A 135,583-nucleotide genomic window follows, 5' to 3' on the forward strand; every position below is an offset into this window, starting at 1 on the left:
GCTTCCTGGGTCAGGCTGGGCCGAGCCTCGCTGCTGCTGCGTCCGCCGCGCCCGGCCCGGGCCCCCCCGGCGCCCCCCCACCGCTGCTGCTGCGTCCGCCGCGCCCGGCCCGGGCCCCCCCGGCGCCCCCCCACCGCTGCTGCGTCCGCCGCGCCCGGCCCGGGCCCCCCCGGCGCCCCCCCCCACCGCTGTTGCGTCCGCCGCGCCCGGCCGGGAACAGCCCCGCGCTCCGCACGCCCCGCAGGAGGAGCCGCCGCCGCCGCCGCCGCCAGGTGAGGGGGGGGCCGGGCCGGGAAGTGACTCTGCTTCCCCGCCGCTCCCCGCCCAGCGCTGCTCCCGGGGGGGGGGCGAGTCCCGGCGGCGGCGGCGGGGGGCGGGGGCCGCGGGCGGTGACACGGGCGTTGTGCGGCCCGGGCCCGGCGCTGAGCTCCCGGCGAACCTTCGGCCCCGAACTCGGCGGGCGAGCGGGGCGGAAGGGGTTAAACCCGCTTCGGAGCGACCCGCAGGCAGCGGCCTTTGTCCGGCGTTCCCCGAAGTTCTCTCCGCCCGCCCCGCTGCACCCCGTGTGTCCGCCCCGTCCGGCCGTCCGCCCCGCTGCGCCCCGTGTGTCCGTCCGCCCCGCCCCGCTGCGCCCCGTGTGTCCGTCCGCCCCGTGTGTCCGTCCGCCCCGCTGCGCCCCGTGTGTCCGTCCGCCCCGCCCCGCTGCGCCCCGTGTGTCCGTCGCCCCGTGTGTCCGTCCGCCCCGCTGCACCCCATGTGTCTGCCCCGTCCATCCGCCCGCCCCAATGCCCCCAGTGCATCCATCCGTGCGCCCCGTGTGTCTGCCTGCCCTGTCCGCCCCACTGCACCCAGTGCATCCGCCTGTCCACCCCGCTGTGCCCCGTGTCTCAGCGCCCCATCCGTCCGCCCGCCCGCCCGCCCCACTGCGCCCCGTGCGTCCGCCCGTCTGTCCTCCTACTGCACCCTGCCCGCCCGCCCGTCCGCCCCGCTGCACCCCGTGTGTCCGCCCATCCGTCCCGCTGCACCTTGTGTCTATCCATCCGTCCCGCTGCACCCCGTCCATCTGTCTGTCCATTCTGCTGCACCCTGCCCGCCCATCCCTGCTGGCCGTTGGCCACGCCAGCCAGGTGTGCCCCACCCCTGCGGCGCCCCAGGGTCAGTGGTGTGATTTGGGGAAGAACTGAGCAATTAGACGCTCCCACTGGAGTCTTTGGAGTTTAGGTCTTGTTGTGAGCGTTGGGGGCTTACAATGGCCCACTCCTGTGCCTGTGGGTATTTTAAACCCGGTCGCCACAGGCCCAGCCCTTTGCTCCTTGGACAGCCGAGGCTGAGACATTCATAGGTTGGTGAGGCTGGAGGGGACCCTTCTGACTGTCTCCTGGGGAATCTGCCTGCTTGCATCACGCCAGCTGGACAATTTTGCCTCCTGGTTCCTGCATCCAGCAATGCTTTAAAGAGTCTATGCTAACCACTTTGCACCAACTTCCTGGGTCCGCTCATCCTAAGCCTCCCTGAGACACGCAATTTCCCCCTCCAGTTTTTGCGATTTCCCCATTCTGCCACTGGACCTTTTTGTACCCTTGCCTGTGAGATTAGACAATCCTCTGTTTTCAGAGAACTCCTCATCCTCTAGCAGCCCATCGACCCCAAGCAAATCCCTTGTAACCTTCCCTTTGATAAGTTACAGAAATTCGACTCTTTCTCTTGCAGCATAAGCCAGGTTTTCCACTCTTTACATTGTTCTTGTAGCTTTTTTCTGAGCGCCTTGGAAGTTTTCAAAAATACAGTTACCACAGCCAGGGATGGTAATCCAAGGGGGGTGTGGGGGTGTCTCTAATGCCATATATTGGGTTTGTATTAACCCACTGCTTCCTTTTCTCAAAGATTGCATTAGGTCTTTTAGTCACAGACCACATTGGGAGCTCATGTTTGTTTGGTTCCCCCTCAACTTTTAAAGCCCTTTTATTTTGCAGAAGTGAGAAACTATGAATCTGTGCTTAATCTCTCTCCTTTGTTAACACGTGGTCTCAAAGCCATGCCGGTGAGCTTTATGCCACGTCAAACCCAGCGCATGACCTCAACACACTTGTTTTTGTTGTGATGCTGTTTGTTGTTCTCGTGGGCCACGATTTCACACAAGATGGGGTGGCTGACACTTGGACTCTTTCCTTTTTGTTTCCTGCAGATGGTGGCGTCGCGAGAGCGAAGGGGGAAGATAATCTTGATCTAAATACCCTGAGGAAGGGGGACCTGAATGTTTTCCAGAACCTGTCCCTGTGGCACTTGTACGTGAAGCAGTCCCTGCAGGGAAGACAGCGGAGGAACACTCCAGTGGGGAGAGGAGATAAACACACTAACTCTCAAGGAGACGTCGGGAAGCTCAGAGGCATCATTTTCTGCCAGCAAACCCCACAAGGGAGAGAGCTAAAGCCCAGGTGCTCACCGAGGGGTGAACTTTGCTCAGAGCTCAGACCCTACTCTCCGTCCAAGGAGCCGCATGGAAGTGTGTGTGTCCAGGACTGTCCTGAGCATGTGAAAAGACTCACTACCAAATCAGCTTGTATCCAGCATCAGAGGACCTGTGTGGGAGAGGAGCCCTGTGCATTGATGGACTCTCTGAGGGAAACGGTTCAGGCAGCGTTTACTCCACAGTGCGATCTGAGCCCAGGCCCTGCTCGGATGTAACGTTGATTGTGTGTGGCTAGGCAGGCTGATGGGAGGTGAGGCTGACGCTGTGTTTGTGTGTTCAGTGCTGATAGCCAGTGAGCACAGGGCTGGAGGACTTGCCTGTTGGATGTAGGTGGCGAGAGCAGGGTTCTGAAGGGACCTTCCCGAGGGCACGGGGTTTGTGAGAGCGGGCAGCAGATGGCGGGAGGTGAGCTGGGGGTGGGGTCCCCTTTCGTTGCAGTAATCCCTGTGATGGGAGCTGTGTAGTCTCGGTGCGGTTCCCAGAAGGAAGGGCACCCCAAGGATCTGTGGTCTCAGCAAAGAGGCCAAGGAGCGAACAGGCTCCAGACAATGAATTCTTCGCCGCTCCCCTGGCATATGATTCGTGCAGACTGGCATAGAGAATAATTCTTTGCAAATTATTTACTCCGCAAATTACCTGAGCGCTGTTCCCGCTGGGGCCAGCAAACTGCAGTTCCTGTCGTCTGCTGCCTGGGAGTTCAGGTTACGTGTGGCCGGATGGCGAATAGCGTGATCAGCAATATTTGGTAGCCGCAGTCTGCCCTGTACTGGCCAGCCGTGATTGGGCCTTGGCATTTTCTCAGCTGCCTGGCGCAAGAGGAACAACGCCTTCCGAGGAGAGGGCCCTGCAGACGCCGTCGTGTAGGTCTTCGGGGGAGAGACGGTTTAGCAGGGCGGGAGAGAAGAAGGTTAGGAAAACAGTTCTTTTAAACCTCCCCCCAAGGCAGCACTGGCCTCACCACCAGCTGCTGTCAGATTTATTGACTGGGTGCAGGATTTCTCTGGCTCATTGGCACCCCATAATCTCGTGTGTCCAGGGTCCGGCCAGAGTGTCTGTGTCGGGGCTGTAGGGGGATTTGTCAGCCCCGGCCCCTGTCCTTACCGGTGTTAAGAACCTGACACAGAACAGCCTGTGCCGCTCGCTAGCGCGCCATGAAGCGGAATAGCCACAGCAGCCGAGAGTGGAGAAACTCCTCTGCCAAACAGCCACACTTAAACCCCCAGCAGCAGGTGGCCGGCCTCAGACTCAGTGCAGGCCTGGGCTTAGCATCACAGCCATGCATGCCCGCCAGCCGCCGGTCACCGCGCTCAGCCACGCAGAAATACTGCATGGCCGAGCCTGCTGTGTCCGGTGTCATCGGGGAGTCGGGCACTGGGGGACCCCTCTTCATCCCAGACCAGGTATTGCAGGTTGTCAAGACTGAGGCCGAGGAGGATGGAGCCAGCGTGGCAGGGGAGGCAGGGTCCTCAGGGGGCGACACGTTTTCAGGCTATTCCTCTGGGGCGGATGGGGATGCTCCCACAGAGCCAGCTACCCCGGAGGGCCTGGAGGAGGAGGAGGGCAGTGATGGATTGGTGCACCCAAGCTTACAGGAAGCGGGAGCCCAGCATCCGCTGCTGATCGCCTCTTACTTCACCAGCGTCCAGAAGCAGGAAGAGCTGCCCCTGTGGAGCGGTGGCGACCTCAGCGCTGGGGTGAGGATGACCGCGGAGAGCAGCAGGGCTGAGAGCAGTTCCCACGGCATCGGTCCCATTGCGTCCTGCACGCCCGCCGTGGCACCGCAGGACCCCAGGCCCGGGAGGTACCACCGGCAGAAGTCGTGGGTCTGGGAGTATTTCTCCATTGACCCCGGCGACCCGACGCGCGTCACTTGCATGATCTGCCAGCAGATGGTCAAGCGTGGGACCGATCCCAAGCGCCTGGGCACGTCGTCCTTGGGGAACCACATCAAGCACAACCACAGCACCGTCTACATGCGCCAGAAGAACACGGGGGGCCAGCAGCCCAGCCTGGCAGAGCACCCCCTGGCACCACGCGGGGCTGTGCCGAAGTGCAGTCAGCAGAGTGGCACTGCCCGGGTCCCCAGCCTCACCAGGAGCCCCGGGAACACGTATGCCCACCTGGCCGTCAGTGAGAGCCTGAAGCGGGGCACCAAGCACCATCGGGCCCACCCCCGGGCTGTGGCGCTCAATGCTGCCTGTGCCAAGATGCTGGCCCTCGACCTGCTGCCTTTGTCCCACGTGGAGGGCGAGGGCTTCCGGGAGATGATGGCGGTGGCGGCCCCCCACTGGCAGGTCCCCAGCCGCTCCTTCTTCTCCAGGAAGGCGGTGCCGGAGCTGTGCCGGGCAGTGAAGGCTGCGGTTCTGCAGGCGCTGGGGGGCTGCGAGGGCGGCCGTGTGCATCTGGCCATCGACATGTGGACCTGCGGGCAAAGCACTGACTACATGTCCGTCAGCGCCCATTGGGTGAGCATGAGCAACAGCTGCACCCTGCGCCAGCACGCCGCCCTCGCCATCTGCGGCCTGGAGCAGCAGCACAGCCATAGCCACGTGCTGGAGCGGCTGCAGGCCGTCATCAGGGAGTGGCTGATCCCCCTCTCCCTCTCGTCGGGCTTCGTGGCCTCGGACGATAGCCAGAGCGTGCGGCGGGCGCTGCGGGACGGCGGCTTCCCCCGCGTCTCCTGCCTGGCCCAGTGCCTGGGCCTGGTGGTGCGGGAGTTTCTGCACAGCAATGAGGAGGTGGCGCGAGTGTTGGCAGCGGCCAGGAGGATCTGCGCCCACTTCGGGCAGTCGGGTGCCGCCCGCCACCTGCTGTGGGAGCTGCAGGTGGAGAATCAGCTGCCGCGGCACCAACTGAAGAAGGAGGTGGGGGCGTGGTGGAGCTCCACCCTGCGCATGCTGGAGCGGCTGTACGAGCAGCGAGCTGCCGTCCAGGCCTTCTGCCTGCGCTATTCCGCCCAGGCCCAGCGGGACAGTGGGCTGCACCTGTCCCAGACCGACTGGCCTCTCGTCCGCACCTTGTGCCAGATCCTGCGGCCGTTCGACGATGCCACCAAGCTGGTGAGCGGGGCCGACGCCAGCATCAGCCAGACCCTCCCGCTCCTCTGCCTGCTGCAGAAGAAGCTGCTGTCGCTGGTGCAGCAGTACGAGAGCGAGGGGGAGGAGACGGGTCAGGTGCTGGCCCACAGCCTGCTGCAAACCCTGCGCGGCAACCGGCAGATTGCCGAGATCCGCTGCCAGGAGCAGTATGTCCTTGCCACCTACGTGGACCCCCGCTTCAAGAACAACATGGCTTCCTTCGTGGCCGACGGGGAGAGCGGGCTGCCTCGCTGGACGCAGAGACTCATTGACGAGGTGGCAGAGAACATCCGGGACGGCCAGGAGCGTGGCGCCAGCCAGAGGCAGGCCCAGCAGCAGTGCGAGGGCGGTGCCGCAGACCGGAGCAGGTCCCTGTGGGACAGCTTGGAGGACTTTGGCCTCATCAGTGTGGCCCCAGTGCGCCTGGACTCCGCCAAGGCCCAAGCAGCCCAAATCGTAGAGGGGTACCTGCAGGACACCATGGTCCTGTCGGCCAGCGCTGAGCCATTGCTCTATTGGCAGCTCAAGAGGGACGTCTGGCTGCCCCTCTTCCAAGTGGCTGTGCAGCACCTGAGCTGCCCCCCCTCCAGCCTCTATTCTGAGCAGCTCTTCACCACCGCGGGAGCCATCATGCGGAACAGGAGGACGTGTCTCCCCACCGGCAGCGTGGAGAGCCTGGCCTTCATCAAAATGAACAAGCACCTGCTCCCACGGGAGTGCCGGGGGCCAGAGCACATGGACAGTGCAAGGGACACGGCTGCGCAGGCCATGGAGGAGGAGGATGGGGAGGAAGAGGAGCAGGAGGAGGAGGACGACGAGGAGGAGGAAGATGATATGGAGGAACTCTGATCAGTGATGCCACCTCCCTTATGTCCTTGGTGCTGAAAACCATCCCATGCCTGCCTCGTTTGCACCGAGAGCCTGCATTGCCTTTCTTCACGGAGACCAACTGTGAAATAAGCTCTCATAGAACTCTAGGGCTGGAACGGACCTCAGGGTCATCGAGTCCAGCCCCTGTCCAAAGCTGGATCCCCAACTAAGTCATCCCAGCCAGGACTTGGTCAAGCCAGGACTTAAAAACCTCCAGGGATGGAGACTCCACCACCTCTCTAGGCAACGCATTCCAGTGCCTCACCACCCACCTGGTGACGTAGTTCTTCCTAATGTCCAACCTACTCCTCTCCTACTGTAACTTCAGACAATTGCTCCTTGTTCCGCCATCTTTCACCATTGAGAACAGTCTCTTTAGAGCTTCCTTCCAGGACGTTGAAGGCTGCTATTAAATCACCCCTCAGCCATCTCTTCTGCAAACTAAACAAGCCCAAATCCCTCAGCCTCTCCTCATAGGTCTTGTGCTCCAGCCCCTTGATCATTTTTGTTGCCCTCCGCTGAACCTGCTCCAGCACATCCACATCCTTTCTATACTGGGGGGCCCAAAACTGGAAGTGCCAAGTAAAAGGGACCAACAACTTCTCTAGTTCTGCTGGAAATGCTGCTCCTAATGCACCCCAACGTTCCGTCAGCCTTCTTGGCTACCAGGGCCCACTGTTGACTCTCATCCAGGCTCTTTTTCACCACAATCCGCAGATTCTTTTCCGCTGCACAGCGACTTAGCCACTCAGTCCCCAGTCTAACTATGCTTGGGATTCTTCCGTCCCAAGTGCAGGACTCTGCACTTCTCCTTGTTGAACAACATCAGATTTCTTTGGCTCAGTCCTCCAATTTGTCTACGTCACTCTGGACCCTATGCCTACCCTCTAGTGTATCTAATGACCCCAGCTCAGGGCAGAACTCATGCACCGTAGTGGCTGCAGCCGAGCGTGCTGTGAGGGATGCCAGAGAGCATGTGCGGCTGGAGGACAAGCAGCAGCGGCAGGCCCTGCCTCGACTTTCGGACCCCGAGTGACCGACCTTGTAGATGGGGCTGAGCTGCACTTGCTGAGGAGGAGCTGGGCAAGGGCTCCAGGGCCAGCCGTTTGCTTCCCAGTGGATTCATGAATTAATGGGAAAGGACAAGACTGAAACATCTGCGGGATGAAGTTCTGTAGCTCCTGTTCTCTCTTAAATATGGCAATGCAGCAAGTTTTGGATAACCTTACTGATCTGCCCACATCGACAGGAGCCGAAAACATAGACCTAATTTTTCTCCAAGGAGTTATGGAGAACCCTTTTGTAAGATCACTTGCTAGGGCTCATGAGCAACTGGCATATGCTAAATTTTCATGGGGGGGTGGCGTGTGAGAGGGGTGCAGAGCACAGCAGTGGGGACCTATGCCGGTCACCACCTCAGAGCTCATTCCTCCCTGGCTTTGGTTTTAGTTGCACGTGTTGGATGTATAAATTACAGAGCTTGGCAAAAGGATTTGGTCAAATAGTTCACCAAGAAATGCACTTTGGGGCAATGAATGACAAATTCAGGTCACAGTCAACACATAGTTTCAGTTGAATAAAAACAAATTGGTTAAAAAGATTTAGTTGGGGTTGGTCCTGCTTTGGGCAGCGGGTTGGACTTGATGACCACCTGAAGTCTCTTCCAACCCCATGATTGTATTAAATGTTTTGACTTTTCATTTCCCAAATAAGGGTTCATTAGAAATGTAGCTTGATTTAATTTTTTAAGAGAAAAAACACTTGAAATGAAAAACTGAAAAAAATCGTCAGCTTGAACTAAATGTCTTGCTGAACCAGAAATAATTTCTCTGTGTGTGTGTGTGTGTGTGTGTGTGTGCGTGTGTGCGCACACGCGCGCACATACGTGCAGTCGCCAAACTGGAAAATCAAATGTTCTCTCCATTGTACAATAGCATTTTGCTGTGTCATTGTGTCCAACTGCAATGGGCTGGTCTGGAGAGAGTGGCGCCATGAACTTCACTGTAATTACTATTACATGTACACTTCTAAGTCAGGGTGGGGGGTGGGTGGGTGGGGGGAGAGAGAGATGTTACGCCATTTTGATCTGTCGTGAGAAGCTGTTGAGTTGGAGTTTGGAAACTGTTGGAAAACACCCCATGGGGAGCAGTAACTAGACAGCTGTGACCCTTTGGCACAGGTCAGTGCTGCTCTTGCACTAGTCCTTCAGCTTACAGCCATTAATTTCAATAAAGATTTGGCATCCGCAGTCCTGCCACTCGTTTGGCCTGAATGGGCTCTCGTCGACCGGCCATCAGCAAGGAGCTCTGTAGTGGAGGCACGTGGGGTGGAAAACCAGCAAAGCCATTTCAGGGCACATGCCTTACTCCTTCCTCTATCTCCCATCGCGCCCCTCCTTGAACTCCAGTGCAGAGAGACGCTTGGGGTGTGCCATGGCAGCCTTACGAGTCAAGGCTGCAAGCTGGCTGGTGGCTCACTGCCAGCATCTGTTCCAGCGGCTGGAACACCCAGGTTGTGGGCCCAGCCAGAGCCCTAGTGTTACCCTGCCAGCTGTACAACACCCTCCCTTCCCCTTGGGCTCCACCTGCTGGCCTTGAATCTGTCCTGCTGCGCCTGAAAACCACATGCTACTATTACAGTGAGAACAGCTGGATCAGTGCCACTGGTTCACACCGAGTCAGGACTCACAAAGTCCAGTCACATCCCAGCTGCTGACAGAGGAAGGGGCTGGTCTGGGCCAGCATCTAACATTCCAGCCACGGACAGCGCAGGATTCAGATCCAGGCACTGCTTGTGTATTTGGAACATGGATTCAGTGGTTCCCCTGTGGGTCTGTGAGCTGGGAAAATGGGTTCTTAGTTCTTGTTTTAACACCTCTCTCGCTCTGCGCTGCAGCCCCTCTCGGAGAGGGCAAAGGGTGGGGGGGGGCGGGCGCAAACTACATTTGGAGAGGGGCCTGCAGCTGACAAACCAAACCAAAAAAGCTCCAGGCGCCAGTGCTGATGCTACCGGTGATCTGGCTCTGGGGCTCCAGACGTGTCCTTCCATGGGCACGGGGACTCACAGCCTGACCAGCGCAGTTCAGGAGAGCTGATGGGGACCCAGGAGACCACCAGAGCTGGAGGGGCAGGAGTGAGGGATGCTTCCAAAAGAAGTAGGTGGAGTGTGTGTATCTCCTGAGGCCAATAAACCCTGCCTACAACAGTGCCAGGTCCTCCTGTCACCCTTGTGCCCCGTGGAGCTGGCGGCAGCCAAGGTGGTTCAATAGCAAGGGGTTCCTACCATCGACACAACACACGACTGCCTGAAGTCCCCACCCAGTAACCTGGGAAATCACACCGCCCTGGGCACCTCTGAGAGAAAAGGCTCCTCCGCTTGCCAGCACAGACTGGAGTGTAGCAAAGACACCTCATGGCCGGAGGGACATCACCCGCAGGTGCTGAGGCAAAAGCCACCAGCAGATTACCCCAGCCTAGCGGGTGCTTGGTGGGGGCTTTGCCTCAGGTTCTTGAGCTGAACACCCAAAGCTCGTGCACAATGCTCCCTCCTGCTTTCCTCCACCACAGCCGGCTCACCATGCTGGTCCTGGGTCAGAGGCCCAGAGTTCAGGGGTGCAGCTGGCTGACTTCACCTCCCAGCTGGGAGAAAAAAGCAAAACCATCTCATTCACCCCAAGCCCTTGCTCTGGTAGTACTACACCACAAACAACAGCTGCTCTGCCGGCTGACCCAACAACAGCCACTATCTGTTCTGCCGGCTGACCCAACAACAGCCACTCATGGGTATGTTGGCTGCACTAACAACTCCACCAGCTGTCCCAGCAACAGCCCCAACTCACCACTCCACCACCAAGAGCCATTTACCACTCCGCTGGTCACTCAGACAACAGGCGCACGGTACTTCACTGGCTGTCCCAACTACAGCCCCTCTTGGCTCTGCCGCCACCCCAACAACAGCCACTCACTATGCTACTGGCAACCCCAACAACAACCACTCATCACTCTGCCAGTCGCCCCCAAAAACAGCCACTTACTAGTCTGCGGGCCACGCCCCCGCCCCGCCAACAGCCATGCATGGCTCTGCCAGACGCCACAACAACAGCCCCAGCTCTGCCAACTGCCACAATACCAGCCTCCTGCACCCCACACAAACACTTTCACCAGGTGCTCCAAGAACAGCGAGTCACCACGCTGCTGGCCACCCAACCACAGCTACTCACTGATCCACCGGCTACCCCAACAGTAGTCATTCACCACTCCGCCAGGCACCCCAACCAAAGCTGCTCACCGCTCCACCCCAACAACAGTCATTCACCCCTCCGCCAGGCACCCCAACCACAGCTGCTCACCGCTCCACCCCACCAACAGTCATTCACCCCTCCGCCAGGCACCCCAATAACAGCTGTGCACTGCTGTCAGCTATTGCTGCTGCACACCTCCCCCCCACCACCCAACAACCTCCAGTTGCCAGCTCTGCACGTGCGTGGCTGGTGCGACGCAGCCGGCTCTGCTGCCTTGGGCTGGCCAGACTGCGGGGCGGGGCGGGGGCAGCCGGGTGAGGCTGTAGCTTCACACATGCCCAGCCTGCCCGCTCTGCTTTATAAAAACAAACGCATTTATTGAGTGGAAAGCAGCCGGCAGCAGTGCTCACCACCCAACAAATGTGTGTTAGGCTTTGTGGTGGGTCACTCTGTGTGTGTGTGTGTGTGTGCGCGCGCGCGCGCGTGCGTGCAGTGCTTTGCTCATGTAACACAACATGGTTAATCAGCTGGGTCTGTGCTCACTGAGGAGAGGAGGCGACGGCGAAAGGGTGCCCAGGTGCTCCTAGCAAGGGCTCACGCCTCCCAGTAGGTACACGTCTCCTGCACACACATGTGCACACACACACACACATATGCACACGTGTGTGCACACGCGTGCCCAGGTCTTTGGCCCTCAAGCCCCCTGTTTAGTGCGGTCCGCCCAGCAGAGGGGCTCCAGGACGGGTTGAGCGCGTTCTGCCACTCATTGCCCTTATGATGAAGATTTGCCCATTGCATGACCCCCAGCTCCCCCCCTCCCCGCCTGCTGCACACAATGACTTAGGCCAGAGACCGCAGCTGTTGGTCCTGGGCAGAGCGGGAGTTGGGCGGCCTGGGCCCCTCCCCAGCCGGCTGTGTGCAGTGAGCGCAGGGTTGCTGGAGGCTGGGCTCCGCTGAGCCGAGCTCTTGTTGCAGGGGTTGGGGGCAGCGGTGGGTTGGGCCAGCATGTGGGCGAGGGTTTCCCCGAGAGCTCGGACTAGGACGAAGGCAGCTGGGCCCTGGTGCTGCTCCACTATGCTGCCGGCCCTGCGCTGGGGGCGTGGTGCTCTCAAACCGCAGCAGCCCGAGGCCCAGTGCACTCGCGCATTTGTACTGCGTGTGTTTTACGGCAGCACCAGGCAGGCCCCACGGCACCAGGCAGCTGCAGGCTCAGTTCCCCTTTCGCAGCCTGGGAATTGTGATCGGGAGACAAAGGGCCTTCCCAGGGCACAGGAGCCCAGGTCGGAGCCTTGCCAAGCTAAGCCTGCCCCAGCTGTTCCTGAACTGTAACCCAACTGCTTGCTGAGCTGGCACCAGCCCTACCGTTCCCTTCCCCTGCCGTGCTCCCCCTGGGGCTTTCCTGGCTCCCTCCCCCAGGCCTAGGAGCCTGGCAGCTTATTAGCATGTCTAAGAGTGGGTATTTGTGAAGTGTGTTTGCATCACACCATCGCCCTACAGAGCCAGGAAAGGCAGAACACGACCCAACGGCTGGAAGCACCGGAACGCGTTAGCTAGGGCGGCGGTGGAAGCTCCATCCCTCGCGGTTGGTAACTCCTGGCTTGACATAGTTGGGCTGATCCTGCTTTAGGCAGGGGGCTGGACTTGATGACGCCCTGAGGTCCCCTCCAGCCCTGGAGTCTATGATTCTACAATAAGCTGAATGTAGATTAGAAAGAAAAGGCACATTTGTAACGGAGCAGGTGATTAGCTGAGAAGGAACTGTGATGGGATTGGCCCAGCAGAGGCTTGGTGGGGTAAGGCACAGGAGCGGAGCGCTGACAAGGCGGGGTACAAACTGTTCAGGAAGGCCAGCCGGGGGGGACAAGGTGGAGGAGTTACACCGTAGGTGAGAGAGCAGCCTGATTGCTCAGCGCTCCAGTATGACACTGGAGAAAAAGCTGTTGGAAGTGTTTGGGGTCCGATTAGAGCTGTGATAACACGGTGGGTATTTGCTATAGACACCAGATCAGGCAGACGAGGCTTTCTGCAAACAACAGAAGTTTCCAGAGCTCAGGTCCCGGTTCTCGTGGGGGACTTCAATCACCCTGACATCGGCTGGGTGAGCAATACAGCCACGCATGACAAGCCAGGACATTTCTGGAGAATGTTGGGGATAACTTCCTGGCACACGCGCTGAAGGAACTGACCAGGGGCCTCGTGCAGCTTGACCTGCTGCTGCTCACAAACAGGGAAGAACTTGTAGGGTGGCAACCTGGGTTGCAGTGATCAAGAGATGGTAGAGTTCAGGATCCTGACGAAAGGAAGAAGGATGAGCAGTAACATACAGACCCTTGATTTCAAAAGAGCAGACGTCAGCTCCCTGAGAGAACTGATGGGCCGGATCGGTGGGAAAAGAAGACGAAGGGGAAAAGAGTTCAAGAGACCTGGCAGTATTTTAAAGACGTCTTATTGAAGGCACAGGAATAACGATCCTGCTGCACAGTAGGAAATGCAAATATGGCAGACACCCAGCTTAGCTTAACATGGAAATCCCTGGTCAGCTTAAACTCAAAAAGGATGCGTATATGAAACAGCAATGTGGACCGTTGACAAAGGAGTGTAAATATACGGCTGGAGAATGCCTGGCAGTAATCAGGAAACTGAAAGCACAACGGGAAATGCAGCTGGCAAGGGAAGTGAAGGGCAACAAGAAGGGTTTCTACAGGCATGTTAACAATAAGAGGATTATCAGGGAAGGTGTGGGGCCGTTAATGGATGACAGAGGAAACCTAGTGACAGATGATGTAAGAAAAGTTAAGTACTCAATGGTTTTTTTTCTCCCAAGTCTTCATGGACAACGACAGGTCCTACACTACGGTGCTAGACAATGCAGTATGGGAAGGTGGAGGGCAGCCATTGGTGGGGAAGGAACGAGTTCTGAGCTATCTAGAGAAACTAGATGTACACAAATCCATGGGTCTGGATTTAATGCACCCAAAGGCACTGAGGTAATTGGCAGAGGTCATTGCAGAGCCTTTGATCATTATCTTTGAAGATGCTTGGAGATTGGGGGAGATCCTGGATGACTGGAAGAAGGCAAACGTCGTGCCCATCTTTAAAAAAGGAAAGAAGGACAATCCAGGGAACTATAGACCTGTCAGCCTTACCTCAATCCCTGGAAAAATAATGGAGGGAATCCTCAAGGAATCCATTTTGAAGCACTTGGAAGAGGGGAAAGTGATCAAAAGTGGCCAACATGGATTCACCAGGGGCAAGTCCTGCCTGACCAATCTGATTAGCTTCTATGACAAGGTAACAGGCTCTGTGGACATGAGGAAGTCAGTGGATGTGATATACCTTGACTTCAGCAAAGCTTTCGATACGGTCTCCCACAACATTCTTGCCCATAAGTTGTGGAAGTATAGGTTGGAGCCATGGCCTATAAGATGGATAGAAACTTGGCTTGACATTCGGGCCAACAGGCGGGGGTCAATGGCTCAACATCTGTATGGCCGTCACTTTCAAGTGGAGTGCCCCAAGGCTCAGTTCTGGGGCTGGTGTTGTTCAACAGCTTTATTAATGACCTGGATGACGGACCAGCACCCTCAGCAAGTTCGCAGCCAACACAAAGCTAGCGGGAGAGGTAGATATGTTGCAGGGTAGAGATAGGATCCAGAGTGACCTGGATAAATTGGAGGATTGGGCCAAAAGAAATCTGATGTGATTCAAAAAGGAGAAGTGTAGAGTCCTGCACCCGGGGCAGAAGAATCCCAAGCACTGTTATAGGCTGAGGACCAACTGGCTCAGCAGCAGTACAGCAGAAAGGGACCTAGGGGTTATGGTGGATGAAAGGCTGGATATGAGTAAACAGTGTGTCCTTGTAGCCAAGAAGGCTAACGGCGTACTAGGGTGCATTCGGACAAGTATTCCGAGCAGATCTAGAGAAGTGGTTGTTCCCCTTTATTCGGCACTGGTGAGGCCACATCTGGAATATTGCATCCAGTTTTGGGCCCCCCGATATAGAAAAGATATGGATGCGCTGGAACAGGTTCGGCACAGGGCAACAAAAATGATTAAGGGGCTGGTGCACATGACCTTTGAGGAGCAGCTGAGGGATCTGGGCTTGTTTAGTTCACAGAAGAGAAGACTGAGGGATGATTTAATAGCAGCCTTCAACTTCCTGAAGGGGAAGTGAAAAACTGAAGGAGGGTGAAAAACTGTTCTCAGTGGTGACAGACGGCAGAACAAGGAGCAATGGTCTGAAGTTACAGAGGGAGAGGAGTAGGTTGGATATTAGGGAAAACTACTTTGCCAGGAGGGTGGTGAAGCACTGGAATACGTTGCCTAGAGAGGTGGCGGATTCTCCATCTCTGGAGGTTTTTACGTCTTGGCTTTACAAGGTCCTGGCTGGGATGACTTAGTTGGGGTTGATTCTGCTTGAAGCACGGGGCTGGATTAGATGACCTTCTGAGGTCCCTTCCAGCCCTATGATTCTAAGTTGGAAAATGTCCCACAGAGGGCAATGAAAATGATTATGGGGCTGGGGCATGGGACTCACAAGCAGAGGCTGAAGGATTTGGGCTTATTTTCTCTGGAGAAGAGTTAGGAGAGATTTAGTAACAGCCTTCAGCTACCCAATGGAGGTTTCAAAGAGGATGCAGCCAGGCTGCTAGTAGTGGCAGATGGCAGTACAAGGGGCAAAGGTCTCAACTGGCCGTGGTAGAAATCTAGGTTGGATATTGGGAGAGTGGTGAAGATCTGGAATGGGTTCCCTCGGGAAGTTTTAACAGAGGAGGGACAAGTATCCCAGAAAGTTACTAGAGTAAAAGTACAGCTTATTTGGGAGTGGGGGTGCAGGTAAGTAAAAGTTGCAATATCCTTCTGGAAAACCACTTGAGTAAAAGTACTCAGGTAGTTTTCCAGAAGGCTACTTTGGCTTTCACTTAATTACATTCCCCCTAGGTCACTGCAGTTTTACTCAAGTAACTTTTTGAGTACTTTTCCCATCTCTGGCTTTTAAGACCAGGCTTGACAAAGCCCTGGCTAGAACGGTTTAGTTGGGGTTGGTCCTGTTTTGAGCATGGGGTTGGACTATCTGGCCTCTTGAGGTTTCTTCCAACCCTGATCTTTGATTCACCACTGGAACCAACTCCTGGAGAAAGAGGTCCATTCTCCACCTCATGATGTCTTCACATCCAGACTGGTGCCTCTCTGAAAGGGGTGCTTTGGCCACACGCAGCTCCCGGGCTCCTTAAAGGAGCACTGGGGGAGATTTAATGGTCTGTTTAGATGGGTCAAAGTAAAGGACCTAATGGTCCTGTCTGGCCCTAAGCTATATGAATCAATGATCTGTCTCTTGGACAAGCTGAACCTCGTGTCAGCTGTATCCCTCTCAGCCTGCAGCCACAACAGAAGGAAAAGCCAAGAGCCAATCCCCACATGACGGTGAACAGTGACTGGAGCTGCAGGTGGCTGGTCCACTAGACGTGAAAAGGCCCAACTGCCCCCTCTGTATTGTCTAAGGAAATTAACATTCTAGGGCCCAGGCCTTGGCTTGAGGAAGCAAAGGTGGGGGTGGGGAAGAGCAGGAGCAGCAGATATAAGACAGACTCGGGTTTCCATTTAGCAATACTTTAAAAAGGCAAATGTTTGCGCTTGCAATGACACAAATTGATGGTCAGCAGAGCACGAAAAAGCAGGATGTCAGCAGTCACTAGACTAGCATCAGCAGCGTCTATGCAAAGCAAAACCCTAGCACAGGGGTCGGCAACCAAAATACCAAGAAGAGCCATTTTTTCCCATTTGGTAAAAATATCCATTATTCAAGAGCAGCAACACATGTGAATACAACCAGATGGTCCTAAACAGACAACGTCAACTGTACTGGTGTAACCCCTCGTTTAAGAACAGCTCACACACACTGGCGTGTAATGGCCTACACGTTCCCGGCAGGGCGCTCACAGACTTTTTATAGATTCTATTTCCTCACACTTCACACGTGTTTGTACCACTGTCTTCCTGACTCACTCCTCAACCTTCTCTCTCTGGAAGATGCCAGGGGAAGTTATCCAGCATTTTCAGATCACGCTGTTGGCTATTTAGACAGGAGTTCAAAACAAGCAAGCAGTCCAGTAGCACTTTAAACACTAACAAACTAATTGATTAGGTGATGAGCTTGCGTGGGACAGACCCACTTCTTTGGCTCTACAGCCCTCCCAGAACAGAAGTGGGTCTTTCCCACGAAAGCTCATCACCTAATAAATCATTTTATTAGTCTTTAAAGTGCAACATGACGGCTGGTTTGTCTTGTTAGAATACAGACTAGCACGGCGACCTCTCTCTTACTAGATATAAGCTGCTCATTTTTGGGCTTTCAGACATTCGCTGTTTACCAAAAATAATCAGGATTTTTTTCTAACTTTGCAATTACAGCGTTGGGAGACACGAAGACGTCCTTAAAGAGCCGCATGCAGCTCTGGAGCCGCAGCTTGCAGACCCCTGCCGTAGAGGAAGGGAGGGAGCATTCGGCCTGAGCAGGAGAGCAGACAAGTCAGGCTTCTGCACATGTAATGCTGGCCCTGCATCTGGCTGCTCTCCAGCTTTTCCTACAGGCTAGAGCTGGCAAAAATAAAATGGGGTTAGTTTACGCTGCACCTTGTCCCTGTGTGATTCCTGTTCTTTGTTCTCGTAATGGTCCAGAACCACAATGCTGACTGCGGCTGGGATTTTCCAAGGTGCCACAGGCTATTGAATAGACCACATTCTCCATACAACATCGCACATGTAACATACTTTGCAGCTGCAGGTGTAGCATATACAACAGAGAGAGGCTCTGCCACAGCTGGGAATGCCCATGCGCCCTTCCTCCAGCTCTGGGCTCCAGGATTCTGCTGGTGCAGCCGTGAATCCCCTGAACTGACCCAGTCTCCAGGGGAAGGGGGAAAAAGCGCAGGAGTTTTGAGGCCCAGGAGGGCAGAATAACGGCAGCGCCCAGCTCTTGCCCTGGGGCACAGACATCCATTAACGGGCTGGGTGTGACAGGGAAAGCAGGGTGACAAGGACCAGGGGTCGGGGTGGACTGAAGGGGACATAATCTGCCTCACGGCACTTTGCTCCCAGCTGGCGAACGAGGGAATCCCCAGGCCCAGGCTCCAGCGTCTTATCAGTTCAGCCCCAACGCGCAGACAAACTGGAGCTGGGGGTGATTTTTGATTCAAAGATTTTGTCACTGGAGATCATTCCCTTGTGGGTGCAGCTCAGCACCATGTGCCAAGGACAGGCTGGAGGAGCCAGTGCCAGGAGCCAGCACCACTAATACCTGGGGCAGGTGGGGCAGGGAAGGACTTTTACCCAGGAAAGCAGGAGCAAGAAACCTTGTTTTCTAAATGCCTCAGCACGGATGGTCGTGCTGCATCCGTGTCGGATCCAGAGAGCCCTGCAAATCCACAGCTAGCGCAGCTCATCTTGGCAGATACGGATACTCATGCAGACACAGATTCAGTATCTAAACCTACAAGTGTGCAGCTGTCTGCTTTACAGCCGCAGGTATCTGCGTCCAGAGGGCAGCGAGGACGTCTGCGGCTCACTTTTGCGGGTACAGCTGCGGACGTGGATACCAGCGTTGTGTGTGTTCAGGGCTCTTGGGATCTGTCCCACAGCATGAGAGTCAGGGCCAAGCGCTGGGGACAGAAGCCCGGCTCAGCAGCCCTTTCACTCCCTCACAGCAGTACTGGAAGAGCAGGGTTTAAACCTAGACCCAGACCTGGTTTCATAGCTCCAGCTCAAGTCCACAGGGCTTCCCGGTGGCCCCCCAGGAGTTCAGAGCTTCCTCCAGGCCTGCCTGCCCTGTTAACACAATGCCAGGGGACCCATCAGCATCAGTTCTGCAGTATCCAGCCATGTTGTACACACCACCTCAGCTGGGAACAGGACTCCAATGTCCTCCTCATCTCACCCCCATGGCCATGTGAAACCAAACACATCCTTCTGGGAACCAGTCCTTGCTGAGCCCCAAAGAAACAGCTCTTTGTCTCACTGCTGTCCTGTGCACTGGCTGTACTGCGATAATGACATCAGATCTCATGCTTCAGGGCTTCACCCGCCCCACCCTATGGGCGACAGGAAGGAATTTTCTTTCCAATGTGCCCTTGGCCACCGATCATCAGATCTGGGGACAGAAAAGAATATTCCCCAGGCACAGAGACCTTGGGTTTTTTTCATATTCCTCTGTGGCATGGAGTGTGGATCCCCTGCTGGGATCTGCTGAGCATCTCTCACCCCACCAGTTCCTAGTCATCGCAGGGCCCATTGGCTTCTCCTGTTATCTGCTCTGATCACAAAGTTTAGTCTCTTACGGGCGCAAACGTTTTAGTTTAACTAAAGTAACTGGCCTTGGTATAGTGGCATTTGAGCGAGATTCATGAAATACAGAGGGGCAGCTGATCTAATTGTCCCCGAGCCTTAAACACTGTGCAACAATGGATGTTCACATGGTCTAAGTGAGTTAGGCACCCAGATCCTGCGAATCTGGGGGCAGGGAGCAGCTCTTTGCTGTGTTTGCGCAGCACCAAGCGCCATGAGTTCCTGTCCATGATTCAGCCTGATGGACACCGCCACAATACACAGAGTAATACCAATGGGGTTTGAGTAATTCGTTAATGCTCCAGTCATTCCCCTTAAGTCCCTTTGGAGCAGGGGTGGGATTTAAGGTCAGATTCTCACAGCTGGCAAGATGCAGCTCCACTCAGCACTGCAGTGCCCAGCTAACTTTGGGGCCTAAGTCACACACACAGAAGTGACATGCCCAGGGAACCCTGGGTCTCATTGGAAGCCAATGGGGATTTACTACTGAATCACACTGGGGCTTATGAAACGCCCCCAGCTCGGTTCCTGGGCCCTCAGCTCCCCTGGCCAGAACAAAGCAGATCATTTTAGTATGTCTGGGTGGGATAGGGCCACAGTGGCAGGAAGGACACGGGGTTCTCTCCTGTGTGGATTCTCTCATGTCTCTTGTGGTGGGAGCTGCGGCTGAAGCTTTTCCCGCAATAAGCACAGATATAAGGCTTCTCGCCCGTGTGGATCCGGTGGTGCTGGGTGAGGGTGGACTTGTCAGTGAAGCTTTTCCCGCACTCGGAGCACGTGTAGGGTTTCTCTCCCGTGTGGATGCGCTGGTGCCTGATCAGGTTGGAGCTGACGTTGAATCTTTTCCCGCAGTCGGGACACTCGTAGGGTTTCTCTCCCGTGTGGATCCGCATGTGTTTGACCAGGTCTGAGTTCTGGCTAAAGCTCTGCCAGCACTCGGCGCACGTGTTGGGGATCTCGATGGCTGGGGCCTTCTTCTTAGGCACTTTAGTTTCTTTTACCTTCCTAACAGCGGAGCTTTCCTGGAGACTACATTTGTCCTGCCTCTTCCCTGGAGGGCCCCTCAGACGCCTCTTCTGGTGGGAGCTGCGGCTGAAGCTCTTCCCGCAGTCGATGCACTTGTAGGGCTTCTCGCCTGCGTGGCTGCGCCGGTGCTGGGTCAGGGCTGACTTGTCCGTGAAGCTCTCCCCACAGTCAGGGCATTTATAAGGTTTCTCCCCGGTGTGGGTTCTCTGGTGTCGACTCAGATTGCAGCTGACGCTGAAGCGCTTCCCACAGTCGATGCACGTGTAGGGCTTCTCCTCCGTGTGGGATCTCTGATGGCCCAGGAGGTCTGAGCTCTGGGTGAAGCGTTTCCCGCAGTCAATACAGATTTCGAGTGTCTCTGCTGTGTATGTTCTCTGCTGGACAATGCTGTCTTTGCTCCTGCGGATGGCAGACTGACCCTCCCTCTGCCCGGGAGGGCTCTTCTGTAGCTTGTCCAACTTCTTCTCATTCTTGTGGGACTTCTTCTTCTGCAGCCCCTGGGAAACGTTAACTTTGGAGCGCTTTGGGGGCATCGTGTCACAAGCTGCTTTTCACCAGCACATGTGAACGAAGTGGGTTCCTGCTCGGTGCTGTCACCTGCTGGGACACGAAGACAGAGGGTCATTCCTTGTGCCGGAGAAAGGTAAAAATGGCACCGCAATTCACGGATTCAGTGGGAAATCACATTAGGTGTAATTATGGTGCAGACTGGGCCTCTTTTACCAAGAACCAAACCACTGGCACTTTTAAAACCAGTCTTTGAAACCACAGTCTCTGAAAACAAAATCTGCAAAAGAGCAGGGTCTAAGGAGCCTTTTGGGGTGGGGAGAACAGCGTTGCCTGTTATGTCCCCAGGAGGGGGGTGAAGCACTGGAATGGGTTCCCTAGAGACCTGGTGGAATCTCCATCCCCAGAGATTTTTAAGTCCCACCTTGACCCAGCCCTGGCTGGGATGATTTGTGCCAGGGGCTGGACTAAGTGACCTCCTGAGATCTCTTCCAGCTGTCATCTTCTGTGATTCTATGAGCTGCTTTACCCTCCTGCCCCAGCCCCTGGTCATCACAACCCCCAGGCCACCCAGCGGCACAGCCCCCAGCCCCGGGGCTGCACAGGCCCCAGTGCCCCCCCCAGCCCCCGGTCAGCACAACCCCCAGCCCCCAGCGCCCCCCAGTCCCCGGACCGCACTGCCCCCAGCCCCCCAGCGGCCCCCAGCCCCCGAACAGCACAGCCCCCAGCCCCCCCGGACCCCGGGCCGCACAGCCCCCAGACCCCCCCCCCCAGACCCCGGGCCGCACAGCCCCCAGCCCCCCCCCGGACCCCGGGCCGCACAGCCCCCAGCAGTCGGGGAGGGACCAGGAGGGGCAGGAACTGGCTTTTCCTCCCCCAGCCCAGGACAGTTGCTGCCCCGGGGAGAACCGCAGGGAACGGGGCGGGGGGGGGGCTGGGATTCGGGACCCCCATCGCTCCCGCTCCCCCTCCCGGCTCCTCCCGCCCGGCCGGGGCCGGTCGGTCCCTCTCCCGGCGCTGGCTCGTCTCCTGCGGGCGCTCGGGGGATCCGGGGGGCAGCAGCGCTGGGTCTCGCCCCCCTGGGCGCAGCGCTGAGCGAGGAGGGGCCGGGGGGGCACAGTCACTTCCCGGCCCGGCCCGGGGCCCCCCGGGCTCCCCCCTCACCTGGCGGCGGCCCCTGCGGGGCGGGCGGGGCGCCGGGCCGTCCGCGGCGGGCGGGGGGCGCTGGGGCTCGGACCGGCCGTGCGCGGCGAGGGACGGGCCCCGGGCGCGGCGGATGGAGGCAGCGCAGCGCAGCGCAGCGCTGACCCGGGAGCCCCGCCCCCCGGGCCGAGCCGAGCCGAGTGGAGCCGAGCCGAGCCGAGCCGAGGAGCAGCGCCCGGCCGCCCGAGCAGCCGCCGGCAGAGCCACCTGGCGGCCCCGCGGAGCACATGGCCCGGCGCGCTGCGCTGTCCTGCCGCGGGAACGCGCCGGGCACGCGGGGGCCCCGGACAAGTTGCGCCGGGCCGGGCCGGGCGCTGCGTGGCCGCCCCGGTGCGGCCTGGACCGGCGCGGGACGCGCTCCCGGGCTGCGCAGAGGCCCAGGAAGCGGGGCCGCCCCCCCAGTGGCACCCTGAGCCCCGCGCTGCTGCGCCCGTGTCCCAGTGGCCGCCGCGGGGATCTTCTGCAGCGATCGCTCGTCCCGGGCGGCTCCCGGCGCCTCCCCCGGGCAGCTCTCCCTGCGGCTCCCGTGCCCCGGCTCACGCAGGTGCCAGCAGCTGCTTCTGGCCGGGGGGTCTGCCGGGGCGGGGCGCGGCGGGGCTGTGCACCCCGGCTCCCCTCGGTTCCTGCACACCCTCTCGGCAACGGGCAGCGCTTCGGCACTGCGGAGGGGGCCTGTTAGCGGGCGGTGGCCGGCCAGGGAGGAGAAACCCACTTACCGCTGCATGAGATCTGAACGTGTGAGTGTGACAGTGTGTGTGTGAGTGTGAATCTGAATCTGCGATTGTGTATGTGTGAGTGAGTGTGACTGTGTGTGAGTGAGTGTGAATGTGAAGCTGAATGCGATTGTGTATGTGTGTGTGCGCGAGCATGAGTGTGTTTGAATGAGCCTGAGTTAGTGAGTGAGTGTGACAGTGTGTGTGTGAGTGTGAATCTGAATCTGCGATTGTGTATTAGTAACAGAGAGGGAGCCGTGCTAGTCTCTACACTATCAAAACAAAAAGCAGCCAAGTAGCACTTTAAAGACTAGCAAAATAGTTTATTAGGTGATGAACTTTCGTGGGACAGACCCACTTCTTCAGACCAGAGCCAGACCAGAACAGACTCAAGATTTAAGGCACACAGAACCAAAACAGTAATCAAGGCGGACAAATCAGAAAAAGAAAATCAAGGTGAGCAAATCAGAGAGAGGAGGGGTGGGGGGAGGTCAAGAATTAGATTGAGCCAAGTATGCAGACGAGCCCCTATAGTGACTCAGAAAGTTCCCATCACGATTTAAACCATGTGTTAATGTTCCGAATTTGAATATAAATGTCAGTTCGTCCACTGTATGTGTGAGTGAGTGTGTGCGAGCATGAGTGTGTGTTTGAATGAGCCTAAGTTAGTGAGTGCGACTGTGTGTGTGAGTGAGTGTGAATATGTGCGTGTGCGTGTGCGCGTGTGTGTGCCCAGAGACTTAGGACTTTTCAGCCCCGAGACTTTCCCACTAAGTCCCTAGGCTGTACACCCTGCCCTCTGCCTGCGTTGGCTGTGGGCTGGCAATGGGCGCTCCAGGGGAGGCTTCGTCCAGGAGAAGGGACTGGCCAGACCACTTCTCCACTGGCTGCTCGGTTTCTGCGTGCACACGGAACTTGTGAGCTGCCCATCTGATGTCGTTTCTGTTGGCGCACTACTGGAGTGGGCTTCAGATGGGTATGTCGGGGAACGGAGCGGGGGGCCCAGGGGCACCACCCCCCTAGCCTGCTCAAACAGTGTCCTTGGAGTCAGGACACCCTCCCAAGAGCCTGAGCCTCCTCCCCTCAACAGCCGCTGTCGCCCGTAGCAGAGAATGAAGGGCGGCTCAGGCCCCCTGGAGCCAAGCCTCAGCATTGTTACAGGCTGAGGTCCGACTGGCTCGGTAGTAGTTCTGCAGAAAAGGACCTGGGAGTTGTAGTGGATGAGAAGCTGGACATGAGTCAACAATGTGCCATTGTAGCCAAGAAAGCTAATGGCATATTAGGTTGCATCCAGAGGAGCGTTGCCAGTAGATCCAGAGAAGTGATTGTTCTTCTTTATCCAGCTTTGGTGAAGCCGCATCTGGAGTACTGTGTCCAGTTCTGGGCCCCCAATTATAGGAAGGATGTGGATACGCTGGAGAGGGCCCAGCAGCAGGCGACCAAAATAATTCGGGGGCTGGAGCGTATGACCTATGCAGAAAGGTTGAGGGAATTGGGACTGTTTAGTCTGCAGAAGAGAAGACTGATGGGGGGACTTGATAACAGCCTAAAACTTACGGAAGGGAGGCTGCAAAGAGGCTGGAGAGAGGCTGTTCACAGTGGTCACGGATGGCAGAACACGGAACAATGGTCTCAAGTTGCTGTTGGGAAGGTCCAGGTTGAACATTAGGAAAAACTTTTTCCCTAGGAGGGTGGTGAAGCATTGGAATGGTCCACGCAGGGCAGTGGGGGAGTCTCCATCCCTGGAGGTGTTTAAGTCTCACCTCGACAAAGCCCTGGCGGGGCTGATCTGATGGGTTTGGTCCTGCTCAGGGTGGGGGGCTGGACTCAATGGCTTTTTTAGGTCTCTTCCAGCTCTATTGTTCTATGATTCTATGCGGCTGCCCCAGGCAGGCAGGCACATTGCTCGGAGGCCATGTCCAGCAGTGCCTGTGAGACAAGTGCCTCTGGCTCATTCCTGGGTCCTCAGTGCTCTGCTGACACCTCAGCTCTGATTGTGACCTCGGTACCAGCTACTGACCTGCCCTTGTCTGGCACCAGCACCTCAGGACTCGTGTCTTGGCTCCCCTTGATATCCACCTGGCCACTGACCAGCAGCCTCGCGTGGTGCCAGCACCTCGGCTTTAACGCTCTCAGTACTGACACACTTGGTGCCAGTGTTGTTGGCTCAGATGTTAACGCCACCAGCTATTACTGCACTGACCCCATCAGGACCCAGGAGCACCCTGCGGCTCCGGAAGTCTCACTGAATCCATCCGGAATGCTCGTTTGTCATTCCCCAGCTCTGGACTGTGTTACCACATGCAAAATCTTCCTGCCGGGTGTCACCTGCCTCCCCCACTCGCTCCCCAACTGGTAACCCCTTCCTGCAGGCACCAGAGGAGTAGCGCCAACATTCAGAGAGGTGTATCCCAACCCATCCTCTCCAACCATCCCCGGGAGCAGCCGCCAAACCAAAAGAGACTTAGGAATACCTTCCATAGCTCCCAATCCACAGGTCATTGCTTCCTCCTGCTTCCAGCTGGCCTTCCAGCGCCTTCTACTTGGGGCTTCACCCTGCCCCACAAGGACACCCAAGCAGGGCCACCACAACTGCTTGCAGCCAGCTAGCTGTGGGGTGCTGCAGAACAGCTGTTCACTGGCGCTCTCTCTCCCTGCTCCCCTGATGCCTTCTCCTCCAGGTGATGGAAGCTCTTCCCTGGTTTCTGAGCCTCCAGACACGCCTGAGACTCCAGGCACCCCTGGCAATGTTTCACAAATGATTGGCTGTTCTCTGCCCCACTTGAGCTGGCAGATTTGCACTGCTTGTTAATGAGAGTCCTGGATCCTGACCTGGGCTTAGAGCAGAATCTGGCATCTGTCCCGAGCGTGTCAAAGGGAGCTGCTGGTGCTACCTGGTCCCACCACGGGGCTTTGATTGTTTCTACACTCACTGGCCTGGGGTCCCTCAGGGTAGCAGCTGGTCACAAGTAAGGCTCAGACTTCATCACGGTTGCAGGTCTTTTTAGTAAAAATCCTGGACAGCTCACAAGCAAGAAACAAAATTTCACCAAAGCCCTTGATCTGGTTCTGAGTTTTAGTAAAATGATGGGGCAGGAGGACAGCCCAGCGCCCTTAGCAGCGTGGTGCTCTGTGGGCCCTCCTACAGCTGGCAGTGGCTTGTCCCCTGCCCAAGTGACTGGGCTACCTCAAGGGGTCAACTTGCCATCTGCAGGGAGTCCCACCATCTGCAACAAGTGGGAGCTCCATTCGGGGGCCTCTTGGACATGCCTCACCACTGTGGCCCAGCTCCAGGGATGTTCCTTGGTTATCCTGTGTCTCTGGGCTGTGCATGTTGGGGGGGTGAGAGAGAGAGAGAGAGTGTGTGCGCGTGAGAGAGAGATGCTGGGCATGGTTTGTTCATAACCTGTTAAAACGAGACAAAGAATTATCGCGCCACAATGTGCCCCACAGCCCCCACTGCCATCCAGGGCTCTGAGCCTCTCCCAGACAGGCGCCCAAGGCTCCTGATGCTAGTTAACTAGTTATGCCAGGCAATAGTGGATGAGACCCACCCCACAGCACCCTGGTTCTGAGACACTGCACTCAGAGCAGCCACTTGTGCGGCATAGCCCTGAAAGGCTGCAACACGTCCCTTGCGCAGAGAGCGAGCTCCTACGTCCACATCTGCAAGCTTCCCACCAGGGTTCCCTGTACGCTGAGCGTGTGGACGGCCAGCTGGGAAAGGCACAGGTGCTGCCCAGCTGATTAGCAGCGCGCCTGCAGCCACCAGCCTGCGCCTCTACTGCTGGTGCACGTCTGCTTGGGCCTCAGGGCATGTAACACAATTTATTCCGCACATGGATGGGAAACATTGGAACACGGTGGCCAGCCGTGTCACAGGTTGCGTTTCCATTGAAGCCCCAGCTCCCACGGGCAGGTTTGTTGGTGCTGAAGTAACTTCCCAGCACTTCTGGCTGTGCAGAAATGCCCAGCGAATGAATAAAGGGTTGGCAATGAGCCCTTGGCGAGAGACTCCCAGAGCTCAAGCGGCTTAGTGAGCAGCGCTCGGGTTGCAGGGAGCGATTTGCTCCCGGTCTGAAAATAGTAACCGGGAGAACTGCAAACTGGTAACGTCCTTTCAATCCGGCAGACAGAGCTCACAGGCTAAGGTCAGAAAGGACCTAGTCTGAGCCCCCTGCACATTGCAGGCTACACAACTTCATTCCCAAGGGTGACCAGACAACCTCGTTTTATAGGGACAGTCCTGCTATTCAGGGCTTTTTCTTATGTAGGTGCCCACAGGCTCAACTGAGCAGTGCAACCGATGTTCATTCGGCTACACATCATCTACTGTGCCTGAACCCACGGGCCACCAGCCTGTGGTGTCAGACATGTAGCTCTGAAGGTCCACGTTTCAATCTCGTGTGGTGACCAAGATGGCTTTGTTTACACAGTTGCTTGCATCTAACTACTCAAGCCAATGTGTTGACCTGGTGCATGGAACTGCAGCTAGCCTCAGAGGACATATGCAGCCAGGTTTATTTTATGCTTGGTTTTAATGCTATGATTTACAAAATAAGAAAAGTGTTGAAAACAAGTGACATTTCATATCAGAGCTGGGCACCATTTTTTCAAATGGATTTTTTTCCCTAAAAAAATTGCCTTTTTCTATACTGAAATTTTTCATGAAAAATTTTCAGCATCAACATTTTTCATTTTCTACACAAAAATGAAACCTTTTATTGAAATTGCTACTAAAATATGGTAAGTTTTATTTTTAAAAATGAAAACCCAATTTTTGGTAAATGAAACGTTTCAAGAAATTTGTTATAAAAAGTTTATTTTAAAAAAATTGAAAAAAAATCACTAAAAGTCAATTTCAGGTCCTTCAAAATCGAAAGACATTTAGTCATTTTTTGGCAAAACTATATTTCCTTTTCTCAACCAACTCTGTTTCGGAGCTTAGTGGGTTCTTCCTCCATCTCTCTCTCTCTCTCTCCCCCCTTGTAATTGTCCCACATTAACAAAAAGTCAGAATTGCTTTTTAGACAGTGGGAAAATGTATTTTTTTCACCCCGAACAACCCCAAAGCAGTTGAACAAATTGAGCTAAAACATTAAAAGAGAAAAAGATCAGCCAAATGCAAAGCTTTGAAAATGTTGTTGTTTGTGTTTGAGGGGTTACAATGGAAATATAATAAAAGATTACAACCTTAACTGCAGTGGCCACAGCCAGCCTCCACAATTATTAACGACTATCATTAATCATACACATTTATATGGCGCCATAACATGGCATTGTACTTTACAGAGATTAAAAGGCTATCCATGCTTCCTGCCCCAAAGAGCTTATAATCTCATCTTGATTTTAACAGTCCCATTGACCTTAGCAATGCAGGATCATGACCTATTTGAGCCATACCAAGGACATGAAGGCTACGTCTACATGTGCACACTACATCGAAGTAGCTTATTTCGATGTAGCGACATCGAAATAGTCTATTTAGATGAATAACGTCTACACGTCCTCCAGGGCTCGCAACGTCGACGTTCAACTTTGACATTGGGCAGCACCACATCGAAATAGGCACAGCGAGGGAACGTCTACACGCCACAGTAGCACACATCGAAATAAGGGTGCCAGGAACAGCTGCAGACAGGGTCACAGGGCGGACTCAACAGCAAGCTGCTCCCTTAAAGGGCCCCTCCCAGACACAGTTGCACTAAACAATACAAGATCCACAGAGCTGACAACTGGTTGCAGACCCTGTGCATGCAGCATGGATCCCCAGCTGCCGCAGCAGCAGCAGCCAGAAGCCCTGGGCTCAGGGCTGCTGCACACGGTGACCATAGAGCCCCGCAGGGGTGGAGAGAGCGTCTCTCAACCCCTCAGCTGATGGCCGCCATGGAGGACCCCGCAATTTCGATGTTGCGGGACGCGCAACGACTACACGTTCCCTACTTCGACGTTGAACGTCGACGTAGGGCGCTATTCCCATCCCCTCATGGGGTTAGCAACTTCGACGTCTCGCCGCCTAACGTCGATGTTAACGTCGAAGTAGCGCCCAATACGTGTAGCCGGGACGGGCGCTATTTCGAAGTTGGCGCCGCCACTTCGAAGCAGCCGGCACGTGTAGACGTGGCCGAAGACAGTCAAAGGAAAGAGGCTGGGAAAGGGATGGTGGGCATTAAGACAAATACAAAAGAATGACACGTAATAGCAGTAACCCAGTCATGCACACGCTGATATTCCTGGATATCAGGCTGGGCTAGAACAGCTCAAGGATGTGGAAGTCGGCAGTTTGACACGTGCGTGTGGCAGCCAGACACCACACTGAATTTGTTGTGCTTTCTGCCCCTAAGTGCAGCTGATAAACTGAACCCGCAGGTATCTCGGTGCCAGCCAAGCATCTCCCCGCTTCCTTCCGGAGTTGAATTTTCTCCCAGTTTCACTGAATGGGCAGCATTCAGAATCAGCCCTGCACTGAGGAGACTGGGAAAGAAGCTTGTTGACTTTGGACTTGCCTTTGCTAACGGCCCTTCCTGGCCAGAATTCACAGCTTCTTAGTGGTTGCAGCCCTGGACCGTTCCAATTATTACGCTTCCTAGCTGAGCTCCAGCCAAGGCCCAGGCTGGTGCTTGTGCTGCATGCTGTATAGACACAGGACAGACAGACAGTCTCTGACCCCCATGAACTGACAGTCGATGCACTTCCACGGCATTGGACTTTAAAGTCACAGCAGCACAATGTAGGGACAAGCTATTTACAATCAGTTTGAGAAATAAGATGCATTAGCACAGCATGCTGCTGCCAGTGAGTGCTGCACAGTTCCTCTCTGGGCACTAAGGCAGTCTGATTTTAAAGACAAAGGGATACAGAAAATAGCACTGGTACAATTGTTTACAAACAACGTAAGTTGAAAGACGGGACGTCTGTGTTACAATTCAGGCATTTACAAAAACGTAAGAACTGGGGGCAGATGAAAGATTTTTCCCCAATACAAATTCGAGCTAAGATCATCAGATCTGATTTCGTGTAACTGAACAGCTTCACTGTCTGCACTAGTTCCTACACAGTTACAGGGACATGCTAATGGGAGGTCAGAGTGGGAAAAGAAAACAGCCTAAGCTTTCCCTAGATGACTGGAGGACTATAATGCTCTCCTACTAGGAACAGTATACGCTTCACTTTCTGCAGCAATGAGATATTGTCACACAAAACAATACAAAATAAAATAAAGTTCTGATCCAAATGCTGGTGGTCGCACCAAGGTGTTGGGGATTGTCTTGGTGGCAGCTGGAAGCACCCCAAGTCCAAAAGCTTCTGGTCTGATACTGAAGAACTGATGCACGAGTTAGTTCAGAAGCACATTCCCCACATCTCTAACACATGGGTGTCCAGGAAAGGGTCCGAATTGCTGAAATTACACAAAGGCAGAGGCCTGCTCAGGGTTTTTGTCACTGGTTTCCAAGAGGTGCAGAGAAGAAGGGTGTCTGCGGGAAGGGGATGAGCAGAAGAAAGACCAGGAGCATCTCTGTCTGTCTGAGATTATCGGTGAACTCGTCATGGGAAGAGGTGCCGCACAGGCCGAAGAGAGACAATCTGCCTGCCCAGTGAAATGCAGAACATGCTCTGTCTCTGGTGGGCTGTACTTCCTCACACGCCACCTTCAACCAGCGCCCCTTCGCAAGCCCCAGCCACAGTGTCCCCCAGTGTTGTTTCTCCACGCGGTTTTCCGCACACTGGCCTCCTTCCACACGCCGTTCTGGTACCAGACTCGCTGGGAGGAGCCAAAGGAGCCTGCAGAGACGAGATGCTTCCAAAGAGGCAGCGACGCCCTCTGCTAGCTCCCACACAACACCTCTCCCATGGGCAGGTTGTTCCACAACTGCCCACTGTGGCCTTGCCGGCTCCTTCCTGGGAAGAGTCTGGTTCTGGCCACTGTTGCAGACGGAGCTGCAGGGACCACGCGTCGGAGCCAGTCTGACGCTTCCTGCTCTGACTCTTCAGCTTATCAGCTCTTGCAGTCCCCACAAGCTGGAGCATTGTTGAAACACAGGCCAAGTTTCATTAGTGCCTTACTAGTGCATTCAGCTGTAGCTGGGTATTTTATTCCACCCCCCCAGAGTGAACAGCTCCCTTCCCTCAATTAAAGACGACCAAGTAGTGCAAAACCCTGCCGGCAAATACCTCCGTCACCTGAAAACCCGCTTTCAAATTGCTTTGCAAGCCCTGTTATTTGTGAACGGATTGACAAACACAGTTTGCACTGGCCAATGCTGACGGCCACAAGCCTTTAGATGAGACTTGTTCAAGGAAGGAACAAATTTTGTTCTGAATGAAAGAGAATGAGTTGTGGCTGGAAGCAGTTTATAAAAATTCAAGTTGCTCTGCCAATCGGGGAGCAGGAGGTGCACCATGTGATATTCCTCGACATTGAAACACTTTGGAAGATGCTGTACATGATGGTGGCGGGGGCTGTAGCTAGACAGACAACCCAGTCAAATGAAACAGCTCAAAGCAGGTAATCACAACCACTGAATAACTGATGGAAAACTTGCTACATTTTGCAAACAATCCCTATGTCAAATATATTCGTAAAAACTACTCAGCCCCTTTCAAATAATAAAGTTTCTTAGAAATTTTCACCCGCCTGCAGAGACTTTGCGCCCAGAGAAAACGGTTAACTCTACGGAACAGCTGCTTTCGGCCATTTCTGTGAAATATCAGCCTCCTTTCTGCACTTTTGGCCACCAGTTCTGCTCACCACCGCACAGACCCAAAGGCGGGCAGTTTGGACAGGACACCAAGGAGAACTCAGTGTCCGGCTGGAAATGCTGCAGGCGTTTCCAGGAGACAGCAGCTGACAATGCCAACCCTTGCATGAGTGCTGCTTTCCAGGTCATTCTGCAGCCCAGTGAGCTTGGACTACACAGCGCCTTCTCCTGCGCGAAGGAGCCCTGGGCCCCACAGCGCCATCTCCTGTGAAGCCCTGGGCACCATGCGGACCGAGCACGCAGACCCCCTGTGGCACTCCTCAGACTGACCCTTCTGCGAGTTGGTGGCTTTGCCTAGGCCAAAATGAGCAAAGCTGTAGTTGCTGTGAGCCTAGGCCGACAGAGACAAGTTGGGCAAGCCAAGAAAGGGACCATCACCGGGACTGTCTCAGGTGGCAGCTGACACCAGGCATCTTGCATTGCTGCAAGTTTCTTATGAAGAAAAGCAAATACTCCCAAAGGGGCTACACTTACCCAATTAAGTCAAGACTGGAGGCCGGCCAGGACATACCCAGGCCTCTAAGGATGCACCATGCGGGGAGAGTCTTGATTTGTCCTTGTCTCTTGCTTCTGCTATGGAGACACTGCCATGGGGAAGACAGGCTGAAGCCGCACTGGGAGCGCCCATGCATCCAGCCTCACTGGGAGCAGCCACTCCTGCTCTGAGCAGCCTGCAGGCCTAGGGCAACCATATCTCCCTGTCCCAAATATGGGACAGTGAGATGGGGGGGAAGGGTGGCTCCACCAAGGCCCCGAGAACCAGGAAGGAGGTGGCAGCTCTTCCAGGAGCCCCAGGGAAGTGGCAGGGACACGGCAGCTGCCCACACTCCCCGGAGGCTCAGGGAAGTGACCTAGGTGCTCTCTAGCCAGCAGCTGCTGGTGGAAAAGGTCAATGACGGAGGGCCCAAATATGGGACAATTAGTCCCTTTTAAAAAATAAATCAGAGCACCCTTTTAGCATCCCAAATATGGGAGCACCCCTCCAAAACTGGGATGGATGGTCACCCAGGGCAGACCTCACACACCCCTGGGGCTCTGCTGCTGCCACTGAGTCCCTTGAGCTGGAGTGGAACAAATTCTGGAGCCTGGCGAGTTACAGGGCAGGGGCTGAGATGGGGGTGCAGTGCAATGATGGCTGTGGGCAGCAAGGGGTGAGGGAAGGGAACCTGCCCTGGGGCACTTTGCCTGCAGAGGGAGAACCAGAGGATCCGCCCGCCTCCCCTGCTCTCTCAGCTCAGCACCGCACCAATTGCAGGACAAACTAGAGCGGGGACAGGTGGGGGGATGTGATTTTTGGTTCAAAGCTTTTGTTAACGATGATTTGCACCCTTGTGCATGCAGGTGTCCTGGACGGCCTGGGAGTGGGGCTGCTCTGACAACCACAGCTGGGCGCAAGTGTGTGTTTGGGGAGGCTATTTACACAGGAAGGCAGGTGTGACAGGGCACAGGGGGATCGGCCAGATCTCAGCCACATCCCACCCTCTGCACGAGACAGTGTGCAGCACTGGGCACGAAGCCCAGCCCAGCGTGATGCACAGCACTGGCAGCGAAGTCCAAACGGTGCATGTACGCCTCCCTCCACAACATGCGTGCACACTAACAGGCATGTACACGCGCCCATGGACACGATGCTCACAAACTTGCACTCACGTGCCCATGCACACAACATGCGTGCACACTAACAGGCATGCACACACATGGACACGATGCTCACAAACTTGCACTCACGTGCCCATGCACACACAACCACTCATACACGTACACACACATGCAAAAATGGCCACTCACATGCCTCCTCTTCTGCTCTGCAGAAGCCGTTCCGGGGGGAAGATGGCCGTGCAGACCCTGCCCCCCAGCTGATACTGATGCATCTGACAAAGGGGGTTTTTGCCATGAAAGCTCATGCTCCACAAGTCTGTGACTCCATAAGGTGCCACAGGACTTTGTGTTGTTTTTCCCCACTGATACGGTCACCCTGGGCCCAGCTAATTCCAGTCTTGGTTATAGGGATGTTTTCTTTTTGATATAGACAGCTGAGCCTGCTGGGAGTAGAGCTGTGATCCAGGAACTCATTCTGTGTAGGTCAGTGATATGTTGAAACAAAAGATGTGGGTCTCACTGACCCCAAAGCCTCTGTACATAGCTCAGGCAATGGGCAGGAGCTCTGCAAACTACAGAATGTTGGGAACCATCAGGAAAGGGCTAGAGAGTAAGACAGGAACTACAATAATGCCTCTGTCTAGATCCACGGCACGCCACAAATCCAACACTCAGCGCAGTTCAGGTTTCCCCAGCTGAAAAATAACATGGCAGAACTCAGAAAAAGAAAAGGGCAACAAAAATGATGAAGGGAACGGACAGCTTCTATCCATGGAGAGACGGGAAAGTGCAGCTGGAAAAGATACGGCTGAGGGAAGATGCGACAGGTGTAAAGAAAATTACGACTGATGTGGAGAAAGTGAATCAGAAAGTGTTATTTCCTTCTTCACTTAACACGAGAACAAAGGGTCACCCAGTGAAAAGGGCAGGCAGCAGGTTCACACAACACAGGGGAAGGCAACTTGGGTGAAAGTTAGCACGTCACAGCTCATGATTCTAAAGACAAGAAGGAGTGAGGGCAAAAAGACACAGACAATGCAATTCACAAAACAGACCTCAAGGACTCAGAGCCGATAGGTGCGGTCCCCATGGAAGGAAATTCACGGGGAAAAGGAGTTACAAAGAGTCGGCAGTTTCTAGAAGAGATATTATTAAAGACTGGACGCCTACCTCTAGATAGCTTAGCAAGATACCAATATAGCTGCGTCAGGAGCTCTTTAATGACCTGAAAAATCAAAACCAAACGGCACAAGAGGTAGAAACGTGGGAAAATTGTGAAGGATTAGTACAAAAGAATAGCACAAGCATACTGGCACAAAGCCACAAAGGCTAAGGCACAAAATGACTTACACCTAGCAAACGACATACAAGGCAACAGGAAGTTCTGTAAATACACTTGACGTATGAGCGAGAAGGTGGAAAGTGCAAGTACAGGTGCAGTATTCAAAGGGAAAAGAGGAGCAACAATGGGTGACACATAGAAGGCTGAAGTATTTAACGCCACTTTTGCTTCAGTCCTTACAAAAGCGACGGATTGCGACCAGGTGATTAACACTGTTAATACGAACAGGAGGAAAGGAACAGAAGGGAGAATAAGTTAGATACAGTATGGGTCCTGTTGCCAGGGCCTGCTGAAATTCATCCGAGGGTATTCAAGGAAATAAGTGAAGCAATTTAAGGAACAAGTTGATGCAACCTCTGAAGCATTAGAATTATCATTGAGAACTCCTGAAGGACAGGTGAACATGGTACATAGTTTTTTAAAAAGTGGGAAAGAAAATTATAGGCCAGGCAGCCTAATTTCAATATCCAGAAAGATATAAAACAAATTATTGCACAAACAATTGGTAAGCATCTCGAGGATAACAGGATGAGTGATAGCCAACAAATTGTGCCAAACCGACTTAACATTCCTGGCTGGGAAAGGAGACAGACATTATATATCTTAACTATTAAAGCTTTTAACACATTGCTGCATGGTATTATCACAAGCAAACTAGGAAATGGGATCTAAATGAAATTACTACCCAGAACACAAATGGCTCAAAGACTGAATTCAAAGAGCAGTAACTAATGATTTGATATCACACTAGAAATATGTCTAAACCGAGTCCCACAGGTCTGTTCTCAGGCCAGTACCATTCAATCTTTTTGTTAATGACTTGCACAATGACATCTAAAATCTATGGGTGACACCAGGGTGGGAGAAGTTGCAAGCACTATGCAGGAGAGGATTAGAATTTAAAATGACCTTGGCAAATTAGATAATTGGTCCAAAATCAACAAGATGAAATTCAAGTACAACAAGGGCAAAGAACAATGTGTAGGGAGAAAAAACGAACTGAACAAAGATGAAATGAGGAATAACTGTCCAGGTAGCAGTAGAGCAAGAAGGGATCTGGGGCTTATGCTAAATCACAAATTGAATACAAATCAACAGGATACTCTGGGTCTGGGATGTACTAACAGGAGTGTCATATATGAGACACCGGTGTTTGTCCCACTCTACTGCACTGGTGAGGCCTCAGCTGGAGTATTGTGGTCAGTTTTAGGAACGACACTTTTTTAAAAAAAAAAAAAAAGCGATCAAATTGGAGAGAGTTTGGAGGAGCACAACCACGTCAAGAGGCTTAGATCTGTGAAGACGGGTTGCAAGAATGGGGCACGTTTCACCCTGACAGAAGACGACAGAGGGGACCCTGGAAGTACCTCCAAATAGTTGTTTTAAAGATAATTGCCATCCATTGTTCTCCAGCTGCACTGAAGGTGGGAAGAGAAGTAACAGGCTCAGTTTGCAGCAGTGGAGATTTCAGCCAGATATGGGGAAAAACTTTTGAACTATGGCAGGTTATAACTGGAGCAGCTTAGTAAGAGACTGCAGAGGGACAGCCCATGACTGGGGGTTTTTAAGAAGAGGTTAGATAACACTTGGCAGGGATAGTCTGGGCCTTGCAACAGGGAGACAGACTAGATGGCCTCTTGCCGTCCCTTCCAGCCCCAGACTTTTATGATCCTTTAAAGCACACACACAATCACATCCACATCCACATCCACATCCATCCACACACACACACACACAATCACATCCACATCCACATCCATACACACACACACACACACACACCCTCTCTTTTTAAGCCACCAAATTTTCACATCCCCAAGGTCCTGAACAATAATTTCTCCTACAATCCCCTCCCTCCCTGTCTTCCCCGCCCCACTCCTGTCTCTGGGGCCCTGTCAGAGGGGTCGGTGACTCTAGAAGTTCTGGCTGGGGTAGTGCCACAGTGGCAAGAAGGTGTCGGGGTTCTCGCTGGAGTGGGTTCTCTCGTGTCGCTTGTGGTGGGAGCTGCGGCTGAAGCTCTTCCCGCAGTAGATGCAGATGTAGGGTTTCTCGCCCGTGTGGATGCGCTGGTGCTGGGTCAGGGTGGACTTGTCGGTGAAGCTCTTCCCGCAGTCGGGGCACGTGTAGGGTTTCTCCCCGGTGTGGATGCGCTGGTGCCGGGTCAGGTTGGAGCTGACGCTGAAGCGCTTCCCGCAGTGGGTGCATTTGAAGGGCTTCTCTCCCGTGTGGATCCGCATGTGTTTGACCAGGTCTGAGTTCTGGCTAAAGCTCTGCCAGCACTCGGCGCACGTGTTGGGGATCTCGATGACTGGTGCCCGCTTCTTGACTTTGATCTCCCTGGCCTTGGCCGCCGGGGGCTCCCCGCTGCGGTGCGAGCATTTGCCCCTGCCTTTGGCCGGGGGGTTGCGCAGGTGCCGCTTGCGGTGGGAGCTGCGGCTGAAGCTCTTCCCGCAGTCGGCGCACTTGTAGGGCTTCTCGCCCGTGTGGGTGCGCTGGTGCTGGGTCAGGGTGGACTTGTCTGTGAAGCTCTTCCCGCAGATGGGGCACTTGTAGGGCTTCTCGCCCGTGTGGATGCGCTGGTGCCGCACGAAGTTGGAGCTGACGCGGAAGCTCTTCCCGCAGTAGCTGCACTCGTAGGGGGTCTCGCCCGTGTGGATGCGCTGGTGGGTGATGAGCGTGGAGCTCTGCCGGAAGCTCTTGCCGCAGTCGGTGCAGATGAAAGGCTTGTCGCCGGTGTGGATGCGCTGGTGATTCACAAGGTCCGAGCTGTGCAGGAAGCTCTTCCCGCACTCGGAGCACAGGTTGGGCCGGTCCCCCTTGGGCGGCGGCTGGTAGACCAGGCTCTCCTCCTCGGGGGGGCTGCGCTTCGGCTTGTCTGCCTTGCGCTTGTTCTTGGGCTTCTTCTTCTCCAGGGCCTTGGCCACGCTCCCCTTTGTCTTTTTGGGCGACATCTCAGCTGGTTATTTGCACTGGACCCTTGGGGCGGCGGCGAACTACTCGCCTGCCTGCTGGAACAAAGAGAGAGCCCAGGTGTGAGCCATTACTGCTGTGTTTACAGCCCTGTGTTTGTAGAACTCCAGCAGCTCTTGGTTAGTCCCTGGGCACTGTGTAACAAACTCAGTTAAGGAAAAGTCATTCATGTCACTGCAGCATCTAACGGTCGGGGCCCCATTGTGCCAGGCGCTGCACAGACGCCCCGTGGCAGACAGGCCCTCTCCCCAACGCTTCCTCTCAACTGGTAAGACAAAGTGGGGATGCAGGAAGGGCAAACAAGCAAAGGCACTCGCCAAAGGTCACGCACCTCAAACAGAACCCAGGTGTCCTGCCACTGGGTCGCTTTGCCTGTTCATCCAGCGAGGTGTTTGTGTAGCCCTTATCACTGCAACATCTCAGCACCTCAGGCTCTTTAATGTCCTCCCCTCCCATGCCACCGCGAGGCAGGCCCTGCCCACACTGTAAAGGGAAGGGAGATGCCAAAATACTGAAGACTGCACAGGGTCATGCAGATAATTTGTCCACGCTGGAAATGGAAATCAAGACTGACTGTCACTTTTCGAAAGTCCTGCGTGGTTCGACCACAAGTCACTTAAGGATGATTTACCAGACAGGACCTCTGGCTCACTTGGGGCAGAAGGCAGACCAGAGGACAACAGTAAGTTATTCATAAACAAATAAATAATGGTGCTCGTCTTTAAGGTGCTACAGGACGGCTGGTTCCTTTCGTTAGATAAACACAATGGACTCTTCTCGTCTTAATAGCAATAGCCAAACACACTTTATTCCAGTCCCTTGACCTGGGATTGGAAGACAGAAACCTGAACGAGAGGACTGAGAAAGGTAAAAACAAATCCTACTCATTTGTTTTAGCATTTCCTAGGGTGTTCCCAGCACAGGACTGAAAATCACAGATTTTTTTAACCTTCCACGTAAGAGAGCCTGACTCAAAGCATCCGCTTTGAGGGACCCCCCTGGCAGTGGCCACAGGGCAGCACATTCCCCCCAGCAGCACTAGGATTAGGCAGAGGAAGGACCGATTAAACCAGTCTGTCTGAGCACAGCAAGTCATTAACAATTTCCCATTTACAGCACAACAGTCCATTTTCCCAGTTTTTATGTTCACAATTGCTCTTGGACAGGCAGGAAAAAATCTCAAACCTGCTTGTTTTGCAGAATTAGAGACACTGGGTGACAGCAGCTGCCTCTGTAGATGTGGCCGGGGCCCATCTCTCTGTGCTGCCCCAATTCAGACTGGCGATCCTTCTGAAGCAGTGGCCCATCCCCAGTTACATCAGCTCAGATGGCGATCACGTCCGTGCTCAGAGGAAAGCGTGTGGCAGCACAGAACGAGCTGTACACACAGATACAGCCGCCTACGCCCCAGCAGCCAGAAGCTGATCTGTGCCTCGAAGCAGCACCTAGCCATCCCTTAGACTCCCTTCTAGCTAAGGGCATTGCGAGCGCTCTTCAGTGAGTGTTTCTGGGATTGTTCTCAACAGCGAGTACTGCCGGCCCCGCTCACGCTGATTTTGATTACTGTGATGATGATAAAATAAACCTTACCCTCTTGGACCACAAGAGTCACATGATGGTGCTTCTATTCCCTGATCAGACAAAGAGGCTTTTCAAGGCAGGACCGTCTACATCTAGCACGTGAAGCAGATTCCAGCAGACTGTTATGGCCAATCCTAGGAGACAAAATGACCATGGTGTTGGTTAGCTCCAGCAATCGCCCCAGGTGAGAGAAGGAACACGGCCACGCGGCCCCCACGAGCGATCAGTTTTGAACAGCACAGTATAGCGCTAGCTTTGTGTTGGGCCTGTCCACCTAAGCACCTCCATGGCACGCACCAGCAATGAACCTGAGCACCCCCACTGCTCCTGCTGAGGCACCATAAGGAACTGCACTTCTCTCTGCTTTACAGGGGGGACACAGGGGCACAGAGACATTTAAGGCCACTCAGTTTTGGGGCCATGAATGGGTTTGGGGGGCCAACCGTGACGACTGAGGAGGCTGGAGTTCTTCGTGAAGTGCTGGGCACCCCCCTGCAGAAAATCAGACCCTAAGATTTGCCTTGTCGCAGGCTGGCACTTGGGAGTCACTGGTGCAAGCGAGGCGGCCACAGGGGCACGGCCAGCCTCGCCCAGAGCCGGACGCGGCCCACCCCAGACCCCGCCAGACGAACACGCCTTCCCGGAGGCGCTCAGCTACATGCCCAGGCCTGGGTGCCGGGCAGCGGCAGGAGAGAGGCACCAGCAGCAGAGCTGCACTGGCAGGGACGTGCGGGTACCCAGCTCCGGGCATTGCCTCCGAGTAAAGTGCACCCAAGGGCCGGGGGCAGCAGGAGCCCGGCCTGGCACCACTTAAGGCCCGCGACAGCGACGGGGAGCGAGGGGTGTCAGTGCAGGCAGCAGCTCAGAGCCCCGGGAGCAGCGCTGGGGCGGGGGGGCAGAGTCACTTCTCGGTCCGGTCCGGCCCGGCCGCCCCCCCCGACCTGGCGGCAGCGCCTCCCTGCGGAGCGGGGCGGGGCGGACGGAGCCCGCGGCTGTCCCCGGGCGGGCGGGCTGTGCAGCGCCGCGCACCGCGGAGGGAAGGGCTCTCCCCGCCCGCACACGGCCCCGGCAGGAATCGCGCTCACAATGGAGAAGCGGCGGCGGCCTCTGACCCAGGAAGCTCCACCCCGCCATCCCGAGCGGAGACGCGCCGAGAGAGCCGCCTCCCTCCGCTCCGACAGCCGGAGACCTCTAGCGACGAGCGGCGCGGGCGCCTGCAGCGGCTCCCGCCGGCCAGACGGAGCGGAGCGACCGGGGCCCGCCCGGCTGCAGCGACCTGCAGCGCCCCGGCTCCGGCGGGCGCAGAGCCACGTGCGCCAGAGCTCAGCAGCCTCGGGCCTGGGAGAACCTGCCCCGCCCGGGCCCGCCCGTCTCGTGCTGGGCCCTGGGCGCCCGCCCCGCTTGCACCTCGCAATGGGGGGGGGTGTCGGTGTCGCATCCCTTCAGACCCGTTTGTTGGGGGTCACTCCGGGCAGCTTCTCCCGGGACAGCCCCTTATTTACGCCGCCTCACAGGTGTCCCCAGTTTTCAAAAGAAAACGGGCCCCTTGGCCTGTATGTTGCAGGGCTCCTGTTCCCTGGGACCCTGTGTCTGTCTCAGGGCGACAGCTCCTCCGCTGAGCGGCTGCCCCATTCCCCAGCACAGCAGCCCCTGCTGCCGGGGACCCCTGCCCCCAGGCAGCTGCTGCATTCCCTGCCCCCCAGGAAGGTGAGGAAGCCCCCATCCTCCCCTCTCATCAGGAGGCTGCGCAGCCCCACTCCCTGGGGCCTCACTATGGGGCAGACGACAGCAGCCCCCAGCCCTGGAGGCCAGTGTCCTGCATTTGCTGTAGGCAATGTGGTCACCCTAATTATGGGACCTCTGCACAGCCTCGCTGTCAGCATCCCCAGAAATGTCCAGGCCTTGCTCTGAATCTTGCAAAGTTTGTGGCTGTTAAGCACTTCCTCTAACAGTGAGTCCTCTGGGCTGATTACTCACCAGATGAAAAAATATTCCTGTGAATTGGTTTTGAGTGCCACATCTTTTAGTTTGTGAAGTGTCGCTTGTTCACCTGTTGTAAAGCACGAAGAGCAGAGGAACCCGCTCGCCCTGCTCTGGAACATTTATTGTTTTGTAAGTTTTGCATTGTCAAGGTTATCCCAGAGTTGCCCACACCACGCTGGGCCCTGTCTCAGGTTGATGCAGTTCATGCAGAATTTAGAAGAGTTCAGAATTTGTCCCTCTAATGTGCATTAGTTGACATTTATCAGCAAGTATTTCATTTGTCACCATGTTGGGACACGTACTGGATGAGGGAGGTAACCTTGTGACAGATGATGTGGGAAAGGCTGAGGTACTCAATGTTTTTTATGTTTTCTTTTGGTTTTTGGTTTTTGCCTCTGTCTTCACAGACAAGGTCAGCTCTCAGACTAACGCACTAGGCAATGCAAGATTGGAAGGAGCTGGGCAGTCCTTGTAGGGGAAAAGAAAAGATTAGTAGCTATTTAGAAAAGCTAGACATACACATTTCCATGGATCTGGATTTACTGCATCCAAAGGTACTGCAGGAATTGGCAGATGTCACTGCAGAGTCTTTGGCCATTATCTTTGAAAATTCATGGAGATCGGGAAAGGTCCCGGATGACTGGAAGAAGGCAAACGTAGTGCTCATCTTTGGAAAAGGAAAGAAGGACAATCCAGGGAACTACAGACCCGTCAGCCTTACCTTAGTCCCTGGAAAAATCCTGGAGGAGTTCCTCAAGGAATCCATTTTGAAGTACTTATAAAAGGGGAAAGTGATCTGGAATAGTCAACATGGATTCACCAAGAGCAAGTTGTGTCTGACCAATCTGATTAGTTTCTATGATGAGGTAACAGGCTCTGTGGACATGGGGAAGTCAATGGATGTGATATAACCTGACTTCACAGTCTCCCACAACATTCTTGCCCATAAGTTAAGGAAATTCTGCCATGAAGCCTCTAGGGGTTACATGCCAGGCCCAAGCCTGGATGAAGAAGGAGAGTTGATCAGATGAGTGATGATGTACTGATCGTAAAACAATAGCATGAGTGAAATCTGATGCCAGTACGACTAACTGAGAAAAGATGCTGGCTTGAACGTTGTCCGGATAAACAAGGTCTGGAACACCGCAATTGGGGGTGGGTCGATAAGTTGGTTACCGAAAGAAAATTACAACTCACACATATACTATCAATTGGAAGGTGGAATGTCAGAACGCTGTGGGCAACTGGAAAGTTAGAGCTGCTTCAGAAGGAGACGGAGAGATACCGATGTGATATACTTGGATTGCGGAGATGCGTTGGATGGTGTTGGGAGAAATGTGTGGTTGCAAAGTCATTTGGTCAGGGAACGAAACAAAGCATGAGACAGGAGTTGGATTCCTTCTTAGCAAAAGAGCCAGAGGAGCATTGTTAGGATACAAACCGGTGAGTGCAAGAATGATGGTAGCAACATTTGAAGTGAAACTGTTCAGTATCTCAGTTGTTCAGGTGTATGCAGCCACAGCACACAGCACAGAGGAAGAGATGGAGCTATTCTCTAAAGACTTGACAAAGACACTTGAGGAGATACTGAAGAGAGATGTGTTGATCATTGGAGGAGACCGGAATGCGAAGGTTGGGACAGATAATGAAGATTGGGAGAGTCCTGGGAAGGTTTGGATACGGAGAAAGAAACGAACGAGGTGAGAAACTACTAGAGTTTGCTACGGAGCATGAGATGCTGATCTGCAGCACGAGATTCCGACAAAAGGACTGTAGGAAGTGGATGCGGTGATTGAATGACAGGACGTCCAAGAACATGATAGATAGGATCTCGATAAGAAGATGGGCAACATCAGCACAGCAGTGCCGAACTTTCCAAGGAGCGGATATGGACTCGGACCGCAGTCTAGTGGTTGTAAGCATTAAGATAAAACTCAAGAAAAAGTGTAAGACATGATACAAGAAACGAAGAGCTGTGGAGAGGCTAGGCAAGGAAGAGATAGATGTAGGGAATGTGGCACCAGGCACGCAAGGTTACTGAGGCTGGGAGGAATGTGTCTCCCAGAGATCATCTGCATGAGAATGCAAAGGTGTGCGTGTGTGGTACCGTTCAGGCAAAGCCTCATGGGTAGCAAGTAAGCCATGAGATTTGGACTATTGTAAACATGTTGTTGTAGAATCACAATTTAAGCTGACATTCAGTGTGGGAGTTGTGAGATCTCACCAATGCTCTGGGTTGTTGTGGGGGACAGGGCAGTCGCCATAGCTGAGAAAAGGACATTGATTGCACAGGGCTCCCTGGTTTAAAGCATTGTAGTGGAGAAGAAAGGGAGTACTAATTAAACTAGTGTGTTCAGTGCTTGGGCTCTGTTTATGCATTGGCTATATATCTGTAAGCCTGGCTTGACTAATCCTCCCCACTTGTTGAAAGACAGAGCTGACTACTAGGGTGTTCATGAAACCCTAGTAGAGCTATTAAGAACTGAAATCACAAAGTAGCAGCTGAGGACATGCAGAGCTGAAATCACAGGGTTTTGCCTCAGGGTGATCCCTAGCAGTGTGATAGGTAAGGAAATGACAATGGTGACAGACGGGCAGCTGGTAGGAGGGGTGGTGGATGATGGCCAGCAGGTGGTAGCAAGGGGAGGCTGCAGACAAGTGGACAGCTGGTACTGCCCTGGTAATGAATGTATCTGCGGGCTCTGGGTTTGGGACTGCACTGCAGAAGGTTCACCCTGTAACTGTGTGTATGGGGTAAAGGGCCAAGAGCCCCAGCATTAGACTGGGTTCTACTGCATATGGGGATGGTAGCTGGGTAAAGGGGGTTTGTCTCTTCTTTGCTTAGATATACTGCATCTGTCACTGTAACCGTGGGGTAGGTAATGGTCCTTAAAGAAGCCATTTCTATCTCAGACTCTGTGCTTGCGAGGCGGGAGAACCGCCTTACAGGCACCCAGCATGGGGGTGAAATTGTCCCAGGCCACTGGGTGGGGGCTCAAGCCGGTTGGTTGTATCCTTGACAGGAAACCCCACAGGAGTTGAACCTGGCCCTTTTGGCAGGCACCTGGCATTAATAGAAGGGTTACATAGGGAATGCATACAGAGCAGCCCTCAAGGGCTATGTCTACATTAGTCCAAATCTTCAAAATGGCCATTTTGAAGATTACTAATGAGGTGCTGAAATGCATATTCATTGCCTTATTAGCATCCCACCGGCTGCAGCCCTTTGAAATTGCAGCTTTTTGCTACCCCGCGGCTCGTCCAGATGGGGGTCTGTTTCGAAAGGACCCTGGGAACTTTGAAATCCCCTTATTCCTATCAGCGTTTGCATTTGTCTTTTTCCAGTCATCCGGGACCTCTCCTGATCTCCATGAGTTTTCAAAGATAATGGGCAGCAGATAGGAATACGGGGATCAAAAGATAAGAATCAGCAGATGGGAATAAGGGGATGTCGAAGTTCCTGGGTTCCTTTTGAAAAGGACCCCTGTCTGGACAAGCCACGTGGGAGCAAAAAGTGGCCATTTCGAAGAGCCGCAGCCGGCGGCATGCTAATAAGGCACTGAATATGCAATGAATATTTGGGCTAGTGTAGACACGGCCAAAGAGAAGATCAGGAATGTAGGCATAAAGAAAGATCTAGAGAAGAGAATGGAAGGGATTGCCATGGCTTGAGAACAGGCAAGTGAGCAGATGGTTCCGAAAGAAGAGAAGATCAATAAGAAGTGGATTACACAGGAGACATTGAAGTTGGTGCAAGAAAAGAGATTTTTGAACATCAGAAGAGATGTTTCTGAGAGCGCGAAACAGCAATTTTGAAGGAAATGCAACAAAGTAAGGAAAACAGCCAGAATGGATAAGGCAAAATGGTTAGAGGAGCAGTGTGAAGATATGGAGAGGTATTACGCTGAATGTAAGACCGGGGAGGCGTATGGGATGATTAGGAATATTAATAGGAAGTGGCAGCCAAAGCAGATGGCGATCAAAGACGAGAATGAAGAAGTGCTCATGAACAAGGAGATGGTTGTGCAGCAATGGACAAGATATTGCACTCATCTGTACAAACCTAAGTGTCTCAGAGAGACTGATCGAAGAACTCAGAGAGACATCCCCACCAAGCATCAAGTGTGAGACCAATATTTCGAAGGAGGAAGTAGAAAGAGCAGTGAAACAGCTAAAGAACAGCAAAAGCCCTGGAAATGGTAAGATCACAGGAGAGACGATCAAACGCGGCGGAGAAAGCATGATTCAGGAAATACACCGACCACGTACTATAGCGTGGACAGAAGGGAAGGCGCCGAAGGGATGGACAAGATCTGTGCTAGTGACAATGCACAAGAACGGAGGTGTGTTGGAGTGCAAGAACTGCAAAACAATTGCCCTAACACATGGTTTCCAGACTGGGGGCATGAAGAAATTCCAGCGAGAGTGCAAGGTGACCCATCCCCCCCATCACTGCCCACACCCCAAGAAAGATCCGGCCTTTACTTCTGGCTTTCAGCTCCGTCCATTTTACATGGATGACGCAGCGGAGCTGCTATAAATAACAGGCAGCCATGGAACTAGCTGCCCACATGGAGCTCACTGCCTCCTGCAAAGGTGAGTGTGGGTGTGCGGGGGAGGAGGAGGAGGAGGAGGAGGATGGGGTTAGATGGGGGCTGGGGGTGCCTGGCTCAGGGGAGGGGAGGGGTTTGGGGGGCAGCTCGCAGGGCTCAGGCGGGTGGCTTGCAGGGTTTAGGTGGCTGGTGTCGGCAGCTCAGGCTGGCGGGAGAGCAGCTGGCCGGCCGACAGTGCAGGGCTCAGACAGCTCGGACTGGTGGGTGAGCGGCTGCCCCCCAGCGGTGTGGCTCGGAGAGCTCGACTGTGGAGCTCAGGCAGTTGGCCCTGGCAGATCTGGGCTCAGGCGGCTGGCGTGGGTGCCTTGGGCTGGTGGGTGGGCAGCTGGTCCCGGCAGCATGGCCTCAGGTGGCTGGCAGGCGGCTGGTCCCAGCAGTTGGCGGGTGGGTGGGCAGCAGGCCCTGGCATTGTGGGGCTCAGGCAGGCTGGCCTTGGGTAGGCAGGTGGCTTGCATGGGCAGCGCTGGCGGCTAGTACAGGGCACAGGCAGCTGACCAGCTGGGGCTGCACCAAGCACTTGCATGGGGCCAAGAAAAAATATTTGTGCCTATTTTTAATTTAAAATAAAGTTTTTGTGTTTATTTTAAATTACAAATTGAATTTTTTTGTTAAAAGGGGGGTGGGATGATAGTAAAGAAGAGGTGTGGGATTCTCAAAAATCAAAAGCGGGGTGTGATGCTGAAAAGTTTGGGAACCACTGCCTTAACGAGTCATCTAGGCAAGGTGCTGCTGCTGCTGCTGCTACTGAGCAAAGAGACTGAGATTGCAGATAGAAGAACATCTAGTGGATATTGGCACTAAGATTGATAGGGGAGAAAGCTCGATGAAAGAACAAGAACACCTACAACTGCTTCGTTGATTTTCAGAAAGCAGTTCACAGTATAGATCGGAAGATGACTTGGATGGTGTTGGAGTCGTGCGGAGAGGATAGCAAACTGATATTTTTGTTCAAGGATAGCAATGACAATGCAGAGGCAGCGGTGAGAACGTGCAGAGAGTTGGGAGGATGGTTTAGAATGAGTGGAGGTAAGAGACTAGGAGAGCCAATGTTACTGAGTCTCTTCATCATGCACCTGGAGAGAGCAATGGACAAGATCAAGGAAGAGGTAGAAGGGATATTGGTGCACAGGATGAGAATTAACAACTTGAGGTTTGCAGATGATATGGTTATCAAGGAAGAAGGAGAGATGTTAGCAAGAACGGTGCAGGTGCTAAATGAGGAGGGGAATGGACTGATTATGAACATTGATAAACCAAAACAATGGTATTTGGAGAGAAGGAAATAGGAAGGAAGATCAATGTAGATGGGATCAAACCAGGGAACATAGGGAAGTTCACATATCTGGGGAGCAACATGACATGATCTAGACTGTAAGAAGGAAATACTGACTAGAATAGTGAAAAGAAGAGCAAGTTTGAAGGCGGTGGATAAGATCAGGAAAAGCAAAGTGATTAGCTTAGGAATGAAGCTGAGTGTCTTGAAAACGTGTTCAAAAGCATGTTGTACCGACATGAGACATGGGTGATAAGGAAAGGTTCAAACAGAAGGATATTGGTGTTCAAGAGAAGTTGTTAGAGAAAGATCTTAAGAATATGATGGATGTGGAAGGTCACCAAGGAGGAAGTATATAGGAAGATACATCCAAAAGAGAACCTACTGCAGAAGGTTGTACAACTGTTCGGGCATATCTGCAGAATGAAAGACAAACAAAAAGTCAAGACCCTAGTCTTCAGCGTAATGGACGGTACAAACCGGAGAGGCAGACCCCACACAGAATGGGTAGATGATGTAGTAGATTGCTGCAGAACTAGTCTACAGAAACTAAGCCGCTCTGCACTGGGCAGGGAAAGATGGAAGGAAATAGTGAGGGAGGCATTGGACACCAATGGGTGCTGAGCTCATGGTTGATGATGATAAGGAAGTATGGATTGGATTAATGGACTGGAAGGTGGATAGAAAGCTGGCTGGACAATTGGGCCCAATTGGTACTAATCAATGGTGCGACGTCTGGTTGGCAGTTGGTTTCAAGTGCAGTGCCCCAAGGATTGGTTCTGGGGCCAATGTTGTTCAACATCTTCATTAATGACCTGCGTGAGGGACTGGATTGCACCCTCAGCAGATCTGCAGAGGACACAAAGCTAGGGGAGCAGGTAGATACACTGGAGGGTAGGGCTATGGTCCAGAGTGACCTAGATAAATTGGACGATTTGGCCAAAAGAAATCTGATGAGGTTCAACAAGGACAAATGCAGAGTCCTGCACTTGGGACAGAAGCAGCACAAGCATTGTTACAGGCCGGGAGCTGACTAAGTAACAGTGCAGAAGAAAAGACCTGGGGATTACAGTGGATGGGAGGCTGGATATGAGTCAACAGTGTGCCCTTGTAGCCAATTTGGAGTGCATTAGGAGGAGCATTTCCAGCAGCGTAGAGAAGCTGTTATTCCCCTCTATTTGGCTGGAGCACATGACCTATGACGAAAGGCTGAGGGCTTTGGGCTTATTTAGTTTGCAAAAGAGAAGACTGAGGGACGATTTGATAGCAGCCTTCAACTTCCTGAAGGGGAGCTCTAAAGAGGATGGAGAGAGGCTGTTCTCAGTGGTGACAGGCAGCAGAACAAGGACCCATGGTCTCAAGTTGCAGAGGGAGAGGTGCAGGTTGGATATAAGGAAAAACTATTGCACCAGCAGGGTGCTGAAGCACTGGAATGTGTTACTGAGACAGGTGGTGGATTCTCCATCCCTTGAGGTTTTTAAGTCCTGGCTTGACAAGGGCCTGGGTGGGATGACTTAGTTGGGATTGATCCTGCTTGAAGCAGGGGGCTGGACTCAATGACCTCCTGAGGTCCCTTCCAGCCCTAGGATGCTCTTCTACTTTTGCCTATTCCCCTTGCTTAGGGCCCCAGAAACTTCCAGAGAAAAGAAATGAGAGGCCCAGAGAAAGGTGCTCCTTGTTGCTATTTCAGGGACCCAGGAAGCCCCGTCAGGATGTGTGGTTGTGAGTGGAGTGTTGTCTAGTTGTTAAAGCAGGGCAGAAGATTGAGAATCAGAATTCCTGGGATCTTTTCCTGGCTTTGGGAGGGACATATGGTCACATTCCAGCAGTAGCTACACGTGGCCTGTCCAAGCACGAAGAACTGGTGTATTCATGCTGAATGGCAACCAAGCTATGTCTCTGCTCACTAGTGTTAGGAAGCTGGTTCTGCTCTGGGCTGCTGGAGTTGCTTACCTCCAAAGTCAGCGATGAAATGCTGCTTGTTTGCCGTTGGGGGCAGGTAGCAAACCTTGCTCCACAACAAGCACTGAGGAACCCACAGCATTATTGATACCAGTGCAGGGCAGAGCTGAGACCTAAGCTCACAATTTCCTGGCTCCCCACCAAGTGTTGCTTCTCCTAGGGATGGGCTTCTGGGCCACAGGTCGCCCCACAAAGCCAGTCTTGAGCCCTGCAGCCACCTTTAAAATGAACAGCTCCTGAGTCCAGGGGCAGCAGAGCCCTTAATGCCTAGAACTGAGAGGGAGCACCGGATGACTTGCCAAGGTGGAGAGGAATAATGTCCCTCCCTTAATACTGCAGGGAGGGGAGGTCTTAAAAATTTGTGTTTTCGTTTTCTGTAATGGCATCAGATGGGATATCAGGCTCCTGGCCCAACAGCCGCCTTTTGCTCTCAGCTGGGATGACAAACTGGCCTCTTGCCCAGCAATTTTCTGTTCCCAGCCACCCCACCTGACACCCCTCCTCTGTGTGGTGTATTGTGATAGGGGGGCAGGCAATGTTCCTCCTGGTAAAAACTGGGGCTTCAGGGCAGCACCCAGGGATCTGGGGCACTTAGATGGTCTCCCATTCTGGTAGCTGCAGCTCCACAGCCTCAAATGTTCTCCTGGGTCCTCTACTTTCCCCTGCCCCATTATCTCCCTTAGTCCTTCTCTGCCTCCGACATAGTGGAGCCACTTTTCCTGCAGGCATCTGGCTTCTGCCACTCTGGAAACAATGGGAGGCAGTGGCCCTCTTTGCTGGCTGAACTTCCATGACACGTGCCAGGGCAGGGGAAGTGGCAGCTGCCTGCACTGAGGGCCGCCAGTGGCCTCTCTTCTGCAGGGAGCAATGGGGATTTGGGGAGCACTCAGAGCGGGTGAGTTTGTTCTCAGTTATCTTTAGACAATGAGAAGATTTAAAAGCACACAGACGTGGTATTGTGAGTTGCCATAACACCACAATCCTCCAGCCAATAGCAATCCAGGCCAGGGGCTAGCCTGGAACCAGTGCACCAAAGGAGAAAAGCCCCCATATCCCAATCCCCACCCCACAGCCAGCCAATTCCACCAGCCGAAACCAGTGTCTCCCAGAGGGGAAAAGCCACCTGGCCCATTCCCCTGCTTGGGGCCAGCCAGTTCCCCCACACTGTGACTCAAATGGAGCCGGAGCCCCTACAGGGAAAGTCCCTGTGGCCCAGTCCCCATCTGAGCCAGCCTGCTCCCTTACCCCGGGACTAGACTGGAGGGCAGCACCTGTAGAAGTCTCTGTATGGAATTTCCGAACCACCTTAGCCACCTCCTGAAGAAATAAAGCAGCGGAAAGGCAAGAACAGCCACGGGTGGTTAAATGCCAAGGCAGAAGTTTATTTATGCTCAGCGGGACTCGCACCGTGTAAAGCCAGCCTGGGGGCAGCCAAGAGAGAGGAACATAAATGATGAGCTGAGAAGAGGCAAAGGCATAAAGAGACAGAGCTGGAAGTTCATCACAAGCCCTAGCAGCAGAACGGCTGCATGAGTCACTGGGCACGTTAGGCCTTGGCCCCTCAAATCTTTCTTGGGTCCTATTTCCGATCCTGATCCCCACTGCCCAACTCCCTCCCTGCTCCTTCCCTGACACCGCTCCCATTTCCTCTTCCTTTATGTACCAGGGCAGCGAGCCTGGCTCCTCCTTATTTCCAGGTACTTCTCAAGGCCGACTGCCTCTCCTTTGCCAAGAAGAGCCAAGGACACCTGAAGGAGTAGCAGATGGTGTGATGGAGTGCGGGGAGTGCATGTGTGAGTCAGGCTGGATGTCTGAGGCAAGCAGCAGCTCCCAGTGGCTAAGGATGACCCTGGGGCTACAACTGGCAGGTAACACCTCTGCCCTGAACAAAGAGGAGGGAGGAGCCGAGCTGGGTTTTGAATCGGGGGCGGCAGTTAGGAAGCGGGGGAAAGAGGAGCTGGAAGGCAGCCAGCCTGAGGAGGGGGAAAGCTACACCCCAGAGGGGCACCCCTTGGGCTCTTCCCCCCAGGACGGGTTGGAAGAACTGTCTCTGGCTGCTGTGCTGTCACCTCTGTGAGAAACTAGGCATCTGTTGCCTAATAAACCTTCTGTTGTACCTGCTGAGTGAGAGTCACTCCTGCCAGCAGACAGGGTGCAGTGCAGGGGGACCCCTAAACCCCATCACAGATGGCAGGCCAGAGGGAGATACAGGCCTGAGAAAAGCCAGCTGTCTGGACCACAAGCCAGAGTTCCATATGCCATGCATGGGGAATAGCTGTTCCATCGTCTGGTTGACACAGAAGCTATCTTGGAAAGCAGGGACATTGCTGGGAAGCCATGGGATTGCTCTGCACCAGGCTCCATCCAGCAGTGTTGTGGAGACCTATCCCTGGCTCTCCGTGCAGGTAACAAAGATAAGGCACTGTCAGACACTGAGGTGTCAAAAGAGGAGGTTCCCGAACAAACAAAATTCACACTACACGAGTGCTACCTCCCAAAGTCCTGCAGGATGGCGGAGCTGCTAGCCAAGATTTTTAAATATAATGTAAATTCATTCAAGTCACCTACTATACAGGAGGGTCCGAAGGGTGCTGTATTAAAAAAAAAAAGATTCTACACAAGCAGCAGAGATTACAAACCAGCTTCCATACCAGCTACATGGATTGAAACAGTCATTAAAACAATCCAAAGACAGAGGAGGATGACACGAGGGGACGTGACCAGACAGACGCTGGGATTTGCTAGCACGCCTTAGCAGAACTGCGGATGAAAAAGAGTCGGGGACGTCCTTTATTCTGCCTTCCAGAAACCCATGGGCAAAGCTCTCCCAGCTGTCATGAAGGAAAATGAGGCATGGTGGGGTGGTGAAGCACCGTCATGGACTGGGTACTGAGAAGGAACCGGGCACAAAGGGCAGAGCTCAGAAGTTAGTTTTCCAACCCAGAGGAAGGTTGGAAGTGGGATGACTGGGAAGGGACAAGATCATCCAGAGTAAATACCAACCATCTCCAGACACGTTTTGGAAGGGCCATGAGGCTTTATTCATTAGCACATAAACATTTGGGATTAAGAGAAAACTTTTCCTGGAAACAGTTACCCTAGAACTGCTCACAGCAGCGATTCTTCAGCTTTCCCTGAAGTGTCTGTGCTGCCACTGTTGGAGGCTGGACTCAAGGGACAATCATCCGATCGAGCCTCACAATCCCTATACCCTCATGTTCTTTGGGACAGGGTCTGTCTCCCACTGTGTCTGTGTAATGCCCAGAACAAAGACCTGGTTGGAGTCTCTAGGTGCTAATACTAATATCTCATATGGACTAGAGTAACATTAGGAAGATCTATCAGCTGCATTCCTAAATGCAGGCAGATCTGGCCCAAGTTAACCATTTGGAAGAAGTTAATTTGCATCCCAAATTACTGTGTAAGACTCCTCATATATCTGTGCACAAAACTGCAAGAACTGAGTCATCACCTTTGTTGAGGGTTGTCAGTGGCTGAGGATCACTAACCAAGGCCTACATCAAAAGAATTGAAATGCTGACAAGGTCTTTATTGGAACAAGGATCACAGCAGGGAAAGACCCTGATGGTTAAAGGAGATGGATGGTGGCTATCTGGGCTCTGACCAGCAGCACGTCACAGGACACTTTTGATATAGACTACGGTGAATTATCTACCACACTATGGCTACATCTACACTTACACGAGGCTTCAAAATGGCCATGCTAATGGCCAAAGCAAAGACTACTAATGAGGCGCTGAAATGAATAGTCAGTGCCTCATTAGGATGCCGCCAGCTGCGGCATTTCGAAAGTGCAGTGGCTCGCTTGCCCACAGCTCGTCTACACGGGGGTCCTGTTTGAAAGGACCCCGCCAACAACGAAATCCCCTCATTCCTATTGGCTATCCTATCATTGCAGCACCTCATTCATAGGCTTCGATTTGGCCATTAACATGGCCATGTCGAAGTTTATTGTAGGTGTCGACATGGCCTACGTGGACAGCTGTTCCAATCAAAACAGATTTTTTCCCAGTTTATGTCCCTTGTGACAGGTGTTATAATAAGCTGAAAAAGTCACTCCTATGCCGAAATAAAACTGTCTCCTTGGGGGTTTAACTGGTACAATAGTAAAACTTTTAGTCCTGGTAAAACTTTCCTGTGTAGAAAAGGAAAGACGCACTGATTTTCAGAAATTCAACATATTTTCCTTTTAGTCTTCTGTTACTAAGCTTGAGAGCATGCCAGCTAGGTGTAGTTTACAAGCAACGTAAATCTAGATATATCACACAATTAGTTCTTTTGGGTTTACTAGAAGTTTCTCTATTTTGAATACATCTGATCTGTTTTTAAGATGATCGGAGTAACACTAAGGCTATAAATTGCCGAGAATTGTCGGCAAAAGATATGCAAATTGCGCAATGCAATTTCTTATCTCCTGCTGACAGTTGTCAGGAGTGCCTTTTCTGACATTTGGCCCATCCACATGGGGCTAAATCCCCCTCTGCCGACACATCCCTTCTTCTTCGTGGAACAAGGCTGACTGGGATGTCAACAGAAGGCTCCTGGAGAAGCAGAGTTCTGTGGGGGACCTCCAGGCTCCCACCAGAAGCCTGGAATCTACACATAGCCTAAGGAAGGATGACACTCTTCGGGTAATTTCACTCTGGAGACCCCAAGAGTGCAAAAGTATTCTCTTACCAGTCCTGCCACTGGTCTGCTGGGAGACCTTGGGCAAATCTCTTACTCCTCTGTTTTTCCAATCATGTTTGCCTATAAACTTACATCAGTATAACCATCAGAGAGGTGGCCGTGTTAGTCTGTAGCTTCAAGAACAAGAAGTCCTGTGGCACCTTACAGACTGACAGATATTTTGGAGCATGAGCTTTCGTGGGCAAAGACCCACTTCATCAGATGTATGAGTGTGGCGGGTGGTTTCAGAGGGGTATTCAAAGAGTGGGGTCCCAGTAAGAGGGAGGACCAGAGCTCACAAGGTCTATTCAGCACAGTGGAAATGGCCCAGTATCAACAGTACTTATCCAAAGAGTTAAAAAACAAGTCAGGGCAGACAGGGGATGTGAGCTTTTGTCAGAGTCTAGTGGGGAGATATTAGCACCCAGAGCAGAGAAACTGCCTTTGTAAGCTGCGAGCCTCTCCCAGTCTCTGTTTAATCCATGGTTAATGGAGTGAAATTTGCAAATACATTCCAGCTCACAGATTTCTCTCTCCATTTGATTTTTGAAATTTTTTTGTTTCAAAACTGTCACCCTTAAATCAGCCACTGTGTGTCCAGGGAGATTGAAGTGTTCCCCCCCAGGCTTCTGTACATTTCCTTTCCTGATGCCTGATTTATGTCCATTTATTCCTTTACAGAGAGACTGTCCAGTTTGGCCAATGTAAATTGCAGCGGGGCATTGCTGGCACATGATGGCATATGTTATATTAGTAGATGTGCAAACAAATCCTCACCAGCCACTACAAATCACAAACCAGCGACTCTAGGCCTGGAAACAGCCCCTGCAACAGTCCTCACTGCCAACTCTGTTCACATATTCACACCAGTGACATCATCACAGGACCTAACACCAACTATGCCATCGGGGGCTCCTTTACCTGCACGTGGAGAGAGAAAATCTCTGAGCAGCAATTTATTTGCTGGACTGCAACGCAAGCTCAGAATGCTGATGGCACTTACATTCTCGCTCTCTCCTCTCCCGACGGACAGGGATGACCGTGACTCTGAAGGGGGGTGGCCCAGACAGAAATGCGAGTTAGAGGTGAGGAGGCTGACAGGTAGGGCACCCCACGGTTCTGACGTAGGCCTTATGTTTAATATATGTATTACTGAGCCAACTAATGACCAAGGTGCACAGGGAGGTGGCAGCTGTTGCAGATAATTATTTTAGGTTAGTCACATATAAGGGAGGCTGAGTAACTGCAGAGGGATTTAGCAAAGCTGGGGCAGACGGAATTCAGTGCAGATAAGTGTGAGGTAATGCACTGGACAACAGCATATTTTTAATGCATATTCAATATATCTAGGAAATGCTTAGATACTATAATGTATAAAACCCTACTGTCCATAGAAGAGATATTTTCATAACTCTCCATTCATTTGATAGGGGAGTGCTGCTTAAAAATGAGTGGCACCACATGGACAATGAAAAGGAACAAGACATACTGCTCAGACAGTGCTAGTAACATCTGAGGTAAAAGACCTATGAGTCTTGGAAGACAGCTGAATGGAAAGGAGGCCAAACAACATGTGCCAGGGGCTCACAAAGAAACACAGAGAAGATACATACACAGTTGGATAGAAAATAATACTGAGAATATTCCAATGCCACTACATAAACAGTGCTATGCACAGTTCTGGTCACTCTGTCTCAAAGAGGCTGTATAAGGCGTGGAAGATATTCAGAGATGGGTAACGAGAATAACTACAAGCCTGGAAGGAACTTTTTGTACGATGAGACGGAAAAGGCTGAAACTGTGGCAGAGAAGAGATTAATGAGAAGACGTGACAGAGGTGTCCAAGAAAATGAATGGGATACAGAAAGTTGCCCGCTCTCCTCAAACAAGAAAAGGGAACAGTCAACAAAACTGAGAGGCAGAAAATGTAAAACTGATAGACATGATTTCTATGCATAATCAGCCTGTGGGAGTCTCTGCAACTGGGCATATGGAGGCCAATAGTCGCATGAACATTAGACATTGATGTGAACGGCAGAAATACCAACCCTAGTTACAATGGCTCGGAAGAACATTTTTAAGCAATGCTTCTAAAAAAGAGCAGAAGCCAGCCGCTCATATCCCGGAGAGATGCAGTGCTCTCCCTCACGAGCAGCGTACTGGAAAATATTTTATTAGGGGAGTTTGACCCCTGAAAGGAAGGTGGTAATAGCCACTTTTGGGAACAGGCAATGGTAGAAGGACAACTGCACTGATCCGCTGGATGACAGAAGACTCTGGAGCGTTGTGGCAAGTTCTGGTGTCAGCACTTTAAAATGGCCCTTGCAAAACTGGAGAGGGTTCAGAGAAGGGCTATGCACAGCGATCAGCTTTACAGTAAGAGGAAACCCAAGGAGCTCCAGCTATTGAAGGGTAGATTAAGAGGTGGTCTAAGCACAGTCTCTAGGTACCTACATGAAGTTCATATTGCTGATACCAAAGGGTTCTTCACTCTAGCAAACCACATTCCAGTGGCTAAGAGTTGAAGTCAGCAGTGTTCAAACTGAAAATAAGAGAGAAAATTTTATGGGACTCTAATGAACCCTGGGACCGGATCCCAAAGGCTGTAGGGGATTCTCCATCACTTGGAGCCTCTAAACTGAGTTTGGGTGCCTCTTCCTGAGACATTTCCTCACTCAACCACACGTTACTGGGCTGAATGCAGGAGCGCACTGGATGAGATTATCAGGAGTGTGATGTGCAGGAAATCAGACGAGAGGATCTAATGGTCCCTTCTGTTCTGAAGAGCTATGAAATCTCCCGAATACAAAACCCCACCATGCAAACAGCTCCTCTGAGCGGGCCCCACACTGACGCCTGCATGTTCAAATGTGGAACTGCTCAGAATGTCTGGGTTGGGAAGGTCAACAGCAGGTTCTCGCCTTTGTGGATTTTCTCGTGTCGCTTGTGGTGGGAGCTGTGGCTGAAGCCCTTCCCACAGAAGGTGCAGATGTAGGGTTTCTCGCCCGTGTGGATGCGCTGGTGCTGGGTCAGGGTGGACTTGTCGGTGAAGCTCTTCCCGCAGTCAGAGCACGTGTAGGGTTTCTCCCCAGTGTGGATGCGCTGGTGCCGGAAGAGGTTGGAGCTGACGCTGAAGCTCTTCCCGCAGTCGGTGCATTTGAAGGGCTTCTCGCCTGTGTGGATCCGCATGTGCTTGATGAGATCGGCATTCTGGCTGAAGGTCTGCCAGCACTCAGTGCACGTGTTCAGCACCTCCACCTTCCTCCTGGGCTTGGCCTTCCCCGTGGCACCCTCCCGCTGCTGTGGTGACGAGCACTTGCCTGGCCTCTTGCGCAACAGGTGCCGCAGGTGCTTCTTGCGGTGGGAGCTGCGGCTGAAGCTCTTCCCACAGTCAATGCACTTGTAGGGCTTCTCGCCCGTGTGGATGCGCTGGTGCTGGGTCAGGTTGGACTTGTCGCTGAAGCTCTTCCCGCAGTCAGGGCAGGCATAGGGTTTCTCGCCTGTGTGGATGCGCTGGTGCCGGCTGAGGCTGGAGCTGACGCCGAAGCATTTCCCACAGTCAGGGCACTTGTAGGGTTTCTCATCTGTGTGGGTTCTGCGGTGGTTGATGAGGCTGGAGTTCTGGGTAAAGCTTTTCCCACACTCAATGCAGATATTGGGGCTCTCCTCTGTCTGGGTTCCCTGGTGCACCACAAAGTCCTTTCGCTTCTTAATTCCTTGGAGAAGTTTCACTGGTTTCTTCTCCACAGGCTCTGGCTCCTCTGGACTGCACAGGCTCTCGCAGGGTTTGTCCTGCTCAGGGCTCTGGCTCACATTCCTCTTGGATTTCCTGGGTGACATCTTGGCTGTATTAGCTTCCCTGGAGAGCTGCTCAGCTCCTTCTGTTCAATTGTTCTCCACTGGCTGCTGCGAAATCAAAACACCTCCTCAATTCGTCGTCTTTGGGGCGTACTGGCGTCCGTGGCTCATGCACCAGGAATGCCCACAGCACGTCAAACCCCGCATCGGTTTATCACGCTGCAAAGCCAGCGCCGAACACGCAGACCAAGCCCCCGAGGCGTTTTCCACAGCCCAGGGCCAGAGCGTCTCGCTCGAACTCGAGAGAAGAGCAGAGCCCAAGGAGCCCTGGGGCCGGGAGACTCGGGCCTGGCCTGGCCCCTGCGGGCGCTCGGGGGGGGAAGCGCTGGGGCGAAGAGGGACGTGGGGGACAGAGTCACTTCCCGGCCCTGGGCCCCGCCCCCGGGCTCCCCCCTCACCTGGCGGCGGTGGCGGCGGCGGCGGCTCCGGCGGGGCGGGGCGCGGGGCTGTCCCGGGCCGGGCGCGGCGGGGGCGCCGGGGACAGACGGGCTCTCCCCGCCCGCGCACACCCCGCGGGGAGCGGCCGCGGCCCAGCTCGAGCGCCCGGCTCACAATGGAGGCGGCGGCGGCGGCGGCCGCTGACCCGGGAAGCTCAACCCCCCAAGTGCGGAGCGGAGCGAACCGGACGGACGGAAGGACGGAGAGCAGCCGCCCGCCTCCCTCCCTCCGCCGCAGCCAGCGCCCCCTAGCGCCAGCGCCGCCCGCCTCCCTCCCTCCCTCCGCTGCAGCAGCCAGCGCCCCCTAGCGCCAGCGCCGCCCGCCCGCCTCCCTCCCTCCGCCGCAGCAGCCAGCGCCCCCTAGAGCCAGCGCCGCCCGCCTCCCTCCCTCCCTCCGCCGCAGCAGCCAGCGCCCCCTAGCGCCAGCGCCGCCCGCCCGCCCGCCTCCCTCCGCCGCAGCAGCCAGCGCCCCCTAGAGCCAGCGCCGCCCGCCTCCCTCCCTCCCTCCGCCGCAGCCAGCGCCCCCTAGCGCCAGCGCCGCCCGCCTCCCTCCCTCCGCCGCAGCCAGCGCCCCCTAGCGCCAGCGCCGCCTCCCTCCCTCCCTCCGCCGCAGCCAGCGCCCCCTAGCGCCAGCGCCGCCCGCCCGCCCACTCTCGGCACCAGGCGCGTTCTGCGGGGCGCTCAGCCGAGACAGCGCCGAGCAACTCTCCCGGCTGCTACGTCAGCGGCCCGGGGCCCAGCACACATCTGAGCGTCTCCCCCTTCCTGCCCCGCCCTGTGAGCTCGCGGGGCCTGCAAGGCGTCTCCCCCACCTGCTGGGCCTCGTGGGCGCCTCGTGCGCGTGCAAAGCTCCTCTCCCACCCCCAGCTGGCTGGAGCTGGGGGGAGAGCTCCCTGCCTCCCTCCCAGCTGCCATGCCAGGGGCGGGGGTGCAGTGGGTTTACCGGTCGGTCATGTGTTCCTGGCACGGCGTGGGCCTGGCCCTGGCATGACCTCATGCACAGCGAATGTGAAATCATGACACACACACACACACACCGCCCAGCCCCGCCTGGGAACTTGTGTGTAAGGCCACACCGGCTGGGCAGTGACATGCAGTTCACTATGGCACCCCCATCCCACACTGGAAAAAAGCCCAGCTGGTTTGGTCTGGGTGCAGGGTGGGATAGAAACCCTAGAAGAGCAGGACTGTTCCAAGCTGCCTGCCTGCGCGCTGGACATGTACCTTCCCCACTGGAGAACCCATTGAGCTACAGACCAGGGTGTGACTGGTTGTGGAGGTAGACAGGACTGCTCTGGTTCGTCTCCCTTTTGTGGAAGGTGCTGGTCCATATTCCCTGTGAGCTGAGAGCTTGGCCAGCCACCCAGGAGAGATTTAAATGCCAGCCAGCTGGTTAGCAGAGTGCTCCCACCCGGCAACGTATGTTTCTATTGGTGGTGCATATCCACATATACCTGGGTGCACATAAAAGTTATTCTGCCTAGGGATGGAAAAAATTAGGGGTAACCTGCCAATGGTTCAGTCCGTGCTGTGACACCAGCTCAACATCCTGTGCCTGGCCCACAGAATCCTGGCCAGCTGAGAGAAAAGCCTGAAGGTTTTCTGGCCAAGGCTGCACAGGGTCTCTGTGGGTGTCCAGAGTCTTCCTCTGGGGATGGGCAGATAGGGCCTGGTTTGCATCCACAGCTGGGTCCACGCCTTCCACCTTCAGGGGCTGCGGAAACTCCTTTTAGAGTGCATGTGCTGGTACGCGTCTTCCTCTGCCACCTCCCAGGGTCCGACACAACTGGCAACTCTTTTATCTCCGGCTGCCCGTCTTTTACCGGGACCTCCTCGGGGCTTGGAAGCTAGTTCCAGGGGCCAGGTCCATCACCGCCGTCCAGTGGAAGAAACTCGTTGCAAAACCTCTGCTGCACTCTGTGAAGTGATGGAGTCCCCTGGGGCGTGCTGGATGATGGTCCTGGCTGTTGCCACTACACCCACATGACCAGAGGAATGGGATGCGCTCTGCAACGCTCAGCCAGTGTCTGGGCTGCCCATCCTGTGTCCAGGAAGTGAGGGCAGCACTGCCTCCTGCTTCTCCACGTTCCATGGGCAAGTCAGTGCCGCCTGTTTCTCTCTCACTCCTGGCCCTCTGAAACTTACCATTGGGACCTCGTCCCCAGCCAGACTCCCTGGCCATTCCCAACACGCCAGCTGAGTCAGCTGCCTGACACCCAGCCAGGCTGTCTCCTAACTGCACTCAGAAAATGCCTGTACACGTGCATGCTGCACACCCACCACTCCCTCACATACATAACCATCCCAACACAACCTGGTGCGGCCTGCTGCTGCCTGAGGAGGTGGAAGAACCCCAGGTTTACTCTCCTCTTGTCCCACAGCCGATCATGGATATTAATTGGACCTGTAAGTATGGGCATGAACTCACCTAATTCCTGTCCGTGCTACAGACAGATGTGACCCTGGAGCGCATCTATGTAAGATGTGTTCCTCCAGAACCTTTGCATCCTCCTGCATCCCAGTCCATGCACATCACATCTCTGGCCCCTAAAGCCATGAACTCGCACCAGCTTCCCTCTGGCTAAGTCAACCTTTCATCACACCAGGAGGAGGAAGCTGGACCAGGGATGCTCTGCAACTGTGAGATCTATTCCTGCTCCCTCGTCCAATCACACTGCTGGGCAAAGTTCCGCTGGGGGCTGTCTTAGACACCTCTGAGAAGCGGTAAGTGTTGTCAGGGTTCTCTGCTCCGTGTTCCCAAACTTTAATCTTCATTCCTGACCCTGTGTTTTCATTTGTTGTCTCCAAAATTCACTTGTGCACTAGATCCAATGACTTCCCGCTCAGTGCAGGAGGCAGGCATCAGCTGTGGTAAGACCAAGAATTGCCTGCCCCAGCACTCCATCGACTGTACCTGTTGTGCCAATGAGGTGAAGAGCTTCCCCCTTCTCAGGGTGGTTAGGGAGATGTGACACAAGGAGGCCACTAATTAATTATTGCCAGGGTGTAGAAAGGTTAATTTCTGCCAGAGTTGAATGATTTTAGGGAAGCAGCAGAGAGTTAATCTTTCACAGAGGAATTAATAGTGTCTGAAAAGGGAAATTTTGAACAGGAATAGGAAGGTATTATCACAGAAAAGAGCTACAAGAACAATTCACACTTGGGAAAACGTGCCATGCAGGTAGAGGGCTAAGATAAGGCCTGGTCTGCACAGAAAAGGTAGGTTCACATAGAACAGAAGTATGAAAAATCCACAGCTATGAACTGCTTAGCTTTGCCAACTTAACTAAGGCTGTAGACCCAGCTAGGCTAGTAGAAGAGCTACTGCCAACCTAGCTACCAGCTCGTGAGGAGATCGTGTTCCTGCACGGACAAAGACAAACAAAAAACTCCCCAAAAATCAACTTCCATAGCTGGCACCTGGACGACGGGATTATGCTGGCACAGCACTGTTATTGTCCCTCCAGTGCAGACCAGGCCTTAAGGAGCTCAAACTATTCAGCACACTTACACCATCATCCACAGTAGTCAATGCTTTTTAAAGTTCTGTGCGATCCCAGACACTTACAGGTGTCAGACGTGTACATGTGTGTGATGCAATCCTGAACCATTTACCTAAAGCAAAAGCTTTACAGATATGCTCCAAAATATCTGTTAGTCTATAAGGTGCCACAGGGCTTCTTGTTCCTGAAGACAGAGACTAACATGGCTTCCTCTCTGATACATCTATCTACAGGGCATTTAAAATCCACGTGGCAGGAAAAACACCACAGCAGCCCAATACAAGGGCATTTACTTTCAGAAAGGGGAACTGTACAAAAGTGAAGACACTGGAAAGTGGAGTGCCAAAAGTGAAATCCCTGCAAGCTGCGTGGGAAATTTTCAGAGACACCATAATGGAGTCTCATCTTAAATGTGTACCCCAAATTAAAAAGCATAGTCAGAGAGCCAGAAAAGTGCCAGCATGGCTTACCAACCAAGTACGAGAACCAGCGAGAGATAAAAAGGCATAACTGAAAAAGTGGAAGTTAAATGAGGAAAATAGAAAGCATAAACGTTGGCAAATGAAGTATACGAATATAACTAGGGAGGCCAAAAAGCAATTTAAAGAGCAGCTAGACAAAATTCAAAAAGTAATAGCAATTTGTTTTACGTACATCAGAAGCAGGAAGCTGCTATGCAACCATTGAGGCCTCTGGATGATCAAGATGCTCGAGTGTCAGTGGAGCAGCCCAGTTACTCTGTATCTTCAAAAACAACATGAAGTCCTGTGGCATTTTACAGACGAATAGATATTTTGGAGCATGAGCTTTCACGGGCAAAGAGTTGCTTTGTCAGATGCATCTGGCGAAGGGGGTCTTTGCCCACAAAAGCTCATGCTCCAAAATATCTGTTAGTCTATAAGATGCCACAGGACTTCTCATTGCTTTTCAAGATGCTAAAGGAACATTCAAGGATGATAAGTTGTTGCAGGCAATCTAAATGAATTCTTTGCATCGGTCTTCACGACTGAGGATGTGAGAGAGATTTCCAAACCTGATCCATTCTTTTTTGGTGACAGATCTGAGGAAATACCTGGGATTGAGGTGTCACTATTGGAGGCTTTGGAACAAATTGATAAACAGTGGTTATAGTGTACCTAGATTTCCAGAAAGCCCTTGACAAAGTCCCTCACCAAAAGCAAAGTAAGCTCTTATGGGATAAGAAGGAAGTCCCTTTCCTGGAGTGCATCTTCTACTGGTTTAATGTGTCATAGCTACAGACAATTTATACCAACAGAGGATCTACCTTGCAGCATTTCAGTCAGGACTAGTGGACTTTTTAAAGAAAGACTTGCTTTGGTTCAACCACAAGTTATCGAGCTGGATGGAGGAATTATTGTGTGAGGTTCTCCAGCCCGGGCCAGGCAGGATGCAAATCTAGACAATCGTAATCATTCCTTCTAACCTTAAAACAGGCGTGTCCAATCCGTGGGCCGCATGTGGCCCTGGACAGCTAGTAATGCGGCCCCACAAGATCGTAAACTTTTAACATTATTATGTGATTTATATACATTAACTATATTATATATTTTATATGTGGCCCAAGACAATTCCTCTTCACTCAGTGCGACCTAGGTAAGCCAAAAGGTTGGACACCCATGCCTTAAAAATGTGCATGTCTAGGATTGTTGAGGCTTATGGGTGAAGAAGGAGTTAGTGCACCTCAAAACTAGGACAAAACCTAAAGAGGTAGAACCCTGCTCCTTCTGGAGTTGACAACCATAGCTTCAATAATCTGCAAAAAGGCCCTGCTTTTACCCAGCTAATTTCTTAGACTCTAGCCCTCAGCTCCTGGCCTATTGCATGTGATGGAAACCTCTCTGAAAGTTACACCTGCCGGGCAAATTATTTAACAAGCAAATTTTATGTGCATGTACATATATATGTGTGTACACACACACACACACACACACACACACACACGGTCTCTGGGACAGGGACTGTCCCAAGCTGTATGTTTTCTACACCACCCAGCAGAGTGGAGACAGGACCTGCATGAGCCTTCTACTATAGTCTAAATGTTACATACATAGAATTATAGCCCTACGAGAGAGCAGGACTCATTCAATATTCATCCTGCCCCTTGCACAAGTGCACTGTAACAGATTCTGGCATTGCAGGGGCACAGGCTGTGTCCTTCCTCAGGAGGATTTGCTCTGAGGCCACCCAAAGCCGGGCCATGGACTTCTACTTGAGCTACAGGAGCAACTGGTATCAGAATCAGGCTGTTAGATACCTAAGTCCTGGGTTTAGGCACCACTGTGGTCCATAACCTGCCCCACTCTAATGCCCGGAAATTTAGTTACTTATTCACTTGACGTTCAGGGTGAAAGTTCCTTAGACACCTGTTTCTGTGCCTGCCTCCTGGCACACCAACAGATATCTCCACCTAAGGCCCAGCACCATCCACGAATTGGGGGGAAGACAGGTGGGTGAGCACCTATCTTGGCTGTAAGGCCAGGTCTGGTAGGTGTGCGTAGAGGCCACCTACTGGACCAGGAACCATTTAAAGTGTGGGCAGCCAGCTGGAAACCCTGTGGTCGGAGCACTCAGCCAGGATGTGGAAGACCCATGCTCGCTTCCCCCACTCTGCCTGTGGAGGAGACATAATTTGAACAAGGGTCTCCCAGGTAATAGGCCTGGCACCAGCAGGTAGCGCAGCAGCATAAATGGAGAGGCAGATAACACGAGGGCTGCTCAAGTGAGAAGGGAGCTTGGAATGTGCCAGAGAAAGGGCAAAAGAACCAAAGAGGGTGTGTTGGTGGAAATGGGATTTGCTGGAGAGGGGAAAGCTTGCCCTGGAGGGGCTGTGTGCAAAGGCCTGGTGGTGAGGGCACAGAGCAGGTCTGGTGAGGTTGACCATTTGGACACTGGCAGAGGGAATACGCTTCCGGTGACGGGGGAACAAGTGTGGATTTCTGGGTGAGGAGACGACGTTCCTTGGAAAGAGGTGCAATCGTCAAAGAAAAGGAGAATCTCAAACCGGAGGAAGGCAAAGGTGGGGCAACAGAGGGGAAGCTGGACACGGCAGCCTGGGAGAGGAGGTACTGACTTCCCTATGGGATCACACAGCATGTGGCCGAGAAACTTCTTTTATTGTGAGTGATGATACACAATTTAATATTTTCCTAAGTGAGTGTTTGGTGTTACTTTAGATTCTATTGTTTTGCCTTTATACAATTTAAAATGTAAGGTAATCTCCTCTGGGTAGTTTTGCCTCCACCTCTCCTCAGAGTAGGCCTAGCCTAGCTGAGCGCTGGGTGACAGCGGTTACTCCTCTCGGGGAGGGCTAGCCACTAGGATATTTTGATGTGGGGCTCCCTCAATTCTTCTGTTCCACTGTGTACAAATAATGAAGGGGTCCCCGGGCCAGAGAGCGTGAGAGTGACCCTTTTGCCTGGTTTTTCAAAGTGGATATTCCTTTGAATCTGGACTCTACCCTCTGTGCAACCCGTCCCAGAGTGAGGTGCAGCTATTGGTGATGCAACAGTGAAATGCTGAGAATCTGGGCTCCAGCAGAGAAACGTGTTCAGAGCTTGGATTACCAATACGGTAACCAAGGGCACAGATATGGCACTTGTATCCTGAAAGACACCAATGGTAAAGCATGAAATTCAGACCTGGCATCATAGGGTTCTCGGATACACATGCAAGCAGGGATCTAGTGCAGTCAAACAGGCTGTGAATGATGGAAATAACAACATGACTCCACAACAGAAATGTGCACGGAATTTAGTCACCTGGCGCACACTCCAGTGCACCTTCTCCTAGGCCAAGTTGTGTTGTGTACGTGAGTCCCTCTCGCACATACCGTGTACAAGACCTGATCTGAGAGGCAGACAGACCTGCCAGGGCTGCAAACACCTGTGCTGGCAGTTGGGGAACTTGTCCACTGCAGACCAAATTCTAAAGACACCTACTCATAAAGACCCCGTGACTAGGACTAACCTGGACGCCCTAGAGGGATCATTTCTCAACAGACACTAGCGTACAAACTGGTTCTCATTGATCTAGTTTATTCAGACTTTCAGAAAAACCTTTTGACAAAGTCCCTCAGCGGAGGCTCTTAAGGCAGCCACGTAGTCACCGGAGATGTACTGTTAGGGACTGGGTGCTGGCATAGAGGCAGAAAACAAAAATAATAAATAGTCGGCTTTTCAGTATGGCAAGAGGTTAACAGTGGGATTCCTTCACAGTCCTGTAATAAGACCCTGTACTAGGGTGACCAGATAGCAAGGGCAATCAGTTCCTATGATAACCAAGACAGTCCTGATAAAATTGTAACATCTGGGCTGTGTCTACACTAACCCAAAACTTTGAAATTGCCACGCAAATGGCCATTTTGAAGTTTACTAATGAAGCGCTGAAATACATATTCAGCGCCTCATTAGAATGCCGGCAGCTGCGGCACTTCGAAATTGACGCGGGCGCCGCTGTGCAGCTCATCCAGATGGGGCTCCTTTTCGAAAGGACCCCGGCAACTTTGAAATCCCCTTATTCCTAACAGCAGATAGGAATAAGGGGATTCTGAAGTTGCCATTTGAATGGCCATTTCGAAGTTTTGGGCTAGTGTAGATGTAGCCCTGGTCATCTTAAGACCATAGGCATTGTTTGACTTCTACATTTGGAGGGCAGCTCCACTCGAACCAAAGAGGTCCTCCTTGGGGGAACCAGGGGTTGGGGGAGCAAACTCCACATCAACCTAAAGCCTGCTGTTTGTGGGCGCAATGGCTTTGCCCCTCCCAAACGACACTCATGCCTAAGACTATGTTGTTTAATATGACAACCGTGGTGGCAAATTTTGCAGAGAATACACCATTACTTTGTGTGTAGAGGTTGAATAACTTTGGAGGGGACCGAGCAACATGGATGAACATGACAGCAGATGGAATTCAGTGCAGGTAAGTGCAACAAAGTGCAGTTTAAGTGTTATTACACCATTTGATTAAAGTCAGATTTCATTCTTCTGGGAAGTGTTTAAATGCAACAGTGATGGGGCTTATGAAAACCCTTATGATTGACTGAAAGTAGCTGAGATTTTCAAAATCATCTAGCGGACTTGGACACCCGATTCGTGAAATTGGAGATGAAATTTTCAAAAATGCATGAAGTCCAGAGTTTTACAGTTATTTAGGCACCTAAAGGGATTTTCACAATTGCCTCCATGCTTGACACCCACTGATTTGAGGGAGTTTGTCGAAGCACTTTAGAAAACGCCACTAGACATCTATCTGAATCTCTAGATGCATAAATACATTTGAAAAAATGGCATGAACTGCCACAGAACAACTCTTCCTGACTTTTGGTGGGAATTAGACTCATAAGTGCTTAAGTCAACTTTGCAAATGACATGGAGAAGTTGCACCGCTGAGCAGAATAATGCCTAGATACCGTTACAGATCTGGATCTAGATCACGTAGGACCCTTTGAAAAACCCCTTCCCGGGCATCCAAACTCCTTAGGCTGCTTTGAAAGTCTCTGGCAATATCAATGTCTATTTATTCTCCCTATTCACTTCAAAGAGAGAGATTTGCTTGGAAATGCTGGCATCATGTGACCCATTAAAAGGGACAATTATCATCTAACCATACACACAGCTCGCATCTAAATTAAGTGCAACAACTAAGGAAAAAGACGCAGGTGTCATGCTAAACAGATCAGTGAAAACCTCTCCAAAATGCACTACAGTGGATAAAAATAAAGTATGGATAAACACTTGGATAGAAAATAATACTGTATATTCTAATGCCCCTATGTAAATTGATGGGACACCCAAACCAGGAATACTGTTTTCAAATCTAATCATCCCATCTCAAGGATATAGCAGAATTAGAGGGGATTCAAAGACAGAAGACAAAAATTGTTAAAGGGCCGGAGAGACTTGTTATGAGAAGGGGATGAAAATCCTGGAACTATTTAGACTACAGAGATGATGAAAAAGAGGGCATGTGATTTAAGTGTATAAACAATAGAGAGAAAGTACCAGGAACTCAGGTTCCCAACTTGCCCTCTCTCGTAGCACAAGATGGCCAATAAAAGGTACTAATTTAAAACTGACAACAAGAAATACTATGCTACACAATGCATGAGGAGCATGTGAAACTCACTGCCAAAAGATGTTATGGAAGTCAAGAACAGTATGCCAAAAAAAAGGGGGATTAGACACATTGGCCACGTCTACACTTGGCCAAAATTTCAAAAGGGCCATTCTAATGGACAAATAGGAGAATACTAACGAGGCACTGAAATGAATATTCAGCTCCTCATTAGCATGCTGCCGGCCGCAGCACTTCAAAAGTGTCGCATTTCAACCACATGCGACCGGTCTACATGGGGCCCGTTTCGAAAGGACCCCACAAACATCAAAATTCCCTTATTCCTATCAGCTGATTTTGATGTTTCCGGGGTCCTTTCAAAAAGGGCCCCATGTAGCTGAGCCACGCGCAGTCGAAACATAGCACTTTCGAAGTGCCACAGCCAGCAGCATGCTAATGAGGCACTGAATATTCATTTCAGCGCCTCATTAGTATTCTCTGATTTGGCCATTAGCATGGCCCTTTCGAAATGTTGGCCAATTGTAGACATGTCCATTATGGTAATGATAAAAATACCATCCACAGTTACCATGGCTAGGACAAAAGTTTCTAAGGGATCTTTATATTGAGGATATAAGCCAACCAATTAATAGCCTGGGAACAAGCAGCCACTTTCCCCCCATAGACATGTAATTGTAAAATTGTCCTTTATGGGAGTTGCACACCTTCCTTTGAGGTATGTGGTTAATAGCCACTTTTGGAACAGGGGACTGGAGTAGTCTTGATTGCTGGTCTAATGACATGTAGCAAATCCTACTCTCCAGGTCACACAGTGCTTTCTCCCGCTCCCTCTCTGTAGCTCACACCAATCCCACTGTGGGCGCCTTACTACGCACTCTGGGCTTTAGAATGTTTGGGTGGGGTAGGGCCATAACGGCAGGAAAGACACCGAATTCCTTCCCTTATGGATTTTCTCATGTCTCTTGTGGTGGGAGCTATGACTAAAGCTTTTCCCACAATAAGCACATATATAAGGTTTCTCTCCCGTGTGGATCCGGTAGTGCTGGGTCAGGGTGGATTTGTCAGTGAAGCTTTTCCCGCAGTCAGAGCACGTGTAGGGTTTCTCTCCCGTGTGGATGCGCTGGTGCCTGATCAGGTTGGAGCTGACATTGAATCTTTTCCCGCAGTCGGGACACTCGTAGGGTTTCTCTCCCGTGTGGATTCGCATGTGTTTGACCAGGTCTGAGTTCTGGCTAAAGCTCTGCCAGCACTCGGCGCACGTGTTGGGGATCTCGAAGGCTGAGGTTCTCTTCTTTGATGCTTTGGTTTCTTTCACCTTCCCAACAGCAGTGCTTTCCAGGTGAGTGCATTTTCCCTGCCTCTTTCCAGGAGGACTCCTCAGATGTCTCTTGTGGTGGGAACTGCGGCTGAAGCTCTTGCCGCAGTCAATACATTTATAGGGCTTCTCACCTGTGTGGACGCGCTGGTGCTGGGTTAAGGTTGACTTATCTGTGAAGTTTTTCCCACAGTCGAGGCAGTTATAGGGTTTCTCTCCCGTGTGGGTTCTCTGGTGGCGGATGAGGTTTGAGCTGACGCTGAAGCTTTTCCCGCAGTCAATGCATTTATAGGGCTTCTCCCCTGTGTGGATTCGCCGATGGTTAATAAGGTCTGAGCTCTGAAGGAAGCTTTTCCCACACTCAATGCAGATGTTGGGCCGCTCCCCCATGAATGTTCTCCGGCGAACAATGGTGCCTTTGCGCTTCCTCACACCTCGGCCACTGTGAGCTGACTTACTTTCCTCTGGAGTGTTTTGTTGCTGTGCTTCAGCTTCACCTGGACTACTAGGGGACCCTTCCTGCTGAGGACTGTCAGCACCGTTGTCTTTGGATCTTGTCAGAGACATTTTGTATTGTTCCTCCATTTCAGAGTGTTCTCCTCCGTGTCACACAGCTGGGATAGAGAGAGAATCCAGAGATGAGTCATTGCCTGGGCTGGGGGGAAAGGGAACCTCACAAGGGTATAGGAAATCAAACACCTGTTGACAAAATATGTTTGAATTCATCAAAATAAAACCCCCTCCATTTCATAAGCCCTAAATTAATGTGAACAACATGAACCTAGCAAAGCCACTGCACTGTCCCTCTTCCAGTGCTCTTCTCTGACATCACGCCTGCAAAGGTTTTGGTAATGGGGAGCTGTGATTGCACTGACCACAATGCCTAGCTGTCCCTCTGCACATCCCATCAGTTTGCTGCATTTGCACACTGTATTTTAGATTGTACAAACTCTTACAGCAGTAACATCTATTTGCACTACAATAGAACTGGACTCAAGGATCTCCCATAGGACAAAAGATAATGCTACGAGTTGTGTGCACTCAACACTTCTCAAAACCTGCTCTTCTGCTTACAGAGGGGAACATTTTAAGCATTGACATAAATTACACAGGATCTTGGAGAAGCTGAGAAAACTCCATCATTGGAGTTTTTAAAGAACAGGCTAGACAAATACTTGTCGGTGATGGTGCAGATAACACTTACTCCTGCCTCTGCACAGGGGATTGGCCTGGACGACCTCTCAAATTTCCTCCTTTTCCCACATTTCTCCAGTTACAGGATTTTCCAAAAGGCCCAACTCCAACTTTCACAGGCATGTAAGGAATAGATTTTCAAAGGTATTTAGGAGTGTAAAGATACCAGTAGACGCTACTGAAAAGCTTGCTGGGAGCATAAACAGGTTATTTGCCTAACACCCACTGAAAGACTCCTACATGCCCATTGCGATTTTGAAGACTGTACCCATTTTTTAGACATTAAAAATAAACTGATAAAATCCCAAAGATGAACCCATACTTTACTAAGTAATCCTCTGAATTGATTACAGGTCCCCTTGCCCCTTCTGTTCCCCCACTGCTTCTGCCATGAGCCTCACTTGTGCCAGGTCTGAACATTGGACCCAGTTCTGCATGCAGCTAAACAAGCAAAAACTACAAACAGCATCAATGTTATTACTCTCATGAGCAATGATTAACATACAAAAATGTTTGCAAGATTGGGCAAATAGGCTGACCTGGGTTATGATAGCCATGTCATAATAAAATGGATTACATGAATACAGGACTCACTCAGTAAAAAAGAAAAGATGGTAACATAATACTAATCAACATGGTTTTATGGACCACAGATCTTGTCAAACAAACTTAATATCATTTTTGAGAAGAGTACAAGTTGGATGATAAAAGAAGAAAATGTAAAGTTATTTCTGGTAACATATGACTCAGAATTAGTAGAGTAGTAAAACATTATATGGGTCAGTATTGCGGAGCAACTGGTATTTTTGGTAAGACGAGATCATCTGAAATACATTTGCTTTAATACAGTCTAAGAACAAATGTAGGTCATGCTTACAGAATGAGACATCAGTAACTCTGGAAAGGACTCTGGGATACTTGTGTAACCCAGCTTCCATGAGCTCCCAGCATGATGCTGTAGTTAAGAGATCCAATACGACCTTTGGAGGTATGAACAGGTGAATGGGAATACAGAACAGGGAGGTGGTATATTGTCTGAATAAAACTTTGGTGAACTCATTAGTGGAATTCTGTATCCAATTCTGATTCCCACATTTTTAAAAGGATTTTGGGAAATGGAAGAATTCACAGAAAAATTATTTGAGCCCTGGAAAACCTTACTCCAGAAACAATCTCTGTAACACACCCAAAAGAAAGTTAAGTGGCACTGTCTTTAAGTACCATCAAAGGGAGACAGTTTTGCTACAGGAAAAATCTTTCATCTAGCAAATAAGGCCAGAACAAGGTTTAATGGCTAGATGCTGCAAATTTTCACCCCTGTAGATAATCAACCAGTGGCACAGCTTATTAGATGGAAGTGGTGGATTCTCCCTCGCTTGGAGGCCTTCAACTCAGATTTGATGTCTCACTAAAAGATCTGCTCTAGCTTCACCACCATTTATTTGGCAGAGTGCATCAAACATTCAGTGAAATTCTCTGGCCTGTGTGATGCAAGAGATCAGATTAGAACCTGCAGCTCCAGAGCTGCGTGTGGCTCTTTAAGGACTCAGTTGCAGCTCCAGGTGTTTCCAAGCCCTGACTCCTCTTGCAGCTCCAGGGCAGCAGGAGGGATCCAGCTGTTAAACCAATCAAAGGCTACCTCTACACTAGCACACTACGTCGAAGTAGCCTATTTCGAAGTAAGAACATCGAAACAGGCTTCTTCGACGTGTACCCTCTACACGTCCTGCGGGGCTGGTGCCGTCGACGTTCAATGAGAACGTCAAAAGGAGCCGCCCTGGAAGAAAATGCGGAGCGTCTACACACACAAGCGCTCCCCCTCAAAATAAGGGGCCAGCAAAGCCTGCGGACGAAGTCACTGGCTGGACGAGCCCTTCTGTGGCAACAGCAAGCCACTCCCTTAAAGGGCCCTTCTCAGACACACTCGGTCTGCGCAGCACGAGGTCTGCAGAGCCGACAACCGGTTGCAGACCCCATGCACACAGCATGGTCCTCCAGATGCAGCAGCAGCAGCCAGAAGCCCTGGACTAAGAGCTGCTGCATGTGGTGACCATAGAGTCCCGCAGGGGCTGGACGGAGTGTCTCTCAACCCCTCAGCTGATGGCTGCCATGGAGGACCCTGCTCTTTTGATGTAGTGGGATGCAGATCATCTACACACGCCCTACTTCAACGTTGAACGTTGAAGTAGGGTGCTATTCCCATCTTTGGATAGGAATAGAGATTTCGATGTCTCACCACCTAACATCGATTTCAACGTCGAAAGAGTGCAAGGTGCACGTAGATGCGACGCGTGCTATTTTGACGTTGTGCCGGCTACTTTGAAGTAGGCTAGTGTAGACGGACCCAAATTGAGTTCCATTATTTCGGCAGCAGCAGGGCAGGGAGCCGCCTGTGCTGCAGGTGGAGTAAGTGCTAAGTCTACAGGAGAGCTGGGGGCGCCACGCAGCCCTGGTGGAACAGTAGCAGTGGGTGCAGCTAGAGGAGCTCATCAGCTGAGGTTGGTTAATCCTCCGGATTGGTGGGGGCTGGTTTGGGGTTGAGAGGGTTAAGCCTGGGGATGGGGGCAGTTTGAGGAGAGGGGGTAAAACTTGAGGAATGGGGGTGGCTTTAGGGGCTGGTAAAAGGGGGGTGGGTTTGTGGGCCAAAGGGGGGGCAGAGCCTGGGAATGGCTCGACTGGAGGGTGGAGGGTTGATGGGAACTTTGCTCCTTCCTGCGTAGGAGCCTGTCCCCAGGTGCAGCATTTTCCTTGTCCTCATTTGCTCTCCGGTCCGGGGGTGAACGTAACAAATGTCCTAACAGGTACAAACCCTTGTGTGTGGCTGTGCTTAAAACAGGGGTGACAGAAGTCCGGTTTGAGGTTACTTATTGAGGACTGTCCGGTATTCACGTGCATTGTAGCTCTTCAAGGATTGATTTTGTAACGGGATGTGAAAACATGGCTCTTCTCGCTATTCTGGTTGGAGACCCCGGGAACAGATCACCAAAATGCTCCCTGCCGGCTGTAGAACATGTGAACTGGCTGTGGACTAGAAACCCGTCCCTCACTCTGCAACTCACTCCTGTGCTCCAGAAGAACAAGAACCACCAGCATAACCAAAGGAGCAGCGTGGGAGATTTCCCTTGGCATGGTCAGGGGCTGTCTTACCTCTCTCTGCCCCTCAGCTTCCCCTGGGAGCAGGACAGCTGTCCAGGGATGCTGCAGGAAAGTGAGCCCTGGGGGCCTCCTGCCCTCCAGCTGCCTCGGGGAGGCGGCGTCTCTAGGGCCGGAGAAGGGGGCAGTGTTACCACAAGCCCTTAGCCAACCCTTGGTGGGGACAGCGTGCGGCAGGTTGGGGAGCCCAGCGCCGGCTCCCGCTCCGGGTGGTGCACGTGCGTGGCTCTCCCAGCAGGACAACAGCCCGGCCTTGGCTGAGAACCAGCCCCTCTGCCGGCAGCCTGGGACCGGCCAGCACCAGCTCCCTGCAAGATCTGCCCCGGCGCCCGGGCTCCGGCAGCGCCCGCTGCTCTCCCTGGGGAGGGCTCCGGCCGCACACGTGACAAATGGGTCCGCGACTGGGAGCCCGGATCGCCCCGAAATCCTGCTCCCCCCGGGCTGGGCGACTCGGGCCTGGCGCGGCCGGGGCGGAGGGGGGGGGGGGTCCGGTGAGGCGAGGAGGGGCCGGGGGGGGGCAGAGTCACTTCCCTGCCGTGTGTCCCCCGCCCGGGGCTCCCCGCTCCTCACCTGGCGGCGGCGGCGGCGGCTCCCTCCCGGGGCCGCCCAGCGCTGGCTCCAGCCCGGCCGGGCGCGGCGAGGCGCTGGGGCGGGAAGGGCTCCCCGGCCGCACACACACACCCCTCCGGCGGCGGCGGCGGCCGCGGCTCAGCGCGGGCTCCAGGCTCACAATGGAGGCGGCGGCGGCAGCCAGCGCCTGACCCAGGAAGTCCAACCCCAGTACCCTGAGCGGAGAGGCCGAGAGCGGCCGCCCCCAGCAGCGGCAGCCGGAGCCCTCTGCTGGCAAACCCCGGGCCGGGAGCCGGAGCCGGAGCCGGGGCGCTGACCCCAGGCAGCCCCGCGCCGCCGCTCTCCGCTGCCGGCCTCCTGCGCGGGGCGGTGGCCGCCGCGGGGAACTCGCGGGGGCACAACCCGCACGTGGGCGGCCGCGGGGAGCCGGGCGGTGGCCGGAGCAGCGCCCCGGGCCCCCCTCAGCCAGCGGCTGTGACCCGACGCTGCAGGCGCGTCACAGCCCGGGCACCAACCACCCGGAGCTCGTCCTGCAGCGCCACCGTCAGCCGCCTGGGAACCAGCTCTTGGTGGGAACCCGGAGCCCCCCACTCCCGCCTCAGCCCCGGGCCAGAGCCGCTGCTAGCGGGTTGCAGATCTTGCAGGCCGTGTGAAGCCGCCACCCCCTCCGCAATCACACCCAGGTCAGTCTTCGAAGGCGGTTACTCTTCTGGCCGCCGCGCTCCCCTTGGAAGGCTGCAGCCCACCCTCGCTCCTCGGAGCCGCCTTCTTCTCCGCAGGTCACCCCCCCGCTTGTGCTGAGTGCTGGTGGTGGGCCTAGGCCCCTCCACCAAAGCCCCTTCCCCAGCCTCGGCTGGATGCTTGGGACAACCTCGAACTAGGGACGGGTGGTGAGGTCACGGGGTTAAAACAAGGGAACCAGAAAGGGACACCGAGCAGAGAACCGCAAACAGCGCCCACTGCTCCTCCAAGCTGGGTAAGGAGGTAGCGGGTGCTGCCCAGCAGAGCTGCGCCCGGCTGCGTGAGATAAGGGAGGAATGGAAGGAGGCCCCACAGTCGCAAAGCACCTCATCCCTCCTCCTCCTGCTGGTAGGATAGGTTGCGGCTTTGGCGAGGGCCAGGAGGAGGTTGACGAGGGAGTTTTGCGACTTTGTGAGGCCTACAGGCTACTTAGAGAGACCGCCCCAGTGCCTGCGTCACTCCCCCGCAGGAGTGTCAGTGGGCAGCGTGTTAGCTCGGCCTTGCGGGAAAGCTGGCACGACAGCTCATGTGTCTCTTGATGGCGCCTGCCCAGAGTCACTGCCAGGGCAATGTGAAGTTTGGACAATGAGAATGGGCCTCACAGTTGCCTAGGGGGAGGGGTAGCTCAGTGGTTGGAGTACATTCACCCCTTGCTATACGAGCACAGTTGGTTCCCAGTTTTCTGCTTGTCGGTGAAAACTTGTAAGAGGGACACTAAATTCCCATTAAAATACAGGGAGAAGTCTCTGATGGGTCCCAAGTGCTCCTAGCTCGGCGAAGGAGCGGCAGCAGGTGGCGTTGCTTTGGAAAGGTGAGTGAACCTTGGGTTTGGGGGTTGGAAAAGGTTAAAGGCTGGGGGCAGGTTGGGTCTGTGGGGCGGGTGTGGGGTTCAGGCTGCTGAAGGCTGGGCGTGTGGTCTGGCAGGGGGTGGTCAGGCTTCGGTGTATTAGATCTACTGGGCCGGCGGAGGGGCTGGACAGTCTGTGGGGCTGGCAGGGGGGTTAAGGCTGCCGCAGGCTGGGGCTGTGGGGCTGGCGGGGGGTTAAGGATGCTGCGGGGCTGGTCTGCAGGGCTGGTGCAGGGGGTCAGGCTGCTGTGGGGCTGGTTTGCGGGGCTGGCAGGGAGGGATAAGTCTGCCGTGGGGCTGGCGGGGAGGTTAAGGCTGCCGCAGGGCTGGTCTGTGGGGCTGGCATGGTGGGGGGGTCAGGCTGCTGCGGGGCCAGTGGGGGCAGGGTGGCCAGGCTGCTGCGGGCAGGGGCTGTGAGGCTGCCAGGTGGTCAGGCTGTTGTGGGTTGGCGCTGCGGGGCTGGCGGGCATGTCAGACTAGGGCAGGTTGGAGCTGCGGGGAGGGGATTAGTCTCATATTAGTGGGGGGAATTCACTCATGGAGTGAACTACAGTAAGAATACACATCCCTCGTTTAAGCGAGTACTCGTAAGTGAAGTACTCGTTTAACAAGGGATGAGTGTATTGGCCTTGGGACCCCAGAGTTGTGCCCTCAATCCTTGAAGAGGCCATTTAGGGACTTGGGTCAAATAGATGAAGGGAAAAAGAATTCTGTCAGGGATGGTGCTTAGTCCTGCCAAGAGGGCAGGGGACTGGACTTGACAATCTCTCTAGGTCTCTTCCAGTGATATGAGCCTTGTACAGTACTTGGATTTTCCTGCAGGGCACAGCCTGGTCATGCATGACAGGAAATGCCACCGAACCATTTCTGCTAGGCAGGCTGCAAGGGAGGCTTTCTGGGGATCCCCTAAAATGCTTGATTACTTCATCCCATTTGTTACATATTGTGACTGCTGTTGTGCCATTCCAGTCACATCGTTCCCCTGTCACAAACACCTTTAACAAAATTACTTCATCACACAGTTCATCTTGTTAATTGTCTCTTTGGGGTACTTCTAGGGAGATTGTGGATTCTCCGTCCCTGGAGATTTTTAAGAGCAGGTTAGACAAATGTGTCAGGGACAATCCCGATCAGTGTTTCTTAAAGTTTCTGAGACCGCCAAACAATAATATTTCATTGTGGAACATCTGTGAAAACTTTCTTCAAAAAAATAATCAGACAAAAACAATCCATCCCAAACAGCAACATACAGAGCAAAAGCAAAATGAAGTAATTTAATCGGGTATCATAGCACTGAAGAAGTAACACTGTATCTGGTTTTAATAACACAAAATACATATATGCACCACACGTCATTGCTAGTCACTATGTCGCTGCAGCACACCTGGGAGCTGTTCATGGAATGGCAGTGGTCTAGATGGTCCTTGTGTGAGTACAAGGGACTGGACTTGATGACCTGCTGAGGTCCCTTCCAGTTGTCATATTCCATGGTTCAGCATAACATGACTGCTGTTTCAATCTAGATCTTAACGGAGCTTAAAAAACCAAAGAGGCACTTCAGATCTCTGAGTTCTTCTCTATGCTTCCCCCCTGCACATATGAACTTTATGGCTGCGTCAGAAAAAGATCTGGACACGTTAAAGTAGCATTGGTGTACCTAGGTCTTAAAGGCTATGTCTACACTAGAGGCTTTTGTCGCCAAAACCTGGGGAGCGTCCAGATTTCCAAGGTGCTCTGTTGACAGTAAATCGACAGAATGCAGCACTTTTGTCAACAGGCTTATCCCGCTCCCCATGAGGCATAACACCTCTGTCGGCAGAGATCAGTCAACAGAAAGCCAGTCTGGATGTTCCGGGGGGCCCACTGTCGACAGACACGGGGCAGCCCTTTTTCTGTGCTTCCAGTTGGCCGTTTTGTTGAGAGAGTGGCCAGGCGGTCTGGCCACTCTCTGGTGACAGAGCAGATTGCTCTAGCAATACACTTGGCTGGGGGACAGCAACCTGTGGCTCCGGAGCCGTGTGTGGCTCTTCAGGGAGCCACATGCAGCTCCGAGTGCTGCTACTGCTGGCTCCACTTGCAACTCCAGAGGCCGTCACCACTTAAACAAAAAGACTAAATTCAGTTTAATTGAAGTTACTTTTCATTCAAGTGGCGGCAGCCTCTGGAGCCGCTGTGCAGTCAGCCGTGGCAGGGAGCCCTGCAGCAGTCAGCCTGTCGGGCAGGGGGCCCTGGAGGAGAAAGCCGGAAGAGCAGGGAGCTGCCCGCCATGCATGTGGGGGAAGCCTGCAGGAGAGCTGGTGGGAGGAGTGGCTGAGCCTGCCAGAGATGTGCAGAGGAGGAGGCAGCAGGGGAAGCAGCGACCATGAAGGATCAGTGGCACTGTGTGGAGCTCTGCTCTGAGGAAGTTACCACTGGGGATGGGGGGAGGGTTTGGGGCTGATGGGGGTTACGCCTGGGGATGGGGGGAGGGTTTGGGGTTGAGAGGGGTTAGGGTTTGGGGCTGATGGGGGTTACGCCTGGGGAATGGGGGAGGGTTTGTGGTTGAGAGGGGTTAGAGTTTAGGGTTGAGAGGGGTTACGCCTGGGGATGGGGGGAGGGTTTGGGGTTGAGAGGGGTTACGCCTGGGGATGGGGGGAGGGTTTGGGGCTGATGGGGGTTATGCCTGGGGATGGGGGGAGGGTTTGGGGCTGATGGGGGTTATGCCTGGGGATGGGGGGAGGGTTTGGGGCTGATGGGGTTATGCCTGGGGATGGGGGGAGGGTTTGGGGCTGATGGGGTTACGCCTGGGGATGGGGGGAGGGTTTGGGGTTGAGAGGGGTTACGCCTGGGGATGGGGGGAGGGTTTGGGTTTGAGAGGGGTTACACCTGGGGAATGGAGGAGGGTTTGGGGTTGACAGGGGTTAGAGTTTAGGGTTGAGAGGGGTTACGCCTGGGGATGGGGGGAGGGTTTGGGGTTGAGAGGGGTTACACCTGGGGAATGGGGGAGGGTTTGGGGTTGAGAGGGGTTAGGGTTTGGGGTTGAGAGGGGTTACGCCTGGGGATGGGGGGAGGGTTTGGGGTTGAGAGGGGTTACGCCTGGGGATGGGGGGAGGGTTTGGGGCTGATGGGGGTTATGCCTGGGGATGGGGGGAGGGTTTGGGGCTGATGGGGGTTATGCCTGGGGATGGGGGGAGGGTTTGGGTCTGATGGGGTTATGCCTGGGGATGGGGGGAGGGTTTGGGGTTGAGAGGTGTTACGCCTGGGGATGGGGGGGAGGGTTTGGGGCCGATGGGGGTTAAGCCTGGGGATGGGGAGAGGGTTTGGGGTTGGAGAGGCGGATTTGGGGGCTGAGGTGGCTAAAGCCTGAAGATGGGGTAACAACTTTCTAACTGGTGTAAATCATTGTGTGTGCGCTGTTCTTAAAACGGGTGAGAAAAAGTCCGGTTTGACATTTATTATTTTTATATGTTTATTAAGGACTCGTATTCACATGCACCGTGGCTCTTGAAGTACTGATTTTATAACTGAATTTGAAAAAATGGCTCTTCTCACTGTTTTGCTTGCAGCCCCTGGGCAAGGACCTTTTACAGCAGCTGAGGCTCTGCCCCGAGGGCTACATCTACACTGGGACGCTTCATCGAAATAGCGAAATCGAAATAAGCTATTTCGATGCATGTCATCCACACATCCTCCAGGGCTGGTGCCGTCGACGTTCAGCGTCGACGTAGGAAAGCGCTACATTGAAATGGGCTCTGCAGGGAAGTGTCTACACACAAAAGCAGCCCCAGTTGGAATAAAGGGGCTCGGAAAGCCTGCGGACAGGGTCACAGGGTGGACTAGCCTTTCTGGGGCAACAGCAAGCTGATCCCTTAAAGGGACCCTCCCAGACACACTCACCCTGCACAGCACAAGGTCCGCAGAGCCGACAACTGTTTGCAGACCCCATGGACGCAGCATGGACCCTCAGCTGCAGCAGCAGCAGCAACCAGAAGCCGTGGGCTAAGGGCTGCTGCACACAGCAACCATAGAGCCCCGCAGGGGTGGAGAGAGCGTCTCTCAACCCCTCAGCTGATGGCTGCTATGGAGGACCCCGCTATTTCGAAGTAGTGGGACACGGATCGTCGACACACACCCTATTTCGACGTTGAATGTTGAAGTAGGGCACTATTCCCATCTTCAGATAGGAATAGCGATTTCGACGTCTCGCCACCTAACATCGATGTCAAGGTCGAAATAGCGCACGGTGCGCGTAGACGCAACGCGTGCTACTTCGACTTTGTGCCGGCTACTTTGAAGTAGCCGGCTAGTGTAGACGCACCCAAGGTGTGTTAGGGAGGGGAGAGGCTGGAATGAGCTGTGCTCAGTTCCGAGCTGTACTGCAGACTCAGTCAAGCTCCTGTGCTTTCAGTGACATTCCAGTGTAAGGCACTGGCAGGCCAAATTCCCTGTCAGCCATGCTGTTGTGCAGCAACCTTTTAAGTACCAGAGGGGGAGCTGAGTTAGTCTGTATCTGCAAAAACAACCAGAAGTCCTGTGGCACCTTATAGCCTAACAGATATTTTGGAGCATGAGCTTTCATGGACAAAGACCCACTTCGTCAGATGCAACCTCTTAAGTGCTATACAGGCACCTGGGAACCCACCACGCCTGGATTTGCTGTGGTGGTCGGTGGGTTGGGGGGTACCCTGGCCCAGCCTGAACCCAGCCGAGGCCTGGATGGTCTGCAGGTGGGGGGAGGTGCCCCTCCCACAGTGCAGACCTGCTGCAGTCTGGGAAGGGATGCCTGTGCCATCCTCAGAGCTGATGCTGTGGGGAGAGGTGCCTCTTCCTCGTAGCCTAGGTGCTCTTGCAGGGAGAGAGCTGTGGGGAATCACGTTTCCCTACCATAGCTCTAGGGCAGCCTGTACCCCAAATCCTTCATCCCTGGCCCCACCTCTGAGCCCACATGCCCCAGCTGGAGCTCGACCTCCCCAAACTTCTGCCCCACCCCTGAGCTGCTCTTTGGCCCAAATGCAGAACCTGTGTCCCCACCGCAAGCCCCTCTCCCGGCTGTGAGCCCTTTCCCACATGCCGAGGGCCTCAGTCCCACCTCCACACACAACCTCGGTATCGGTGCACATAACAAAATTCATTCTGCGCTGTCGTCTAGCACCACAGCAAACTGTAGATTCCCTCGTGAGTGAGCAGCTCCAGTGGGGAGTGGAAATCAGAGTCCCAGCAGCACGGATCAGGTTTTTAAAGTGCACTCTGGTGACACCACTCACTCTGAGTATGGCGGTAACAGCGTGGTCCTGGCCACACAAGTGAGGGCCAAACGTGTTCAATGTGAGTGAGGCGCTGTCCTGCAATGCTCTAATCCCTTCACGTAGCCATGAGCTGGTTGGACAGGCCCCAAGAGGCCCTAGCTTTCTGCAGTCTCCACTTGTGTCTGTTACTGGAAGTTTGTACCTACAGTAACCGATTTGGTCTGACCCTCAGCTAATAACCGCTTCACCTTATTAGAAGCTTAAATGTAGCATAGTCCTGGGTCCTCCAACAGACGTTGATGAACGACAGATGTGATACTAGGCCATATCACAAGGTGCGGGGCGGGGGGGGGCCAGATCATAGAATCCTCGGGCTGGAAGGGATCTCAGAAGGTCATTGAGTCCAGGCCCCTGCCTAAAACAGAATCAACCCCCACTAAATCATCCCAGCCAGGATTTTGTCAAGCCAGGACTTAAAAACCTCTAGGGATGGAGATTCCACCACCTCCCTTGGTAACGCAATTCAGTGCTTCCCCACCCTCCTGGAGAAAGAATTGTTCCTCACATCCAACCTACACCCCTCCCTCTGTAATTTCAGATCATTGCTTCTTGTTCTGTCATCCGTCACCACTGAAAACAGCCCTTCTCCATCCTTGTTAGAGCCCCGTCACGTGACTGGATTTTTATACTGGATATGGAAGCCATTTAATGTACCTAGTGTATCTATTGGCCCCAAATATTGTGCTAGAGGGGACACATGAGGTGTCTAATGAAAGCTGATGACGCCCTGAATCTATGCATGCAAGTTATATGTCTGTATCATGTTTGTCGGTAAAGTTATAGATTTTAGCTCTGTGGCTGTGTTAGCAATGCTTTAGTGCTGAGCTTCACAATGGGAAGTGTGATTGCGACTCCAGTCAGGATAATGGACCATTAACAAAGGCTCAGACGTTGAATCCACATTTCAGAAAGTTGGAACTTATCAGTGGAATTCAGCCCACTTGCCAGCTGAGCTGTGGGATGGACTTTCAGAGACTTTCAAGAATCAGTGTAGAATATTGCTGGCCTGCGTCAATAGCTGTGATTGATGCATGTAAAGTATCACTTTAACAGTTTTTCTCTCTAACCCTGTTCTTTCTTTTTTGTTAATAAACCGTTAGCTATTTAGAGCTGAAGGAGTGGTAAGCATGTTGGTTTTGGGTAAGATCTAAGTATGTATTTACTGGGGACTGGGGCTCGACCTTTTGGGGCCCAGAGGAATCTGTGTGCTGTTGGGTGAAACAGGTTTAATAACCTTTCACCTTAGCTTGGGGTTGTTGGTCTGGGCTGGTAGAGCAGCTGGGAAGTCTGAATTTGCTTGTTGGCTTCTGGCTGACCAGTGGTGCTGGCAGAGGTACATTTGTGTCTAATTGGGTTTGCCTTAGTGAGAAGGAAATTCCAGCTTGGGGCTGTAAGTAGCCTGATCCTAAGCAAAGATACTCTGGACTGATGTCCCTAACTGTGCCCAGAAACCCCATCCTATTACAGCATCCCTTCAGGAAGCTGAAGGCTGCTATCAAGTTGCCCCTCATTCTTCTCTGCTGCAAATTAAATAAGCCCAAATCTCAGCCTCTCCTCATGGCTCAAGTGCTCTAGCCTCGTAATCATGTTCGTTGCCCTCCACTGGACCTGCTCCAATGTGTCCACATCTTTTCTGTACTGGGGGGCCCAGCACTGGATGCAGTACTCCAGATGTGGCCTCACCTGTGCCGAGTAGAGGGGAATAATAACTTCTGTCGATCTTCTGGAAATACTCCTCCTAATGCACCCCAATATGCTGTTAACCTTCTTGGCTACAAGGGTGCACTGTTGACTCATATCCAGCCTTTCATCCACTATAATGCCCCTGGTCCTTTTCTGCTGCACTGCTATTTAACCTGTCAGCCGCCAGCCTATCATCAGAGGTTAAGGAGAGAAACAATAGCAGAAAATGTGGAAATGGCAGAGGTGCTTAATGACATCTCTGTTTTGGTTTTCACGAAGAAGATTGGTGGTGACTGGATTCCTATAACAGTGAAGCTGGAAGAAAGGAGATAGGTTTAGTAGTTAAAATATGAGAAGAAAAAAAGTTAAAAATTACTTAGAAAAGTTATGTCTCCAAGTCTCCAGGACCTGATGACATACGCTCTAGAATACTCAATAAAGTGATTGAGGAGGTATCTGAACCATTATTTATCATCTCTGAAAAGTCGTAGAAGATGGGAGAAATTCTAGAAGGCTGGAAAAGGCATCATCATCGTCATCAACCGTGGGCTCAGTGCCCATTGGTTTTTGCTTCCTTTCCTTGTCCAGGGTGGCTTGGTTTCTGTAGACTAGCTCCGCACCAAACTATTATATTATCTACCCATTCTCTGTGTGGTCTACCTCTCCTATTTGAGCCATTCATTATGCCAAATACCAGGATCTTGACTTTTCACTCATTGTTCTTTCTGCAGGTATGCCCGAATAGCTATAGCTTCTATTGTATAACCTTCTGCAGTAGGTTCTTTTTTGGCTGTAACTTTCTATTTAGTTCCTCATTGGTGACCTTCTGCAACCATCCTATTCTTAGGATTTTTCTATAACAACTACTCTCAAATGCCAGTATCCTTCTCTTTGAATCTCTAATTACCATTCATGTCTCACATCCATACAACATGCTGCTGAATACACGTTTTCAAGATGCTCAGCTTTGTTCCTAAGCTAATTACTTTGCTTTTTCAGATCTTAGCCATTGCCTTCAAATTTACTCTTGCTTCCACTATTCTAGTTTCTACTTCCTTCTTACAGTCAAGATCATGTGCCTGATTGCTTCCCAGAAACGTAAACTTCTCTACGTTCTCTAGTTTGATCCCATCTTCACTGATCTTCCTTCCTATTTTCTTATCTTCAAACACCATTGCTTTTGTTTTATGGATGTACGTAATCATTCCATGCCACTTCCCTTCCTCGTTCAGCACCTGCACCATTCTTGCTAGCTTATCTTCATCTTCCTCAATGATAGCTATATCATTCGTGAACCTTAAATTGTTAATTCTCATCCTGTGCACCAATATCCTTTTTACTTCTTCCTTGATCTTGTTCATCGCTCTCTCTAGTTGCCGGGTGAAGATTCTCAGCGATACGAGATCTCCTTGTCTCATGATGCTACTCATTCTAAATCTACTTCCCAACTCTCTGCATATTCTCACCACTGCCTCCACATTGTCAATGACATCCTTCAACAATTGTATCAGTCTGCTATCCACTCCACAGAACTCCAACACGCCCAAGACACTTTCTGATCTATACTGTGAATTGCCTTCTGAAAATCAACGAAGCAATTGTAGATGTTCTTGTTCTTTTGTTGAGCTTTCTCCACTATCAATCTTGGTGCCAGTATCTGCTGTATGGTACTTCTCTTTCCTGAACCCCACTTGCTCGTCCACTAGATGTTTTTCTATCTGCAATTTCAGTCTCTCCATCAGTATCATCATCAGCACCTTGCCTAGATGACTCGTTAAGGCAATTGTTCTGTAGTTCTTGCACTCTAATGTGCTTCCTTTCTTGAGTATTGTCACTAGCACAGATCTTGTCCATTCCTTAGGTTCCTTCCCTTCTTTCCCTGCTATATTACATAGTCCATGTATTTCCTGAATCATACTTTCTCCACTGTATTTGATCATCTCTCTCATTATATTATGATTTCCAGAGCTCTTGTTGTTCTTTAGTGGTCTCACTGCTCTTTCTGCTTCCTCCTTAAAAGTATCAGCAGCTGGGGGAGCGGGGAATGCACAGAACTGTCAGTGGTTCCTCTTCCCCCCCGGCACAGTAGTAGTAGGCATCCTTCAGTCTGCGAAGACTATGGATCGCGCCCTTTATAGCTTCAATTGAGGACTTCATTTACAGCGTCTACTGTGACTATGAAGACCCACACGAGAGTGACAGTCCTTGCTGCGTCTCTTGCAGATGTGGTGGGTGTCTGGCAAGTCCTTAGTGTGCTTTCTGTGCACTCATTTCTCCTCTGCTAGCTGTCTGATCCTCATCTCGCCCTTCTGAAGGCCCTTGTGTAACCCCTGCCTCCATCTGCTGCGGTCGTCTGCTAGTTCTTCCCAGTTGTCCAGCTCGATGTCTATCTCTCTGAGGTCTCTCTTGCAGACATCTTTGTAGCGCAGCTGGGGGCGTCCGGGAGGTCTTTTGCCAGAGGCTAGCTCACCATACAGGATGTCTTTTGGAATCCTTCCATCATTCATCCTGTGGATGTATCCAAGCCAGCGGAGTCGACGCTGCCTGAGGAGGGTGTGCATGGTTGGGATTCCAGCTTGCCCAAGGATGGCGGTATTGGTCACTCTGTCCTTCCATGATATTCCAAGGATGCGCCTGAAGCAGCGCAAGTGGAAGACGTTCAGCCTCTTTTCCTGGCGGGCATACGGGGTCCAAGTCTCGCTCCCATAAAGGAGGGTGCTGAGGATGCAGGCTCTGTAGACTTGCATTTTGGTGTGAGTGTACAGCGTGTTGTTATTCCACACTCTCTTGCTGAGTCTGGACAGAGTTGTGGCCGCTTTTCCGATCCTCCTGTTTAGCTCAGTGTCCAATGACAGGGTGTCAGTGATGGTGGACCCAAGGTAAACGAACTCGTGGACGACCTCTAACGTATAGTTGTCAATGCTGATTGATGGGGATTCAGCAACATCCTGACCGAGTACGTTTGTCTTCTTTAGGCTGATGGTAAGCCCACAGTCCGTGCACGCTTTGGAGAACCGATCCAGCAGTTTTTGAAGCTGGTCTTCTGTGTGAGACACTACAGCAGCATCGTCTGCGAACAGCATGTCTCTGATGAGGACTTCCAGCACCTTAGACTTAGCTTTCAGCCTTGCAAGATTAAACAGTTTCCCATCAGGTCTTGTGTGCAGCCAGATGCCCTCTGTTGAAGATCCAAAGGCGTGCTTCAGGAGGAGTGCGAAGAAGATCCCGAACAATGTTGGAGCAAGGACGCATCCTTGTTTGATGCCACTCCTGATTCTGAAAGCATCCAATAATACGCCGTCATATTGGATGGTTCCTCTCATGTCTTCGTGGAACGACTGGATCATCTTGAGTAACCGTGGAGGACAGCCTATCTTGTGGAACAGTTTGAACAGACCATCCTTGCTGACCAAGTCAAAGGCCTTGGTCAGGTTGATGAAGGCTATGTAGAGTGGCTTTCTCTGCTCCTTGCACTTCAACTGCAGCTGCCTTAGAGAGAAGACCATGTCAACGGTAGACCTCTCTGCACGGAATCCGCACTGCGATTCGGGGTGCACCCTCTCAGCAATCTTCTGGAGTCTGCCAAGGATGATGTGAGCGAACAGTTTACCAATGACGCTTAGGAGGGAGATTCCACGGTAGTTGTTGCAGTCGCTTCTGTCTCCTTTGTTCTTATACAACTGTGAACAACTGTACATCTTGGGTGACTTCAGTGCAAGAGTTGGAGCTGATTGGGCCTCATGGCCTTCCTGCTTAGGACACTTCGGTGTGGGAAAAATGAATGACAATGGACAGCGTCTCCTTGAACTGTGCACGTACCACAATCTGTGCATCACAAACACATTCTTCCAAACGAAGCCACAGCACAGAGTGTCATGGAGACACCCACGCTCGAAGCACTGGCATCAACTAGACGTGGTCATCGCTAGGCGTAATAACCTCAAAAACGTCCTTCTGACACGCAGCTATCATAGTGCTGACTGTAATACAGATCACTCGCTAGTTTGCTCCAAGCTCAAGCTGAGACCCAAGAAGCTGTACTGCTCTAAACCTGCTGGAAGGCCCTGCATTGACGCCAGAAAGACGGCAAACTCGGAGAAAGCTGAAAAGTTCAGAGAGACCCTCCAGGAAAATCTGTGCAGCGGCCCTGGGGGCGCCGATGTGACATCTAAATGGCAACATCTGAGAGATACAGTTTACAACACGGCCTTGTCGGTGTTTGGAAGAAGAGCTAGAAACACGAACGACTGGTTCGAAGCTAACTCCGATGAGATGATTCCAGCCATTGAAAAGCAGCGCGCTGCACTCCTGGAGTACAAACGCTCACCGAGCCAGAGTACCCAGCAAGCACTTAGAGCGGCCAGAAGAACAGTACAGCAGACAGCCAGGCGCTGTGCCAACAACCACTGGCTCCAGCTATGCAGCAGCATCCAGACCTGTGCCGACTTTGGTAATCTCAGGGGAATGTACGAGGGTATGAGGAAGGCATTAGGACCCACCCAGAACATGACGGCACCTCTGAAATCCAAATCTGGTGACGTCATCGCTGACAAAGCCAAACAGATGGAGCGCTGGGTCGAGCGCTACTCCGAGCTGTACTCACGCGAGAACATTGTGGTTGACGCAGCCCTCGGTGCCATCGAGCTCCTACCAGTGATGGACGAACTGGGTCAGGAACCGACTGTGGATGAACTGAAGAGAGCCATCGACAGCACTGCAGTAGGAGAGGCCCCTGCCCAGGATGCTGCACCACCAGAGGTGATCCAGTGTGCCGCAGACACGCTCCTGCAACCCCTGCCTGAGCTGCTGTGCCTGTGCTGGAGAGAGGGAGAGATTCCACAGGACGTGCGCGACGCCCCGTGCAGCAGCCAGCGCTAAGGAGCACTCTCCATCGGGGCTTTCTGATTGGCTGGGAGGCAGGGGTGGGCCGCGGCCAGGGACCAATGAGAAAAAGGAGCAATAAGGCCCTTTAAAAGCCCTGACTCCCCTCCCCCAAGACGCGAGCCCAGCACGGCCCCAGCCGCTGGGCGTTTCGTCGCTCGTTCCCGCGCGTGCGGGGGACTGCCTGCCCCCAAGTCCCGGAGCGAAACCGGTATGGGGCGGATCCACCTCGGCCGCATCCGCCCGGCCCCGCTGCAGCCTGGCTGGAGGGGGCGAGGGGGTGGTAAGGCGCCTGGGACAGGGGGCGTAGGAGCTTGCCGGGCCGGGCCACACAGGAGTGGTGTGGGGAGGGCCGGGCCAGGGGTGGGAGCAGAGCACGGTGGACCGGGCAGGGCTGTGGGGGGCTGGGCCAGTTTGGGTTGGGACCCGTGGGTGTGAGGCGGGGCGGGGCGGGGAGGCCATGAGTGCGGGGTCTGGACTGTCCTGCTGGCCCCGGGCAGCAGTGCTCTTCCGGCGGCGCTGCCACGGTGATGCCCGAGTGTCCCACAGCCCCTGCACTCTCCCAGCCGCTTCCCCAAAGCTGCCTGCGCAGAGCTGGGAGCTGAGCTCGGACCAGAACTGCTCCGCTGCTGCACCCCGAGCGCTGCGTCGCAGGTGTCCAAGGTGGAAGCGGTGCAGAGAAGAGGCACGATTCGGCCTGTGGAACAGCTTCTGCTTGAACCCTGGTCAAACCGGGCACTGGGGCATTTAGAGAAGAGCTGACCGGGGGCGGGGGCTGTGATGGAGGCCTATAAAATCGTGACAGGTGCGCAGGAAGTGTTCTGTACTCCCCCACCTAGCACGAGAACAGAGGGTGCCCAGTGAGATAGGTGGCAGGTTTAAAAGAAATGAAAGTCTTCACAGAATTCACGGTCACCGAAGAAACTTCTTGTGAAGACCGAAAGCAGAACTGGGCCCGAAAAAGAATCATACAGCTTGAACCTCTCTCGTCGGCACTCTCGCGAGCTGACCGGTGCCAAATGAGAGAATTTCCTGGACCGGGGAGGTCAATGTTGTCTAGCACATTACCAACGCTTCCACTTTTTGCTGGGTTCTTAGAAGACATTTAGGGGTATATTAGAGCTAAATAGCAGCACAGAACACTGAGAGCCAGGACTGAAGGCTGGAAACAAACTGTATAGGACCATGGGAAACTTGGCCACACCCAGGGTAAGTGATCATTCAGCTAACTAAAATCATGCTGGATTATGGATGTTGCTGGATGAGAGAGTTCTGGATTAGAGGGTTCAGTTTGTATCATTTCCTGGAGGATAGGTCCATCAGTGGCTAATAGCCATAATGGTGAGGGACACAAACCCATGCTCCAGATCTCTCTAAACCTCCTATTACCAAAAACATCTGACATGGCCCTGTTGGAAGACTGGATGCTCGTCCAGCTGTTCATATGCTCTTCTACAGAGAGTATTTCTCAGGCTGGTTGTGCTGTTTGGTGGCTGTTCAGTAACTTTGAGATACTTGAAGGAAGGCGTTTTTATCAGGACTTTTTAGAATGATATGTGTGTGTGTGTGTGTGTGTTGCTATATCATAATAAAATCGTTATTACATAAATTAATAGTAACAATGCCATTGTAAGCGTGACAGAATTAAATCTCATTTCACCTCTCCTTTTATTCCCTCTAGACTCCTGCCATCTGAAATGGAGAGGGAGTGTTGGAAGTGGTTGTTGTCATATATGAAGGGTGAGGGCCAAGCTGCTGGTTGTGTTTAAGAGAAATTTCATATATAAAAGCATTTCTGTTAAGGCAACGGGGGACACAATTCAAACACAGTTATCAGAAATATTGTCACCGATCAGCCCCCAGATACATTATCTCATCCCACAGGATTCCCTTACTAAAGTTTATTAAAGATCTCTATGGCTATGTCTACACTAGCCCCCCCCTTCGAAAGGGGGGTGTTAATGAGGTGCTGCAATGAGTATGCAGTGCCTCATTAGGATAAAGGCAGCTGCGGCACTTCGAAAGTGGCACTTTCAGTCACACGTGGCTCATCTACACTGGGTCCTTTTCGAAGAGACCTTGAACTCTTTGCAGTAACTAAATAGGAATAAAGGGATTTCGAAAGGTGCGGGTCCTTTAGTGAATATGCAGCACCTCATTAGTATATCCTGAAATGTCTCCTTAGCATCCCCCTTTTGAAGGCAGGGGCTAGTGTAGACATAGCCGTAGTACGTGTTTTTGCTTCACAGTGTATTTTATTTAAAATTGTGTCAGTAAAGTAGTCAAGGATAGTTAAAGCTGAATCCAGTAATCATCTCCATGAGCACTGGTTCAGGTTTGGCTGCTTTTCAAGCATAGCTCCATTGTTAGGCTGGAATATCAAGGAATTCCAAAGCATGTATCCCACAGAGTGCTGCAACACAGCTTGGGATCATATGGCACCAGAAGTTTCAGGGGTGTGAAAAGAAGACCACACATGGCCATTAGCTGAATATCTGGCTAGGCCATGTTGCAGATTTAGCTAGAGATTGATCTGGATGCAGTTTAATCTGCAAGGTGACTACTTCCCACGGGGATGTGCCATGAGAAGTCAGTTCAGAAGGAGGATGTGACTATAAACACGACAGCAAGGAATCTCATCTTTTTAATCTTACTACCTCACAGACACTCTGCCATCTGAACTGCAGGGTAAAACTGGGGAATGAGTGAGGTGACAAAGAGAGGGTGCGAAGCCATGTAGAGATTTTCTTGCCCTTAACAGCAAATTTTCACAGAAATGATGTAATACGTATGTAAGCAAAGTACAATGTCAGACACACCCCTCTACCATTAGATGTCCTATGTTGAGGTGATCCCAAGCCAAAGCTGAACAGTCCTGATGACTTTCTCATTGCTAAGCACATGCTCACAATGCAGAACAGAAATGTTTTCACTGCCCAGTGTCTGGATGCCTTTGACTCTGCCTGGGGATTCTTGGAGCCATTCACAGGCTTGTGGTTTATTCAAAACAGAGGTTGAGGGTATTTCCAAAGGTGGTTCTTAGCATCCTTCCCTCTTGGCTGGGCTCCATCTGACCTTCCTGTCATTTATGCTCACTTTGCTCTGGCCTGGGGCATGGCTTTCCCTGCAGTGCTGCTAGGGCCTCCCTTCTCTGGGCTACCCCTCCTCCTTGTGCAGTCCGCAGCAGCTCCTCCCTCGAGCCAGGTCTTCCCCTCTTCTGGCAGGACAAGGAAGGAAGGACAGCGGAGGGGAGGGGACTCTGCAGGAAGCTGAAATCTTTCCAGCCTCCTCAACTCCCCTGTCTGCAGATTCCACCTGTTTCCTCCATATCTCCACCGCTGTGTTTGTCTGTGTAAAACAGAGGAATAAGTCAGGTGCCCAGGAGCTGCCCAGGATCTAGGCCTATCCCAGCCAGAACAGCGCTGCCAGGCAGCGTGAGGAATGGTCCTAGTTTGCCCCAGGACTGAACTCTGCGCCTCATGCTCGTCTTTTCTGTCTCCCCAGCCAACGTGACTCTGGATCCAGACACAGCGCATCCCGTCCTCGTTGTGTCTGAGGACGGGAGAAACGTGAGCCGAACGGACGTGTTGCAGGACTTGCCTGAGACTCCTGAGCGATTTGACACAAGTCACTGTGTGCTGGGCTCTGAGGGGTTCAGCTCAGGGCGACATTACTGGGAGGTGGAGGTGGGGAATGGGAAATACTGGGCTTTGGGTGTAGCCAAAGAGTCTGTAAGGAGGAAGGGGCGGGTGAGCCCTAGCCTCGAGGAGGGGATCTGGGCCATGGAACTGCACGGGAGTAAAATTAAGAGCAGCGTGTACAATTTTTATGCCTCCCCTAGAGCACGTTTGATCTCCAGCTGGAATTTCAGGAGGATCGGGGTTTCTCTCGATTATGAAGCAGGACAGGTGGCATTTTTTGATGCTGACTGGAAGTCCGTGTTGTACTCATTCCCTCCTGGCTCTTTCAGTGGAGAGCGGATCCGCCCTTACTTCTGGGTGCAGGGATCCCCACTCAGGTTGTGCTCTTGAGGCATGAGCTGAGGATATGGGCTGAGCGCAATCCCTGTGCTTCTGGAGGGTTTCCCCATCTCTCCTAGCCCCTTGAGTGCCCTTCTGGAAGTGGCAATATTTCAGTGTTCTTTTGTCTAGCAGAGCCACAGAGAGCAGGCTGTGATGCAGCTCGAGAATCCCATCACAGTCGGTGTCAGCTGCCCGTGTCTGGCTGCGCTCTGTGATGCGGCAGGACTGCCAAGGCTGCACATCCCAGCTTTGGAACCAGCACTCCGCTAAGGGTCTGCGCTGCTCAGGGTAGTCACACCCAGCACGCAGCATCCCTTTCACCATGCAGGTCCTGCCTGGGTGACTTCCGCAAGGGAGGAGTTTGGGATGTGGGAGGCAGAATTCCATCAGGGGCTGTTAGGAGGCAGCTGCCAGGCTTATGCAATGGTGTTTTTCCAAGAAGCTGAAGGGAGTTAGGCACCCAAATCCCCCTGCAATTCCACTGGTCAGTTGGACCCTTCCCTGGCTGTGCAATACCGGCTCTTCTCTAAGTGCATAGAAACCAGAATAAAGGTTGCTCCATAAAATGTTCCCTTGGTTTTAGGGCTTTGGCTCCTAGCTCTTTAAATGTCCTCATACTCATGCACATGCTCCTTTCCAAAGCTACTTGGCTTTGCGGGGACTGGATGTCCACCTCTGAATGGAGACCTTTTCAGTTGCCATGGGCCCTCGCCCTGGCTGCCAGTCACCCAGCTGTGCAGAGGAAAGCACAGGCCTGGTGCTTAGTCAGACTGATGTCTTTTATTCCACTTGGACAATGTAGAAGGCCCTATGGTGTGTCTGAGCTACATTTCCTTAAGTAACTCTGTGGGAACATTCTGAATATCTTTTTCGAACGCTGTGGGCCTCAGTTTCCCCAGTGTGCTGATCTGACTGGCCTCTTAAGATGGATGTGTAATAAAGGCAGAACACAGTTTGCTGCTGCTTCCCTGTCTGTGGCTTGATTTCTCATGAAGTGTGTTGTGTGCCTGGGCTCAGGGGGAAAAATTGCCTCTCTTTGGAGCAGCTGATCTCCGAGGGCAGGGGAGATCATGTCCTCCTGAGCAGAGTCTTGGTGGCAAGGGGACTATAGGTGTTAAGTGGGCTTATCCTTCGTGACTTCAGTGTAGGGCAGAATTAGCCCTGGAGGCGGATCCAGCCCCACAAGCATTTCTCTCTGTCCTTCACAGCCAGGAGCACGTGTTCAGCTGCTCATCCCACCATCTTGCTTCACCTGCAGCTGAGTTGCTCCTAGGGTTCTCGAGCCAGCTGTGCAGTGGGGGAGGAGGTTGAGGGGAGAGGCTTGTGCTGAGGTCTGCAACTTGTGACTTGGGAGCCACATGCAGCTCTTTAAGGACTTCTTTGAGGCTCCCAATACTATAATTGCAAAATTAGAACGAACCCCAAACCTGATTATTTTCAATAAACAGTGAATGTCTAAAATTCCAACAGTGAACAATTCATATCTAAATAGCAAATATGTGATCTCCAAATATTTGATAATTCCCCCTTTAATATGTTCAGTGCATTGTGGGATATGAGACTATCTATGTTTTGATTGTGTTGCTAATAAAGTCTTGATTTGGAAGAGGAAGCTTGTGGCATTCCTGCTGGGAAAGGCAACAGGCATTTTAAGAAAGGAAACTGAAATTAAACGTGAAGCACAATTAAAGTGGCTTCAGGAGTGAAAGTCAGGATGATAATAGTACAACTACACATGTAAAATGTGAGGAATTAAAATACATAAAATGTTTGAACATCCTGCAGCAAATGTATCAAATACAAATCGTATGTGCACTTTTACTAAAACAGGGGTTACAAAAAGTACAACTTGACATTATTAAGGAGTGTCTCATTCACATGTGTTGTGGCTCTTGAATTATCAAGTTTTTACAAAATTAAAGAAAAAAAGGGTCTTCTCGCTAGTTTGGTTGCCAGCCCCTGCCCTTGCCCCTGTAACCTCTCTCTGCAGAGCAGGGAGAGGGAGACCCTCAGGGGAGTTGCTCCAGACTGAAGCCTGGAGGGTAAGGCTGCAGCTTCACTATGAAATAAATTAGAATATTTGACCTTGATATTATGAATTCAAATAAAGTGTCTACAAAGCTTCTTGAAATTCAACCCACCTTTTTTCCATGTTGAATCTCTGCACACGTTCAACAGTGTGAGCACTGCATTGTGGGTACCTATCCCACAGTGCTGTAGCCTTGGTGCCTTGTGCGTATTTCATGTTGGAATCCCAGAATTCACAGCATCAGTAACCATGTGAAAATAGAGCTGGAGGTCGCACCATTTCCTGTCGCAGCATTCCAGTGCAAGCATGGATCCCCAAATGCTCCAAATCACACCAAAGATTGTTTCAGCAACCACAGTGGCTGTTACACAATTTGTCCTTCAATTCCAAAGCTCAGTGCTGGTTGGCTATCATAACGGTGCAGCTGATGATGATGACAAGGATGGTTTGGAAGAGCAAATCTCCCAGCTGTGGTCCAAGAAGTCACAGCTGCCGGCTGCCACCTTTACATTGCTGATAGTGGAGTGGCGGTTTTAGACTTGTGAGACTAGCACACTGGTGGGACCACATTGTTTTGGAGTCCTGGGACGACCAGTAGTGGGTGCAGAATTTTCACATGCACAAGTCCACTTTTATGGAACTTTGTGATTCGCGGGCACCTGCCCTGAAGTGCAGCAACGCAAGAATGAGGCTGGCTTTAATGGTTCAGAAACGAGTGGCAATTGCACTGTGGAAGTTTGCAATGTCCTCTCTGTTGCCCTCTTCCTCTGGGCTGCCTTGCGCCTCCAGGCTCACCCTGAACTCCATACTAGGGCCTCCACCAGTGTCATAATTCAGACCCAGCTCCATGGTGGGATTGCTCCCCATAAGCATGTGCAGCTGTTGATAAGAGCAGCAGGTCTGTGGAGCCGACCCAATCACTGGTTGGCTTCCTGGACTTTTTGATAGGCCTGACACCTTCACCAAGCAATGCATTGAGTCCTGGGAGTAACCTCGGATGGCCATCTCATGTGCCATCTGATCATAGATGGCCGTGTTTCTCTTGGCCACTCGAAGTCTCTTCACCACTGATTGGTCTCACCAAATGGCAGTAAGATCAAGAATCTCCTGGTGGATCCACGCTGGGGCTCTCTGCGAGCCTGAGAAGTGCTAGTCAGGTCACTACCCTGAGTGCTCAAGATTGCAGTAGAGGGCTACTGAAAATTACTACTGATGCAGTGCGATGGCTGCCGATGCAGTGCGACATGATGGGCAAAGGGATTTTTCGTGATGGGCGCCCTTAATGTTTGCAGGGCTGGGCTGCTGAATTCCAATTCCAGTTCTATCAGAACTTCATGGACTTATGTGATGGAGTTCAGGGGTCCCCATGCACTGCACCCGTCCGCTGGCAGGAGTGACTCTCACTCAGCAGGTAGAACAGGAAGTTTATTAGGCAACAGATGCCCAGTTTCTCACAGAAGGTCAGTGCAGCAGTCAGAGACAGTCATTCCAGCCCGTCCCGGGGAGGGAAGCCTGAGGGGTGCCCCTCTGGGGGGTAGCTTCCCCCCTCGCCAGGCTGGCTGCCTTCCAGCTCCCTCTTCCCTCCAGCTTCTAACTGCAGTCTCCAATTCCAAAACCCCCTTTGGCTCCTCCCTGCTCTTTGTTCAGGGCAGAGGTGTTACCGGCCAGCCTAGGTTATAGCCCCAGGGTCATCCTTAGCCGCTGGGAGCTGCTCTGCTTGTCTCACACACCTCCAGCCTGAGTCTCACACATGCATTCCCCCGACTCCATCACAACTTACTTTGACCTTCTTGCTGTACACCTGACAGCAGCGCACAACGAAGCGGCCATACTTGTAGGGTCACTGCGTAGCTTTGTGGGATACATACAGGACGGTTCTGGAGGCTCCTAAGTGTGAATTAAGGACATGGTGCTTCCACACTAGCCTTGATTTCAAAGACTGTAAATTCGAATTTGATGCTATACCCATGCTGTAATAGCGATATTTTGTAATCAGGAGCACGGCTCCATAAAGCCAGTTACTAGTATTAACTGGGAAGGCAGTCACCTTTTAATACTGAGCTAATGTCCTGAAATTCAATTTTATCTCGTGGTGTAGGCGCAGCCTAAGTGACTCACTTGAGCTACGTCTACACGTGAAGCCTACATCGAAGTAGCTTATTTCGATGTAGCGACATTGAAATAGTCTATTTCGATGAATAACGTCTACACGTCCTCCAGGGCTGGCCACGTCGACGTTCAACATCGACGTTGCGCAGCACCGCATCGAAATAGGCGCTGCGAGGGAACGTCTACACGCCACAGTAGCACACATCGAAATAAGGGTGCCAGGCACAGCTGCAGACAGGGTCACAGGGTGCACTCAACAGCAAGCTGCTCCCTTAAAGGGCCCCTCCCAGACACAGTTGCACTAAACAACACAAGATCCACAGAGCCGACAACTGGTTGCAGACCCTGTGCATGCAGCATGGATCCCCAGCTGCCGCAGCAGCAGCCAGAAGCCCTGGGCTAAGGGCTGCTGCACACGGTGACTATAGAGCCCCGCAGGGGCTGGAGAGAGAGTGTCTCTCAACCCCTCAGCTGATGGCCGCCATGGAGGACCCCGCTACTTCGATGTTGCGGGACGCGCAACGACTACATGGTCCTTACTTCAACGTTGAACGTCGAAGTAAGGCGCTATTCCCATCCCCTCATGGGGTTAGCGGCTTCGACGTCTCGCCGCCTAACGTCGATGTTAACTTCGAAATAGCGCCCAACACATATAGCCGTGACGGGCGCTATTTCGAAGTTAGTGCCGCTACTTCGAAGTAGCGTGCACGTGTAGACACGGCTTGGAGAGCAGAGCAGAGCAGGTTGGGAAGACAACAAGCAAACAGGGCAGATTTCCCTTAAAGAGACAGAGGGTGGCTCTTCTCAGAAACATGTCCAGCCGCAGCCAGCACGCTCTCTTTCACTGTCACATACGCGCAGTCAGTGTCACGTGTGCACTGCACCACACTCAGTCTCTCTCACCAAGTCTCACACACACTGTGTTTCAAACACACACTTGCTCTGTAGTCCCCAGCCCCAACCCTTCTGCCGAAGGCCCTGCCCGTGCTGGGGGGCCCACAGACTGGCCACAACCAGCACTACAATTCATGGAGTGGCACCTCTGCAAAAAATACTGCCCCTCCACCAGCCTCGCTCTAGGGTGTTGCGCAACACACTCTCAAGCCTTGCCTGTTGGGTTACAGCCTCCTTTCAGAGCCAGGGTCACCTGCATGTGAGCAATGGCCATTTAGATATATCTATAGTGCTCTGTGCAGATTTATCGTTTGTACGCGGGGGACTTAAAGCTGCTGCTGTTCCTCAGGTGTGCTTCCAGGACAGTGCAGCGTGATGCTGCAGGGGCAACCACGCCTCTTGCCTGTGTTTGCAGAAAGTGGGGCCGTGTGCCTCGTCGTGCAGCTGGAGGTACAATCAGTGAGTAAAACATGTATCAACACATCCTAGCAACAAATGCGAAAGACCCAGTGGGGTGTTGAAAATGTGCTCCCGGAATGGCCCCATCCCCTGTTTTTTCCCACTCTCCTGTCCCTCCTGTAGTACATTGGTGTCCAGTAAGAAAAATTACCCGAATAACCAACTGGGCCTGTGGCTGTGGACACTTACAAATGGGGTAACAGTACATGGATAGTTTTTGTTTGGAGGATCAGGGCAACCTCTCGGTTGCAGCCAGGACAGTGTCGTTCCTCTTGGAGCACTTTGAATGTACCTGCGTGCAACGCCCAGAGCCTTGAGAGCATGAGCGCTGGCACAGACTACACGGGCATCATTGTGGTAGCAGACTGAGCAGGGCTGGCCCTACTGCTAAGCAAAACATGCAGCTGTGGAGGGCGTCAACATTTGGGGCACCAAATTTCTTGAAGTTTCATGGTGCCCTATTCAGCTGTGTGCTTTCTACCTCCACATCAGTCCAGCTGCCTCCAGGCCCTTTTCCTGGCTGCCTGCCCCCAGCTCAGCGCTGGTCTAGTCACCTGCCCCTGGCTCAGCACTGATCCAGCGAGCTCATCCTCCAGCTGCCCAACCCTGGCTCTGCACTGGTCTGGTGTTCCCCCCTCCCCACAATTCCCAGGCACCACACCCTCCATTCAGCACCTGTCCAGTGGCCTCCTGCCCCATCCCCTGGATGCCCCCCCTCCCAGGCCTCTGTGCCCAGGCCCTGCTCACCAGGTTGAGGTGCATGGCCCTTGTGGGCTGGAAGACAGAGCAGTGGTTAGCAGCAGAGTAGGTGACTAAATGGAAGCGATGCTTTCTCCTTTAAAGTGCCGCTTTTTTGCATCCAGCAGCGTGGCTCCCTGCTGCTCCTCTGGCCTGTGCCTCCCTCGTAGAATTGTAGGGCCAGAAGGGACCTCAGGAGGTCATTTAGTCCGGCCCCCTGCTTCAAGCAGAATCAACCCCCACTAAGTCATCCCAGCCAGGACCTTGTCCAGCCGGGAGTGCACTACACTTCTCCTTGCTGAACTGCTTCTTCCATCCCAAGTGCAGGACTCTACACTTCTCCTTGCTGAACTGCTTCTTCCATCCCAAGTGCAGGACTCTACACTTCTCCTTGCTGAAACACAGCAGATTTCTTTTGGCCCAGTCCTCAAATTTATCCAGGTCACTCTGGATTCCAGCTCTACCCCCCCAATGTATCTACCTCTCCCGCTAGCTTTGTGTCAGCCGCAAACTTGCTGAGGGAGCAATCCAGTCCCTCATGCAGGTCATTAAGAAAGACGTTGAACATCACCAGCTCCAGAACCAAGCTTTGCGGCACTCCACTTGAAACTGACCACCATCCAGATATTGAGCCATTGACCACTACCCGTTGGGCCTGACTGTCAAGCCAGCTTTCTATCCATCTTATAGTTCATGGATCCAATCCATATTTTCTTAGCTTATGGGCAAGAATGTTGTAGGAGACAGTATCAAAAACTTTGCTGAAGTCAGGGTATATCATAGCCACTGACTTCCCCATGTCCATAGAGCCTGTTATCTTGTCATAGACGCTAATCAGATTGGTCAGGCAGGACTTGCCCTTGGTGAATCCATGTTGGCTACTTTTGATCACTTTCCCCTCTTCCAAGTGCTCCAAAATGGATTCCTTGAGGATTCCCTCCATTATTTTCTCAGGAATTGAGGTAAGGCTGACGGGTCTATAGTTCCCTGGATTGTCCTTCTTTCCTTTTTTAAAGATGGGCACGACGTTTGCCTTTTTCTAGTCATCTGGGATCTCTCACGATCTCCAAGAATCTCCAAAGATAATGGCCAAAGGCTCAGCAATGACATCTGCCAATTCATTCAGTACCCTTGAGTGCATTAAATCCAGAGCCATGGATTTGTGTACATCTAGTTTCTCTAGATAGCTCAGAACTTGTTCCGTCCCCACAGATGGGCTGCCCTCCACCTTCCCACACTGCACTATCTAGTACCATCGTGTGGGAGTTGACTTTGTCCATGAAGACTGAGGCAAAAAAAGCATTGAATATTTCAGCTTTTCCGACATCATCTGTCACTAGGTTACCTCCCTCATCCAGTAACGGCTCCACACCTTCTCTGACAACCCATTTATTGTTAACGTGCCTGTAGAAACCCTTCTTGTTACTCTTCACATCCCTTGCCAGCTGCAGTTCCAATTGTGCTTTCGCTTTCCTGATTACTGCCCGGCGTTCTCCAGCTGTATATTTATACTCCTCCTTAGTCATCTGCTATGCCACCTATGTAACCATGCATTTACCTCTGTGATTCGACATCCCTAGCCAGACCCCTTCCTTCCACAGGGAGGATGGACGAGACCACCACTTGTGCTCCATATTCCTTGATCTTCCTTCCTAGGGTTACATAATCCGCCATGCTCTCATCAAACTTGCTCTTGCTGTATCATTGGTTCCCACATGGAGAAGTAGGAAGGGGTAATAATCTATAGGTTTAATGATTTTTGGCAGAGACTCTCTAATATCCCAGATTCTAGCTCCTGGCAAGCAGCAAACTTGCTGGGATTCTAGGTCCAGGCAGCAGATGGATGACTCTGTTGCTCTTAGGAGGGAGTCCCCGACCATCACCACTTGTCTTCTTCTCTTAGGGGTGGTGGTCATAGAACTCCCATCCCTAGGACTGCACATCCCATGCCTATGAAACCATGGGTACTCCTTCAGATCCAGTCCCTGTGAGGTATCAGCCCCAGTTATCTCTGCCGTATCGCCTGTGGAGAGAGGCTGAAAGCAGTTACTTAACTCCACTGGAATTGGAGAGACCTGAACTGGTTTTCTCCTCCTGGAGGTAACCTGCTTCCAGTTCTCCTCCTTGTTTTGAGCAGCCTGCTGTACCTGCAGTATTATCTGTTGCCTGCTGTCCAGAAAGTCTTCACCGTCTCTGGTGGGACTGAGGGTTGATATTTGCGCCTCAAGTCCTCTAACCTTCTCTACCAAAATGGCTACCAGCTTTCACTTAGTACATAGAAAATCCTTTCTGTCATCCGGGAGGAAGACAAACATGGCACATGCCACGCAGGTCACAACAGCACACTCCTCACTAGCCATGTCATTGTCCATTTTTTCACTTTTCAGAGAGATCCCTTAGATGTTTCTAGTGCCACCCTGAAGGGCACAAGAGAAACAACGTAAATGAAAGGGAAAACAGATATGGGAGTCCCCTGTAAGGCAAACTCCTTGGCAAAATCCCTGTTAGCTGCTCCTGTTCCTACCTCCCTCCTGGCCCTGCTCCATGCTGCAACTCTCCCAGACTGGATATCCCTACAGTAAATGGTGTCCAGTCGCGGAGAGTTGGCAACCCCCTTCCCCCCACAGCTTTAGTCCCCCACTGTCCCCCAGAGAGGTGCCAGTGCCAGGCTGTGTAGGGCACCAGCACTGGTAGGAATGGCTCTGAGAAGGAGCCACCTGTAGCTGTTCTGCCCGGGTTTTCAGGCAGAAGTTCAAAGGGAGGAAGAGGTAATCTCAACCTTTTACAGAGGGCAGCCCAGCATGGTTGAGGCTGAGCAGCCACAGCTGGGAACACGGCAGCCTTAGTGTAAGGAGGTTTGGTTGCTTGGCTGGTTCTTTTTCCCCTTAATGTTTGGTTGTGAATGAACTGGGCACGCGAGCAGCTCTGATTCCAAACACGCCTCTGTGCAAGAACTGCTGCCTTGTCTTGCTCATTATAATGTACAGTGAGAGCTGGGTTCCCGTTTGTACCAGAATGCTTTCTTCCTACACCACAGACCACGAAACACATACCAAGCAGTCCTGTAGCACCTTAAAGGGGAACCCATTGATTAGGTAATGAGCCTTGATGGGAAAGAACCAGGGGGCAGGTTACTCCCCTTTCTGTTCACTGGAAACCCCAGAGGCCTGGCTGAAAGGAGATATCCCAGGGACTCTGCAGATGCCCTTTTGCCCATCTCCACAGAGATGTCAGAGCAGGGGCTAGGCACTCAGCAGGTGGTTGGGCTGAGGAGAAGATGGTGGGTGGCTTGGTGAGAAAGGAGCTTAGAGGCAGGGCCTCACCATGGAGTGAGGAGCCAGACATTTCTCTCTGCCAGGGAAATACAAACCACCGTGAGAACAAGAGAGCCCCAGATGGAGCAGCTCCGAGCTGGGCAGCCACTAGGCATAGCCAACATCACAATGAGGGGAAGGGGTGAGCTGCCCCAGGCCTGGGGACAATGTTACAGTGGGGCACCTTCGCCAGCCCCCACAATAAACTTTGTTTTTCCTCGTTGGCATGTTGCCACACCACTCGCACCCTCCCCAATCACTGAGATGAAGTCCCTGAACCACTCTCACCCCTGCTCTGGTGTCCACACCCTCGTCATCATTTAAAACCCACTACCCTCCCCATCACCCTGCTCCACATGCCCCCTGTAATATGATGGGGGTTCTGGGCACAGTGAGGGAACCAACCCGGAGTATATTACTTACAACCAGGGCACTGACAGCCCAGGCTGGGATTTCCTTCTCAGTAAGGCAAATCTAACCAGCCACAAAAGCACCTCTGCCAGCCCCACTGGCCAGCTGGAAGCCACATAAGCAAACCTACAGATTCTCAGCTGCTTTGGAAGCCCAGATAAGCAGCCCCCTTTACTCAGGGGAGAGGCTGTTAAAACCTATTTCACCAGCTCCACACAGATTCTTCCAGACCCCTGAGTCCCCAGTCAATATATACTTGGATCTTACCCAAACCAGCACGCTGGGCCAATCCTTTAGAATCTAAAATCTAAAGGTTTATTGAGCAAGCAAGCAAGAAAAGGGTAAGGGAGATTGTTAAAGTGGTACATTACACCTATCAGCTTCAGCTCTTAATGCAGGCCAGTGATGTTGTGAAGGTTCACCTCTCACAGAGCTGGAAGAGACCTTGAGAGGTCATTGAGTCCGCCCCCCTGCCCTCTTTTTTTTTTTTTTTAAAGGAAGAAGTGCTTTTTGCCCCAGATCCCTAAATGGCCCCCTCAAGGCTTGAGCTCACAACCCTGGGTTTAACAGGCCAAGGGTTCAAACCACTGAGCTATATGACAAATCCTTGAAAGTCTCTGAAATCATCCCCCACAAGGGGGCATGTCACATAGGCTTAGTACACAGAGACTGAAAGAACCGAAGCCAGGAAACAAGATGGTCACTTCCAGGGCCATCTTATAGTCCTTTCTTCTTCCCGTGGACCATGGAGCCACTGGACCAGGTAGGCTGTTGTGGCAAACTGCCATTGGTTCCTGAGTTTACCAGCACATCCCAGTCCATTTACATAGTGCCCTTTATTCCGCACTGGTGAGGCCACATCTGGAATATTGTGTCCAGTTTTGGGCCCCCCCAGTACAGAAAGGATGTGGATTTGCTGGAGCAGGTTCAGCGAAGGGCAACAAAAAAGATTAGGGGGCTGGAGCACAAGACCTATGAGGGGAGGCTGAGGGATTTGGGCTTGTTTAGTTTACAGAAGACAAGACTTAGGGGTGATTTAATAGAAGCCTTCAACTTACTGGAGGGGACCTGTAAAGAGGAGGGTGAGAAACTGTTCTCAGTGGTGTCAGATGGCAGAACAAGGCGCAATGGTCTGAAGTTAGACGGGGAGGTGTAGGTTAGATATTAGGAGAAACTACTTCCCCAGGTGGGTGGTGAAGCACTGGAATGCGTTGCCTAGAGAGGTGGTGGATTCTCCATCCCAAAAGGCTTTTAAGTCCCGGCTTGACAAGTCCTGGCTGGGATGACTTAGTGGGGGTTGATCCTGCTTGAAGCAGGGGGCTGGACTAGATGACCTCCTGAGGTCCCTTCCAGCCCCAGGATTCTGCGATTCTATGTGGAATGGACGTCTGGGCATCTGATTTCAATTCTACTGCTCAGCCCAGGTCCCCTGACTGCGTGGGCCGCTGCGGCACATTGCCATTTGCTGCATTCCAGATGACAAGTCCCAAATTCCTGAGATGTGTATTCGATGTCTGAGTCCTTGCATAGTCCATCATCCAGGCCAGGGAGGTGACCACACCTCCCATTGTGTACCCTTGGCTCTAAAACATTTCTAAAATGGCTACAGAACCACTATCTATAACTTCACACGCAAACAAGGCACAGATACATAAGTGGCATAAACAGTTGCAGGGCATTACTGTCTTTCATTACACACCTCACTTGGTCCAACTAGCACAAGATTTGGTGCCACTATATACAATGGTAACATAAATGGCTTCCCATTTAATTTAAAAACCCAGTAATGTCACAGCCTGATAGGTGGTCCCAAGCAGGTCCCTCTCTGCTCCCCATTTAAACCAGATAGGCCTGGCCACAGCCCCCACATCCCAGAACTGCTGGGTGCCCCAGTCCCTCCGCTCACCCCATCTCCCACCTGCCCCACTCAATTCTCCACAGGACACCCTCCTGTAGGGTTACGGTTGCACTTAAAGTTAGGGTTAGGGTCAGGGTTGGGTTAGAAAAAAGGTGTTCAACAGGATTCTCTTGGAAAGAATGAAGAGAGACGTTGCTAGAAGAACAGGCCGGCTTCCAAAGGCAGAGACCTTGTACTGATCAAATCGCAACTCTGAGTGATCACAGACCAGCCTCTTGAGTGGAACTCCCCCTGCACATCACCTTCAGAGACTCTGCAGAAGCCTTCAACAGCATTGATAGACACACACTGTGGAAACAGCTGCACCAACATGTCATCCCATCCAAAATTATTAACCCGACTCGTCCACTGTACAAACCCTCGACATGCCGAGGTGTTCGTAATGGTGACCTGACAGAAACCTTCAGCGTACTCTCAGGGTACCTACTGTCACCTCTCCTGTTCTTGACCACAATGGTACAAAGCACTGGATGGCGCTAAATACATGCTGGTGTATGGAGCACTGGCCCCGCACTGCAGGTTACTCAGCATCTGGGGGAACCAGCCTGATCTCAGCTCTGGAGCCCCACACCGCAAAGAAAGGGAAGATCTTCTCTCCCTCAAAGGAGGTTGTGAAATTGAAGATGAGAGTCTCGTTCTCAGCATCGTAAAATGCCACCAGTCCTGCTTCATAGTCCAGGTAGACCCGGATACTCGCAGGATGCCCATTGAGGGGCACGGTGCTCACTGGGGAAGTGTGAATCTGGAACTCCCCGAAGATCTGAAGCACAGCCCAGATCCCCTTCTCAGGATTAAAGGTCAGACTGCTCTTCCGAGGCACAGACTGTCTGGCTACTCCCACAGCCCAGCCAGATCCCGCTGTGGACTCTACCACCCAGAAGTGTCTCCCCGAGTTGAATCCCTCCACACCCAGCACACAAGGCTCCAGATCAAATCTGCTGGGGTTCCCAGCCAGGCTTTGGGGGTTGTTTCCCATCCTCACAACCTTTCCGTCTGCAGACAGGACAAGCTTGGGGTTTGCTGTGTCCAGGTCCAGCACCACGTTGGCTGCAGAGAGAGAGAGAATCAGAGCATTACAGACCCTGGCCTGACCCCAAACAGAAACCTGCAGAGTTCTCACCAGACCCCCGCCCCAGGCAGAGACAGGCTAGGGGCAGCACTGGGTGAGCTAGGCCATGGAGCTGGGCATCTGCGTTCGCCACACTCAGCCTTGCTTGGTGTCCAAGCAGCCCTGGTAGCTGTGTAGTTCCTGTGATGTGTTTAAAAGCAGGCGGAAATACAGGAAAGAGTTTTTGCGGGAGATTTTGAAATGGCCAGTGCCCGGCAGGTTCAAAACAGAGAGATTTTACTTCATTTTCTTCCCTTATTACCACCAAAAACGCAAAACAAACAGAACACAACCAAAAGAAATATAAAAAATCCCAAACCTAAACATTCTTCTTGGTCAAATAAAACCTGGACATTTTTGAAAACAAGCAGCTTTGCATACAAATGCCTGTGTTTGAAAATGCAGTTTTCTGGGGAAATCCTCCACCCAGCTCTCATTCTGAAATTGTGCCAGCTAGCAGTGGGTTACTGGGAAGCATCTGGGGATGGTATCTGGTGTACAACCCGCCAAGGTCCATGCTGGGCATGTCAGGACACAGGACACGTGTTCTACTGAGACATGCAGATTGCCAGATTATTTCTTATTAAATTATAATTTTTCCTGGTATGGTAGCACCCTGAGGCCCCACCTTAGATTTATAGATTCTGAGACCAGCAGGGTCCACCTTTTACTTAACATGTCTTTTTAAAGCCCTCCTAGGCCTGGTGTAAGCAGTTTTATACTGATTTCACTCTTTTGCTTCAAGGCTGTAATTTTCTGTTGAAACAACTAAATCAACACAACACCTAGTGTAAACACAGTTATACCAGTATAGGGCTGCACCTATAGTGCAGAGTTTTGTCAATAGAAGTGGCCTTCTGCCAACAAAACTCAGGAAGCATCGAAACATATAAAGCATTTTGCTGGCAGATGTTAGCCCTCTCAGCTTTGAGAAATAGCATTCTGTCGACAAACGTGCAGTGTAGACACTTCTGTTGGCAGAGGGAGCGTCTGGTTCTCTGGGCAGCCCTGTTTGCAGCGCTTCCAGCCAGCTGTTCTGTCGAAAGAGGGCTAGGTGGTGTGGCTGCTCTCTGCCGAATGAGTGTTTGTCGACACAAGTCTGTAGACAGATGTTGCTGTTGACGGAGTCTTCTAGTGTAGGCATAGCCTAAAAGTGCCTCTATCTAGCTTCTTCCTTTCCATTACAAGAATAAGGCCTGGAATGACTATGTGGGCGAAGGGTATGATATTTACTAAAATAGTGACGCTGGTACCTCCCCTAATTCGGACATAGTTCTACTGGTCTGAAGGTTCCTTATATTGGGACACCTCATCTGGCTTCCAGAACCAGGAAAAGCACTTTTATATAGGTACAGCCACAGCCACCTGACACTAGGAAGGGTTCTACCACTGTAACGACATTGGCACAGCTGAAGGGAGTTGTTTGTAAACAAGCAGTTGTTTGTAAACAAGTGCAAAGCCAAAAAGAAAGACAATGGTGTTTAGAAATGTACTAGTCAGTCTATGGGGTGGTGGTGGGGGTGGTGGTGTTCCGTCGGGTGTGGCAAGTTGGCAATGGTAATTAGCATAACGAGCAGCTAACTGAAAAACTCGGAAGAGGACACAGCTTTGTATGACAATGGTACATGCAATACGGGGGAAAAGGACTGCAACTCACCATATTTGGCAGGAATAGTCCCTAAAAAGAAACAGAAATACATATATTATGGTTTATAAGACCTTTTTCCAGGAATGTACATTCAGATGATGTATAAGACCTGGTCTATGCACAGTGCTTGCGTCAGCAGGACTATGTCAGTTTGAGGTGGTTCTTTGCCCATGAAAGCTTATGCTCCAGAATATCTCTCAGTTTATAAGGTGCCACAGGACGTCTTGTTGTTTTTGAAGAAACAGACTAACTGGGCTCCCCCTCTGATACATCTCTCTTGATTGACATTTTTGGTATGAATGAGACCGTGGCACTCAGTTGCATGGGATGTCACTGAGGCCAAGAATGTCACAAGATTCATAGAATCATAGAACAATAGAGCTGGAAGAGACCTAAGAAACCATCAAGTCCAGCCCCCTGCCCAGGGCAGGGCCAAACCCCATCAGATCAGACGTTTCTATAGCTAACAGGAATATCCTGGGCCATTAGAATAACGAATACGAGCAAAATGGTTTTGGAAGGGATATAAAATCTCATGCATGAGGGTGCAAGTCAATTCAACTGATCAGAGGTTAGGATGAGATCTTCAGTTGGGGACAGATTAACCCACATCTACCTTCTGGGCGAGGGAGTCTTGCCCCTTCTCCCAAAACACCCGGATGGGTCTTGGCCTGGCACAGGCTGAGACTCCTGTTGCGAATCACACTCTACGTTTTCTCCAAGAGTGGTTCTTACCTTGTAGTTTGAATAGACAAACTGCCAGGGCAATGCAAACAGCCAGGACTGCACATGTATCCCTCGTCAAGGGAAGGGTTTTCTGGGAAAAGGAAGCTGAAAAATACAACCCCAGACTCAGATGAGTAGGGGATCAATGGCGGTATTCCAGAGACGTTCATCCCTGCAGGTTTGTGTGAGCCAAGGGGAAATCCGGCTCTGGAGGTACTAAGCAGAGAAGAATTTTAAGGAAAATTTATGTAGACTTGTACACCACCACTGACATGTTGGCCATGTTCAGTAATAAACAAAGATCCTGGAGCTTCATTTTGTGCATCCTACTATATGTATATTATACATGTTTCTCTACATTGTAACTTAATTTTTTTGGTCACGGCTGAGTTCTCAGCACCTCTGCATCCCTAGCTACAGTTTCCCTTTTTCTTAGATAATGGTTTAATACATGTAATAAACACTCTATAATTATGATTCTTTTTATATTTTAAATTATAACTTTTTCTTCTACTAGACATAACTGTGGACTGGCCACAAGGAGTAGCCAGGAAATGGCAGGTGCACACACCTGAGCAAAGTAACTGGGATTTTCATAAAAGCACCTCAGTGATATGGGAACCCAACCGCCACTAGAAGTCAGAAACCTGTTCTAAACTGAACAGATGAATCTGACTGAGCTCTGACAGCCGGGGCACGGGCACGGAAAAGGCATCTGTAGCAGACTGTATTTACATGAACATACCCACCCTGCCAAGGGATCCAGAAGCCAGGCTGTGGGGCCCAGCTGATCACCTTGGGGTGGGGTTGGCTTACGCAGCAGTAGCCCCCTCCCGCCCAGACCCCACGCCCATAGCCCACTCCTGCCCCTCCTGCACAGACCCCACGCCCGTAGCCCACGCACCTGCCCCTCCCAAACAGACCCCAACCCTGTAGCCCACTTCCACCCTTCCTGCCCAGACTCCAACCCTGTAGCCCACTTCCGACCTTCCCACCCAGACCTCATGCCCGTAGCCCACACCCGCCCTCCCGCCAGACCCCACGCCCATACCCCACTCCCGCCTCTCCTGCACAGACCCCACGCCCGTACCCCACTCCCGCCCCTCCTGCACAGACCCCACGCCCATAGCCCACTCCCGCCCCTCCTGCACAGACGCCACGCCCGTAGCCCACTCCCGCCCCTCCCGCACAGACCCCACGCCCGTAGCCCACTCCCGCCCCTCCTGCACAGACCTCACGCCCGTACCCCACTCCCGCCCCTCCTGCACAGACCTCACGCCCATAGCCCACTCCCGCCCCTCCTGCACAGACGCCACGCCCATAGCCCACTCCCCCCCTTCCTGCACAGACCCCACGCCCATAGCCCACTCCCGCCTCTCCTGCACAGACCCCACGCCCGTACCCCACTCCCGCCCCTCCTGCACAGACGCCACGCCCATAGCCCACTCCCGCCCCTCCTGCACAGACGCCACGCCCATAGCCCACTCCCGCCCCTCCGGCACAGACCCCACGCCCGTAGCCCACTCCCGCCCCTCCTGCACAGACCTCACGCCCGTACCCCACTCCCGCCCCTCCTGCACAGACCCCACGCCCATAGCCCACTCCCGCCTCTCCTGCACAGACCCCACGCCCATAGCCCACTCCCGCCTCTCCTGCACAGACCCCACGCCCATAGCCCACTCCCGCCCCTCCTGCACAGACCCCACGCCCATAGCCCACTCCCGCCCCTCCTGCACAGACCTCACGCCCGTACCCCACTCCCGCCCCTCCCGCACAGACCCCACGCCCACAGCCCACTCCCGCCCCTCCCGCACAGACCCCACGCCCATAGCCCATTCCCACCCCTCCTGCACAGACCACACGCCCATACCCCACTCCCGCCTCTCCTGCACAGACCCCACGCCCATAGCCCACTCCCGCCCCTCCTGCACAGACCCCACACCCATACCCCACTCCCGCCCCTCCTGCACAGACCCCACGCCCGTACCCCACTCCAGCCCCTCCTGCACAGACCCCACGCCCACAGCCCACTCCCACCCCTCCTGCACAGACCCCACGCCCATAGCCCACTCCCGACCCTCCTGCACAGACCCCACACCCATAGCCCACTCCCGCCCCTCCTGCACAGACCCCACGCCCGTACCCCACTCCCGCCCCTCCTGCACAGACCCCACGCCCATAGCCCACTCCCGACCCTCCTGCAGAGACCCCACGCCCGTACCCCACTCCCGCCCCTCCTGCAGAGACCCCACGCCCATAGCCCACTCCCGCCCCTCCTGCACAGACCCCACGCCCGTACCCCACTCCCGCCTCTCCTGCACAGACCCCACGCCCGTACCCCACTCCCGCCCCTCCTGCAGAGACCCCACGCCCCTACCCCACTCCCGCCCCTCCTGCAGAGACCCCACGCCCATAGCCCACTCCCGCCCCTCCTGCACAGACCCCACGCCCGTACCCGACTCCCGCCCCTCCTGCACAGACCCCACGCCCGTACCCCACTCCCGCCCCTCCTGCACAGACCCCACGCCCATAGCCCACTCCCGCCCCTCCTGCACAGACCCCACACCCATACCCCACTCCCGCCCCTCCTGCACAGACCCCACGCCCGTACCCCACTCCCGCCCCTCCTGCACAGACCCCACGCCCGTACCCCACACCCGCCTCTCCTGCACAGACCCCACGCCCGTACCCCACTTCCGCCTCTCCTGCACAGACCCCACGCCCATAGCCCACTCCCGACCCTCCTGCAGAGACCCCACGCCCGTACCCCACTCCCGCCCCTCCTGCACAGACCCCACGCCCGTACCCCACTCCCGCCCCTCCTGCACAGACCCCACGCCCATAGCCCACTCCCGCCTCTCCTGCACAGACCCCACGCCCATACCCCACTCCCGCCCCTCCTGCACAGACCCGACGCCCATAGCCCACTCCCGCCCCTCCTGCACAGACCCCACGCCCATACCCCACTCCCGCCTCTCCTGCACAGACCCCACGCCCATACCCCACTCCCGCCCCTCCTGCACAGACCCCACGCCCATAGCCCACTCCCACCCCTCCTGCACAGACCCCACGCCCATAGCCCACTCCCGCCCCTCCTGCACAGACCCCACGCCCATAGCCCACTCCCGCCCCTCCTGCACAGACCCCACACCCATAGCCCACTCCCGCCCCTCCTGCACAGACCCGACGCCCATAGCCCACTCCCGCCCCTCCTGCACAGACCCCACGCCCGTACCCCAATCCCGCCCCTCCTGCACAGACCCCACGCCCATAGCCCACTCCCGCCCCTCCTGCACAGACCCCACGCCCATAGCCCACTCCCGCCCCTCCCGCACAGACCCCACGCCCGTAGCCCACTCCCGCCCCTCCTGCACAGACCTCACGCCCGTACCCCACTCCCGCCCCTCCTGCACAGACCTCACGCCCATAGCCCACTCCCGCCCCTCCTGCACAGACGCCACGCCCATAGCCCACTCCCCCCCTTCCTGCACAGACCCCACGCCCATAGCCCACTCCCGCCTCTCCTGCACAGACCCCACGCCCGTACCCCACTCCCGCCCCTCCTGCACAGACGCCACGCCCATAGCCCACTCCCGCCCCTCCTGCACAGACGCCACGCCCATAGCCCACTCCCGCCCCTCCGGCACAGACCCCACGCCCGTAGCCCACTCCCGCCCCTCCTGCACAGACCTCACGCCCGTACCCCACTCCCGCCCCTCCTGCACAGACCCCACGCCCATAGCCCACTCCCGCCTCTCCTGCACAGACCCCACGCCCATAGCCCACTCCCGCCTCTCCTGCACAGACCCCACGCCCATAGCCCACTCCCGCCCCTCCTGCACAGACCCCACGCCCATAGCCCACTCCCGCCCCTCCTGCACAGACCTCACGCCCGTACCCCACTCCCGCCCCTCCCGCACAGACCCCACGCCCACAGCCCACTCCCGCCCCTCCCGCACAGACCCCACGCCCATAGCCCATTCCCACCCCTCCTGCACAGACCACACGCCCATACCCCACTCCCGCCTCTCCTGCACAGACCCCACGCCCATAGCCCACTCCCGCCCCTCCTGCACAGACCCCACACCCATACCCCACTCCCGCCCCTCCTGCACAGACCCCACGCCCGTACCCCACTCCAGCCCCTCCTGCACAGACCCCACGCCCACAGCCCACTCCCACCCCTCCTGCACAGACCCCACGCCCATAGCCCACTCCCGACCCTCCTGCACAGACCCCACACCCATAGCCCACTCCCGCCCCTCCTGCACAGACCCCACGCCCGTACCCCACTCCCGCCCCTCCTGCACAGACCCCACGCCCATAGCCCACTCCCGACCCTCCTGCAGAGACCCCACGCCCGTACCCCACTCCCGCCCCTCCTGCAGAGACCCCACGCCCATAGCCCACTCCCGCCCCTCCTGCACAGACCCCACGCCCGTACCCCACTCCCGCCTCTCCTGCACAGACCCCACGCCCGTACCCCACTCCCGCCCCTCCTGCAGAGACCCCACGCCCCTACCCCACTCCCGCCCCTCCTGCAGAGACCCCACGCCCATAGCCCACTCCCGCCCCTCCTGCACAGACCCCACGCCCGTACCCGACTCCCGCCCCTCCTGCACAGACCCCACGCCCGTACCCCACTCCCGCCCCTCCTGCACAGACCCCACGCCCATAGCCCACTCCCGCCCCTCCTGCACAGACCCCACACCCATACCCCACTCCCGCCCCTCCTGCACAGACCCCACGCCCGTACCCCACTCCCGCCCCTCCTGCACAGACCCCACGCCCATACCCCACACCCGCCTCTCCTGCACAGACCCCACGCCCGTACCCCACTTCCGCCTCTCCTGCACAGACCCCACGCCCATAGCCCACTCCCGACCCTCCTGCAGAGACCCCACGCCCGTACCCCACTCCCGCCCCTCCTGCACAGACCCCACGCCCGTACCCCACTCCCGCCCCTCCTGCACAGACCCCACGCCCATAGCCCACTCCCGCCTCTCCTGCACAGACCCCACGCCCATACCCCACTCCCGCCCCTCCTGCACAGACCCGACGCCCATAGCCCACTCCCGCCCCTCCTGCACAGACCCCACGCCCATACCCCACTCCCGCCTCTCCTGCACAGACCCCACGCCCATACCCCACTCCCGCCCCTCCTGCACAGACCCCACGCCCATAGCCCACTCCCACCCCTCCTGCACAGACCCCACGCCCATAGCCCACTCCCGCCCCTCCTGCACAGACCCCACGCCCATAGCCCACTCCCGCCCCTCCTGCACAGACCCCACACCCATAGCCCACTCCCGCCCCTCCTGCACAGACCCGACGCCCATAGCCCACTCCCGCCCCTCCTGCACAGACCCCACGCCCGTACCCCAATCCCGCCCCTCCTGCACAGACCCCACGCCCATAGCCCACTCCCGCCCCTCCTGCACAGACCCCACGCCCATAGCCCACTCCCGCCCCTCCTGCACAGACCCCACGCCCATAGCCCACTCCCGCCCCTCCTGCACAGACCCCACGCCCGTACCCCACTCCCGCCCCTCCTGCACAGACCCCACACCCATAGCCCACTCCCGCCCCTCCTGCACAGACCCGACGCCCATAGCCCACTCCCGCCCCTCCTGCACAGACCCCACGCCCGTACCCCAATCCCGCCCCTCCTGCACAGACCCCACGCCCATAGCCCACTCCCGCCCCTCCTGCACAGACCCCACGCCCATAGCCCACTCCCGCCCCTCCCGCACAGACCCCACGCCCGTAGCCCACTCCCGCCCCTCCTGCACAGACCTCACGCCCGTACCCCACTCCCGCCCCTCCTGCACAGACCTCACGCCCATAGCCCACTCCCGCCCCTCCTGCACAGACGCCACGCCCATAGCCCACTCCCCCCCTTCCTGCACAGACCCCACGCCCATAGCCCACTCCCGCCTCTCCTGCACAGACCCCACGCCCGTACCCCACTCCCGCCCCTCCTGCACAGACGCCACGCCCATAGCCCACTCCCGCCCCTCCTGCACAGACGCCACGCCCATAGCCCACTCCCGCCCCTCCGGCACAGACCCCACGCCCGTAGCCCACTCCCGCCCCTCCTGCACAGACCTCACGCCCGTACCCCACTCCCGCCCCTCCTGCACAGACCCCACGCCCATAGCCCACTCCCGCCTCTCCTGCACAGACCCCACGCCCATAGCCCACTCCCGCCTCTCCTGCACAGACCCCACGCCCATAGCCCACTCCCGCCCCTCCTGCACAGACCCCACGCCCATAGCCCACTCCCGCCCCTCCTGCACAGACCTCACGCCCGTACCCCACTCCCGCCCCTCCCGCACAGACCCCACGCCCACAGCCCACTCCCGCCCCTCCCGCACAGACCCCACGCCCATAGCCCATTCCCACCCCTCCTGCACAGACCACACGCCCATACCCCACTCCCGCCTCTCCTGCACAGACCCCACGCCCATAGCCCACTCCCACCTCTCCTGCACAGACCCCACGCCCATACCCCACTCCCGCCCCTCCTGCACAGACCCCACGCCCGTACCCCACTCCCGCCCCTCCTGCACAGACCCCACGCCCATAGTGCACTCCCACCTCTCCTGCACAGACCCCACGCCCATACCCCACTCCCGCCCCTCCTGTACAGACCCCACGCCCATAGTGCACTCCCACCTCTCCTGCACAGACCCCACGCCCATACCCCACTCCCGCCCCTCCTGCACAGACCCCACGCCCATACCCCACTCCCGCCTCTCCTGCACAGACCCCACGCCCATAGCCCACTCCCGCCCCTCCTGCACAGACCCCACGCCCATAGCCCACTCCCGCCCCTCCCGCACAGACCCCACGCCCATAGCCCACTCCCGCCCCTCCTGCACAGACCCCACGCCCATACCCCACTCCCGCCCCTCCTGCACAGATCCCACGCCCGTACCCCACTCCCGCCCCTCCTGCACAGACCCCACGCCCATAGCCCACTCCCGCCTCTCCTGCACAGACCCCACGCCCGTACCCCACTCCCGCCCCTCCTGCACAGACCCCACACCCATAGCCCACTCCCGCCTCTCCTGCACAGACCCCACGCCCGTACCCCACTCCATCCTCTCCTGCACAGACCCCACGCCCATACCCCACTTCCGCCCACCCTTGGGACTGCCCTGCAGTGCACTGTAAGAACAACAAGTCCTGGGGCACCTCAGAGACTAACATTTTGGAGCATAAGCTCTCGTGGGCAAAGTCCCGCTTCATCCCAGAGTGCGCCAGCCTTTCTAGGTGGCAATGCGCCCACTGCTCGCCTTTTCCCTCTCACTCTACAGGCTCGTCTTCTATTGGCCCAGCCTGCTACTGCTGACTGAGGACTGTTTCTCACTGCCTCTCTCCTTCTTTAGAGTTGCCCACTGCTCACCTTGTAATGATCTGCAGCGCTAAGGGTCTGTCCTGATCGCTTCCTGGAACGTCTGGTGACAGTCTCGCATACATACAGCATCCATTCTCACTCACACAACAAGGAGCTTTCATTAGCACAGCTACAATCAGCACTGAGACTGAACAGCAAGTTAATTTCAAAACCATCACACTGAATTCAATGTCAGATACAGGTGAACATTACACAGAACTGAAAGAGTTTTAGACTACAGGGGTGCAGCTTGCTTGCTTTTAGGCCCTTTTAGGCCCCATGGAAAAACTGCCAACTGTCTTCAGTTGCGTCTCCTCTTAGTCTTAAACCTGCACAATCAAAAAGTTTCAATCTGTTCCTATTGGTTAACCAAACCAGGTCTGACCAGGGGGGCTGGAACAATTTTTCTCATGGGAGTGCTGATGAAGGGGAGTTGCAGCCCTCTGCTTTCACCAGCCCTGGAGGCCTGCTGACCTAGAGCAGACCTGCCTCTCACAAACACTTGGATTCTTTTCTCTGCAAAAAAAAGGGCAGTCTCTTAGCATTTTAAAGGCTAACAAAATAATTTATTAAGGGGTGAGCTTTTCTGGAATAGACCTACATCTTCAGACCATAAGACTCAATATTTAAGGCACAGACAACCAAAACTAGTCATCAAGGTTGACAAATCAGAAAAATCGGAATCAAAGTGGGCACATCAGAAGAGCGGTAGGAAGGGGAGAAATCAAGAGTCACATCAAACAAAGTGGCTATGTCTACACTAGCCCAAAACGTCAAAACGTCCATGCAAATAGCCATTTTGAAGATTACGAATGAGACTCTCTTTAGAATGCGGGGGGCGGGGTGGGGGGCAGCAGTTGGAAATTGCAGCGGCTCGCGCTGCGCAGCTGGTCCAGATGTGGAAATCCCCTTCTTTTAATTTGCTGCTAGGAATAAGGGGATTTCGAAGTTGCCGGGGTTCTTTTGAAAAGGACCCCCACCTAAACCAGCGCTGCAATTCCAAAGTGCCCCAGCCACGCACTTGCTAATGAGGTGCTAAATATGCATTTGACTGCTTTTACAGATGTTAAAGAGCAAAACAAAAAGCAGTCAAGTAGCACTTTAAAGACTAGCAAAATGGTTTATTAGGTGAGCTTTCCTGGGACAGACCCACTTCTTCAGACCATAGCCAGACCAGAACAGACTCAAGATTTAAGGCACAGAGAACCAAAACGGTAAGCAAGGAGGACAAATCGGAAAAAGATAATCAAGGGGAGCAAATCAGAGAGCGGCGGGGTGGGGGGGAAGGTCAAGAATTAGATTGAGCCAAGTATGCAGACAAGCCGCTATAGTGACTCAGAAAGTTCCCATCATGATTTAAACCATGTGTTAATGTGCCGAATTTGAAGAGAAAAGCCAGATCAGATGTTTCTCTTTCCAAAACGGAGCAAGAATTGCTTTTCTGCAACACACATCCCTTGAGGTCATCGACAGAATGCCCCATTCCATGAAAATGTTGACTAACTGGTTTGTGGATCTGGAGCCTTTTGATGTCTGTTTTGGACCCGTTGACCCTTTGTCTGAGGGAGTTAGAAGTCCGTCCAATATGCGAAGCACCTGGGCACTGTTGGCACGTGAGGGCATATATGATGTTAGTAGAGGAGCATGACAAAGTGCCCGTGATTCTGTGAGTAACCTGACTAGGTCCCGTAATGCTATTTCCAGAGAAGAGATGTGGAGAAAGCGAGCAGCGGGCTTTGTTGCAGGGAAAGGTTCCAGGACTGCTATTCCTGGGCTTATAGACTGTGGTTGTTAGCGAGAAACCTCGTAAGGTTGGGAGATTGTCTGAAACAGAAAACAGGCATGTCACCCAGGAGCTTCTTCATTATTCAAAATGTTAAACATGTATTTCAGCGCTTCCTGAGTAATTTTTAAAGTAGCCATTTCTACAGTAACTTCAACCATCACAGCAAAGAAGAACACAACCTGTAAACAAAACTGCAAAAGATTCTTGGAACAAGTTTGCATATTAACAACGCTGGTTTTGGGTCAAAAAACAAGACCTTCACGCTCCAAGTCTATTTTTTCACCAAACTCATTTCCCTCAAAAGGGAAGTGCACCGCTCCTGGAAGCACTGCAATACCAGATCGATGCATGGAATGGATGGAGCAAGCCCCTATTCCATCTCCCTCTTCCAAAAACTTATTTAATATAGAGTTCTCAGAGAGAGAACATATCAGATATTAAACTGATAAGAACAGATACTACACTTGATCTAAGCCCACAAAAGGCCGAGAAGCGATACGAGTGTGGGAAAATTATACACAGCCCACCCATCTGGACACTTTTAGACGTCATGACGACTCACCCGAATGCAACACATGTGAGCCTCGCAACAAGATTTTTACAGATCGGCAAGTACACCTACTTTCTTCATCCTGCAGCTCCGTTCTAGCTGGTCAAAGCAAAACCTCTCCCACCAGATCATTCAGCTTTAAAACGAGTTATTCCACCGGACCTGCGAGCTGCCTCTGTGGTGGTTGTTTCGCTGCCTAAGCGATCTCCTAATCTGCATGAAGCCTGTCCCCTCGCTGCAGCATGCTGACGCCATCGAGCTGTTAACCCTGGATGGACTGCAGGACCAAAACAAAAAGCAGTCAAGTAGCACTTTAAAGACTAGCAAAATAATTTGGAAACCTTCTGTTAAGGCCACGTGCCTGCCAGAAGGGCCGGGTTCCACTTTTGTGGGGTTTTCCTGTCAAGGATACAACCAACCGGCTCGAGCCCCCACCCAGTGGCCTGGGACAATTTCACCCCCGTGCTGGGTGCCTGGAAGGCGGTTCTCCCCCCTCGCAAGCACAGAGTCTGAGATAGAAATGGCTTGTTTAATGACCATAACCTACCCCAAGGTGACAGTGACAGATGCAGTATATCTAAGCAAAGAAGAGACAAACCCCCTTTACCCAGCTACCATCCCCATATGCAGTAGAACCCAGTCTCTTGCTGGGGCTCTTGGCCCTTTACCCCATACACACAGTTACAGGGTGTACCTTCTGCAGTGCAGTCCCAAACCCAAAGCCCGCAGATACAGTCCCAGGGCAGTACCAGCTGTCCACTTGTCTGCAGCCTCCCCTTGCTGCCACAAGCCACCCACCCCCGTCTGATGGGCTTCCTACCAGCCTCCCCCTGTCATCCACCACCACTCCTACCAGCCACCCACTCACCGTGGCTCCCAACCCCACTGCTTGGGCTCCCCCAAAGGCAGAACTCTCTGATTTTAGCTCAGCATGGCCTCAGCTGCCACTTTTGCATTAGAGCTCCTGAGATTTCTCATACAGGGTTTTAGAAACACCCTACTATCCAGCTCTGCCTTTCAACAGCAGCAAAGAACTAGGCAAGCCAGACTTAGAGCTACAGGGCCCAGGCACTCAGCAAGCTGGCTTAAGCACTACACCTCCGCTTTTTTCTTACAAGGCTTTAAACCAGGGAGCCCTGTGTAATCAATGTCTTATGCAGCTATGGCAACTGCCCTGTCCCCCACAACAACCCAGAGCATTGGTGAGATCTCACAACTCCCGCATGAAGTGTCAACTTAAATTGTGATTTTACAACTACATGTTTACAAGAGACCAAATCTCAGGGCTGACTTGCTATCCATTCGACTTTGCAGTGCCTGAAAAGGTATCACACGTGCACACCTTTGCATTCTTATGCAAATGACCTCTGGGAGACACATTCCTCCCAGCCTTTCGCAGCATTGCGTTCTCCTGCCGCCACATTCCCTCCAAATTTATTCCGTCAGCTTTGGTGGGACAGACCCACTTCTTCACACCATCAGACCACCGGACCGCAGAACCGGTGTCAACCACACACCTCGGCAGCAACCCCCTGCTCTCATCCACTGCCATCGTCCCTCCCTTAGCAATCACACTGCTGGGGATTGCCCTGAGGCAGAACCCTGTGATTTCAGCTCTGCAAGGCCCAAGCTGCTGCTCTGTGATTTCAGAGAGAGGCTGAAAGCAGCTACTTAACTCCACGGCAATTGGAGAGACTTGAACTGGTTTTCTCCTCCTCCTGGAGGTAACACGCTTCCAGTTCTCCTCCTTGTTTTGGGCAGCCTGCTGTACCTGCAGTATTATCTGTTGCCTTCTGTCCAGAAAGTCTTCACCTTCTCTGATGGACCTGAGGGTTGGGATTTGGGCCTCAAGTCCTTTAACCTTCTCTTCTAAAATGGCTCCTAGCTTACCCTTGGGCCAGAGAAAATCCTTTCTATCATTCGGGAGGAAGACAAACACGGCACATGCCATGCAGGTCACAACAACAGAGCTCTCCCCAGCCACGTCACTCTCCATTTCTCCCTTGACAGAGATCCCTTATTTGTTTCTAGTGCCGCCTTGGAGGGCACAAGAGAAACCCCGTACAAGAAAGGTGAAAACAGGTATGTGGCTCCTCCCAAAGGCGAGCTGCCTGGGAGCTGCTCCTGTTCGCTGCTCCTCACAGGAGTCGCTGGGGCTGCCTTCTTTCGGGGCTGCTAGCTGGCTAGGCCCGGCTGAGTTGTGAATGAAAAGCCCCGGGCAGCAGCGCGGAACAGCCCACGTCCTGTGTCCCTCTCCCCGTGGCCAGCCCGGCCCCTCTGCGCACCCCAGCGGCAGACGGCCGTGGAGAGGCAGCTTGTGGCGTGGGAGTTCCTGGCTGAACAAGAGCGCCTCCTGCTGGCACGCCTGGGAGAGCTGGCCCAGGAGATCGGGCCGAGGGGGGAGGAAAATGCCACCCAGCTGGGGGAGAAGATTTCCAGGCCTGGCACCCTCAACACACAGCTGGAGGGGACGTGTCAGCAGCCGGCGCTGGAGCTGCTGCAGGTGAGAGGGCGCTGGACGTGCCCAGGGCCCTATTAAGGAGGGGACTGAGGTGCCTGAAGCTCCAGGCCCAGAACAATTCAGAGAGAATTTTTTCAGAGACCTTTTGAAGCATATGCTCCAAAATCTGTGTTAGTCTCTAAGGGGCCACCAAGTCCTGGTGCCTTTGGCCTGGTGCACCTATGACACAGGCCTCACAATCTTCAAAAAGCTTTTCCCTGAGGCAGTGCTTTAGGACAGCATAAACAGCAATGCGTACAATCGAACGCAGACCTTTTTTACACTGACGATGTGGGACTGGCTCAGCCACTTCCATACCAAGCCTCTTCCTAAATTCCTCATAGCCGTCGTCCTTGGCATTATCTTCAGTGGTTTGTATCGGTGCTGAGCAAAACCAAGGTGGGCCCGTTTCATCTTCGTTCTCTGACACAACGTCGTCCTGGGGCTCTGGGTCCTCAAGGAAGGCCCTGTCGAGCTCTGGAGAGATTCCCAGAAAGAAAATAATGCAAGATCCTGGGGTCTTTTTAGGTTTTTACAAAATCCCATGACACCCCCCCCCCCACCTCGCTCATTCGTTTCTTACCTCTTTGGCTTCTTTTCCGTTCTCCTTCTCCGACTCCTGCAAGCTGCGGCCGCCTTCCTCCGTAGGGGTGGACGGAGAGAGGCCGTCTACCTTGTCGGGCCGCCTCGAGAGCGGTTGGGTTTCGGGGTCGGGTTCCGGTGTATCCGTCAACAAGGGTTGGGCCAAAGGGCTCCCCTCGGAGCTGTCGCGGATGCGGCGCTTTCTCCACGTGCGGCGGAGACCCGTCGGCACATGAACAACGTCCGAACTCCTGGCAGGGGTGGTGAAAGTGTCCCTCTTCCCGCTCAGCGTTTGCACAGTTCTGAACCACGCGCTCTTGGAGCCAGATGGCCTCTTTGTGGGGGTAGCGCTGCGCTGCGGTTGGTAGAGGGTGGCGGGGCGAGTCCTTCGAGGGGTCGCATGACACCCTTTCCTTCCAGGCACGTGTCTCACTTGACCCGGATGTACTACTACACCCCCCCCCCCCCCGCAAGGGCACGTTTTCCGGTGACAAGGGGCGGGCCTAAAAAGGTTGGGGTGGAACTTCTGGTTGTAGAAGGGAGGGTCGAAAGGGTTAAGGGGGCGGGACTTCTGGCGAAGGAGGTGGGCGGAGCTAAAAGGGCTGGGGCGTGGCTGAAGGGAAAAGCGGCTGTGGCTAAAGTTTGATTCTGGTAGGCCACAGCCCCCGGAAGTGACACGACAGGGCAGGACTTCCAATGACAGGTGGGCGGAGCTGAAAGGGCTGGGACGGCACATCTGGGGGAAGGGGCGTGGCTCAAGGGAAAGAGGGCGCGGCTAAAGTTGGATTGATGGCAGACCCCTGATACTACTCAGGGCTTTGCAGCAGGGCACCTGGCTCACACCAGACCGGGGGGTGCCGGGGGGTGGATGCATTGTGGGCGGGGGTCTGGATCGGGCAAGGCTGGAAGGCGGTGGGGGGGCTGCGGGTCAGATCACGCTGTGGGGGGGGAAATGTCTGGGTCACACCAGGGGCTGGGAGGGGCTGGTCAGCCCGGGCGGCTGCTTCGGTGGCTTCAGCTCCCTGCCGGCAGTGACCACCTGCGGCCGCCAGGGGGCGCGCTAAAGCCGCCCGCGCCCGCGGGCTCCCCCGAGCCGAGGTTCGAGCCCGGCGCCCTCCGCCGCCGCCGCCGCCGCGCTGGGGCCGCCCCGGCAGCTCCCGTGCCCCCTGGGGGAGCGGGACGCGAAGGGGACGTGCCCCGCCCCGCCCCGCCCCGCCCGGCTGCTGCTCCGGGAGTAACGGGGCTCCCCGGCCAGCCCCTCCCGGGGCGCTGAGCTCACGGGGCGTTGGCCGCTGTGCGGGGAGCTCGGCGCTGGGCTGTGCCGGGGCCGGGCCTCCTGGCGGGGGCGAGGAGCTGGGGCTGCTCCCGGGGGTGGGGGACACGTGGCGCCGCTTAGCCTCGCTGGGGGTGAACGCTGCTCTCGGAGGTCACCTGGGGCCACGTCCCCTGCAAGCAGGGCGCTGCGGGACCCAACTGGCCCGAGCCTGCCGCTGTCAGGGGAAAGGCGCCCCAGCCTGCCAGGGACCTGCTGCAGCTGGGGAACCCCCCGGCCCAGGGGAGCCCCCGCCAGCCCCAGACCTACTGAGGGCAGGGGAGGGACGTCGATCTCCCAGCCCATCCCCACGTGGTGCCTCCCCCTGCCTCCGCCTGGGGGCTCTGTTGGGGGGAGAGCTGGTGGGGGTCCTCTCTGCTGTAGCCCGGGGCCAGCCGGCACCCCAAGCCCTTCAGACCTGGCTCCACCCCAGAGCCCGCACGCCCAGGCAGCACCCTCACCCCCAACCCTCTGCACCAGCCCTGAGCCCCCCTCCCACACGCCGAACCCCTTGGCCTCACCCCCCCCCCACGCTTTGTCAGACTGCTAATATGGAGGTGACTTGTCACATGTCACATGACGGGTGCACGGAACAAATTCATTCCACAAGTGCCTGGGAAAAGGTAGCGGCAATGCTGAGTCTGAGCCTGGGTTTTACAGAGGAAGCACCAACTTAGCTGGGCCAACATCCCAGCCTTGTTTCCAAGGGGTGACCAACAGCTGGGGGGAAGGGGGACAAGCGGGAGCAGAGCGCATGAGAGAGGGGACTTGCATTTTGCTCAGGGTTAATCCACCCTTGGGACTGCCCTGCAGTGCACTGTAAGAACAACAAGTCCTGGGGCACCTCAGAGACTAACATTTTGGAGCATAAGCTCTCGTGGGCAAAGTCCCGCTTCATCCCAGAGTGCGCCAGCCTTTCTAGGTGGCAATGCGCCCACTGCTCGCCTTTTCCCTCTCACTCTACAGGCTCGTCTTCTATTGGCCCAGCCTGCTACTGCTGACTGAGGACTGTTTCTCACTGCCTCTCTCCTTCTTTAGAGTTGCCCACTGCTCACCTTGTAATGATCTGCAGCGCTAAGGGTCTGTCCTGATCGCTTCCTGGAACGTCTGGTGACAGTCTCGCATACATACAGCATCCATTCTCACTCACACAACAAGGAGCTTTCATTAGCACAGCTACAATCAGCACTGAGACTGAACAGCAAGTTAATTTCAAAACCATCACACTGAATTCAATGTCAGATACAGGTGAACATTACACAGAACTGAAAGAGTTTTAGACTACAGGGGTGCAGCTTGCTTGCTTTTAGGCCCTTTTAGGCCCCATGGAAAAACTGCCAACTGTCTTCAGTTGCGTCTCCTCTTAGTCTTAAACCTGCACAATCAAAAAGTTTCAATCTGTTCCTATTGGTTAACCAAACCAGGTCTGACCAGGGGGGCTGGAACAATTTTTCTCATGGGAGTGCTGATGAAGGGGAGTTGCAGCCCTCTGCTTTCACCAGCCCTGGAGGCCTGCTGACCTAGAGCAGACCTGCCTCTCACAAACACTTGGATTCTTTTCTCTGCAAAAAAAAGGGCAGTCTCTTAGCATTTTAAAGGCTAACAAAATAATTTATTAAGGGGTGAGCTTTTCTGGAATAGACCTACATCTTCAGACCATAAGACTCAATATTTAAGGCACAGACAACCAAAACTAGTCATCAAGGTTGACAAATCAGAAAAATCGGAATCAAAGTGGGCACATCAGAAGAGCGGTAGGAAGGGGAGAAATCAAGAGTCACATCAAACAAAGTGGCTATGTCTACACTAGCCCAAAACGTCAAAACGTCCATGCAAATAGCCATTTTGAAGATTACGAATGAGACTCTCTTTAGAATGCGGGGGGCGGGGTGGGGGGCAGCACTTGGAAATTGCAGCGGCTCACGCTGCGCAGCTGGTCCAGATGTGGAAATCCCCTTCTTTTAATTTGCTGATAGGAATAAGGGGATTTCGAAGTTGCCGGGGTTCTTTTGAAAAGGACCCCCACCTAAACCAGCGCTGCAATTCCAAAGTGCCCCAGCCACGCACTTGCTAATGAGGTGCTAAATATGCATTTGACTGCTTTTACAGATGTTAAAGAGCAAAACAAAAAGCAGTCAAGTAGCACTTTAAAGACTAGCAAAATGGTTTATTAGGTGAGCTTTCCTGGGACAGACCCACTTCTTCAGACCATAGCCAGACCAGAACAGACTCAAGATTTAAGGCACAGAGAACCAAAACGGTAAGCAAGGAGGACAAATCGGAAAAAGATAATCAAGGGGAGCAAATCAGAGAGCGGCGGGGTGGGGGGGGAAGGTCAAGAATTAGATTGAGCCAAGTATGCAGACAAGCCGCTATAGTGACTCAGAAAGTTCCCATCATGATTTAAACCATGTGTTAATGTGCCGAATTCGAAGAGAAAAGCCAGATCAGATGTTTCTCTTTCCAAAACGGAGCAAGAATTGCTTTTCTGCAACACACATCCCTTGAGGTCATCGACAGAATGCCCCATTCCATGAAAATGTTGACTAACTGGTTTGTGGATCTGGAGCCTTTTGATGTCTGTTTTGGACCCGTTGACCCTTTGTCTGAGGGAGTTAGAAGTCCGTCCAATATGCGAAGCACCTGGGCACTGTTGGCACGTGAGGGCATATATGATGTTAGTAGAGGAGCATGACAAAGTGCCCGTGATTCTGTGAGTAACCTGACTAGGTCCAGTAATGCTATTTCCAGAGGAGAGATGTGGAGAAAGCGAGCAGCGGGCTTTGTTGCAGGGAAAGGTTCCAGGACTGCTATTCCTGGGCTTATAGACTGTGGTTGTTAGCGAGAAACCTCGTAAGGTTGGGAGATTGTCTGAAACAGAAAACAGGCATGTCACCCAGGAGCTTCTTCATTATTCAAAATGTTAAACATGTATTTCAGCGCTTCCTGAGTAATTTTTAAAGTAGCCATTTCTACAGTAACTTCAACGATCACAGCAAAGAAGAACACAACCTGTAAACAAAACTGCAAAAGATTCTTGGAACAAGTTTGCATATTAACAACGCTGGTTTTGGGTCAAAAAACAAGACCTTCACGCTCCAAGTCTATTTTTTCACCAAACTCATTTCCCTCAAAAGGGAAGTGCACCGCTCCTGGAAACACTGCAATACCAGATCGATGCATGGAATGGATGGAGCAAGCCCCTATTCCATCTCCCTCTTCCAAAAACTTATTTAATATAGAGTTCTCAGAGAGAGAACATATCAGATATTAAACTGATAAGAACAGATACTACACTTGATCTAAGCCCACAAAAGGCCGAGAAGCGATACAATTTTGGGAAAATTATACACAGCCCACCCATCTGGACACTTTTAGACGTCATGACGACTCACCCGAATGCAACACATGTGAGCCTGGCAACAAGATTTTTACAGATCGGCAAGTACACCTACTTTCTTCATCCTGCAGCTCCGTTCTAGCTGGTCAAAGCAAAACCTCTCCCACCAGATCATTCAGCTTTAAAACGAGTTATTCCACCGGACCTGCGAGCTGCCTCTGTGGTGGTTGTTTCGCTGCCTAAGCGATCTCCTAATCTGCATGAAGCCTGTCCCCTCGCTGCAGCATGCTGACGCCATCGAGCTGTTAACCCTGGATGGACTGCAGGACCAAAACAAAAAGCAGTCAAGTAGCACTTTAAAGACTAGCAAAATAATTTGGAAACCTTCTGTTAAGGCCACGTGCCTGCCAGAAGGGCCGGGTTCCACTTTTGTGGGCTTTTCCTGTCAAGGATACAACCAACCGGCTCGAGCCCCCACCCAGTGGCCTGGGACAATTTCACCCCCATGCTGGGTGCCTGGAAGGCCGTTCTCCCCCCTCGCAAGCACAGAGTCTGAGATAGAAATGGCTTGTTTAATGACCATAACCTACCCCAAGGTGACAGTGACAGATGCAGTATATCTAAGCAAAGAAGAGACAAACCCCCTTTACCCAGCTACCATCCCCATATGCAGTAGAACCCAGTCTCTTGCTGGGGCTCTTGGCCCTTTACCCCATACACACAGTTACAGGGTGAACCTTCTGCAGTGCAGTCCCAAACCCAAAGCCCGCAGATACAGTCCCAGGGCAGTACCAGCTGTCCACTTGTCTGCAGCCTCCCGCCACCCGCTGGTCTCTGTCATCTGCCGCTCCTCCTTCTGGCCGCCTGCCGGTCCGCTGCCGCTCGTATCAGCCGCCCGCCAGTTGCCACAGTCCACCACCACTCCTGCCCGTCGCCTGCCGGTTGCTGTCCTCCGCCACTGCTCCTCCTACTGGCTACCCACCAGTTGCCATCATCCACTGCTTCTCCTACCAGCTGCCTGCCGGTCACCGTCATCCACCGCTGCCTTCAACCCCATTGCTTGGGATCACCCTGAGATTTCCGCTCTGCGTGCCCTTAGATTCCACTCTGTGATTTCACCTCTGTATGGCCCCAGCAGCCACTCTGTGATTTCAGCTCTTGATATATCTAGTAGGAGATTTCAGACACATCCTAACATCCAGCTTTAGTTTTCAACAGGTGGGGAGGGTTAGTCAAGCCGTGGCACTTCAAAATTGACATGCCTCACCGCCGCGCGGCTCATCCCGACGGGGCTCCTCTTCGAAAGGACCCCGCCTACTTCGAAGTCACCTTATTCCTATGAGTAGATGGGAATAAGGGGACTTTGAAGTAGGTGGGGTCCTTTCGAAAAGGAGCCCTGTCAGGACGAGCCGCGCGGCAGCGAGCCGCGTCAATTTCAAAGTGCCGCGGCTGCCCTCATGCTAATGAAGCGCTGAATATGCATTTCAGCGCTTCATTAGTAAACTTCAAAATCGCCATTGGCGTGGCCATTTCAAAGTTTGGGGCTAGTGTAGACACGGCCCATGTTTACAATAGACCAAATCTCATGGCTTACTTGCTACCCATTCGACTTTGCCTGAAAGGTATCACACATGCACACCTTTGCATTCTCATGCAAATGATCTCTGGGAGACACATTCCTCCCAGCCTTCAGCAGCATTGCGTTCCTGCTGCCACATTCCCTACAGAAGCAGTGCCCCCAGACTTGGGTCCTGCAGTGCACCAAAACTACCTCACCACCCATGGGCCAACCTCCTCTGCACTCCCTCTCCCAAGAAACCCTGTTGACTGCAGGGGCTGAAAGCAACAACTCTTGGTTTAAGACAGCAGCCTGGTGAATGAACGTTTAGCCTTTCCTTCACACGCTGAGCGCCCACTGCAAACACACCTTTGGAGAATCCTCTGGATTTGCAATGGATGCCGACCAGTGAGAGGAATTTACGAAACATGCAGCTGCATGGCTGTGGGACCGTGGCCAGATTATGGTTAATCTCTGGTGCCAGGCCAGCAAAACAGTCGGGATTTTAGTACACCACCTGGGCTAACCAGGTGTGCCAGCTAAGCCTAAAGCCAGTAGCTCTGGGTGTTTACTGGACTGGTAACCAGGCCAGGGAATGGATTAAGTGGCTCAAGACCCAGGACTGTGGCTCCTGCACTACAGGTAATAAAAGGGATTGGACCATGTGGGCTGCGTCTACACGTGCAGCCAACATCGAAATAGGCGCTGCGAGGGAACGTCTACACGCCAAAGTAGCACACATCGAAATAAGGGTGCCAGGCACAGCTGCAGACAGGGTCACAGGGCGGACTCAACAGCAAGTCGCTCCCTTAAAGGGCCCCTCCTAGACACAGTTGCACTAAACAACACAAGATCCACAGAGCCGACAACTGGTTGCAGACCCTGTGCCTGCAGCATGGATCCCCAGCTGCCGCAGAAGCAGCCAGAAGCCCTGGGCTAAGGGCTGCTGCCCACGGTGACCATAGAGCCCCGCACGGGCTGGAGAGAGAGCGTCTCTCAACCCCCCAGCTGATGGCCGCCATGGCGGACCCCGCTATTTCGAAGTTGCGGGACGCGCAATGACTACACGGTCCGTACTTCGACATTGAACGTCGAAGTAGGGCGCTATTCCTATCCCCTCATGGGGTTAGCGGCTTCGACGTCTCGCCGCCTAACGTCGAAGTTAACTTCGAAATAGCGCCCGGCGCGTGTAGCCATGATGGGCGCTATTTCGAAGTTAGTGCCGCTACTTCGAAGTAGCGTGCACATGTAGACACGGCTGTGGTGTCCAGGTAAGTGTGTAGGTGGGTGAAAGCCACGACGGGGCTCTCTATCAGCCTCCAACAGGGGAAATGATTCTGGCCTCTAAGCAAGGAACATGCCCTGTCCATTTCTTCTCAACGTTTGACTTTAAATGAAGTGAAGTGGGTGGTTGTCACTGGCAGTTTTATTGTCCCAGCGACCCAAGGCCAAGTGACCTGGGAAGAGGTTCATGTTTGAGTGCACACGCTCTTCTCAGAGCTGGTCTGCGCTTCCAAAGCTGCAGCTGTACTACTGCAGGACCTCAGTGAAGATGCTCCTCGCTCTGAGGGGAGGCCTCCTCCCTGCAGTGGAAGCAACAGGAGAAATGCCGGCAGGGCTGCTCGAAGGCTGAAAGCTGCCCGCTGTCCCCAAGGGCCGTCCCTAGCAGTTCTGGTGCCCTGTGCAGCCAGAGCACCTGCATCCTCCTGGGGCAGAGGTCGGCAGCCTGCGGCTCTGGAGCTGCAGGCGGCTCTTGAAGGAGCCACTCGCAGCTCTGGGTGCTGCTGCCGCTGGCTCCACTTGCGGCTCTGGAGGCCACTGCTGCGAAACCAACACCCACAGTGAAAGCGGCCTGTAGTTGTGGTATGTAAGTGGCAGCAGCCTCCGGAGCCACAAGCGTCAGCAGCAGGCGCAGGGAGCCCGGGGGGAGGCAGCCGGCAGGGCAAGGAGCCGCCCATGCGCTGCATGAGAGGAACGCTAAGGCTGCAGGAGAACTGAGGGGAAGGGGTGGCTGAGCCTGCCCTGCCAGAGTCAAGCGGAGGAGGAGGCGGTGGTCAGGAACCAGCAGTGCACAGAGCTTCTTGTCTCAGGCTGGTAAATTCTGGAGATGGGGGTGGGTTTGGGGCTGAGAGGGGCTCAGCCTGGGGCTGGGGGTGGGTTTGGGGCTGAGAGGGGCTAAGCCTGGGGCTGGGGGTGGGTTTGGGGCTGAGAGGGGCTAAGCCTGGGGCTGGGGGTGGGTTTGGGGCTGAGAGGGGCTAAGCCTGGGACTGGGGGTGGGTTTGGGGCTGAGAGGGGCTGAGCCTGGGGCTGGGGGCTGGGTTTGGGGCTGAGCCTGGGGCTGGGGGTGGGTTTGGGTCTGAGAGGGGCTCAGCCTGGGGCTGGGGTGGGTTTGGGGCTGAGAGGGGCTAAGCCTGGGGCTGGGGGGGTTTGGGGCTGAGAGGGGCTAAGCCTGGGGCTGGGGGTGGGTTTGGGGCTGAGAGGGGCTCAGCCTGGGGCTGGGGGCTGGGTTTGGGTCTGGGAGGGGCTCAGCCTGGGGCTGGGGGTGGGTTTGGGTCTGAGAGGGGCTCAGCCTGGGGCTGGGGGTGGGTTTGGGGCTGAGAGGAGCTAAGCCTGGGGCTGGGGGGGTTTGGGGCTGAGAGGGGCTAAGCCTGGGGCTGGGGTGGGTTTGGGGCTGAGAGGGGCTCAGCCTGGGGCTGGGGGTGGGTTTGGGGCTGAGAGGGGCTAAGCCTGGAGTTGGGGGGTGGGTTTGGGGCTGAGAGGGGCTAAGCCTGGGGCTGGGGGCTGGGTTTGGGGTGAGAGGGGCTAAGCCTGGGGCTGGGGGTGGGTTTGGGGCTGAGAGGGGCTAAGCCTGGGGCTGGGGGCTGGGTTTGGGGCTGAGAGGGGCTAAGCCTGGGGCTGGGGGTGGGTTTGGGGCTGAGAGGGGCTAAGCCTGGGGCTGGGGGTGGGTTTGGGGCTGAGAGGGGCTAAGCCTGGGGCTGGGGGCTGGGTTTGGGGCTGAGAGGGGCTAAGCCTGGGGCTGGGGGTGGGTTTGGGGCTGCGAGGGGCTAAGCCTGGTGCTGGGGGTGGGTTTGGGGCTGAGAGGGGCTCAGCCTGGGGCTGGGGGTGGGTTTGGGGCTGAGAGGGGCTAAGCCTGGGGCTGGGGGTGGGTTTGGGGCTGAGAGGGGCTAAGCCTGGGGCTGGGGGTGGGTTTGGGGCTGAGAGCGGCTAAGCCTGGGGCTGGGGGTGGGTTTGGGGCTGAGAGGGGCTAAGCCTGGGACTGGGGGTGGGTTTGGGGCTGAGAGGGGCTGAGCCTGGGGCTGGGGGCTGGGTTTGGGGCTGAGCCTGGGGCTGGGGGTGGGTTTGGGTCTGAGAGGGGCTCAGCCTGGGGCTGGGGTGGGTTTGGGGCTGAGAGGGGCTAAGCCTGGGGCTGGGGGGGTTTGGGGCTGAGAGGGGCTAAGCCTGGGACTGGGGGTGGGTTTGGGGCTGAGAGGGGCTGAGCCTGGGGCTGGGGGCTGGGTTTGGGGCTGAGCCTGGGGCTGGGGGTGGGTTTGGGTCTGAGAGGGGCTCAGCCTGGGGCTGGGGTGGGTTTGGGGCTGAGAGGGGCTAAGCCTGGGGCTGGGGGGGTTTGGGGCTGAGAGGGGCTAAGCCTGGGGCTGGGGGTGGGTTTGGGGCTGAGAGGGGCTCAGCCTGGGGCTGGGGGCTGGGTTTGGGTCTGGGAGGGGCTCAGCCTGGGGCTGGGGGTGGGTTTGGGTCTGAGAGGGGCTCAGCCTGGGGCTGGGGGTGGGTTTGGGGCTGAGAGGGGCTAAGCCTGGGGCTGGGGGGGTTTGGGGCTGAGAGGGGCTAAGCCTGGGGCTGGGGGTGGGTTTGGGGCTGAGAGGGGCTAAGCCTGGAGTTGGGGGGTGGGTTTGGGGCTGAGAGGGGCTAAGCCTGGGGCTGGGGGCTGGGTTTGGGGCTGAGAGGGGCTAAGCCTGGGGCTGGGGGTGGGTTTGGGGCTGAGAGGGGCTAAGCCTGGGGCTGGGGGCTGGGTTTGGGGCTGAGAGGGGCTAAGCCTGGGGCTGGGGGTGGGTTTGGGGCTGAGAGGGGCTGAGCCTGGGGCTGGGGGCTGGGTTTGAGTCTGGGAGGGGCTCAGCCTGGGGCTGGGGGCTGGGTTTGGGGCTGCGAGGGGCTCAGCCTGGGGCTGGGGGTGGGTTTGGGGCTGCGAGGGGCTAAGCCTGGGGCTGGGGTGGGTTTGGGGCTGCGAGGGGCTAAGCCTGGGGCTGGGGTGGGTTTGGGGCTGCGAGGGGCTCAGCCTGGGGCTGGGGGTGGGTTTGGGGCTGGGAGGGGCTAAGCCTGGGGCTGGGGTGGGTTTGGGGCTGCGAGGGTTTGGGGCTGCGAGGGGCTCAGCCTGGGGCTGGGGGTGGGTTTGGGGCTGCGAGGGGCTAAGCCTGGGGCTGGGGTGGGTTTGGGGCTGCGAGGGGCTAAGCCTGGGGCTGGGGTGGGTTTGGGGCTGCGAGGGGCTCAGCCTGGGGCTGGGGGTGGGTTTGGGGCTGGGAGGGGCTAAGCCTGGGGCTGGTGGTGTTTGGGGCTGCGAGGGGCTCAGCCTGGGGCTGGGGTGGGTTTGGGGCTGCGAGGGGCTCAGCCTGGGGCTGGTGGGGTTTGGGGCTGCGAGGGGCTCAGCCTGGGGCTGGGGGTGGGTTTGGGGCTGGGAGGGGCTAAGCCTGGGGCTGGGGTGGGTTTGTGGCTGCGAGGGGCTCAGCCTGGGGCTGGTGGGGTTTGGGGCTGCGAGGGGCTCAGCCTGGGGCTGGTGGGGTTTGGGGCTGAGAGGGGCTCAGCCTGGGGCTGGGGGTGGGTTTGGGGCTGGGAGGGGCTAAGCCTGGGGCTGGTGGTGTTTGGGGCTGCGAGGGGCTCAGCCTGGGGCTGGGGGTGGGTTTGGGGCTGGGAGGGGCTCAGCCTGGGGCTGGGGGGGTTTGGGGGCAGGGGGTGAAGCTTGGGGATAGGAGGACAGAGTTGGGGGCTGAGGTGGGTAAAGCCTGGAGATGGAGGTTATGTAACTTTCTAACGGGAGCGGATCCTTGTGTGTGAAGCGGGTGAGGCGCAGTGCGGGGCGCGCTCCGCAGGACGGTCTCGTCGTACTCGCCTGCGCGGCTGCTCTCGACGGGTGGGTTCTGTAACTGAGTTTGAAAGAGCGGCTCTCACGGTTCCAGACCCCTCTCCTGGAGGCGGAGGCTGCTGCTCTGTGGGGCTGGGCGAGCTCGTCTGCAGGGAGGGGTGAGAGCTGTGCTCAGCCCCGGGGGTCACTGGGACAGGAGCTGCATGAGACAGGAGCAAGGCTGGGAGGCCCCAGGGCTCGGCCTGTCCCCCGCACTCACCGGCAGCAGCAGGAAGTGGCGCTACCGTGCCCCAGCCCACTCTGCTCTCCCGGCTGTGTTGCTGGGGGTGGGGCACCTTAGGGAAGGGGTGGGACGGCCCCCACCACTCACAGGCAGTGGGAAGCAGAGCAAGGTGGCTGGGAGCCGGAGCAGTAGACAAGGCTGAGGCCAATTCACTCTGCTCCCCACTGCTGCAGGTGAGTGGGGGGAGGCCTGACCCCTTGGTAGCCCCAGGCTGTGTGGCTTGGCCGAGGGGGTAGAGCTGGAGGGTGGGTGGAGCTGGGCACAGCGCGTGGGGGGGTGGGGGTGTCCCAGGCCCTGCACCTCCCTAGGGATGGCCGTGCTGGGTGCAGCCTGTGTGTGTGGGGGCAAGAAGGGGATTGGGCCGGCAGCCAGAAGCAGTGCCAATGTGCAGCTGCTGACGCGGGAATTTGGTGCCCCAGATTGCATGGTGCCCCTCACAGCTGCTTCTTATGTGTATTGGTAGGAGTGGCCTGGCTGACGTGTCACTCCCTGACGGCAGCAGCTGAACCACAGGGCAGCCCTGAGGCTGAGTGGTTGGGGTAGGATGGGACAGAGCAGCCCAGGCAGGGGGAGAGGAGGGGTCCCTGAATGGGTCTTTGGAGAATTATTGCAGTTGGGCCAGGCGTCAGACTCTGCACTGGATATTGCTGGGCTCCTGGGGCTGCAGGGAGAATGCCTGGCTGGTCGCACCTTGAGGGGTCATCGAGGAAAGAACCAGCGGTGACACCAGAGAGATTTTGATGGAACAAGGAGTGAGCGAAGGCTTCGAGGCTGGGCTAAAGCTGGCAAGAACAATGTCCTGTTCAGCTCAGCAAGCGTTTGGGAGCAGTTTGTGACCGGAATGCCTTTAGGGCTAGGTTCTTTGAAATGCCAACTTCAGCTTCACTTAGAGGTTAACCTTGCCGAGCTGGTATCGTTTCCACCCAGCAAACAAAGGGTTAACAGCACCCTTTCGTATGGTGAGCCTTTCATCTCGCAAGGGGAGAGCTGTTCCTGGAATACCCCTTGTTTCGCCATGATCCTGCCTGAAGTGCAGACGCTGTGACATTTTCATTACAAGCTGTGATGCAGGCACGAAGCCCTGCCCAAAATTTTAACAGGGAAATGGGCTGCCCTGACACTTCCCATCCGTACCGTCTGGGTGGCCCTCCCTGCACTACCTCCCCAGCAGGAACCTGCTGCAGAACTAACCAACCGTTTAGAGGGAGTGAGTAAAACATGACATTCAAATGGTAATTTTCTTTGTAACAATTCCTGGTTCAGTAACACGCCACATGGGCTGTGTGTTACACGGCACATCAGCTGGGTTACACAGCACATGGGCTGTGTGTTACACGGCACATCGGCTGGGTTACATGCCACATGGGCTGTGTGTTACACGGCACATCAGCTGGGTTACACGGCACATGGGCTGTGTGTTACACGGCACATGGGCTGTGTGTTACATGGGACATCGGCTGTGTTACACGGCACATGGGCTGTGTGTTACACGGCACATGGGCTGGGTTACACGGCACATGGGCTGTGTGTTACATGGCACATCGGCTGGGTTACACGGCACATCGGCTGTGTTACACAGTACATGGGCTGTGTGTTACATGGCACATCAGCTGTGTTACACGGTACATGGGCTGTGTGTTACACGGCACATCGGCTGGGTTACACGGCACATGGGCTGTGTTACACGGTACATGGGCTGTGTGTTACACGGCACACATGGGGAGTCGAGTCTCCTTGCTCATTTTCTCTTTCGCCCTATGAAGGCACGTGTGATGTCATCAGCTGCATCTGACGAAGGGGGTCTTTCCCCGGGAAAGCTTGTGCTCTCATAGTTCTGTTAGTCTACAGGGCACCACAGGAGTTCTCCTTGTTTTTCACGTGTGTGGTGAGTTACAAACCACTTCTGACCTGTTCTTAGGGTTGCATCAGGCAGGCAGGATTCACGTCGCATGTCAGCTCTGAATGGAGCCACGCTCGGTGAAGAGTTCGCACTCAGTATTGTGGGAAGGCCTGTGCTTACCCCCTAAGCTTTCCACCAGCTATTCGCAGTCCCATGCCAAGCTGGCATGCACACCTGAGACAGGGAGTTTACGTGCCCGGAGCCTTTGGGAGGGTGTGTGTGACTGTGATCTTTGGACACAGCAATCTGTTTAGGACAGTTTTCTGTATCTCGTTCACTTCCACTTTTGCAGCTACTGAATGTAGCAGGAGAAAGGCTCTGCCACTGCTGATGAAAATTCAGGAAGCTGACAGCTAAAACGGAGGAGCTGACTGGGGCCGAGCACTGTGGCCCTGTGATGTTACATACAGCATGAACGATGCAGCTTCAGAAACAGAGCCAGACAATGAAAGCATCGCTTCTCTCCAGGGGACAGACATGGGCGCGTCGGGATGCTGATCACCCTCGCAGGGATTGGAGAACTGCTCTGCTACTTCAGCAGGTAGGTGCTCTCTGGGATCTGAAACACCAGGGAAATTGTGTTTTACCTATTTCCTTCCGAACCTCACTCACTAGCTGCGTCTACACGTGCACGCTACTTCGAAGTAGCGGCACTAACTTCGAAATAGCGCCCGTCGCGGCTACACGCGTCGGGCGCTATTTCGAAGTTAACTTCGACGTTAGGCGGCGAGACGTCGAAGTCGCTAACCTCATGAGGGGATCGGAATAGCGCCCTACTTCGACGTTCAACGTCGAAGTAGGGACCATGTAGACGATCCGCGTCCCGCAACGTCGAAATTGTGGGGTCCTCCATGGCAGCCATCAGCTGGGGGGTTGAGAGACGCTGTCTCTCCAGCCTGTGCAGGGCTCTATGGTCACCGTGTGCAGCAGCCCTTAGCCCAGGGCTTCTGGCTGCTGCTGCTGCAGCTGGGGATCCATGCTGCATGCACAGGGTCTGCAACTCGTTGTCGGCTCTGTGTATCTTGTGCTGTTTAGTGCAAGTGTGTCTGGGAGGGGCCCTTTAAGGGAGCAGCTGGCTGTTGAGTCTGCCCTGTGACCCTGTGTGCAGCTGTGCCTGGCACCCTTATTTCGATGTGTGCTACAGTGGCGTGTAGACGTTCCCTCGCTGCGCCTATTTCGATGTGGTGCTGCGCAACGTCGAAGTTGAACATCGACGCTGCCAGCCCTGGAGGACGTGTAGACGTTATTCATCGAAATAGCCTATTTCGATGTCGCCACATCGAAATAGGCTACTTCGATGTAGGCTTCACGTGTAGACGTAGCCACTGAGTCCCTGGTCCCGTTGCAGTGGGGGAGAGGGTATGGGGGCTGCCCCTCCTCTCCAGCTGCTGCTGGCTTCCAGAACACGCTGCCCTGGCCTGCAGGCTGTCTGGGTGCTGGCCTCAGCAGCCCCCTCCTCAGCCTGCAGACTCCCCACAGGGGGCAGGCCCTGGCTTTGGGGTAGGGGAGCGAGTTACCTGGCCCGTGTGGCAGGGAGATGGTGGCGCCCCAGCCCTGCTGGTCTGTCTGGGTGCTGCAGCTGCCCCCGGTGCCACTCTCAGCAGCGCCGACCTCCTCTCTGCCCCCTCCCTTCCCAGGGGCTGGAAAACATCCTCTGCTCGGCACTAGCCACCCAGGAGCTCTCGAACAAATGCAGCGCTGGCAGACAGAGGTGCACTGCGGTACAGGCCCAGACGGCCAGCAGCTGTGCCCAGCTCTGCTCCGGCCCTTCCCTCAAGTAAGTTAAAACCTTTAAAGGAAAATGTGCGTGTTTATTTAAATTGTGGGGTCTAGATAGGGGAGTAGGATGTGAGAGAAGCAAGGTGTGAGTTTGGGGTGCCTCAGGGCCTGGTGTGGGGATAAAAGGGCACTCAAGACAGGGGGTGTGTGGCTGCAGTTAAGGGTCGATAGCAAAGGGACTGAGGGGAGGGAGCAGCTACGGCTACCCACAAGCAGACTCAAACCTGGGACCTCTGGAGCCCAGGGCAGGTGCTGCTACAGCTGGTGCTAAGGGCTGGCTGTCACTCAGCTTAGGCTGTAGAGGACACTTAACTTGTCTGTGTGGTGATCTGGATACCACTGCAGGGGAGAGTGAACCATGCCGAGGCGTGTGGCTTGCACAGGCTTGGGCACGTGATGGGGCTTAGGCAGAGGTGGGGGCAGAAGGCTCAGAACAGGGGGCTGGGAGGCAGGCAGGGGTACCCACAGTGGCCTCAGGAAGGAGTTGTGGGGATGCAGCTCCTGGCCCGCCCCCATCTGTCCCGACTGACGGGGGGTGGCTCAAGCCACAGCTTCCAACCCGCCCCCGGCTGTCACCAGAGAAAGCGGGGCAGGGGTCAGGTGAGCCAGGGCCTCCCACCCTCTGCCTGTCCTCAGAGAGGGATGTTTGGGGCCACAGCTCTAACTCCTCCTGGCCTGTAGCAGGGGCTGTGCTGGGCCGTGGCTCCAGACCCAGCTCTGGGGAGTGCCTGTGGTGGCTGGGGCTAGGACACAGCTTCAAGGGAAGAGTGGGGGGGGCACAGGAGCTGAAGCTGAGATACATGACTTCAGCCCCCCCACTCCAAAGCGCTGCGCTCCTGCACCCCCAGCCCTGCCCACAGCCTCCCACATTCCATCCCCTGCCCTGAGCCCCCTCACAGCCTCCTAGAGCCCCCCAGCCACTCCCCTGACTCCTGCACCCCCTTCTCTGGTCTCTGAGCCCCTCCCCCAATTCCTGCCCTGCCTCCTTCCTCCCCGGCTCCCTCCCCTGAGCCCTGCTGCTCAAGTGAAGCACAAGGCCACTGTTCCAGGCACCATTCCAAACATGCACATTTTCCTTTTCGTTTCCTAGATTACTTCAGTTATGGGCCCAAGCAACCCTGGGTGCGCCGGCTGGTGTTTTCACATCGAGCTAGCTGTACTGCCCCAGCCAGTGACTCGGTATCGTAGCTAGATTTACCATCTTGTGCAAAATCCAATCCCTCTGTTTTGTAGTGAGAATCCTGTGTGTTATCCTGTACAGCGCATTGTCTGTGAATGAAGCGTGGGTCTTCTGAGAGAGAACTGTTAATGAAATCTACATGCCTGCACCTCTTCTCAGACCCCGCTAGGTACTTTGTGATCCTTAAC

The 135,583-nt window shown here is 54.0% G+C and overlaps 5 protein-coding genes and 2 non-coding genes across 11 annotated transcripts in view; 2 read left to right on the forward strand and 5 right to left on the reverse strand.

Moving 5' to 3' along the window:
* The window catches only part of LOC142024747 (zinc finger BED domain-containing protein 6-like), a 17,308-nt gene extending 14 nt beyond the window's left edge, over positions 1-17,294 (forward strand). The window contains exons 1-3 of one of the 2 annotated variants that reach the window (XR_012648516.1): positions 1-272; positions 2,186-2,720; positions 17,069-17,294. The exon at positions 1-272 is cut by the window's left edge and continues 14 nt beyond it. Coding sequence is in view for 1 of the 2 variants with exons in the window: in XM_075016932.1 (XP_074873033.1) it covers positions 3,622-6,396 (2,775 nt within the window). In the remaining variant the exon portion in view is untranslated. Of the gene's footprint in view, positions 273-2,185; positions 8,018-17,068 lie in introns of those variants that run through there. The other variant, XM_075016932.1, reaches the window with a different exon arrangement.
* LOC142024917 (uncharacterized) lies at positions 16,252-21,831 on the reverse strand. Of its 2 annotated transcripts, none has more exons than XM_075017263.1 (2): positions 21,695-21,831; positions 16,252-20,620 (listed from the first exon to the last, which is right to left on the reverse strand). In XM_075017263.1, the coding sequence occupies exon 2, from the start codon at positions 20,554-20,556 to the stop codon at positions 19,567-19,569; it is 990 nt and encodes a 329-aa protein (XP_074873364.1). In that variant the 5' UTR covers positions 20,557-20,620; positions 21,695-21,831; the 3' UTR covers positions 16,252-19,566. The 2 variants fall into 2 exon arrangements, with proteins under 2 accessions (XP_074873364.1, XP_074873365.1); XM_075017264.1 differs by having other exon boundaries at positions 16,252-20,623; positions 21,695-21,803.
* Positions 21,832-27,258: 5,427 nt separating this feature from the next.
* On the reverse strand, positions 27,259-73,484 carry LOC142024654 (uncharacterized). Its single transcript, XM_075016807.1, has 4 exons — positions 73,343-73,484; positions 68,008-69,039; positions 56,103-57,098; positions 27,259-37,102 (listed from the first exon to the last, which is right to left on the reverse strand). Exons 2-4 carry the CDS (start codon positions 69,008-69,010, stop codon positions 36,060-36,062), a joined length of 3,042 nt encoding a protein of 1,013 aa, XP_074872908.1. The 5' UTR covers positions 69,011-69,039; positions 73,343-73,484; the 3' UTR covers positions 27,259-36,059.
* Positions 73,485-73,626: 142 nt separating this feature from the next.
* LOC142024904 (E3 ubiquitin-protein ligase TRIM58-like) lies at positions 73,627-91,765 on the forward strand. 3 transcript variants are annotated; one of them, XM_075017240.1, is made up of 6 exons: positions 73,887-74,025; positions 74,820-74,894; positions 84,874-86,656; positions 87,674-87,988; positions 88,461-88,519; positions 90,284-90,422. In XM_075017240.1, exons 3-4 carry the CDS (start codon positions 85,676-85,678, stop codon positions 87,800-87,802), a joined length of 1,110 nt encoding a protein of 369 aa, XP_074873341.1. In that variant the 5' UTR covers positions 73,887-74,025; positions 74,820-74,894; positions 84,874-85,675; the 3' UTR covers positions 87,803-87,988; positions 88,461-88,519; positions 90,284-90,422. The 3 variants fall into 3 exon arrangements, with proteins under 3 accessions (XP_074873342.1, XP_074873343.1, XP_074873341.1); XM_075017241.1 differs by lacking the exon at positions 84,874-86,656 and having other exon boundaries at positions 73,627-74,025; positions 90,284-91,765; XM_075017242.1 differs by lacking the exons at positions 84,874-86,656; positions 87,674-87,988 and having other exon boundaries at positions 73,627-74,025; positions 90,284-91,765.
* Positions 91,766-102,754: 10,989 nt separating this feature from the next.
* On the reverse strand, positions 102,755-108,881 carry LOC142024655 (E3 ubiquitin-protein ligase TRIM7-like). The gene is made up of 3 exons (XM_075016808.1): positions 108,845-108,881; positions 105,439-105,459; positions 102,755-103,720 (listed from the first exon to the last, which is right to left on the reverse strand). Exons 1-3 carry the CDS (start codon positions 108,879-108,881, stop codon positions 103,194-103,196), a joined length of 585 nt encoding a protein of 194 aa, XP_074872909.1. The 3' UTR covers positions 102,755-103,193.
* Positions 108,882-115,646: 6,765 nt separating this feature from the next.
* Positions 115,647-115,840, reverse strand: LOC142025385 (U2 spliceosomal RNA). The gene has a single exon (XR_012648657.1). It is a non-coding gene; the product is annotated as a U2 spliceosomal RNA (small nuclear RNA).
* A 7,583-nt stretch (positions 115,841-123,423) lies between these two features.
* Positions 123,424-123,617, reverse strand: LOC142025387 (U2 spliceosomal RNA). Its single transcript, XR_012648659.1, has one exon. It is a non-coding gene; the product is annotated as a U2 spliceosomal RNA (small nuclear RNA).
* Between the last annotated feature and the right edge of the window lie 11,966 nt (positions 123,618-135,583).

Source organism: Carettochelys insculpta, chromosome 22, assembly GCF_033958435.1.
Source record: "Carettochelys insculpta isolate YL-2023 chromosome 22, ASM3395843v1, whole genome shotgun sequence".
Lineage (NCBI taxonomy): Eukaryota > Metazoa > Chordata > Testudines > Carettochelyidae > Carettochelys > Carettochelys insculpta.

Bases quoted from the DNA above. Each gene is read 5' to 3' on its own strand.
- LOC142024917 (XM_075017263.1), bottom strand. From the start codon at position 20,556: ATGCCCCCAAAGCGCTCCAAAGTTAACGTTTCCCAGGGGCTGCAGAAG.
- LOC142024654 (XM_075016807.1), bottom strand. From the start codon at position 69,010: ATGGAGGAACAATACAAAATGTCTCTGACAAGATCCAAAGACAACGGT. The intron at 57,099-68,007 runs CCCAAACATTCT...ACAATTGAACAG, and splicing joins GCCGTTATGGCCCTACCCCA to AAGGAGCTGAGCAGCTCTCC. The intron at 37,103-56,102 runs TCTGAGCAGTTC...GCAAATAACCAG, and splicing joins GACCTTCCCAACCCAGACAT to CTGAGATGTCGCCCAAAAAG.
- LOC142024904 (XM_075017240.1), top strand. From the start codon at position 85,676: ATGAATGACAATGGACAGCGTCTCCTTGAACTGTGCACGTACCACAAT. The intron at 86,657-87,673 runs GTGATCCAGTGT...AAGAAATGAAAG, and splicing joins AGGATGCTGCACCACCAGAG to TCTTCACAGAATTCACGGTC.
- LOC142024655 (XM_075016808.1), bottom strand. From the start codon at position 108,881: ATGGGCGTGGGGTCTGTGCAGGAGAGGCGGAAGTGGG. The intron at 105,460-108,844 runs GTACGGGCGTGG...GTTTCTTTTTAG, and splicing joins GCAGGAGAGGCGGAAGTGGG to GGACTATTCCTGCCAAATAT. The intron at 103,721-105,438 runs GTGAGTTGCAGT...CTCTCTCTGCAG, and splicing joins GACTATTCCTGCCAAATATG to CCAACGTGGTGCTGGACCTG.